Below are 144179 nucleotides of genomic sequence, written 5' to 3' on the forward strand. Positions count from 1 at the left end.
ACAGTTGAGTTCAATGATTGTACTGACATCTACTGGTATAATAATATTTGTAAGCATTATGTTTGATATTTGAAGGAAAAATTACAAGCTTGTTAAACTTTTTAGTTGTGGTATAAGAAAACATCATTCCCTGCAATAACCTTTTTTACTTTCCTTTTTTTTTTTTTTTTTGGTTGGTTGGTTGTTTTGTTTTTGGTTGTTTCATTAAAATAGTCAACTACGCTATTGTGCTCACATCCTGCTAATAAAGGACTACATTTTCAGGAACTACATTTTCATTGTAATGAATCTACTATAATCAGGGCTGCATTTTGAATATTTTGGTCAGTATTTTGGTTAATATTTTGGTTGGTTAGTATATCAACCAATTTTCATTGTTTTGTTAGCACTTCCTAGTCATGGTTTGAAAGAGACTGGGCATACTGCAGGCTAATTCAGTACTACTTAAATGTCATTGCAATGACATGAAAGGGATAGAACACAAATTTAATGGTAGACACAGGTTTTCTGAGTCAGAGTTTAAATGCCCTAGCATTACATGAAAACTGCTGTATTATCACTCTGACAGTAGAGATGTCCTGCAACACAGCATATGCATGAGGACAGAAAGACACCCAGCTCTCTCCTGCAATCACTTCTGACTGAAGTTATTTTGACACTTCTTGGAGTTTTTAATTTATAGCTAGCCAAGCACATCATGATATCATAGTACCATAGAACATCGGGTTGGAAGGACCTCAAGGATCATCTGGTTCAACCTTTCTTGACAAAAACTTGGTCTAGACGGCCCAGCACCCTGCCCAGTTGAATCCTAAAAGTGTCGAATGTCAGGGAATCCACCACCTCCCTGACTAGATTGCTCCAATGGTTCTTATAGTGAAAAATTTCCCTCTTGTGTCCAACCTTCTCAGGAGTAACTTGTACCCATATACCCCTTGTGTTTCCCATATGTGTCTTTGTAAAAAGGGAGTCTCCATCTTCTTTGTAGCCACCCTTTAAATACTGGAACATGGTGATGAGGTCTCCTGTAAGCCTTCTTTTCTCAAGGCTGAACAAGCCCAGTTCTCTCAGCCTTTTCTCCTATGACAGGCTTCCCAGTCCTTCAATCGTTTTTGTGACTCTTCTCTGGACCCTCTCCAGCCTGTCCATATCTTTTTTGCATAGCAGGGACCAAAACTGAATGCAGTATTCTGGGTGTGGCCTGAGAAGTTCTGAGTGGGATAATGACGTTTTGTCTCTGCTGGTGATGGCCCAGCATCCTTTTGGCTTTCTTTGCTGCAGCAGCACACTGCTCATTCATATTGAGCTTGTTGTCCAACAGGAACACCAGCTCCCTTTCCAGAGAGCTGTTCCCCAGCCAATTAAATCTCAGCCTGTGCTGCACTCCTGGATTATGTTTTCCCAGGTACAAGAACTTAAACTTGTCCTTGTTGAATTTCATAAAGTTTTTGTTAGCCCTTTGCAAATCTATCCAGGTCTTCCTGCAGGGTGGCTCTCACCACTTAGTTTGGTGTCATCAGCAAATTTCATCAGGGTACACTCAATCTCATCATCCGGATCTCTTTAAACAGTGTTGGGCCCAATATCAGTCTCTGGGGAATCCCACCTGTGGCACACTGCCAGTTCATAAAGGAGCCATTTGCCACCACTCTCTGGGTGCATAAATGGAATGGAATCCCATATAGAAAGGAACATTCTAAAAAGGTGATGGACAGGGAATACTACACCTGAATTACTGATCTTCACAAATTTTCAAAATACAAAAAGCCAAACAAAAAGTAATAGAATTTCCAATGAAATGTATCCTCAGCTATTTTACACACAAAGGTTATGCCAGTTTCTTTCCAAACTTTAGTTTTTAGCCTTCTAATAAACAACTTTTGCTATATTCTAGATGTTCCTTCCTCAAAACCTGAGGAACAAAGAGGTATGGTAAGGTATCACCTTCTAAATAATGTCTCATTGCTAGATTTCAAGTCACATTTCATAATTTCAATTTTTGTTTATTTCTCTGATTGCAGAGCAACATTTTTATCTTGACCATAGGAGGGAAACAAAATGTGTACTCTGCCTGTTCAGGAATGGAGAGAAAAGACTAAGAAAAGAGATCCTCTGAGACTTAATAAGAAATTTGTACGCTTTGGCTTTCAAAGGACCTTTGAAATGGTCTGTGGAATAGACCATTTGATAATGAAAGTTGCAGGGTATGCATAGCAGCTGTTGCTTGATTTCTGTCTATGTTCATAATTAAATCTGCTTAATTATCAAGATGCACAAAACTCTAACATAACACGCTATAGGACTGTGCTAAGTTGAAAAGAGCAACCCTTGAAATGATTCCTTTCTGTTTTACCTGCAGTCAGACAGGAACTACAGTTTTACATACTTCTTAAATATTATTATACTTTTTATCTCATGTTTTCGACTCTACCAAAATAGTATGAAAGTATGAAGTTTAAGATGGAGAAGCAGTAAACATAATAACTGATTAAATGCTTAATCTGGGAAGTGAAAATACTGACAGATGTCTTGATTACCAGTAGCTTTGGACATAAGGATATTTTGTACATGTGAAGATCCCACATTCTTTGTAAATCAAACATCATAATTACATTAGATAAATACTTCGATGCTTCAGTCATTATAATTGTAGCTTGCTGAGAGAAACTGCTGACCAATAACCATGTTTAATTCTTTGCCTTTACTGATGTGTAATTTTCTAGAACTACAACAAATCACAAGCAATCTGGCCCAATCTGACCATCTTGACCTGTCATGTCAGTGTGGCACTACAGCAAGGCATTAGGAATATAAACTAATTTATAATACAGGGTTGTTATTGTTAAAATGTTTAAAAGATTATTTGAAAAGGCATTTAAAAGACTAACTTATTGTTACTATAGTGACAATATGAAAAGCAGTGTATTAGTTAAAAAAAATCTCTTTTACAGTGTTTGTTTATGAGAATTACATTATTTTTATATTTCTCAATACGCAATAGTCCTTGCATATCACAGAATCACAGAATGGTTGGGGTTAGAAGGGACCTCTGGAGATCATCTACTCCAAACCACCTGTTAAAGCAGGTTCACCTAAAGAAGATTGCACAGGAATGTGTACAGGTGGGTTTGGAATGTGTACAGCTGGGTTTTGAATGTCTTCAGAGAAGGAGACTCCACAACCTCTCTGGGCAGCCTGTTCCAGTGCTCTGTCACCCTCAAAGTGAAGAAGTTTCTCATCGTATTCAGATGGATTCAGTCTGTGCCCATTGCCCCTCATCCTATGGTTGGGCACCACTGAAAAGAATCTGGTCCCATCCTCTTGACACCCACCCTTGAGATATTTATAAGCATTGATAAGATCCCCTTCCAGCCTTCTCTTTTCCAGGCTGAACAGACCCAGCTCCCTCAGTCTTTCATCTTTAGAAAGATACTCCAGACCCCTAATCATCTTTGTAGTTCCCTGCTGGACTCCCTCCAGTAATTCCTTGTGCTTCTCAACCTGGGGAGCCCAGAACTGACACAGTACTCCAGATGGGGCTCCACCAGGGCAGAGTAGAGGAGAAGGAGAACCTCCCTTGGCCTGCTGGTCAGGCTTTTCTTAATGCACCCCAGGTACCATCAGCTTTCTTGGCCACAAGGGCAAATTGTTGACTCATGGTCAACCTGTTGTTGACCAGAACGCCTAAGTCCTTCTCCACAATGCTGCTTTCTAGCAGGTCAGCCCTAACTGTACTGGTGCCTGGGGTTGTTCCTCCCCAGGTGCAGGACCCTACATTTTCCCTTGTTGAACTTCATCAGGTTCTTCTCTGCCCAGTCCTCCAGACTGTCCAGGTCTCACTGAATAGCAGCACAGCCTTCTGCTGTGTCAGCCTTTCCACCCAGTTTGGTATCATCAGCAAACTTGCTGAGGGTGCACTCAGTCTCTTCATCCAGGTCATTGATGAACAGGTTAAACAAGACCGGACTGCGTACTGGCCCCTGGGGAACCCCACTAACTACAGGCCTCCCACCAGACTCAGCACCATTGATCACAACTCTCTGAGCTTTGCCACCCAGCCAGATCTCCATCCATTCTGTCATTCAAAAATGTCTATGGCTGTGGTAACCTAAATAAATAATAATAAATAATAAAACATAAATATTTGAAAATGAAAATTTAGTACTCTTAAACAGGTTTAAAGCTTACCTTTTATTTTCCAACTGTGAGAATATTGCAACAGAGCATGCTCTTTGTAAGAGGAGACAAAGGTGAGGATTCTGGTTAAGTTGTTACAGATGCTCTTAGCAACTTTTGATATATTTAGATATCACACTTAAATGCCTTTATGACTAAATTTTCCATCATACACCTTATATATTGTAAAATTTTGACCCCAATGGTCAAATCCACTGTGTACTTCATGACAGTAGACTTGACACCCACGTTTGACAGACTTCCAGTACTTAAAGTGAGGCTTACAAGAAGATGGAGAGACGTTTTTAACCAGGGCTCATAGTGACAGGACAGGGGGAAACAGCTTTAAACTGGAGGAGGCTAAGTTTAGATTGGACAAAAGGAATAAACTATTCACAGTGAGGATGGTGAGATGCTGGAACAGGCTGCCCAGAGTAGTTGCGGATGACCTGTCCCTGGAAGTGTCAGGGTTTGATGGGGCTTTGAGCAACCTGATCTAGTGAAAGACGTCCCTGCCTGTGGCAGGGGAGTTGAACTAGATGATGTTCAAAGGTCCCTTCTACACCAAACCATTCCACAATTATGTGATTTTACATGGTGGCTTCTTTTTGCAGATTATTGGTATCATCTGTTTTAACAGAACACACTCTGCAGTTACCTACCGCACTTCTTCAGTAAGGCATGCAGGTACTATATGACTGTTTCTAATGAAGAGTATGAGAAAATTATGATCATAAATGTAATAAATATTTTCTCTCTGTCCTATTGTTTTTCATGTCTTCACATTTAAGTCCCGAATAGATTTTCTTTCATTTTTTTTTCTAAGCTTTTATTGATCCCATGTAAACTTCTGTCCTGTGGATAGGAGCTCCACACCTTGCTCAAAAAATTATACCCTCCTACTTTAATTAGTAACTTTAATTTGAGGTCTCCTAATACTTGCAGTGGAAGAGAATATTAACTTTTTTCCCATTTTCCCTCTTTGTCTCATTTTCTGCTCTACAGTTTCCCTCAATCAGTGTTGGCTTCCTGTAAACCAAGGCTGTAGTAGCTATTACAGCATCTATTGGGGAGAAGTGTTTGATGTTGGTATCAGTCAACTAATTTGTGTATTTTCAGCTTCAATCATTTTCACTGAAAACATTGCCTGTATTTTATTGTATTGTAAAATGGTGATGGTATGTTAGTCATCTGCATGTCCTGTGGATTGTTCATTCCTTGCAGTGTATGTCTGATAATCAAGTATACCTACGTGATGCAACCATGTGGGTACCAGGAGCAGCATGGTTATACTGGCAGTGTCCACCTGGGCTAAAATGCTCTGTTGCTCAGAAATCATTAGCCAAGTCAAGGTACCGCATTAATGTGCATTTACTGTTTCTGGTACCTAAGCCATCTCGCAACACATGAAGCTAGGTTGCCTACATCTGCACAGCAGGGCAGCATTCCACATAAGCACATCTGAAGTGTTAGGTAACAACAAGAAGTCAGGACTGGTTCCAGCAGCAGTTTGAACCACCTTGGGGACCAATTCTGCAGAGAAACTACCAGAGACCTGACACTTCTGGTGCTTTATGAGCCTGTAATTTTTTCAGCAAGTTGCAGCAACAGATGATACTTGATTACACTATATGCCTCTCATCTGACACTTGGTAAATGTAGTCCTTAAATTTCTCTCGGTTTCTCTTGGGTGTTCAACTGATTTATTCACAATTTTGAAGATAAATTAAGATACCCCTTTTTGAGCCATCTGCCAAATTAATTTGAAGTATAAATCTCTTTTGTTAATACTCTCCAAGCTTCTATGCTAAAAGTCTATTGGATTTATTATTTCACTCATTGGAGAAACACTTATTAAGTTTTAACAGATGTTCAAATTCCTAAATTTCTAGAGTTTGCAATTCCCCCCTGATCTTAACAAGTGTCTTCAGTACCTCTGGGTTACAAGGTATTTATGTTCTCACACAAAATTTGATTTCTCAAATCTCCCACAAAGTTTGAAAAATCACTTAACCCCTGCAACACTTGTAAGGAAAATACCCTTGTAAACATTTCATGACTGTCACTGATGTACTTGGTACACACTCCCCTATCAGATTGTTGATGTTTATAGCTTAATGAAAGCTTGAGGCAGCTGTAAGTCAGAAGGTAAAACCAGTATAGATGTTTTTATCAAGAATTTTTATAATTGGGTATAAACAAACTTTTCCTGAAGAAAACTGCAGACGTAAATTAAGTCTTATTACACTATTTCACTGTACAAGCTATTTTTGAGCATTTCCTTTACAATTCATACAAAAAGATTCAAATAAAGATGGTCCCAAAGTTCAGAGCATTATGTGAAGTAAGAGACCTGTCTGGATGTTTTCTTGAGACCAAAAGTAGAAGGTAACAAATCTGGACTTGGATCCAAAGGAAATGCAAGTGTCCAGCATGGTATGCACTTGCAAATATTTTAGATGCCTACTCCTTGCTATGCTTTCAGGGACTTCATGGAAGTACCGAGCTACAGACAAAGAGCATTTGTTGTCTTACTATGTGACGGTGGGCCAAAAACTGACTTAGCAAGGAAGAACAGAGACAAGGCTATTTAAATCTTTCTCCCTCCTGGGACTGAGCACTTCCTATAATGTAAGGTTTATGGATCATGAATTTCTCTGGATACTGGATACCTGAATCAAGAGCTTGCTCCTTTTCATGAAAAGCAGAGATGTCCACATATAAACAGAATAGTTCAGTAAACAGACTCTCCAGCTGTAGTGTAGCAGACCCTGATTCAATTTGTATTTCTCTTTTTGTTTGGACTGCAGTCTCTTCTGACCAGGAACACTGCTGGAGTGAGCTAGGTTAAAGACTTCTGGTTTTAAATGTCATTAACGCCATATATGAGGACTGCAAGATGGAACAGTCTTTGTGTCAAATGCAGGGGCTGTGCACAATCAGCATACCATTAGCTAGGATTGTCAAGGTTAATTTTGAAAGAAATGTGGGTATAACTCCCTTTGAAGAGCGATCTCAGTTAATTTGTCTGAATGCCAAACTCTTCCTTAAAAATGGTGAAGTAGGTTGTTGTGGTATCTGGGCAGAAAGATACCTTCTAACAGACAAGTCTGAGTGCAGTTCTCAAAAGCAGATGGAAAAATATCTGGTTTATTAATTCTAGGTGAGCTTACCTGAGGGTAGACCAAAAGTACATCAGGAAACAAAGAAGGAGTCACCTAGTTAAATTCAACGTCACAAATGTAATGTTAATGGATCTCAAGGTGTGAAGACCCAGGCAGCAGCAGATGTGGAGGTGGCTGAGCTGGGTGTAACAACGCTGGCAGTCTTCTCTAGGTGCTTACACAGATCTGGAGAAAGGCTTTTTGATCCCTTCAGCTTGAGTAAATTTGCTAAGAACTGTTTCTCTGTAACTTTTCTGTTAAATACATCGGTCCAACAACTGTTTCACTACAGAGAAATGGACAGTGGCATTATGAGAAAAAGCATCTGCAGAAGACGTCTACAGTGAGGGTAACCTTGCAGACACAGATGTCTGAAGGGACCAGCAATGTTCCTGCAGTGAAGTCCACGTGAGTTGTCCTGCATTAGGTCTCAGAAAAGGAGAACAATCACAGTAACCTGAAAGGGGGAAAAAGAAAGGCTGCTTGTAGCCACATGAGTGAGATGATGGACTCTGTGATGTGTGGCAGGGCATTGTATGCAAACTAGTGATATAACTTTGCGTACAGCTAGTTCCAGCTAGTTTTTGCATAGAGCAGTCCTAAAGACTACCAGGGTTGTCCTCCTGCTGCTGGCTTCCCTCCTGTCTCTCCTGTTGAATTTTTCTTATTGAAAAACACTGAAGGGAGAGGGGGAGGTGTAGAAACATCTCTCCTGCTGTTTGCAGCAGCAGCTTTCTGCTGCTAGAGTAGCATTTTACAAACCAGATGTGCATTTGGGAAGTTCAAGAACTTCTGTGTATGTTAAGGCAATACAGGTTTATGAGATAAAATAGGTTCAATATTTTTGTGCCCTTTATGTTCCCATGTTTGTGTGGTTGCCTGGGCATTTAGAGATCTGTTTTTCAAAGCTCAAGAGAGAGGGATTTTTGTTTAGCTGGGCTTTGTTTATTTTCTGAAACTGCATTATTATTCTTCATTTCTCCTGCATACAAATTATATTCAGAGTTCAAATATTATTAACTGCAGCTTTAAAATTCATCACTTCGCAGTTGTTAAATCCATTTCTTCTTGGTTTGTCCCCTTGGTAAGAAAAATTAAAAGGCAACCACATAACGAAAGAGAAAAAAAGGCAGCTCATCTGAGCCTGTCTTTGCATAACACATTTTGAGATTCTGGCTGGTTGTAGACTTGATGTTGCCTCAAGCCAGAAAACTGGAGGAAGTTTACGTGTGCCTTGAGATCTTGTCCTATGCACCACATACTGTATGAATCCTTAAAAGACTGAAAAAAAAAAAAAAAAGAAAAAGGAGACTTAGCCAATTGCAGTGGCAACACCATCTAGCTGGAAAATGAAACATTTCTGCATACAAGTTATGAGTACAGATGGGCAACCATTTTATTGCTGAAAGTGAAGGCTTCAGCTTACTACAGTTGCATGTTTTCACATGGAATATTCATTCTTATTTTTACTGATGATGGAAGTTTCTGGCACTTACTGAACAGCTAAGGGCACATTTTCACATTTCATATCCGATTATTCAAGAGCTCCTCATGGCAATACCACTGTGAGAAGGAAACCTTATAGATAAGAGAAGCAGCTGACCTTACCCAAAGTGCATTTTAACAGAAAAAAAAATGGATTTACTGAATCAGCTTCCTGCTCTAATACAGCTCTTTTCATGTTGGTGAGAGTAGAGTTGAACTAAATTTATATTTGTTTCATTTGCTAAAGTGATTTTGACTCAGTACTAAATTCATATTTAAGAATGAAGTAAAATGGACCTTTCAGTTGTCAGATATATGTATAAATGGGCTTATTACAGAAACACCAACATTTTTAAGCCTTTTAGTCAGTTCAAACCCCCTAACTTGCTGTGTTTTTTTCAGTTTTCCTTAGTCCTTTCTTTATGGCATGTAGGAATGGTGAACTCCTTTGCAGCAGTCCAGTATGAGCAGAGGAAGGTAAGTCTGGCACCAATCAAAACAAATTGTAAGGACTTTTACATCAGTTAACCTGCCTGAGACCTTAAAAACTTGGTGAGTCACAGACATGCTCATTCACATCTGGGCCAACAGTCTGTAGCACAAAGCACCAGAAGTTTCTTCCTTTCATCCAGCTCACTGAATAGGAGATGTTCTCAATATGGGAAGGGTTCCTCCCACTCTTCCTGTTTTTACAGGTGATGATCTTGCTAAACAAAATAGCATTGGTATAGGATGACAAGGATAATGGCTAATAAAGCCTTTTTCCTAGATAGCGACTTTAAGAGATTAGAGCTATTTCCTTCAGAGATGTCACCTGTCAAGCGCAAATGACTGGGTTAATGTGAATGAGTAACAAGAAATTTGCAGATTCCTAGGCAGAGGGATATGTACTCAGCATGTTTGGATTTTAGACTCAAAATCTCCATACCAACACCAACACCAAAAGCAACACTGTGTTGGCAATTCCTAGTCTGTAATAATAAAATATTAAACTCAACTACGTATTAATGGTATTAACTGCAGTTAATACCACTAGTAATACTAATAGTTTTAGTCCTAAACTAAAGTGCATAAACACAGTGAAAGAAGGACACAGATGTACATTTGTGTCTCTTCTGTACATGTAACTTAAAATGAGAGAGATGATACAAAGCCATACGAAAACAGCCCCTTTGGAAAAGCATCTGTGGAAGGTCATGGAGAAGGGTTGTTTGCAAGGTCCCCCTGCACACCAATGACTTGGCAAAGTGATCTGTAACTCTTCATTGCCCTCTCAAACAGACTACAATGTTGATGGTGGTCCTCATCTGGGACTGGGAGATATAATTTTGATGGTCCAGTAGGCAGGGAACTGTTAACCCAAAATTGACAACATCATGACTGCTTCTGGCAATAAAAGGCTCAAGACTGCAAATGCAGAGCTGTATCTTTCCTCAGGTTTTAGCCCCAAAAACTATTGAAAGAAAAACACCTTTTCAATTTCACAGTTTGGATCAGAAGCAAAGAATTGAAGGCAACGTACTCTGAAAGCTAATCTGCATCATATGCCGTAGAGGGCAGGATCTCAGACGCACTGATTAGCTAAATCGTGCATACAGAGGAAAATACAAGCTATTTGGACAGTGATAAACTGCAGAGCCATATGACAAATCGACCTGTACATACTGCTCTGCTTTACTTTAGTTTCACCAACTCATCTTCAAGATAATTTATCCTGAAAATATATCAACCTGCTGGAGAAATATGTCCTTTTCTTCTTATAAACATCGGTTGCTCCCATGTAATGTACTGTAGTTTGTGTAGCTGTAAAACTGGATAATTACACAGAATTTTTTCAGATAAATTTATATCACTGCTCTTGATATCCCAACACTTAGGGAAGAGGTGTTATCATTTTCAATCCATAACATTAATTAACATGATCAGCTGCATACAAACTCCTGAACTGTTCAGGTCAGTTCCTCCCATTCTGAATTTTTTAAAATGCAACGAAATCTCATGTAGGACCCACCAATTTTTCTAACACAAAAATTATTAACACAAAACTAATTTCTTTTCATATACTGGAACAACTGTTGCTGTGACAAGTACCCCATATCACATGTTGCTCTGGACTATGTCCCTCGAGGCACTTCTGGAAGAAGCCTTTTAAATTAGATTTTCTGACAGTGGGGTCTGTCAAGTATGTGGCTACCTTCAGCACAACACAACATTTGAAAAAAAACCAACCAAACAAACATAAAAAAAAAAACCAAAAAAGTCCCACTTCATTTATCTAATAAAACCAGACTCTCCTTGTAGGTATTATACGTCTGAAAAATCTACGATAAGGTTAATAGGCTTTGTCACTCATTTGGCTGCACTTCTTTGCTATGGGCAAAGCCTGTGGTTTTAAACAATCCTGTTTGTGTGTAAATAAATGCCCTTTTAATTTGCCATAATTTCAAGTATTTTGTTTTGTAGTTATAACTAATTAACATACCTTTTATGATTTTTTTTACTCTGTCTTACCTTATGGGCATACTTTCTCTTCTACGCACATGTGTAACCTCCAACAGCAATAATAACAGTTATGAAGTATGTCCCCAGGGGAGACAATTTCCTAAAAACCTTTAAAATGTAAATCTATGCACTATTCTTGCCAACATGTATGCTCCAGTAAGTTAAACTAGTATTCTATACTTGCCAGCATAATAATGAAGAAATTGAATAAATTTCAAGAACCAAAGTTAAGAGAAAGTTCTCAATTTTAACTCTGCATAACAACATGCATGGCGTTACCTCCAACTGCATAGCAACTTCTTGCCATCTGACTTTTGAAGCATAACTTTTATGTTGAATTGATGGAGGAGAAGAGTGTTATATTTGACTGTATGCTTCTGCTAGTATGACTTCTGGAAAACGTAGTACAAAAAAGTATTATACTCTAAAGAGCTCCATGAAAAATAAGAAAGATGGTGATCCAGCCTTGTTTGGATAGATAAGAATAGAATGCATATCAGCATACTTAATTTATCTAGATTAGCAGCTATAGCAATTAGAAACATAGTTACCTTTGATCTCAGATTGGTTTTCTACAGTTTAATTCCACTTAATGCAATGGATTACTCTTGGTTTGCACACCTGGGAATAAAACTGATCTATAATAATTATTGCTATTTTCTAACAAGGAAGATTTTTATTAGTTGCATTTACTTTAAAATTTGAGTAAATGCTCTGGTGAAAAGCGTAATGTTGTGTCTATGTATGCACAAATACACATGAATGTGCATTAACAAAATGATACTGTAATATTGAAGAACAGGGTTATAAAAGCAGAAACATCTTCAATTTTTAATTGAAGTAGTACTTATGAAAGGGTTTATTGGACTCTTTATGTTTTACTGTAAGTTCAGAGACAGGATTTTTAAAGTATAAATACAAAATAAATATTCCTAAGTCCTTCCTCTTGGAATTCTTCTAGGTTCCTAAAAAATATATTCTACCCATTCTGTGGTGGAGCACACAATATCAATACCCATACCAAGATATAATACCCCAGGTGATGAAACTAAACAATTACTGTTGTGAATGTGGGTGTTTTTGTTAGGAAATACATTGACTGGTGACATAAATGTTGTCAACTGTGTTTCATAGGCAATATCCTTCTCACATCCATACCCTGGGCTGCATCAAAAGAAGCATGATCAGCAGGTCTGAGGGAGGTGATTCTTCCCCCATACTCTGCTCCTGTGAGACCCCACCTGGAGTACTGTGTCCAGCTCTGGGGCCCTCAAGAGCCATAAGAGGGACACAGACCTGTTGGAGTGTTTACGGAAGAGAGCCATGAAGATGATCAGAGGACTGGAGCACCTCTCCTGAGAAGACAGGTTGAGAGACTTGGAGTTGTTCAGCCTGGAGAAGGCTCTGAGGAGGCCTTATAGCAGCCTTCTAGTACCTAAAGGGGACCTAAGAAGAAAGCTGGAGATAGACTTTTTATAAGGGTATGTAGACATAGGACATGGGATAATGAATTTAAACTGAAAGCAGGCAGATTTACTTTAGATACAAGGAAGAAATTCTTCACCAGGAGTGTGGAAGGCACTGGCCAGAGAAGCTGTGGGTGTCCCATCCCTGGAGGTGTTCAAGGCCAGGTTGGATGGGACTTCGACCAACCTGGTCTAGTGGAAGGTGTCCCTACCCATGGTAGGGGTGGTGGAATTAGATAATCTTTAAGGTCGCTTCCAACCCAAACCATTGTATTATTCTATGAATGATTTAATGGACACACAGCCATGTTTTGATGCCTTTGTTATTTTTCTAAAGACTTTTTCATGAGTTTACTTCTCCTTCATGTTTTCTAATAAATTTAAGGAGTACTTCATCAATACTAATTGCTGCTATTTTACCAGCAGTAAGCAAATCAAGAAGGCAGACATCTCATCCAATATTGAAGTGTCTACCATGAGTATATTATAAACTGGCCTGAGAAATGAAATATTACTGGAGATTAATACTGGATAACACAAAATGTGGGGTTTTTTTAGTTAGCCTTCATCTTCTCCTGAAGAGTAATTTCTGACAAAATATGATTTCATGGATTTTGTGGTCATAATGGTCTTTTGAAGAAAGCTTTTGTTTTAAAAAACTGCTTGCAACTTTTATTTAAAATCACATGGATAAATATATGTAGATACAGCAATTATTTTTGTAGCTTGTAAACACTTTTAGACTTGAACTACAAAGTAGATTGTCCTTCTTCACATTTTAAAGACAGCATCTCTCAAAGTTACACAATGTAAATGGCCACACTACTTACACTAACATAACCATGCCATAATTGAAATGTTATGTGTCACTGTACATCACCTAGCCCACCGTGGGGAATCATTAATACTTTGAGACCCTCTTTTTCTGGGAATGGGCTGGAGAGTCAACATGGTTTCCTCATTTTGGAATCAGTGAAATGACTGTCTTTTTGTCCTACTTTATAACACTTCTGGCAAATGAGTAAATATTAATTGCTAGTTATCTTTCTAAACCAAGTATATCCACAAGACCACTAGTGTACTCCAACTCCTAAGAGTTTGCTTTGCTGGAACAGTGTCTGCATGACTCTTCTTCAGAGTCACCAGCTACGGTATACCAGAGCTCATTATGTTATTGTGATGCAAATTCCCATTACAGACATGTTGTGTGTTTACCGAGATGGCTAGGTTTGTGGGTACAGCTATGTTAGCACAATTATACTCATGAAAATATTTTTAATACACAGAAAACCTAATGTAGCATGATGTTTTAAACTCCAGTAGGTATAATCTACTTAGTACATACTTCAAGGGACTTGACAAAATCTGAACATAATTTAAAATGAAATTCTACTTGAGAACAGCCATTTGCATGTTAAAAAATTATCAGAAAGGTATACCCCATACAAACACAGATCGCGCTGGGAAGAGCTATTACACAGCTGATGTTACACACCAGGAAGAAAGTATGATTGCACCTAATATTGACCTGGTTTTACCTCCAAATAAACTTACTGGAGTCACTGTATTTTATTTCAGTGTGATGCCATGGTTAAAGCCTGAACAACAGAAAAAATTACAATAGCTGTCTGATTTTGGGCTTATCTACTGTCGCTTATTTATGGAACAATCATACCTGCAAACACATTGTACCTTATTTTTAAGATTTCATTCTGGATTCAATAAAGGCTCATGTAACACAGGAAGCTGGTGGGACAGCTTTCTGGTGGAAAACTGGAGGGCACATTCAATGTCCTAGCTCTAGCATACAGAGACCCTCTATTTGATTTTAAAAAAACCACACTCTGGATCAAACAATCTAACCTGTGAATGAAATATTAAAAATTCTTTTTTCTTAGTTAAGAAGTGGAAGAATGACTGTTAAACAGGTGTAATTACATGCACATTTTGATATATAGCAGATGAAAAGGTAGCTAACCATTTGGAATTCTTTGATCTGTCAGCTGTAATAAGCAAGGAAAATATTGTTTGAAAGGTTAACTTTTTTCCGGACGTTAATCTTGGAAATTAAAAAAAAAAATATCCATGCAATGTACAAAGAGATGTGTTTCTTAAAGTTTATATAGTAAATGTTCTCCTTGTGAGAGTGTTTGTACAAGAACTGCATTTACTGATCCTCTCAAACAAACAGGACATCATTCCATTCTACCTCCAAAACAATAACTTTCTGTGTATTGTTTGTGGGGAAAATAGAAACATCCCAAACAACTACTACTTTAATATGATGTTGCTTACAGTTAAAATCCATTTGGAGAAAGAACCAAACCAAATCGGAAGGCAAGCGGATGAAAAGCACACCAGCCCTCCGCAGAGCCAGGCCCGCCATCCCCAGCAGAACAGCCTGATGCCTTCCCCTGTGCAAGGCGTTACCTCCACGGAGCTGCATCTGCGACAAAGAATTATCTCTTGGCAAGAAGAAGGGGAGACTGTGATCCTGATAACGTTGGCTAGGTGAAGCAAAGTTAACAAACAACAAAATACTTTCACTTTTTGCAGAACTTTTTTTTTTTTTTTTTCTGGTGGCCATTGCAAACACTCCTGTATTATCGTGCTTTATTCTTACAATGTATCTACATACGTGGAAAGTACACAGACAACATCGTCTTAAGACACCGAAGAGCTGTTGCTTAGGCAAAATCATCCTTTCATTAGCCCTATGACCTTATTTAATATTTTATCTAACTTTATCATGGGTTGTTTGCTGTGCGTGGTTTTGGGGTTTTTATTATTATTTTTTTTTATTTCCAAACACTTCTCATTTTCCTCCGTTCCAGCCCAGTCTCATCTTGTTGAACCAGTAGGGGTAAAGCCGGTGGATATCGGGGCAGCAAGAAGGAGCAGACCCTGCCGGCACCCAGTCCCAGCCGGAGGAGGAAGGCACCCCCTGAAAGAGGCGGGTGGGGGTGAGCCGCCGCCGACCTCATTTCACGAAGCCGGGCAGGGAACACCAGGGCAGCTCAGCTTCTCGGTGTCATCCCCGGCAAGGCGTACGCTCCGCCGCTCGGCCCCGTCTGCCGCCTCGCCTGGAGCCGCGGGGAGAGAAACTTTGCAGGAAGGGCTAAGATGGGACACGCCAAGGACGCAGCGGGCCGGGGAGCCCCGAGCGTGGCACCCCGACTACCCTGATACTCCCGCCCCCCGTTGTCGGGATGCGCCCGCAGTTCCGCTCTGCGCTGCCGGCGGCCGCCCGAGTCCTGAGGGATCACCGCTCCCGAACACCCACCGCCGGGGAAGCCGCGCGGGGCCCGGGCCGGGGCCGGGGCCGGGCCTGGTCGGGGGGGCGGCGGGGCAGGATTAGGTTTCAGGCCGCCGGGGCGTGCCTGAGCGCGCTTCCCCCGCGGCGCGGCTCGGCGCCGTTACTTGGGGGCGGGAAGGGCGAAGGCGGGGAGCGGGGCCGGGCTGCCAGGCCCGCTGAGCCGCCGGGGTAAGCGCAGCGCCGGGCCGGGCGGCGGGCTGCGGGGCGAGCCCGCCTGTGTCGTCCTGCGGGGATGCGGGCAGGGGCCAGCAGTGTTGCTGGAGTTTTGAGTGGCCTTTTAAAATGCGTTTATCTCGCGAAGTTTAATTTATCATTGTTCTGTTGGTCAGCCGGATTTCGCGGGGGCTGGGGACGCGGTTGGAGAAGGAGAGAGGCCGAGGAGCTGCGGGGAGTCTGAGCCTTTTTCTCCCGCGCCCCGGGCAGAGCGGTCCGCGGGCGGCGGGGAGCGGCGCTGGGGCTGGGTTGGGCTGCTGCTCCGGCCCGGGGCGGGCAGGCGGGCGGCGGCCTCGGGCGGCCTGGCGGGCAGTCCTCGCGTAAACAAAAGCTGAGCTTCCCCCGCTGCTGCGGGCAGCGCTGCGCGCTCGGCCCCCCACCCCTTCTCCCCTCCCTTTTTTAACCCCAGGGGGGGTGTGTGCTGCGGGGAGGGCTCCTCATCTGCTGCCGCCACAGACCTGCGGGCGGCCGCGGCCCGGGGAGGCTGCTGCGCGCAGCGGCCCTCGCCCATCCCCTGCGGCCGGGGGCCTTGGGACTCGCTCGGAGCGCAGAGGCCCGAGCGAAGCCCGCGGCTTCCCCCACGGTGGGTGTGCCGGCTCCTGGTGGAGCGGCGGCCGTGCCGGTACCTGTTGCCGCGCTCTTGCCGGCGCTTCTGGCTCGTCCACACCCCGCTGTAGCGCTCGAGCATCGCCACGGGTTTGCGTTTAAACGCGAGCGTTTTGTCAGAGTGGAGGCGGAGAGGCGACGCACAAGCCTTAGTTGTGCCCTGTGATGGGTCTGGTTGGGCGAAGGAAAGGGCCTCGTTTTTGGGACGGTTTGTTTCTCATGTGGTGTCCCCCCTTGCTGCCGGTACCTCTCTGAATTACTGGAAAGAGCAATAGGGATAAAGAAAATGCAAGGGAAGAACTCACAAAGCCAGCCATTTGAACTCTGTTTACCACGTTTAACAGATTCGATTTGCCATTTGACAGGGCAATGTTGTATTCTCCTGTCACTTCTATCAACATTGCCTCATCTCTGCATATTTTTGCTTCTTAACACATGCAGAAGATTTTGTCACTATAAGCTATTGAACAGGAAACGTCATTACAGACTATGGTGCCAGAAAGGGTAGCAGAAGTCTCTTGTGGGAGCACAGCAGTGATTTACTGTAATCCAGTTGAAGGGTCTGAATTTTGCCATTGTGGAAGTCAATTGTGTAAAGCCTTGTGGTTTCTGTATCAGCTCTGCAGTTTCCAAGATAACAGCAACTCGCTGTGATCGAGGATTCTAAACTGGAAAAGGGGAAAGTGTTGAAATATTTTTTGGAAATGTTATTTGATGTGGAAATGAAAAAAAAAAGAACAGTAGAAGAATGTAGAATGAAAATATCTAAGGACATATCCACCTTTACTGTCAAGATTTTTTATGACAGAGGACTTCACATTTTTTTTTAATTTTCAAAATTGTTATCCATTTTTAGTATACATATTTTTTTGTCTCTCTGTATCTTGTTAGCAGTACCATGCATGTAACATCTACTGATTAGCATGGGTGTTTCTAATGGCTTCCTTTGTGTTTTCGAGAAGCTTTTTCATAGGGAACTGGAGACATTCTTTCCTCTCTGCACAAAAGTGCACTAGGAAAGTTAGATCAATATCAGCACTAGGGAAAAGAGAACTGCACTATTTACGTACTAATAGACGATCTTTATATTCCGTCTGGATCTATGTCTGAATTCTTCAGAGAAGAACACCATACAACTTCTCAGTTGCTCCAGTTGCTGTGAATGGCTTTGTTTTAATAGATAACACTTTAATTAGTGTATTGAGAACTGTTATAAAGACCTTTTAATTCATCAGTTCCATGTTTCATGTTAGAAAACGTAAAATTCTGTGGAGTGCATCCAATAAATTTTCTAATTGGGCTTATATCTGAGCACCCTGCTGAAGCAGTTTGAGCCTATACAGTGCCATGCTGGCAGTATCTCATCATTGGGAAGGACAGTTTTGTTTCACTTTTAGCATTCCCAAGGAGTCAATATATGAATATGCCATTTTTTTTTTCCCAGTGTCTTCTTTTCACAAAGAAATTGCTTTGGAGGAGTGTTTGTTTGCTGCTTATGGAATAATAGGTCTAGACAGTATTTGGGTATTTATTTTGTAGGCTTTTCAGACACCGTCGTTATGTCTGAGAAATACCTTGCGTGGTAGGCTTGTTACATACTGTAGTGATTTTCTGCATTACTTGCCTGTTGTCACAGTATACAATGAGAAGTTTGTGTTTTCAGTTTGTAAGGAAGATGGTGACTCTTTGTTGAAGCTTACTGGCAGCCATTCAGTGGGGCTTCTTATTTATTCCTTTATGTATGCTGTTGTCACTTCTGTGAAGAATGCATTTTACATTAAGAAGTGCAACTGCTGTAGGAACGATGTTTCATCAAATTTAACTGAATTTAATGAATATGATAGTTGATTGCATATGCTGAAAACATAAAGAGACAATACTGTGCCTGAGTTTCATACATTAATTCAGTGTATGTAGTGTCACTTATATTCTGCATGTATGAAAATGTTACTTTTCAGTTTCTGAAGCTAATCCTGTATTTCAAAAATTAGAATAAAATGATTCTAATTCATCTCAATTTAAAATATTTACTGAAAGTTTTTGTTTGTTTGTTTTGGTTTTGTTTGATTTTTTGTGTGTGGGGTTTTTTTTTGTTTGTTTGTTTGGTAAACAGATGATCCGTTAGTTTTCTTAACCAATGAAACCTCTAAAAAGCCCCACCAGCAAAAGTTCCCCTACTATGAGGTTTTTGCAATAACCTTTACAATTTACTTTTGAATGACCTGTATCACACATGTTTATCAGTAGGTGAAAGCATTGAGTATAGTTTGGGCCCATTTCCAAGTTGCAATTATAACTTGCACATCAGCTAACGTGGGTATTATGCTCATGTCAGGCTCTTTACTGTGTTACAGAATATTATTAATTAGAAGCAAACAGATTGCTTGCTCATCCCAAAGAATTGGCAATATCCTTAATACATTACTGTGATATGTACAGAAGCTTAAAAATATCTCAATGTTCAATATACTACAAAACACTACAAAAAAAATACTACAAAACTGCTTATAGCCTTAGTACAGGCTGTGTGTTAGCTTCCGGACTGCCTTTTTAGTTCTGCTTTGAATGTTTCAGAACAATTTCTCATTAGCATAGCTTTTAAATGTAAATTTCAGGCTTCTGGTGCTTGCCTGTTACATTCCAGGTAGTCAGTGGAAATTTGCTTTGTTCCTTGTGGAGCAGTCCACGTTCATCTTGCTCGTATTAAATCCTTAATTTGAATTGGTTCTCTCTTCTGTCATGCAGAAGCATACAGTCCAGGGTCTCTTGGCTGATGAAACCAAGTGGTTGATGTTAATCTGGCGAGCTGACGTCCTATCAGTAAATGGGAAGGCTAGCCTTTTTTCCTCGTCTTTCTTCCTTTCCACTTTTTGTTTATCCTCCTTTACCTGCTGGTCACTGCGGTCTTGCATTTGTTTCCCCACGCTTTTGCTGCATTCTCCAGTACATGTATCACTTTCGTCACGATTTGTGAAGGCTGTATGAGTCAGGCTACAGATGTCAAGTCCTTGTAATATTGCTTGTAATCCTAGAAAGTGCTGTATGCAACAGCAAAATCGTCTTTGTGACAGTGGAAGAATACATAGAAAAGATGTTTCAATTTACTGTGAATGGTTTCAGCTGCCTTTATACTGAGAACACTCCCCATAAGGAGTCTGGGCATGACCTTAATTTTCTTCCCAGAGATGGTACCCAGTGTGCAGGAGGTAACTGGGCGAAACAGAAGAGCTGGTGGAAATTGCAAGCAAAGCAGAAGATTTAACAGCAATTAGTTATCTTCCATGTCCTGTGTTGTTGTGTTTCCATTCCTGCACCACACAGTGCTAACGTAGCTTGCCTGTTTGAGTGATGGCCAGAAAGTAGGGGTGTGAAATGACAAGGGATAAAAATTAGGTATGGAAGGATATCTCTAGCCTAGCCAAGTCCAGGCCCAGGTGTTGAAATTTAGTTTAGAAGTTTTGAAATACTCTTTATAACAGCTATAAAATGCAAGTTGTGATTACTGGGCTGCTTAATTGAAACACTTAGGTGTTTTTTTTTTATTCTGAGGCAACTCCTAGCTTAAGTTTGGTCTTAGAGACCACTCTTAGGATATGCATTTCCTCTGTGTCCTCAGGGCACTTCAATTAATGCAGGAGATACAGAGCAAAGCCTATTACTGTGTTTTCTATCTTTGGCATTGCATGTTTGCTAATCCACTGCTATGAGCATTAGTTTCCAGGGTATTATCTGAAATGGCTTTATGAAATTGTAGATGGAGTATCTGTCAATGAAACACAGTAAGGTTCCGTGTGGGAACTACATGATCAGGTGTGAAAGAGTAAACAGTGGGTCATCTTTCTCTTCTCATGAATTGTTTGGCTGTTTAGCTAAGTGGCTTGCACGGTTGCAGTGAAAAGGAGGTGCTTGGCCTAAATTTTGTGTATGTTTTTTAAAATTCTGACACCTGTGTATTTTAGTGTTTTAGGAGTGGTCAGAAAGAAACCAGAGCTGCAGCATGCCAGCTGTTTGCTGGCAACCAAACTTGTGGAAAAAGGGCAGCATAAAGAGTGGAGACAACACGTTTTTGTTTGTTAGCATGGGAAGAATCAAATTTCAGGAGTGCAGGTTTGAAAGAGATCATCTTTAACTTTTTTGCATGCTTAGTAGAAGATGGCATGTTTCTCACCGTGTACTTGTCTAAAATTACTTGTGCCTTCTACATTCCTGTTATAAAACAAGAGGAAAAGGAGAAGGTGCTTTTTTATTTTTTTAAGTCACATCTTTCAGGTACCTGTGCCTGTAAAAACTTGAAAGTGAATTTAGCTTGTTATTCACTTAGCTGTATTTCTTCAGGTTGCCAATAAAAAAAGTCTTAGACAGTCTGTGTTCCTATTGCTGTGAAGAGATTAATGAACTTTAGCACTGAAATACAAAAATAGTTAAATCTACTTTGAGCTAAGCTAGTAAGCTCTTTGAGATGTGAACAGTATTTGTATCATGTATAGAAGAGCCGGTTTTGGCTTCAGACTCCTGTGATATAGACTTCTAGGAGTCTGCAAAATGAGAGAATCAGAAATAACTTCCCATTTGCCCACCTAGAAGTCTGTGAGGGCGTTATAAAAATATTCATTATAACAAATTACAGATTTGTGCCTTTCAGCAAATAATCATGCATGCTTCCATATTTCTCCCCTGTGCATTATTGTTAAAATGCTTGAGAGCAAGTGGGTTTAAAGACCAGGTCTGCAGCTGTAGTGGGCAGTGGTTATGTATGGGTATGTCTCTGTCCTGCATTTTGGACAGATGCACACTTGCTTCACATGTATTTCGGCTATGTTAATGTGCTACTAAGCTGGTGCTGACAGATCCCACTTGTGGCACAGCAGGAGCACAGTCACGTGGCTTTTCACCATTTCAGAGTGCGGCCAGAGCAGACCGGTCATCTTGAACTGCAACATGTAGAAATGCTGGTGTGCCTCAGTGTGTTGCTTCTGCGTCAGAGGAAGTGTCCTGAAGGAAAACATCCTGACAGCAGTTCTGATCTTGCTCCTGCCTAGTGCTGCAGTCAACAAAAGCATTAAGCTGGTCAGCTGAGGAGGGATTCCCTGCTAGTAGAAACAAAAAATAAGGAGAATTAAACTGAGACTTAAAAATGGGTTTGCTAATGCTAAGACAGCTCTAGACCAGTATTTCTACCTCTGAAGTGTGATGTAAATAGAAAGTATATAACAAGTGTCTTAGGAGAGGTAAGGACTTTTCATTTCAAATTAGATAGGATCATCTCTATCTACAGAGCACGTTTAGAACATGTGTGCGCTTTAGAAAGCTTCCATCGTAAATCATCAGAGTTTGTACCTCTGGGATTTCACAAACACAGTGATGACACTTGTAACACACGACTTTCACAGCACACCAAGAATGAGATTTTAGACAAGTTGAATCATAACAGAAAGCAATATCCAACTACTCCGAAAGATACAGACTTTTTGCAGTTGCACCTCTTCTTGAGATTCTTGGGGAGCTAAATCACAATGGTAACCTTGTATTTTTCCTGATCAGTTTTCTTGGAAGATGAGAACTAAACATACAGTGCCATGTGCTTGTGCATATAGTACTGTGATAAACAGGATTGTGGCACTGAAATAAAAAATACTCTATTTTATTTTTTCCTGCACAGTTCTCTGTTTGCCTCCACAACACAGCCCCATGAGTAACTGTGGAAGAAGAACTGGAACAGTGAAACAGGAAAGAACTTCTTTGGTTGGCGTTGCCACTGAGAAAAACACCTGTGAACCTGACATAAATACCTCTGTTTGTAAATAGGGACTCTGAATGGAGGAAGTGTTCATAATTTGTTCATCTGGAAGGAAAAGTCATGAGTGATAAGGTTTGGGGAAGCCACCTTCCTTCATAACATTTAAATGATCTCATCTAGATCTTCCCATGTAAAACAGACATTTTTTTGTCTTGCTTAATGGAGTGACGAGGTCAGAACACAAGGTGAAAACACAAGGTATTTGGTTTGGGTTTCAGATTCGGTAATCATGTGCTGGGATTTGCCGTGGCAAGTGAGAAAACATTCATGAAGGCTTATTTTTTACTGACATGCGTAATTTGGATCATGGAATAAGGTTACTTTGACAAATTCAGATTCAAAGGATTTTTATGCCTGCCCCTAAGTGGTACACTGTCCTAAAGAGGATGATCAGCAATTCTGTACCTATGTATTGGAAAATTCAAATGCAATACAATAAACTGGTATGTCACGTGAGACATATGTAAACTAGGGAAGTCTTGGCAATGGAACCTGAAATCATGTTTAACTCATTTGATTTGGGATTTCTGCAGAAACTGCAAATAATACAGGCTTGTCAAAATGTTCATCCTGGCTTGTGTTCCTTCTAAGTGCCTCCATCTAACAGCTGTTTTCTTGCTTTTATTGCGAGGATTGATTCATGCTTGTCTTGCTCGGGTTCTATTATAAGTAATGGTCCTGTTGAATTTTAGTTAGGCTGTCTTACCCAGAGATCTGTCAACACCATTCCTTGCCCTATTTTTTCTCCAGAGTTTCAAGAAAAACTCTTTTTTTCCTGAGCATTTAGACATCACAGCTCCCTGCATATTGGTAAGGTTAGTGGATTCAAATTGGAATACTATACTGAACTGCTTTCTTATTATCCAGAAAACAAAGGCACCGTTGTTAAAGATGACAGAAATGCACAGCTGAGTTCATAAACCTGTAGTGATACTTGAACTCCTTACTTCTCATCTATCCATCTCCATCAACATATTCTGCTACTACAAAATTCTAAGCAGTTGCAGACACAGTTGGGAAAAAAAAAAAACCACATGGCAAACACCACCACCACCACAAGTCAAATCCCCAAAAGCAATAAAAAAGAATAAACAAAGCCATTTCAGATTTTCTTCCTCCCAGTGTAGAATTTGCTGCCTAGAAAACCATGCTGGCAAAAATCCAGCTGCCATGCAGATCTGAGTCTCAGTTCCAATAGCTGTTAATTGTGGAGGCTGTATCGTGGGAGTCTTGCAAATCTGTGTAGCATGAAGACCTTCTGACTTACATTACATTTCTTTTTGAAAGGTGACTTTGAAAAAACATACTATGGTTCATGCACCTGAAATTGTCAACATAGAACTTGAAAACTGATCCCGCAGGGAATGTTTTTTATGAATCACTGTAAAGGAAAGTAATGAAACTGTAAAGTATCAGTGACAGCTATGATTCATAGCTTCTGATTAAAGCAATGGAGGACATGTTGTGCAACAGTATGCAGCAGCAGCTTTGTCATGGAATGCAAAAATATTACAAAGTATATTCCTAAAAGCAATTTTCAAGTAGGCTTTAAGCTCCGAAGTGACTCAGAATATGGTCACATATGAGGTTATTTTAATTATCCAAGGAGACGTGGGTTTTTTTGTGGATTGTTATTTTGCAGGTCTGTTTCTTGTTTGCAGAAATCAAGCCTTTTTTCTTCTTCAGGGCTTAATGCTTCTCTGAATGTGACCCTTTTCCCTTTCTGTTGTTTTTCAGGGAAGTACTGTATTTACTGCCACTTCCGGTTATTGGAGTAGAAGCTGAGAAGCAGAAAACATGTTGGAAACAATTGGTAACCTTTTTTATTTGTATTGCTGTATTTTTGTGGCCAAATCAAGTGTGCGTAATAGATTTAGGACATTTGTATGAGAGTGGTTTTGTAAAAAAATATCTGCTGTGCTTAGAAATACATGACATATTTGAGTTTTTGCATTTTGTGTTTGAAAACAAAAGGTCTACCCTCATTTGCTTAGTGTTTTAGTTTTTACCCTCTTGTCTTGATTTCATTGTTTTAACCTTTACTAGAAATAAAAAGTTTGTATGAAAAAGGCAAATGTTTTCTGTTGTGGCTATTTTTGTCACTACATATTTAAAGTGGCCTGTAGCCACAGTTCCCATAACTAAATTTTAATAAAGCCTGTTTCACTTTTGTAATCCAGTTCTAGATGGAGAAAAATGTAATTTTCACTGGCTGCTGCTTTGTGCTCTGCCTCTGACTTCCTAATTCATTAGATGTGTTTGGGCTTGGATTTTTATTCAGAACTGAACCATTAAAGTCCTCTGTAGTTTGAGCAGTAAGGAGGGATATGTTTAAACCTGTTACGTGCTTGTATGTGTCTGTTTCTGAACTGCTGCTGACTAGGTATGGTTATCACTACAGATACACATCGGGCCCTACAGGCCATGGAGCGCTTACAGGCAAAACTTCGGGATCGAGGTGACATTGCAAATGAGGAAAAACTGAGCTTATTAAAATCAGTGCTGCAGAGTCCTCTCTTTAACCAAATTCTCAGCCTTCAGACTTCAGTTCAACAACTGCGAGACCAGGTAGGAAAAGCAGCCTGCAAGGCGCAAGAGAAAAATTGCTAAGAAGGTGCAAAAATGTGTATGTCTCTGCTTGTTGAATAATGAAATCAAATAGCTTAAATTAAACATCAGATCCAAAGCTTCAGGGAACCAAGCGGGACATATTCATTGGGGCCCATAGTTTGTGTATGCGTTTTTTTAGGTACATGGTTGTTACTTCTAGTGTGCATAGTTGGGAAGTGATGATACTGTGTAATGAGTTAACATAAGGCTTTCTGGTTCTGTCCTTCAAAAGGAACATGTTTTGTATGAGGTTTTAGGATTATTTGCCTGGGAGCCTTTTATTGCTTTTTGTCTCTTACCCTGCTAAAATGAGAATATAAAAGGGCAGCTGTGGAATGTTGACTTCATAAGAAAATGAAGATCTGTTTTTTCGTACAGGAATAAAAGAACAAAGAGAAGCAAGGGCTTGTACCGCTTTTTTCCTTGCTCAGCATTTTAAGTAAAAGTATTACTTTTCTACATGTCTTTGGTGAGGATAAGAAAAGGGGCAGCAACTCAGCTATATTGACTTGATTATTTATTACTGTAATTCAAGTTCTTTGTCAGCACAATTGGAACTTGAAGAATATGAAAAGCAGTTCAGTAACTGCATTAGGACTAAACTGTGTATCTGGCTTTGCGAATAGTTGTTTTGTTGACTCCTGCAAGATAGGCAGCTTTGTGGCTGGTATGCAAAAATGCTGAAGTGGGAGGATGAAGCCCCTGCCCACCAACGTTGTCATCAGTGTGGAGCCGCATCTGGTCCCTGAACGAACTGTGGCTGTTGAGGCGTCCTCACGATTTTGATGCTGCTAAAACTGTGTGGCATAAGAGCACAGTCTAGCTCTTTATTGCTTCTTGTAGATCATCTTGATTCTATTTAGCACAGACAAGAAATACGTTAGAAAGGTGTCCACACTGCTCTACATTACCGTGTTTTTAAAATTTTGCATGTTTTGTGTGTAAAGACTTGATGGCATTGGAGTGATTTAAAAAATCTAGGAAAAAAAAAAACTGTTCTGATGGTTGGTTTGCTATTTGAAAAGGAGAATTTAACAGCGACATCCAGAAATAATGTGAATTATGTGGTGATGACTTTGAGAATATGTAGTGAGAAATAAAAGTGCTCCTGAAGCATTAATGGGAATTTGGTGAAAAGGCAAATTAAATTTTCACTTCCAGACATTAGCTGTGAAATTAGTGGATGCTTCTCTTTTTGAATACAAACATCTAAATAGGTAAAACGAAGCAGCTGATACTACAGACAGGTAATTTGAAAAGAAAGTAATAATTTTACCTTCTGCTGTAATGCTTCAAGTTTATCTTTGCAGTAACTTCGGTGGCCCGTGCATGTTGTATTGAACATATCCAGTCTAGTTGACAGGGCAGCTGTTTGTATGTGAATTCTCTTCTTGAGATGTGCTTATACGAACACTTGCATGTGCAAATGTTTGTTTCTAGCTATTCTTAGATTTGGGTCAGCTCTTCAAGAAACTGTCATGTATTTTCTCTACAGAATGATGTCTTCCTTGCAATATAACAGGAGAATGTTTCTGCTTTATTTAATTGTTTATAAAGCATATTGTAATAAGACAAAGAATAAAATAATGAAACAGGCGCTCATATTAAAAAATACTGTCTTTCTTGGCATTTTCGAAGGCTCAGTTTTGTCCAAAGTCACCCTTCAGTTTTATTTTTGTGGCTGGGGAGGCACTATGCTCTTGAAGGTACCTGCAGGTTGGTGAAAACTGAAAGGCATGTGAATAGTGACCAGGCTTTTTGGCTGAGCTGTGCCAGACTAAGGAAGGAAACAAGTTGTTTCCCAAGCACTTGCAATCAGAGTTATGTTTGAGACAGGTTGACAAGTGGTGCTGAGCTGTTGAGCGATACGCCTTTGAACCAAAGATGGCTGAATTTTTTGGATGTTTAACGATAAGCTGCACTGAAAGTTGAATGGGGTCCTGTTTCTTGTCAAGGTGAAGTGTGATGCTGAACAACTCATATGCTTTTAACTAGTTTATGAGTTTTTAGAGAGCTACGAGACTATTGCAAAATGATAAGGAGAAGGCCATCTTTTTAGGAAAGTATGGGTTGAAAGAGAGGATGGGGCAGAGGAGCAGCAAGGGCAATCTACTTTCTAAATCAAACTGATTCCTTGCAAGCGTCCCAACAGAAGTGGCCTCAATAAATTTTGGGGTAGCATGTATTCCTGTCTCAAAGCCCTGTGTCTGGAAGGCATAGAGATGATAGTGAGAGCCTGGTTTTCTGTTTGTGCAGCGAGTCTGGAAAAAGAGCTGTCAAATCTTGGAAACATCTGTCATATTTTTCTAGCAAAAAATAGGATGCAAATATACAGTTTTAGCAGACAAATATTGCTTGCATTCCAGTGAGAGTTACTACAATTTTTTATGGTCTAAAATGGTAGACTTTCTTTTCTTTCTCTCCCTACCCTCTCCCTCCCCCCTATAAGTGATCTTTCAAGCGGATAAGTGATCTTTCAAGCACCAAAAGATCTGAAAGAGTGTGTGTTTCTGCATGCAGGGAGGTGTTTCAGATTTGCTGTCCTATTTCCTTAAAGCTTCTGTGTGTTGACTGGAAACTGATCTCCTTCATTGTTGGTGTGTGCTTAACAAGAGCCTCTTGAGTTTGCATTTGTGTTACATGCAGTGTTGTGGTCTGAGTGGCATCTTGCTTCATCTGGATGCTGGTGAGGCATGATGCTAAAGTCAGCAAATCTGATGCTTTGGTATTTATTGGTAGGTGCTTGAAAGACTTTTTTCTTAAACAGGCAAGCAGTATTTGCTTGCACTGCAAATCTGTCGTTATGAAGTTAAGAACTGAAGTGAGAAAAGTCTAAGGACAGCAAAGGGTTGGTTTTTTTTGAGAATGGCTATCCTGACTTCGCTGTTCACTGGAGTTGAGCATGGAAGGAACCAGGTCTTTTTCTGGCTCTTTATATCCATGTTCTTCAATGAATCCTTGTTTTCTTCTGCTGAAGAGCAGTCTCTTTGTTTGAAGATAAGGGAGTGATAGAAAAGAAAAAGAGAGATTGTCGTGTTTTGAACATTTCAAGAATACTTCATTTTCTTTAGAAGATATTTTAAAGAAAATACTCAGACTGTGCTGGTAGTCCTCTCCCGCTTCTCATCCTGTCCTTTTTGTCTCTCCCTTGTCTGCCTCCTCCTCCCCTCTTCCTCCCCTCCTCCTTCCACTCCACTCAGGGCTCTGCCAGAGAAAAATACTCTTCCCTTGGCTAGGCTGCATTCCTCAGATTCTTTTTGCTTGTGAGTTTGACCAGCTTGAACTGCTTGTTCGCAATGCAGTAATGGGGAATAGTCCCGCTGCAGCCCAGCACATAGAGGGTTGCATGGGATAGCAATGCTTAGTGTCAGCACTAGTGTGAATTTAGGGAAGAAGTGGAGAAAGCATGTCTTTTCATATTGCCTGTAGCTCTTTTTGTTAAAAGAATATGTTGAACAACTGTGACTAAGCATTGTTTGATTGCATTTAGTGTCTATCTGTGCAACTAACTTGAATTTTATCATACTCGGTGTTATTTGTGAATTTTTGTCTTGTACCAAATTATGTCCACATTGCAGATGTTATATACAGTAAGGCGAAAGCAAATCAAAGAAAATCAGCATAAGCCAAATTATAAAACAAAGCAGTGTTCTTTCATATGATACTTATTTAATCCCAGTGCTGTAAAGCTACTCCTTGATGGAATTATGGTGATTTTATTACTACAAAGTACTGTAATTTATATATTATTAAAAATATTTCATGCAAACACAAGAGCATCGTCTAAGATTTCCACTTGTGGTTTACTGCTCCCCCTGGAATGGCCTATACTTCTGTGGTTAGCAGGAATGTACACTGTTTCTTCTCAACTTTTACATGCCTGCATTTCAGAGGGAACAGGGAAGAAAGTGATAATCACATTTCTGCTTGTAATTTGTCTGCAGATTCTGAACTTCTACCTTTAAGATCATTATAAATGTCATTTTAAACCAGAAATGTTTTAAAGTGTATGGGCATGTGTGTGTTTTTTGTGTGCACACGCAAACACAGACACACAGAGCTTTGTTCTGTTAACAGTTTGACATTTTTTCTTAAGAGTTTTGTGTTTTTTTCTTGGAGTTTCACAAATCAGAAACCACTTTATTTGAGGTAGACTTCCCATGTTAAGCACATCCTCCATTGAATGTGTGACTGTGTTTGTTTAAAAAGGTTTGATTAAAATGAGGTGGTGGTATCAATTCTTCTTGAAGAGGTGGTGCTTGATACTGTGTTGTAGCTGTGCTGTGATCACAGTTGTACTGAAGATTTGAGGTGAAGCTTTTAAAAGTTCTAGATAAACTGGTGTCAACTGGAGGGTAATTTGTACCTTTTCCTGCTATAGATAGTGTGCAGCACTTCTTTTTGGAGACATTTTAACTGTCATACAAATAAAAAGCATCCAGTGTTTTCAGAATAATGGAGTTAATAATTAGTTATGGAAGATGTCTTAGAAAAACCTGAACAATTTCCATCTTCTGGTTTGTAAGGGAGAAGAAATGTGAGAGATCAGTTAATGCCTATATGTTTGCAGTGATGTCCCAGCTCATGCAAGTATGCAGAAGGGATCAAATGTCAGACTGAGAAGGTGGGCACTGTATTGCCAGTTTAAACAGGATTTGGTGTATGAAACGTACAAGGTTAAACTAAAATATGGATCTGCCTGGTGCTATACGTCTATTCTAGCATGGGAATGTGTGAGTTTTATATCAGAAAGAAAAACATAAATCTCTAGGAGACTGTCTTATCTTAACTGAACTACTCTTCAAACTCACCTAGAGAAGAAAATGGTGATTACTGGGGATACGTTAAGGTGGAAGTTAGTGTGCCCATCATGGCTGGCCTGCTGTTTGAACATTACAAACAGTGAAATGTTTAAAGTAATTGCTGTCTAAAGCAGTCCTCTGTTTAGCAGCATCAGCAGAACATATATAGAACATAGTGTAGGTTGGGCATAGAGTTCCTCTACATACTGCAGATTGTGCTGTATGGGATATTGAGTAGTACGAGGAGGACAATTCATAGTAGGGGCAATGTGTCATACTCCTTTTATTTTTTTATACATAACTCCATTTTTTAGTTTGCTGTTTGTGCATAAAGGGAAGTGTATGTTACAGAAAAACAATATAATGATGTAAACACCATATATATACCATTCATGCTGTTTTGAAAATGTCATATTGTAGGATTACTGTGTCTTGCTTGTTCTGATTTTTTGTGCATTGCATGAGTTTTCCAGTGTTACAACTTGCTCCCTACATATTTTTGTGTAAAGGAGTGCTCTAGATACAGGAAAGACACTGACTTTTTATCCAAAGAGGGGTTTCACAGGCTGGGATTTTCTGTATGTTAGCAGTCTGCACATCATGTGGTAACATGGAAGAAACTGAAAGTGAAATTCACGGGGAAGGTGGAAGAGAAACAGGCAGTGGAGGGGGCACAGCAGCAGTTCCTCAGCTACAGTCAGTTTCTTTGGCTTAAAATTCTGTTTCTGTCCTTTTTTCCTTACATGGCTCTTTCTTTATAAAGAAGAAGGGGTTCTAGATTTCTGTATATAGTCTCAAATTTTGCTCTTAGTGTTATTGTAGGATATTCTTTCTTTTCCCTCTTTTGTCTTAGCAGATGACTACACACTCCATTCAAAGCGAGGAATTCAGGCTCATTTGGGTTTTACAAGACTATCAGTAATACCAGTGACCCTTCCCCTTATGCCATCCTGAAGAATGAAACCTCAGGAAGCTCCTGCCACATTAAAAGGTTCCCCAGACAGAGTGATTCTGTGCTTAGAGCAGTGCTAAATGACACTGAAGGCATTTCATGTATTTGTCACTAGGTTTAATCATATTGACTGGAGTCGTTAGCACTCTGAGCTGCTGAGCCTTGCCTACTTAGTTTGTGGTTATGACTCCAAAGGCTGCACTGAAGAGGTTATGTGAACTCTCACTAATCTACATTGAACAGAATCAGTAGGTTTTGCTCATACTGTAATTTAGAAAATAAACGTATATCCATGACTTACTGACATTTCTCATACCAGACCCATATACTATGGTTCTGAAGTGCACATGACAAATAGTTTGGATTTGCATCTCATATACTCTCAGTTGTTTTTTCTTGCTATGGGCATGTAAAAGTGTTCTTAAATATAAGCAATGCAAGACTGGCTAATTACAGTGGTGTTAGATACTCTTACTAATAATAATTTGAACCATGACAGTTTTTTGTGGGAAGGAGCATGTCAGCACGGTATGTAAGAAGATTTGAGGGTGGAGGAAATGAGGCATCTTAATTGACCAAATTCAGTGATATATTTTTATACATTGAAACGCGTGACATTGGGAAGGTGGAGGTGAGTTAACCTGTTGTATGTACTCATACAGATAAGAAACACAGTGTGGCATACACATTATTAGTTTCAAATTCAGGGATATAATGTAAGGGGAAGTCTTGAGTTGAGGGAAGGGCAGAATTCGATTATGTCTCTGGGTGTTGTTACGTGTAATGAACTGTGAAACAAGGCTTATCCACCTGTGCCTCACAGGCTTGCTGAAATGACTGTATGTGATTAAAGAAAGTGCATGTGTGCACATTTTAGGCATTATGATTTGTTTGAAACATAACCCAGGTGATTCCTCACAAATGTGGACAACAGAATGTAATCACTTTGTGATGGAAATCACTGAGTTCCAAACATGCTGGTTTCCTCTTTCCATTTTTTTATGACAGACCAGGCAAATTGCTGTTCAGGACTTTTCCTTGCTGCCTTTTGGTATTTTTTTCTGTAACCTGAAGTTCTTCCCAGGCACATGAGGTGTTCAATATATGATGTTTGTTCCATCACGTTTTCCTAAAGCACCCAGCTGAGAAGGAATTGTGTGACGGATAATGATACTGACCTTTTCATGACTAGACTTTTGGGAGAAACATGCTTATACAGTTGAGACTGGTGCAGTAGATGTTTTAGAACACATTTACAGTTTTGAAATTTTCTGTTGGTACTTGAAGTTTAAAAATAAGGCTTCAAGGAAGTGGAATCCCAGTCTCTTTTATTGTCATGCAGAACCCTAGAAAACTTGTGCTATAAAACTATGAAAAGTATTTGAGGCTGCAGTGTGCTCATCCTATATTGTGGCTAATGTGCCAGGCAAGCATGTAATAGATTGATGTGGAGTAAAATAGGGCTTGTTGACAGTCAACAAGCAGGTGGGAAAACAGGCAAGTGAGGGCTCCAGCTTCACCTGAGCTTTATGCATTTGTATAAAGTGGTGTCTCTGTTCATCTGTGACTAGAGTGGTTGGCAGAAACCTGTTTGCAAGTAGGTAATTTACTATGGTTGGGCAAAGTGGAGCATTTTCTTATTTTCTTTTCTGCTCTAAGGAAAGCGTGGTGTCAAGGCTGCCTGTGTAAAGGTATGACTGTGGTTTGCAGATCAGCCTGGTGATTTTAGACTGGTTCAGTAATTTTGTATTTAATTTTACCTCATGTAGAAGGTCATAGAGCCATAGAGCATAGTGATGCAGAAACTCTGATCAGTGAAATATGTTCTGTACGTAGCCCATGAGGTGTCTTTCTTTTGTTCATCAAAATACACATACCATTTTAAAAAATTTTCTTGTAAAATAATTGATAAATTTGTTTTGAAAAATACTGGTGCTGTAGAAGAAGTTTGATTACACTTGCTTACCTCTACAGTTGTGTTGGAGTACTCAAGCTGCTATGCTAATATGAACAAGATAATTTTAGGCAGACCGTGGAAAATAATTTTAGATTATTTTAATAGATTTCTTTCATGTTTTATGCTGATAATTCACAACTTTATGTCTATTATAAATAATGAATATTTTTGTTTTTAAAGTGTCTTTTTAAAATTGCCGATTGGGATTTCAAATATTTTTAACAAGCAATTTGCCTATCATAATGCTCTTTGATAAAGGAAAGTTTTCTGCTGTGTCTACAAATGTACATTGCCATCAATCTTTTACAGGTAAATATTACACCTTCCATACATTCCACTGGTGAATTCCCCCAGCTTCTCCATCATGGTGTGAACATGGGGTCCTTGCCACATAATGAGTCATATTTGTTGGCTCAGCAGAATGGCAGCCCAGCTAATGTGCTTGAAGCATCAGTGAGATCCATTACTCCTCAGATTAATGGGAAGTCCTCTAGTGATGATTTTGAGCAGCTGATCAGAAATATGTCCCAGGTAAGCATGTAATCTGGTAACCATAAAATGTGGATCACTGATTATCTGGAAGATTAACATACATGTATGTTTATTTAAAAGCAACTTTGTTATTAAGCAAACCAGACCTCACTTGCTATATAAAACAAAAATAAACTTTTTAATTTGAGGAACAATTGGTAAATGAGAAAACAGTTGCAAAAGTCGTCTTGATATTGTCACTGCTGAGTTATTGTCCTTAGCTGGGCAGCGTGCCTCTCACAGATCAGCACGCCTTTATCTTTCTGTGCTCATTTTAGGACTGCCTCTCTGTGCATGAGAGAGATGCTTTGTCAGACCGTGCTCTTGTGTGCATAACTAATGCAAGCTAGTTCAGTGACTTGCTTGGAAATAGATGGCAAATTCCTTTTTGGCCTTGCTACACATTGTTCTGTAATCTTACTGCTTTTCTGTGATAGACAGAAATGTTGTACAAGTCATTTCAGTGGCTGGAGCTGAAAATGGCCAGGCATATATATTCTAGCAGTTTTCTAATTAACCTGTAGTAGAGCCAGATAGTTTTCCTGGTGAGCCTTTTGCACTTTTTTCCCCTCTTTCTGAAATTCATTCTCTTTTTCTAGTTCTGCTTGAAAGTTGACCTATTCCCTCTGAAGTTTTATAAACACATATATCCTGGTTTAGTCACTATTAAACATGAACTCTATATTTCACTGTTGTTTCTTGATTTCCTCTTCTGGGCTGTAATAAACTCTATTTCAGTTATTAGCTAGTGTAGCCTTGTCCAGCTGTAGCTGTCAAATTAGAAACTAATTTCCAAGGTGTTTACCACATTCCTTAATGCTGCTTTTCAACATTTTTAACATTTGTAACCTTTTTAAAATTTTACTGAGCAGGGTCGTCATGTTGAGACCATTGAACTTATTAAACCTGTAAGTGGTGGTCTGGGCTTCAGTGTCGTGGGACTCAAGAGTGAAAACAGGGGAGAACTGGGAATATTTGTGCAAGAAATCCAGGAAGGAAGTGTGGCGCATAGGTAAGATTACTACTAGAATATTTTACTGTACCAAGGGTTAACACAACACTGCAATTTAGTTGTTTCATTGCTGTTACTTTTGTGGTACAAGGGCACCTGTCTCTTGTGTTCTAAGACATACATCACAACAGATTTAAAATTCCTCATCACTACAATTTATGTAACATCGGAACAGGGCAGTGTATGATCAGTCGTAACTAGTAGGGATGTTTGTGGGGTGGAGTGCCACTGAGCAGGTGTGAAATCCAGCTTTTATGTCAAGCAAGGCATTACCTAAAGTTGTTGGACTCTTGGAAAAGATATTCAGCTTATGTTATCAGAAACTCAGGAATAATAATAGCTTGATGAAAGTAGGTTTTCGACTTTAATCCTGATTCCATAAGTAGCATTGAGAGAAGAACAGTGTGAGGAAGAAAATGAACTTGGTGGTGGATGGCAGCAGCTCTGGTTCACTGCAGAGCAGTGGCGTTTATCACTGTGTATGGATTTGCTGATCAGGATCCTGGCCAGAGATGCTTTGTGATGCACTCTGTATGTTGGGTAGGGCAGCTGAGTTATCTTGGTGCTTATTTCTCACTATGCTGTCCAGGGAAATTTTCTGATCATTTGTGATCTGAACACTGTCCTTTTAACAGAGGGCAGAATGTGGACTGCAGAGTTTGTTCTGTTACAAAAAAGCAATGTGCTCTGTGTCATTCCAATTTTTTAAAATCTGCCTAAATTCCAATTTATTTTTTCTTTTTTACCTCCGAGAGGTCTGTGCTTTTACTTGTCTTACTCTTCTTACTCCATGGAGTTGAGACCTGTCTTTACCGAATCAGGTCCTGCCTGTTTGATTTCACTGGTGGGAGGAGAAATATTCAACAGCTGTTACAGGGCTCATAAATCAGAAAGGCCCTGGCAGTACTAAGTCTTTGGGAGCACTCTGAAAAACAGTTCAAAGCAAAATATTATGGCTTGGAGGTAAATAGTCTTCGTCCTGAATGCTGTTGAGTACCTTGGCTTCTACACTGTACGTGCTCACAAAAGCTGGTGTAACAGGGATCCTTGTTTTCGTTTCTGCCCTTTGTTTTCAAAGCATTGCCACTTAGGGATATTAAATACAAGATTCCAGAGTTTTTCTGCTTTGTTGCAGAAGCAATAGAAATGGTGGAGGAGGCAGAGGGTAACTCATCTATGTAGGTTTCATACACTTCCTTTGAAGTAGGTCTGAGGAAGGTCTGAGTATGTAATTTTACAGTAGTGCTTCCTTTGTCAGAAAGTGAAGAGTTATTTTTTTATTTTGTTCAGGCCTTTCCCCCCTCATTTAAAAGGGTTCTGTTTTGTCATTTTTTTGTTCTTTCTCTCTCTGCCTCTTCTTCTTTTTTTCTTTTTTAAATTTTTTTTTCCCCCTTGGTTTTGTGCAAAACAAAATTAGTTTCTCTACCATCGTGATGAAAGCGTGTTCCACTCCATGATTTGATGAATATTCAGAACGGGTGCACTGAACAAAGTGGAGCACTTGGTCTGTTAAGCAAGAGGCTCAAAGTCAAGAATAAACATAAGTTCCCAGGCTATGGTTGGGAGTGACTGAGACCTAATATGCTTAGTCTCGGATGGGGGTACAAGGAGAAGAAAGCTAGCTAGGGGGTAGTAGCCAGGGGAGAGTGACAGTGGGATTAGCTTCAAAGGAAGTGATCACCAGGGTGCTGCATCAGCTCCTTTCAGCAAAACTGCAGGGAGAGATTAAAAAGTGGGGGGAATACAGAACAGGTTATTAAAAATACTGGAAGACTGTCAAAATACTGTAATTTCTGTGGCAACACTTCTTTGGTTTTTCTTGTTTTTTTACTTTGTTGTCCCTCTTCCCTGTTTACATGTATGTAACAGAGATGGAAAGCTGAAGGAAGCAGATCAAATCCTTGCTATTAACGGACAAGCCCTTGATCAGACAATTACACATCAACAGGCTATCAGCATCCTACAGAAAGCAAAAGATAATGTCCAGCTAGTTGTGGCCAGAGGCACTTTCCCTCAGCTAATCAGTCCTGTAGTTTCCCCATCTCCATCTGCTGCTAGCACAGTTTCAGCCCATTCCAATCCGGTGAGTATACCCCAAATGTCTGTGTATTCATTTCTGGACATATATGCGCTTACTGCATCTAGTATTTTGAGACATTTCTTTGTTGCTTGTATATACATTTCTTTGCAGTTCTTGAGGTTTTTCATCTATTTATCTTTGTTGATCCTTTTCCTTTGCAGAGTAGAAAATATTAAGGCTTGCTAGGGGGAAGTTAATCACGGCTGTATTCCTTCTCCCCATCTACCAAACTCTCTGTATCCACCTTACTTTATAAGCTTTATTCTGAGGTAGCGATAAACAGGATCTTCTTTTCTCTTTCCATTCTTCTAGAGCAAACAAGATTTTTGAGGCATTGCAATCTGATGTGCACCACCAGCTGAGTGGGTGCTTCTCTGTTTGCTTCTCTGTTAGCGGTGGGGCTCATGTAGAGCTACAAGAGAAAGCCGTGAAAATGCCATGTCCAGGGACACACTAGGATCCCAGAGAACAGCTCTGCTACATTTCCTTTCTTTTGAAAGCTTTTGCATAGGTAGGTGTAGAGAACATAGCTCAGAAATGTGGTGATCTTCACTGCACTTTCTCTTCTGGTGCTGTCCTTGTGTAATGGCTCATCCTGAGATGACATGGCCCATGCTCGGTTTCTGTAGGTTTCACTATTGAGTCATCTGTCACCCTTCTTTAAGGCAGTCGATACCCGGAAGCATACGGAGCAACCAGTCTGGAAAAAGCAGCCATGTCAGTGTTTATTTTAGTCCTTAGCACAAAACTTTTAGTGAAGATATTTCAGAATGTTTTGTTTCTTCTGTGTGCAGGAATAAAACTGGTTGGCCTAGCTTTTCCTGTCAGCACACAGTAGAGGCCTGCTTTCTTCTAGTATTCCTGTGATGCACATCTTTCTCTGTGTGATTGCCTCCATATTCTACCAACAGCTTCCATTGCTTGAAAAAATGTTCCTTTCAAACCTACCACAGCGCCTTCTGTTTTTTTTCTTATGCATGCCTTCCCCAGTCCTTGTGTCTCTTCACTTTCAAACCTAGTCCTTGTGTCTCTTCACTTTCAAACGCTGGGGTAAAGCAGCTTATCTGGAGCTGTTCTTTTTCCTTCAGGCTTTGCTTGATTGTCCTTGGATAAGACTGTGGATTCTTGAACAGGTACTAAAGGGCTTTTAGTTTGAAGTACCTTGGCTATTCCAAAATAACTGTTTATTTTCAAGATCCTATCTGGTGGAGTACCAGCTGCAGTTTTACATTTCAGATGAGCTTACAATGTGGTTTGTTCTTCAGGAGAAACAATACCAGGAGCTTCCAGTTGTCCCTTCAGTACCGCCTCATACCAGTGAGCTCTTCTGTCACAGCAGTTTTGCTTCTCTCAGAACGTGAAGCCTCCCATCAGAGCTACTTCATTCCAGTGCTGTTGATATGAGACAACCCAGAAATCTTTGTTATACAAGGGGCAATTCTGCTCATGCATACCTCACAATACCTGGTGCTGCTTTCAGCCTTAACCTCTGAATTTGCTTTATTCTTTCTTCTGTGCTTTGTTATAATGGCCAGTGTGAACATGCATCTATCTGAAGATTTTAGTTTTCAGCCTTGTGAGGTTTTCTGGCAGCTGTATTTTTCTCACTGATTGCAGGTGGACATGGAGGTGGACAGTCCTAGGTTGCTGCTTAAATTCATTCAGCAAGTACTTGAAAGGCCTGACTTACTACCCAGCTCTGGTTTGTACCAGAGAAGTTCCAGCTGTTGTGGAATGAGCAATTTATTGCTTAAATGTTATGTAATCGTATACCTAATAGTAATTTTTAGAAAGGTCCCATATTTCCACCTTCCTCCCACCTTCCTTTATTCAAAAACATACCCAAGAAATAAGAGAAAATATTTTTCAAGTTTTAGTATGTATGTCCTTATTTAAATCATTTGCAATTTATATTTATTTCTTTTAGGTGCACTGGCAGCATGTCGAGACCATTGAGTTGGTGAACGATGGCTCAGGTTTGGGATTTGGAATAGTTGGAGGAAAGTCAACTGGAGTGATTGTTAAAACCATCCTCCCAGGAGGGGTTGCTGATCAGGTAAATTCAACCTACCCTTCTGTTTATAGTTCAGTAAGGTGTGAAGTTACTCTTTTATAATCATGCTAAGTAGTGGTAGCTATTTTCCTCTTAAGTGTGAAAAAGAGAGGGCTGGTGGTGAAGTTTATCCTCAGTAAAAGTGTGTTTAATGCAGGGATCTCTGTATTTGAATATAAAAGCTGGATTAGGCTCTAAATCACATTTTCAAACCTCTTACATCATACATGTTTTGTGCCAATGCATTTAGACTCCTAATTCTTTCATTAACATACTGGTTGTAATCCAGAGGTGGGGAGGCACCAAACACTTGCTCTGCCTGAACAGCTGAGAAGAGCATCTGCTTCTCTCCACTGGGCTTACTGAAGCTTGGAGGAAGCATGTGGCTTCATGTGTCTTCCTCAGGACATAGGCTCTGCTCCTGCCTGGAGAACTTGTGAGAACTGAAATTGGTGATCACAGTCCATTTCAAGCTTGCCCTGTGGACAAGTGTCTAGGACGGTGTTTATGAAGGTCGAGGACTGAACAGGCACAGAGACTGGTCAGTCTTCCAGCCACAGAAATGGTGCCTGCTAACAGGGGCTGGAGATGCATGGACAGGATTTACTGCTGCACTCTTTCCCTGAGCAGGTAGATTGGTTCCTTTTACAGACCTGTATAATGCTTTTCATATGGGCTAGATTCATGTGAAGCTTTTTTATTTATTAAAGATAAATTGCTAGGAGAGTTAAGCAGTGTAAACCAATATAGATAGCTGGATCACAGTAAGGGAGAAATGCATTAATCCTGGGGACCAGTTTTTAAACAGAAGTGCAAAGCCGAATATAAGTTTGTATCCTGTCTTTTGGAAGTGCATTTGGAAATAACTTGAAGTTCTCTAGTCTAAATGCAGTTGACAGTAACTATAACCATATGCATTTTTTTCTGTGCTCAACTGCTTGAAAACGGATGTCCTGGATATCTCTGGGGAAAAGGCCTAGTAAAATTAGTATGTCATTGTGCAACCTACTTTTCTTCTCCATGTTACCTGGATATTGACTTGCCCCCCCCCCCCCAAAGTCACCTGGTTCATATGTCTTAAAAGTGACTAAAGCTATGTGGTCTTTTTCTAATTGTATGGGACATGAGAAGAATGGCAGGATGATAATGTATTTTTTCCACCATTATTCTTCCTCCAGCATGGGAGATTGTGTAGTGGAGACCACATCTTGAAAATTGGTGATACGGACCTGGCTGGAATGAGCAGTGAGCAGGTGGCACAAGTTCTGAGGCAGTGTGGAAATCGAGTGAAACTGGTAATTGCAAGAGGTCCTGTTGAGGAGCCACCTCCACCAGCAGTCCCTCCAGGTACACCAGTACCCATCTCCACACCAGAGAAACAGGTAATCAACAGTGAACATATGTAACTCATGGCAAACTTTTACTGCAGACTTCCTTTTAACTACTGTTTGAATGTCTGTCACGCTTATGTTCTCAAAAGCCAGGATTTTCTTTCCCAGTATTGGTGTTCTCAGCTGACAGTCTGGGAGAATTAAATGTTGGGAGTCCATAATGCAAGGACCTATATGCTTGAAGCCTTTTGGGATGAAAGCTTAGGACTTCCATATGTATGATCAAATAACTTCTGATTCTGGGTTGCTTGTGATTGTGCAATAATACTTTGGGAGTAACTGAACCTGTGCAGTCTTTTCTTCAGACAGACAAAGCTGGCTCTGCAGCATTTCTCTGTCTGCCTGTCCATTTCCTTTCAAGGAACATTTCTTATTTCAATATCATTGCAACCATTCATCAGACAGTTCCTCCCTGTGCTAGCCAGCACACAGATGCTTTCCTGCATCACCTGGCATTGCTCATTTGCTAGACATCTTCCAAAAAAAGTCAGCCAGCTGCTACCCTTATTCCCCTGCTGATGATTGTGCTTTCTGTGCTATTACTCCTCTACAACTGTCAGCCACTTAAAAAATGCTGTAAACATTATCATGTCCTGTCACCTCAAAGCCTCTACAAACAGGTCATTTGTATGTTTACAGCAAAGCCTGGTTTCACGAGAGCCAGGAACAGTAGTGTTTTGTCACATACAGTTATGAGCAGATATACTTAAATGTGGTTACATGTAGTGACTGAGTGAAGAAAAAGGTAATTGTTTCTGAGCTTACAACTAAATACAATAATTTTTTTTATTTACTTTTTCCCGTTGTTTTTCTAGACATTTCATTCCTAGTTACAAAACACATTTCAGATAGGTCACTTTGGAAGCAAAAAATCTTTAACAATTTTTGCATGATTATGATTATCTTCCCTCTGTCTTTTGTAGTGGTATCTGTGGAAAACAAATGTATTAATTCTGTCTGCTGTGGCTTTAAGGCAAAGAAAGTTAATCTTAACATGGAGTCTTCTGAGTATCTAAGAGAGACAGTCTGGTACTTCTGTGTCTCTACATCACTCAAAGGCATGAAAATCTGGCTGTATTTTAGGTAAAGGGATGAGTATTTAGCCCATATATTAATTATGTGAAAAGCAGCAGTCTCAGAAGCTGAATTTGATAATTTCATCTGTGTATGTTTCTTCAATATTTGCCTTTCTGAGGTGATACAGTGCAGTGTTGAAGGCCGTATCTGCAGCTGAAGCATATATTGTCTTTCTAGTACCAAGGAAATAACTCAAAGCCACCAAGTAGCAAAATGTGACTTTTTTGACACCTTCCTCTCCATTCTCATCCTTTTCAGTACCTTGTTCCTGGCACATCTTTCCTGGCAGGAGGCAGGCTATCTCAAAACTGCTGCAGTCAGCATGAAGTTTTGTTTTTGAAGGGAGCACCCAGTTGATGGTGCTGCAAGCCATATTAATTTGGGCCTGGAGTGAAGATGATGGTGGAAACAGCTTGGTTAGTCTGTTTTTTTCCTGGCAGATACAGGATGGATGAAGACTACATGATGCTCTTAAAGCTATTAGTCAGTGCAGAATGGCTTTCCAAAATGAGCACTTCTCATTATGTCCCTTGTAGATGTCTATCCTGTAAAAATTTATGAGGTTACGGAAATTGGAGCAGTTTTTTAGTTACATTACCTGTGGCTAAAATACTCCTGTATTATCAAGAGGAGAGGTAGAAATTTATTCTTCTTGTGTTTGACTGTGGTTTTGTGTGGAGTTACTTAGATGAAGAACTGAAGTCAGATTCGCTTTTGTAAAGTAACATCATACATAGCTCTACTGAAGTCGTCTTATTTTGGCACATGCTACTCATCTGGTCAGACTGGGTTTAGATTGGATCTGTCTCGTTGCAGTATTTGTACTTTAAAAAATATTAGCTGCTATCTGTCATGCAGAATGGACAGAATAAAATCAAATTATAGCAGGATCTTGATAGATATCTATAATGTTTATGAAATCCCATTTGAATATATGCATGAATATTGATGTCCACATAAATACACTGAAACTGAAGCTTGGTAAATGTAATCATATACTGATACATATCAGTTATAGAAGTGGCTAGTAAGTATCTGGTTTACACAGCTGAAAGATGAAAAATTACCCCCCCACACTTTTTAAAAAGTTGAAATTTAATTTTATAGGTAGATTTTAAAAATTTTAATATGAAATCAATATTGTTGAAATGGGATTATAATACGTATTGTACTGCCGCTAACAATAAATAAATGAATTCATTACCCTAAACATTCTTTGTTATTGAAATTCAGAGGATTGTAGTAGATGTTAGTGGATATTGTCATTATTTAACTAGCTGGAAGTATAATTGCTGCTTTCAAAAACAGAATTTTTAAGTCTTTCAAAAGGAAAATATATAATTGCCTCAGTAGAAAACGCTTTTATTATGTTTTAAATTTGTCATGCACAGGAAAAAATAGCTAGTTATTTAGTAGGAATTTAAATAAATAGAATACAAATTGTAATTTTGATCTTTTTGAGTAACACAGCACTCTAAAGCTGGTTCTGAGGAGGTCCAAGAAGATCAGCAAGCTACATATTCTAACATTTAAGCATGGTTTGTGTATCTTACTGTACAAGAGATTAATTGTTTAATTTATACAAATTTCACCCGTTGATTTTGTCACCAAAACGTTTTGTAGGTTAGAGGGTAATATCCCAGGGGCAGTGAGGGACGGAGGGCATGATCTGCATTGCTTTACAGTGAAGAATGGTGGCCAAAAACAGCAACAGCATCCTGGAGTGCATCAATAGTGTGGCCAGCAGGACTAGGGAAGTGATTATCCCCCAGTACTTGGCACTGGTGAGGCTGCAGCTTGAATACTGTGTTCAGTTTGGGGCCCCTTACTACAAGAAAGACAATGGGGTGCTGGAGCAAGTTCAGGGAGGGACAACAAAGTTGGTGAAGGATCTGCAGAGCAAGTCTTATGAGGAGCAACTGAGAGAACTGGGGTCGTTTAGCCTTGAGAAAAGGAGATTGAGAAGAGACCTTATGGCTCTCTACAACTACCAAAGGAGGTTGTAGGCATGCAGGGCGTTGGTCTCTTCTCCCAAGTATTAACTGATAGGATGAGACGAAATGGCCTCAGGTTGTGCCAGGGGAGGTTTAGAATGGATATTAGGAAAAATTTATTCACAGAAAGAGTTGTGAAGCACTGAAACAGGTTGCCCAGGGAAGTGGTTCAGTCACCGTTCCTGGAGATGTTTAAAATCACAGAATTGGTGGGGTTGGAAAGGACCTCTGGTAATCATCTAATCAACCCACCTATTAAAGCAGGTTCACCTAAAGAAGATTGCACAGGAATGTGTATAGGTAGGTTTTGAATGTTTCCAGAAAAGGAGACTCTGCAACCTCTCTGGGCAGCCTGTTCCAGTGCTCTGTCACCCTCAAAGTGAAGAAGTTTCTCTTCATATTCAGATGGAACCTCCTGTGCTTTGGTCTGTGCCCATTGCCCCTCATCCTATGGTTGGGCACCACTGAAAAGAGTCTGGTCCCATCCTCTTGACATCCACCCGAGAGATATTTATAAGCACTGATGAGATCGCCTCTCAGCCTTCCCCAGGCTGAACAGACCCAGCTCTCTCAGTCTCTCCCCTTTAGAAAGATGCTTCAAACCCCTCATCAGTTTTGTAGCATGGTGCTGGACTCCCTCCTGTAATTCTTTGTCCTTCTTAAACTGGGGAGCCCATAACTGGACACAGTACTCCAGATGAGGCCTCACCAAGGCAGGGTAGAGGGGGAGGAGAGCCTCCCTCAACCTGCTGGTCGGGCTTTTCTTAATGCACCCCAGGCACCATTGACTTTCTTGGCCACAAGGGCACATTGCTGGACTGTTCTCCACCAGGACTCCTAAGTCCTTCTCTGCAGTGATGCTTTCCAGCAGGTCCACCCCTAACCTGTACTGGTGCCTGGGGTTGTTCCTTTCCAGGTGTAGGACCCTACACTTGCCCTTGTTGATCTGCATCAGGTTCTTCTCTGCCCAGTCCTCCAGCCTGTCCAGGTCTCGCTGAGTGGCGGCACAGCCTTCTGGCATGTCAACCCTTCTACCCAGTTTGGTATCATCAGCAAACTTGCTGAGGGTGCACTCAGTCTCTTCATCCAGGTCATTGATGAACAGGTTAAACAAGACCGGACTGCGTACTGGCCCCTGGGGAACCCCACTAACTACAGGCCTCCCACCAGACTCTGCACCATTGATCACAACTCTCTGAGCTTTGCCATCCAGCCAGATCTCCATCCATCTCACTGTGCACTCATCCAACCCACACTTCCTGAGCTTACCTGTGAGAATGTGTTGAGAGACGGTGTCAAAAACTTGCTGAAGTCAAGGTAGGCAACATCCACTGCTCTCCTCTCATCTACCCAGCCCATCATACCATCATAGAAGGCTGTCAGGTTTGTCAAACATGATTTCCCCTTGGTGAATCCATGCTGACTTCTCCTGACAACCTTATTTTCCTCCACATGCTTGGAGATGATGTCCAGAATAAGTAGTTCCATCACCTTTCCAGGGATGGAGGTGAGGCTGACTGGCCTGTAGTCTCCTGGGTCCTCCTTGCCCTTTCTGAAGACTGGAGTGATGCTGGCTTTCTTCCAGTCCTCGGGCATCTCTCCTGTTCTCCACGACCTTTCAAAAATGACGGAGAGCTGCCTAGCAGTAGTATCTGCCAGCTCTCTTGGCAGTCATGGTTACATCCCATCGGGGCCCATGTATCTGTAGGTGTCCAGTTCGTCTAAGTGAACTCTAAACGGATCCTTCTCGAGCAAGGGAAAGCCTTCCTGTTGCCAGACTTGCTCTCTTACCTCCAGGGTGTGGGATTCTGGAGGACCTGTCTTAGCAGTCAAGGACTCAACTCATTCTTCATCCCCCTCAGGCAGAGTTTGATACATTCAAGTTGCTCTCTCACATAAAGAGCAACTCTTCCACCTTGCCTTGCTAGCCTATCTTTCCTAAAAAGTACATAGGCCTCCATAACAACATTCCAGTCATGTGAGTTATCTCACATCTCTGTAATAGCAATGAGATCATGGCCCTGCAACTGCACATCGATCTTTCATTCTTGTTTATTCCCTATGCTACATGTTGGTGTACAGACACTTCAGAGAGGTACTCTGAGCATGAGGGTTTCTCATGAGGGGTGCAGAAGGATCCACTGTAATCATATGTACCCTTGAGGTGGTTGGCCTTCTCATCTTGGGTGGCAGCTAAGGAATATCTGTTGCTGCTCTTGTTGATGTGTAGATGTATAGATGAGGTTCCTGGGGAAATGGTATAGTGCCAGAGTTAGGTTAGTGGTTGGACTCGATGATCTTTAGGATCTCTTCCACCCTGAATGATTCTATATCTATAGTTTCTCTGCTGAATACCAAATAATAGCAGAAGCAAAGTTGGTACTTTCTTTTTTTTACATTTGTGTACAAGTTATGTGTTTATGACATCAAAGAATGTGGTGGATCTTTAAAGAAAAAAGGTTCCTTTCTAATCATGCTTTTCTTTTTAGGCAGATGCTTCTGTTGACAGCAGTGAAGATGGGGAGAAATTTAATGTTGAACTCACTAAAAACATCCAGGGATTAGGAATAACTATTGCTGGTTACGTTGGAGACAAAACATCAGGTAGTAATTGATCCCTGCAGTTTAGTATACAATCAGTTGTGTACTATGGTGTATGTGCATCAAAGTCTTGATTTTAGTTTTGATACAGCATATCTAAAAAAACATTGATCATCTAAAATCTTTTTAAAGTTCATAAAGAAAAGGGAATTGTTTTTCCTTTTATGAGAAGGACATTCAGATTAGAAGCAATCAGTTTTATTATAAATTCCCACCTCAGCATTTTTTAATTCACTCTTGGCTAACGCTTGTGCTTTTATGTTTTTACAAAACACTTCTAAAATAGATTGAGGCATTTTAATTGGAACTGGTTGGGATTTTTATAATACATTACATTTTCATTTTTAAAAGGCTCTTGAAAGATAGTGCATTAGTTTTCTGAAGATATTGTTATGACTTTTTAAACAATGTGTGTAGTACTGCTGGCAGATCAGGAATTCCTTAGTGACTTCTGGATGCGATAAATATTTGTTGACCTCTGGACTGTTGCAGAAAGTAAGTCAGTTAATTTAAATAAAGAAGTGCAACAGTGTTCATGTACAGTTCTGTATTTTACTTTGTAATTTCCACTATGTTTTTTAGGAAAACAATCCAGAACTCTGTTAGGTCTCCCTATGGGGGATTTGGCAAATGCAATACTGCTAGGAATGGATCATTGTTGAATGTGTTGTAAAGCATCTCAAAGAGCTGGTGGTTTGACTTCTACCCATGTATATATTGTTAGAAAAATGTGTGGATAGATTTGTCACATGTTATTGGCAGTTCATAATCTGTTGGCTTTCAGAAGCTGCACTAAATTTTAACAACCTGTTCCATAGGACAGGATGGTCACAGTTTGTGTAAGTCCACTCAAAACTTACTGCTAAGCAGCTTCGAGTTGAATCTTTAAAAGGCAAATTAAGTTGTACAACATGTGGTAGATCATATAGCATATTTTAAGTTATTTAGTGTTGGAGTTTCTTCAGTCTTCGATTTTAAATTACTGTGCTGCATTTAAAAATACTCCTGCTTAGGAACTAACTGAGCATGTCATTTAATTTTGTGACTTAACAGTTAAAGAAAAACTTTGCTGTCAGAGAAGCAGTAATAAAATACTGCTTTACAATAACTGCAGCTGAATCTTTCATGAATGACAAATAGCAACTTGCCATGTTACCATCCAGCTGTTACAGGATATAAAAATTTTTGGTAGTTAGTAGGACTGGCCATTCAATTATTCACAAAACCTGGGGGGGGGGGGGGAACACAAAAAACAAAACAACAACAACAACAACAAACAAACAAACAAACAAACAAAACCAGAAAAGAATTGTCAATGTCATGACTTAAATATATCTGTAGCTGCATATAGTAATTAGAACAAAACATAGGTTTCACCCTCCTTCCTGCTAACTTTTGTAATATTGAGGCCCAGTAGAACATGAATTTCAGGTCTACAAAGGCACTGGGATTTCCTGACAGCTGTTAAAACCCACTTGGTAGTGGGTTATCTTCCCGTTGAACATATTCATTTAACAGAGTTGGAGCTTTTGTTGAAAGTAGACTCTGTTAAGGTTTCTGATACCGATGTTGCAGGCTGGTGATCCTCAGACCTGATCTTATGCCAGTCTAAAATGGTTCTGTTTAGGATTTTTTTTCTTTTTTTTTTTTTAATTGGCTGAAATACTGACAACTGTAGTTAAAAGCCTGTTCAAATGTAAGTTCTAGTCCTGTTGGCTTGTAATTTTATGCATTTGGTTATCCAAACTTGCATTTCCTTAAACAGTTATTAAGTACATAGGAAATACAGAATTTACCAGTTTAGTGTACTCAAACTGAATTTTTTGTCCTGTAGTTTTAAATCTCGCCAAGAGTCAGGGGTACTTTTTTGTCAATATTGATTTCAACATTTAGATTAAAATATGTCAGAATGTCTCTTCTTTGCAGCAAGAATTTGGAATTTGGCATTGTAAGATTTTAAATGAAATCTGGTCCAATGCAAGCTTACATTAATCAAAATCATCCTTTAGGAAAATAATAATATACATGTTTTACTTGAAACTTATATTTTTGTGGTGATTCTTTCCTTATCTCCATTTGATTGGTGGCATTAGTTGGAAGTTGTTGCATTATATAATTTGTTTCTTAATAAATTAGTTAATGTAATTTTATCTTTTTTTTTTTTTTTAATCCCAGAACCCTCTGGTATCTTTGTGAAAAGCATTACAAAAGGCAGTGCTGTTGAACATGATGGCAGAATCCATGTGGGAGATCAAATTATTGTTGTAAGTAAACACAGAAAGAAATTAGCTCACTTGTCTGCAAAACTCTGCTTCTTTAAGTTGTATGCTTGTGTAGTACTTTTCTGAAACATTTAGGATTGGTATTGAAATGGTGAGTCCTTTTTTTGACTGAGTATTCAGTCACATTATCTTTCTGATTATCAATCTGTGTGTAACATGTTTCTTAAGAAGTTCTGTGTTATATGTGTGTATCTTACCAGTAGGAGCTTTGAAAGGTAGAGTTTCAAAGTTTGATTAATATTAAGTACCTGTTTCCAGAATTACTTTTAAAAGTATGTCGTTAAAGCCTTAGATAGTCAGAGAAAGAAGAAAATATTTTTGTGAGTCAACTGTTGTGTGGTGGAAGTCAGGTCATAAATGCAGGAACCATGTTTTCGTGGCTGTTGTAGATCTGGCCTTGCATTTGTGTGAGGACAGCACTGAGGAAAAGTTATGATCTCTCCCCAAGTACAAATGTGCCTGTGTATTTATAAATAGAAGTATATATAGGTTTTATAATGATTTAAATGCTGAGTACAAATGGCTAAAATTGATTATTCCGAAATTTGGTTTCTTCTTCTATTGTGGATGCAGGAGGAGAAAGAGATTTGTGACCTCAGACAAAAGGATAATAATAATAATTTTGTAAATATGGTTTGTTTAATTATGGAGGAAAGATTAAATAACCCCAGCTCAATTTTAATTACTTTTTATATTTAGAAGAGCCCAGAGTTGGAAGAAGTTCAAAGAAGGGCAACAAAATGACTAAGGGTCTGGAGGGAGTAATACTTCATGCTGGAGGAATTAAAATAATGGAATATGTCTGTTGTATAGATAGACCAAAACAACTACAGGAGTCAGGAATATAGTATTGTTAGAAGTATTTTAGAATTTAAAGGCATTGAGGGGTGAGACAGAGACAGGACAGGATCACGTGGAGTTTTCAGGGAGAAGAGGAATTAGCAGTGGCATGTATTGGGGACAATGGGATGAAACTGAGAAATGCCAAAGTCTTGGGTTTCAGAAAAAAAATCGTGAGTTAATGACATAATGGAGTAGCTTCAAACAAAAGAAGCCAAAATCTTGTTCTTTAAAATTTGAAACGATGGACCCAGAGATAACATCTCGCTGCCTGGGACAGCATTTGATTGGGAAATTGGACTTCATGGTGTTCAGTACTAGACTTCTCTGTGTCTGATGTTACTTGGCCTCAGAATGACTGTGCTCTGTAGTTCTTCCTACCACAATGGACGGATGTGTCTCTCCTCACCCGCCCCTCCTCAGCTCCCCTGGCCATGTCTGTGTTGGTTTATTCACCCAGTACTTTCTCCTCTGAGGCGGGGATGGTGGGAGGTCAGGCAGACAGGCTGCACAGCATGCCCTGCGCAGCACATGCTGTGTCTTCTCCCACCTCGCAGAGCAGATCTGCCTGGCCCTACTGTGGTGGGCACCCAAAGCGCTCCTAGACACTCCTGACTTTGCTGTGGTACTGGTTGTTACATCGCTGTGGGATACACATGCTGGTGAAAGTGCTTAGTGCATCTAATATCATTAAGTCGGCCAGGTTTTTGTTCTTGTGCTTCCATTTCTTTGTGCTCAGGCTAACAGATGCTGAGAGTTTGCCATATTAGTTTGTGCTGAACATTTTTTTTTTTCTGGGTGATGTCTTGTGAGCTGAAAAGCTGCTTAATCCTGCAGGTGGATGGAACAAATCTTCAGGGTTTTACTAACCAGCAAGCAGTTGATGTTTTGCGGCACACGGGACAAACGGTTCGGCTCACTTTGATCAGAAGAGGGCTTAAGCAGGAAAATCATATTCATCCCCAGGAGGACTTCAGTGCTGCTGTTGAAAAGGACTTACTGTTCCAAACAATGGATAGTAGCGCAGCCAAAGGTAATTAAAACTGGCTTTGCTTTAAAGTTGACTTGAAACATTTTTCTTCTCAATTGCAAACTGGAAATAAAATGGGCCGGATTCATCCTGTGTAGCTATTAGTGATGAGAGGGCTGCTGTACATGAGGGGAGAATTTGGTCTACTATTAGATTAATCTTTTAGACACAGTGGTATTATTTGCTACATTTTCAAAGTGAGTGTTGAAAGCTCTGCACTACATTGCACTTCTGGCTGAATTGCTTAAAGACTTTGATCCTGCAAATCTTCAAATGGTAAGAAGGCAGTGAATGTTTTATTTGTGCTCAAGGGTGAAAGCTGCATTCAAGAACAAGCAAAGAGATACCCTCCACAATGAGCAAAAGCAAGTCTCAGTTCCTTTCACTCTTCCATGTCAATTTCACAAACTTGAGGTATGAGAGGAGTAGCCTATATCTAGAGATTATTAATAGTGTGATAGGGCATTAACTGTATAGGTGTACAAAGTTCAGAAGCCAATGACCAATACTCATTTTGCTGCTGATGAGGTGAGATTAGTGAAACTTAAATTTAGACTGTGCAAATCTTGAAGGATATGTGCCAGATCCTGAAAGTCAGTGTGTTTGGATAGAGTATCTGCATAGAGGCTGGATGCACAAACCAATTTTTTTTTAGCTACTTGTGTTACAGATTGATATCAGCAGAAGTATATGACAATTTGTAGACTGAGACATAATCCTCACCTTTCACAAGATTTTGAAAGACCCAGTAGTGTGATGTCTGTATGGCACCCTCTCATTCCAACCTCTAGCACAAGTTTATCCAGCCTAGAGATGTACAAGAGAGCTGACAGCCAGCAACATACCTAACAGAACTCTGTGGTAGGAGAGTCTTTCTACAAGTGAAAAGTCCATCAGGTATGCCAGTCTCCAAGTCTGTAGCATTTTTGGTTTTTGGTGTCAGCTTCCTGAATTGCACGAAGGGAGAGAACCCAAAGATAATACAAGAGTGCTAAAGAACATATGCTTTCCAGTAACTTTTCTTTCAGTCATCGAGTTGCAGCTACTGATAGCTGTGCTTTTTTTTTTTTTTTCCCCTTCTTATTTCATTGAAAAATTCACTGGAGAAGGCAAAACTTTAACAGAAGACAAAATGTCTTTAAATATGGCATTTCTTCCAGCCCCATCATGCCAGATTTCATTTGCTAAATATAGGTCCAGTTAATAGAGACTCAGTTCCCTGAGGCATGCCTGTGAGCTTGATGAGTGTTTAAAGACATGAAGTAGCTGAAAAGACTTCTTCTTTTTCCAGATAACAGTGAAACAGAACAGGGATCCCCATCACTGCCATGCAGTGCCACTGTGGTAAAGATTGGAGAGGACATGAAACAACTGGAAACAGGTTCACAATGTTTAATATTTTATTCTCTGAAAATGTGCTTGGTTGTGCTTACACAAAGATCAGGTGTTCTGTGTGCCTTTCCATCTCCTCTGTGCTATGTAGCTGAGGTACAGCTAGAAACTGAAAGTATTCATAGGTTGGATATTAGGAAAAATTATTCATGGAAAGGGTTGTCAAGCACTGGAACAGGCTGCCCAGGGAATTGGTTGAGTCACCATCCCTGGAGGTGTTTAAAAGACATATAGATGACGTTCTTGGGGACATGATTTAGTGCCAGTGTTAGGCTGATGGTTTGACTCGAGGATCTTGCAGATCTCTTGCTACCAAAATGCTTCTGTGATTCTATGATTCTATACACGTAAGCATGTGCTATTCAATGCTGTAACATCATTGACTACTGTATGTCTCTGAAGCTAATTATGTGTCAAAGATGTCTCATGAAGCAGTCTGGCTTTGCTATATGCTCAGCCCTCTTTTTAGTCTAGTTTTGTATTTCTACTCTTTTTAATCTAGTTGTGTATTCAACTTTTCCCCCTCCTCGTGCCACAACATGCCTTACCTTTCTAGCTGACTGCAGCTGCCCAGCTACAGTCCCAGGACTTCCACCTCTTCTGGTCAGCTTCCTTTTCAAAAATTCCTGAGCTTTTATTCATTTCAATCTGTGTTATCTGATAATGTTTGAAATTCAGTCAGTTCTGATGCTCTGCTTTGCTCTGATGTTTTCCTTACTCTTTGTGGAAATTCTTATTTTCTAATGGGTATTTTGCTTTCCCTCTTGAGCTGTTAGGTCCCTGTGCTGCATTTCAGAAGTCCCAATGTGATGATATGCTTTCCAGATTGAGACAGCACTTCATGGTTTTCTAGCATTATCTTACTTCCTGAGCTAGAAGGCAGCGGAAAAGCATCACCCATATGAGTTCTGTAATATTTATCTTTTCATAACTCATGCTTTCCATTATCCTGGATAGCTGAAGAATTCTTCTTAACACCTTTCCTTCAAATACTGCAAGGTCTCTGCTTTGGGGAAGGTATTATCATATTTGAAGGCCACTCAACACCTGCCTCTATTTTTAGTAATGTTTTAGTAATGTTCCTGAGCAATGACTAGGTTAAAAACACTGTCTGAAGCTGTTAGTCACTTAAAATTCTCACTAAAAGTCAGTGAGAGTTGAAAACTTGATCTTATAATGAAGATTCTAGTCTTTGCCTGTGACAAGCATTCAGATCTGAAGAGTTTGATACTTAGTGTAGGCACAGTACAAACCATGGACCTTGAATATGTAGGGTCCTGTTAAGTCTGCCATGTTTGCTGACTATTGTATCTGAATACTGCTTTTTATTGTTTCCTGCCATAGAATCTAAACAGTGTCAGTGAGGGGAAAATGAGCAGGAGGAAAGCATTCCTCTGTTTTTTTCACCCTGCAGATAAACTTTCAATCAAGCTAAGAGCTGCTGCAGTTTTCTGCCTAGCCTGTTGTATTTTTCACATCATTCCTTTTTTCCCCTCATTCCCTTCCAATTTCATTTCTGCTCTTTAGCTATTAGAATTATTTCTCAATTTATGTGTGCCTATCTGTGAATGTAACAAAAAAAAAAAAAAAAAGAGCTAGTACTTGAGATATCTCACTGCCCTCTAGGGTCCGCGGTTTCAAAAAATCTGTTACAGTTGTGCTCATAGTCTTGAAAGTACAAAACTTCCAGATTTTGTTTGAAAACTTTCCTTGGACACTGTAAAATGCAGGATCTGTATGCAGTATCACATAGGTGAGTATTTCAACCATCCCCCTGAATCGATCAGCCCACATACAGTCTGGTTTAACAAATGCCTGGGGCATGTGACTTCTTCATTTGCTTTGTGCCCATTGTCTCATAAAGTTGCATTAAATTCACCCAACCCTGAGGCTGGTTTAAGTGTGTGTTCTTGCTTCCCAGCTATTCACACCAAAGTTTTTGTCTGAACTTCATGTCTGTCAAGTTAGTTTTACAGGGGCAAGATCCAATACTATTTTGCAAGTTTTTCCTCTGGTAAACCCAATCCTGGTGAGACAAAACATGTCAAGTTTTTAGTTATATTTAGGAGAGTTTTGGCATAATGGGAATGATTATGTAGTCTTGCATAGTTCATATATTTTATCAGTTGTAGGAATAAATAGCTTATTTTACTTTTTGTCACAGTAATCTCAGACATAACTTTTAGATTTCCAGCTAACTCCTACGGAAGAAGCAGCTACGAAGGCAAAGTGGCAGAGGATTATGGGTTCAAATTATGAAATAGTGGTAGGTAAATTTTGATTACTCTTACTAAATACCCTTTTATCTGTCCACCTATGATGTTGCTAACATACAGATGCAGGTATCTTTGTACTGAATTTTTTCCACTATTTATAAAAATCATACATAAGCTCCTTAATCTGTTGAGATGATTTTAATTATAAATTTTGAACACAGGTATATCTTCTTCTGTATTGATTGTATTGCCTATGAGTATCGTTGCACAGATTTCCTAGCTTCAAGAGGATAAATGTGTATTAGAGGAAAAAAAATAATATTTAAGGTGAACTTCAAAGCTCCCTTCATTAGCCAGAATTTGAAGCTAGTGCTTGAAATGCCTACCCATTCTGCATTCTGAATGAATTGTTTGATGTAATGATCTAAATAATGCATAGGAGGTTTCCTGTAGATACAGTTGAAAAGCAGTATCTGAGTTTATGACTTAGTTCAAAATTCTGTGCCAAAGCTGTAGTCTCTGTCAAAGTATGTATTATTAGGTATATTTTTGTCATACACTGTTCCCACTTGTTTACGCTGAGGTGGTGTGGGATCAAAGTTTCATTTTTTTATCTGACTGTCCCCTGATACAAGGATTTGTCACATTTTTACACAAATGCATTGCAGACCCTCTTCCTTATCTGGCACAGATCATACTGGACTGGACTCTGTTTCAGTTTCTGTGCTTAAGGGACTTTTCTTCTTCTTATGTAAGAGTCTGAAGCACCACATAAAGGAAGGTAAAACAGAGTCTTTGATGCTGGTTTTCTGTCCATGTGCATGGGGCAACATAATTGTATTACTCCAAACAGTGTTTTGCTCTGTTGTGGTTTCTGGATAAACATTAGTGAATCTGTGACAGTAGTTTCCTTTCCAGAATAGTCTGCTATTTTGTGATAGTATAACTTTCACTGAATATTACCTGCAGATTTTAGTTTTTTATCTGGTATTTGGTTTTCCCTCTCAATACTTTTCTTATTGGGAAGTTAAAATTACATTTTTTTTTCTTCTGTGCTGCAGGTGTTGTTGAAAAACCTAGGCTAGTAACAGTCTAAAAGTCTACATTAGACCTGACACTATTTCTGGTTTCTCATTTCTGGAATATTCACCTCATTGTATATAAATTTAAATGGAAGGTAACAGGTACAGCTGTAAATATGTCAAAAGTAATCATATCTTTATCTTACTTTAGGTGGCTGTAGTTAACAAATTTAGTGAAAGCAGTGGGTTAGGGATAAGCCTTGAAGCTACAGTGGGACATCATTTCATCAGATCCATCTTACCAGAGGGTCCAGTTGGACGAAGTGGCAAGCTGTTCAGTGGAGATGAGCTGCTGGAAGTAAGGAAAAATGCTGCCTTATCTTAGTCTGCATTCAATAAGATTTTTCAGCAGTGACTTGCTTCTCACAGGTTATGACTTTGGGAATGTATCATATTTAACTACATACCAGGTGTAACCAGAAGGGCTTGAGCAGTCGCTTCATATGTGAATTTATGTGAATGCATATTCTTACATGCATTTCTCCCCTGACACCTGATTTTTTAAATATGGTTCAAAATCACCAGAAAAGAATACCTAGCAAAAGCATTGGTTCAATAGGAACATCCTTACACAGTGAAGAGACTAAGTAGCTATTTACTTTTCTAAATAATTTTCTTAGAATTAAAATGTGAATTTGGTCCACGTGAATGCAAGAAACATGAAGTGACAGAGTATGTAGTGTTCATAGGGTGGTGTGCAATCAATTTGCGAGACTGTCCATTCAGTTCAAACTTAAGTATGTACTGATTCTCAGCACAAAATTTAGTAGAAATTAAGGGTTGGCAATGTCCATTAATGTGTCGCGTTTGATTTTTTTTTTTTGGTTTGTGGATTTTTTGTTTATTTTTTAATCAGGTGTTTAGTGGTTTGGGATTTTTTCTTTTTAACCGATTTTTGTGCATTGTATTTCTAAGCACTGTGTTTCCTTTATTTATTAAGGTGAATGAGATCTCTTTGCTTGGAGAAAACCACAAGGATGTGGTCAATATCTTGAAAGAACTGCCTATTAAAGTGACAATGGTGTGCTGTCGTCCGGTAGCTCCCCCCATCACTCACCCAGAAGTTCTGGAGAGTCTAAGTCTATCTGAGGTGCAGCTCACAGAAAAGGTATTTTGTCTTTCAGAAAGTCACTTAGAAAATGACTGTTTCTTTGACCAAAACGTGCGAAGTTATTGTACAAGATTAGAAGTATGATGTAATAGTTTAGGACTTGGAACTAGGTAAGTAGAAAAAGGCAAATCATGTTCATTAGCCATTCTTAAAGCCAACCAGAGATGTCAATCCTGGTAGGTCATGGGCAGAAATATTCTGTGATGCAGGTCTATCTACCCAAGGCCTTAACTTATGTTTTGCAGGTGGGCCGTGAGAGTATGGTAAGGTGAACTGTGTGTTCTTTAGAATCTGAAGAAATTTAATCTGGTTTATACTTTGCCTTCTGTGTTGTGCAGAAGTGCATATGTGGTCACTGACAGACACACTTCTTTCACTCATAAGTGCGAAACTCTGGGCAGCTTGATGTACTAAACACATACCAGTGGTCTGCTGTGTAGTATACAAAGCAATAGCATTTGTATGAAAAGACACACAGTTTGAGTTCTGGGTGAGGCATCCAGTTCAGCTTGTTGTTCCTAAGCTTTCCTGTGAAACCAAGGGAAGAGTGTCTGTGTCTGTTCTCCTTTTTTAAATGGTCTGACTCTTGTCAGTGCTATTACATTCAGATCATGGCATATTTTTAGATATACTGTCTAATAACAGATATTTGCTGTATATTTGAAATACATTTACTAATGAAGTTTTCTGAAGGTTTGAGTTTGACAGAAATTCCATTTTGTGTTTTTTCCAGTGAGTACTTTCATATACTTGCAACATAGTTATTTTGTTACAAGCATATGTGAATTCAGTGTTGGGTTTATCAGGTTTCTTTGTTAACTTTGCTGAGTGCTTGCACTTTCTCTGTGTTTAGACATCACATAGTTTTTATCTTGTTCTTTCTGAACAGAGTTTTCTCTCTTCACATTCACAAATATTTACATTTTATTGATGAACATTCACTGTTTTTTCTCAGGCTCATATAGATCTTGGATTCATTGGCTCCTCAGACACAGAAGGAACAGCTTTGGAAATAGCTGATGAAGGTCAGAGTATGGAAGAGGTGCAAAGCTCGTCCTTGGCAATGTGGGAAACAGAAGTGCAGCGTATTGAACTGGAGAAAGGGAGTGTCGGACTGGGATTTAGCATACTGGACTACCAGGTAACTTCTGCACTCTTGAGAACAAAATACTTTGTATTGTTTGGATCTCACAATATGATCTAAGCATGTATTTTAAGGGTAAATGTTAATGGAAACCAAGCAATACAGTAAAGCTAAATGGATGTCACTGCTGGTCGCTATATTACTTATTCCTCTTACTGTAGTAAGGCTACATGTTCTAAGGGTAATGGTGATACTGATCCAGAAAAACAGGTAATCCATAATATACTAAAGACTTCAGAGAGCTCATCTGCTAGTGCTTCTGGGGCAATGAATGATGTGATCAGAATATTCAGGCATTTAGCCATGTGTTTTGCACCTGCAGTGAGGTACTTAGGGCAGAATCCAATAAAGGACTTAGGTTCTTAAAGCAGGATTTACTAAAATCCAGAACTGCAATTCTGAAATCGCTTGCTTAGCTGCTGTCTGTCCAGGATGTGCCCTAACCCCCATTCATTTTGTGTTAGACTTCAAAATTCCTCAGTATCTCAAGTTGTGATTCTTGGTGTGTCCTGATGAACAGCTCGTTGCCTGTCTCCTGCCTGCGCTTGATAGGGATCCCAGAATAAATGTTCTTCCTGTTTCCACTTGTCACAGTGGGTAATTTTTAATCTGTTCAAAGTCAAGTAATATCTCCCTGTGATCAGCGTAGGCTTTTGCCCAGCTCTTTGGTGATACTGCAGGACCCAGTCTCCTCCCAAGCCTCTGCTGGATCTTGTCCCTAAGAATTTATGCATTTGTTCTGGAGGTTACTTCCACGTGGAAATTAGTAGTAGTATTTTGTATTTGCACACTGGTACAGATGAGGAGCAGTGTAGTTTAATAATCTGAAGGATGAAGGCATAGTCAAATATATGTTTTATGAAATGGTAATTACTTTTTAATGTGTTGCTCATGATGCTCTGCAGTGAAATACCATGGCCGAGCCTGAGTATTTGGAGTCCATGTCAGCACCATGTTTTTGCTTCAGCCTCTTCTGAAGCATTGACACAAATGGTGGTTGCTTGTGTGGTTAGTTACTTTATTTTTTTTATGGGTAGTAATACTAAAAAGTTATGGGAAATACCTTAAATTGTTTCATATGTTTTGCAAATGTGAGTTTCATTACACTATAGCTGTAGTCAGCTTTCTGAAAATTACATTTTTTTAATGTTGTATTTATGATTTGTCCTATGCTGTCTCCTTTGAGATGTGGTTAAAATGTTTCATTTTGCCACTGAAGTTTCTGCTTTTGTCTAAGACTGTGGACAATAAGTTTATAGTGAGATTTATCTTTGTATTTAATTTTCAATGAAAGGTGACTAAAGTTAAAAACAATTATATTTCTACTAGTACATTCCTCATGTTTTATATAGTGGCAAACCTGTGGGAAAGTCTACATAATTTCTTGCACCCAGGGAAGACTATAGCATACACTAAAGACGTGATTTTTTTCAAAAAATGTGTTGTGCAGTGTCATTTAAAGTGACAGTGTAAATACTTGTTAAAATAGTGAGGAAGACATCAGTGTTCCGGCTTAAGTTCTTTCTCTGGCAATGCCAGTAATATTTCCACTTGTGATGTGTTCTATGGCTCTTTTTACTGTGTTAACTGCCATGGAGTATTAAGGGTCTTAGTGTCCTTCCCTCTCTCCCTTCCTCAACATCTCTCCTTCATCAGTCTCCAAGTCCTGTGGTTTTAGGTGCTGCCTTGACATTGTTCATCTTTCCAGATGCACATCTTGGCATAGAAAGTTGTTACAGTTGCATGCCAGTTTGTAGATGTTTGCTTTTCTGTTCCTTTTTCTATCAGTCAAGCTCATACATTATTACATTTATTGGCTTTTTTCTGTGCAAATGAATTTTCTTCTGTTGGAAACGTTAACATGTAATAGTGTTCCTTGGGAATGCAGTTCTATAAAGAATCAGGCAAATGTGTGCTCCTATGATAATTGTTATAACAGAGTCGTATGTTCCTGGTTTTGTATTTTGTAGTATTTGATGCTATCATTTTTATAAAAATCAATGTTTTGAAGGATGGGGACTTCTACTCAGTTTTCTTTTTTAAAAGCAAACAGCACTTCATTGTGTCTTGTTGATTAGAGTGCTGTATTGGTATGTTCCTGTCTCCCATAAAGTGGGAGTGTTTAATTAGGCATGAACAAGGACTTGCCTCTTAAAAAGTGCTTTCTCAGCTGAGCAAGATCTGGTGCCATGAAATACAAGAGGGTTGTTGAAAATAAGCCCTTTGTTCCACCAGAAGTGCACATGTTAACTTTGCCCCAGGCTGCACTGCCCAGCTGTATTCTTAAACCACAGAGTGTAAGGGAGGATGAAGTCTGCAATGCTGTCATCGCAGTAGGAAGTATTTGAATTTCTGGTGTGTAATCACTCATTACAGTAAGAACAGCACTCTGCAATTTAGCAGTATTTTATTCTGAAGATATGTGATGGGACATCACCTAGAAAGAAGTAATAACTTTCACATTTAAGAATTTAAAATAGGTGGAAATCTAAATATATGGGCGGTGTGGACAGGAGGGTATGATCCTGATGAGAATTCTGCATAAAAATTAGCCTCTCAAAACATAAAAGAGTAAATAAAATGAAATATTTTTCTTCCTTTTATTTAATTAGGATCCTGTTAATCCAGCAAACACCGTAATTGTGATTCGCTCCTTAGTTCCTGGGGGAGTGGCTGAGCAAGATGGCAGACTTCTTCCTGGGGATCGGCTTATGTTTGTCAACGATATCAACCTGGAGAGTGGCAGCCTGGAGGAAGCAGTACAAGCACTGAAAGGAGCCCCAGCAGGAACAGTTAAAATAGGAGTTGCCAAACCACTGCCTGTAAGGATTTGGGAGTTTGATGGGTGCTTTTCATGTCATTTAAGCTGGTACATGATGATCGTGACTTCTGCATACACTTTGTTTGCATTGGGGTGCTGCTGGGTGACTTGAAAGATCCAGAAACTGTTTTTAAACTGTCCTGTATCTCCTTGCATGTAGGAGTGGCCTGTATAGTGTATGACTGGTGTAGTGATTGCAGGACCTGGCATACCTGTCTTGCAGCTGAGAAAACACCGAAGCATCTTGCAACCAGCACAATCTTTCAGGGCTGCAAGTTGCCAGGCATGCTTTTGTACACTTTACAAGAATCTCTGAATGTATGAGATGGTGATGTCAGTTTTTTGTGATTTGCCTGGAATTTGCCTGTGCCTTTGCTTTGCAACGTATTGTACATACACAGTCTTTGTTTTTAGACTGTGCACTTTACTTTAAAGAATGGTGAGTAGTCTTCAGTTCATATATCTCAGACTGGTTATTTTAGTACAGCCATAAGTAATTTCAGGCTTGATTTAGAAGGTGGTCTGTAGCAATTAGAAGAATGAAATTGAAGGAGACCTACAGTTACTGAGATACTGTTTTACAGTAAGGATGCTAATGGACTAGTGTCTCTGGTGTGTTAAATCCAAATCAGTAGAATAGCATCAGTTTATACATACAAAGAAGATACTTTTCACTATGAGCCCAAATGCAGTCTTTGGGGTTCATTTTTGCTTTTCATGAAATTATAATCTTGTAATCTTTGTGGATGCAGATATCAAATTTCATTCCTAGTGGATCCCTGTGGAGCGAGTGGGTGGGAATGGCTGATGTTTAAGAAGAGGGAACTTTTTAAACTTGCTTTGTTAAATTCATTTTTTTGTAGTGGAGACTCTGTTACACACTAAAATGTCTAACAAATTGACATTTTCATACTTAAGATGTCACTCTAAAAGAGAAAATGCATGGGGCTTTCGTTGCTCTTCCTAGTATTTTGTAAACATTCAGTATTTACACTTCAGTATTTCATGTATTATGCCTGACAACTAATTAAACATTGTGGATAGTCACTGGCTTCTTTGTAGTACTAGACAAATACATCTAGCATCAAATTATGTTGGGAAAGGCTACTGGTTGTTAGTCAGAATGATGTTTTTTCCTCTTGAGGCTCTTCACCTGGCAGATACAATCTAAAAACACAGACAGTGGATGCAGTCTTCCTGTCTCCTAACAAGATTACTTTGTGCTAGCAAGGTTGTAAAGGCCTCTGCTGTTAGGCTCTTTCCGTGATGGCAACTCTGATAGCACTTTTAGTATATGTTTAATAAGAGCAGAAATTGAAAATGAATTCAGACTAAGCTTTGGGCCCTGGTTTAGCTGAATAGGCCTTTTTTGTTACTTGGAGATTAAAAAAATGAGATGTGAAGCTGAATCAGTTCAGGTAATTAAAAAAAAAAATTGTCTCTTTACCTGCCCAACACTGTGACTGTGATTGAAATGAACTCTTTGCTGCATTTGGAATTCATTTGCCTCTCTAAACCCCGACACGTAACGTGCTCTGCACGCCCTGTGTCCTGGCCACTCATCCAACTCAGAGCTTCATTCTTTCTGCAGCTTTCACCAGAGGAGGGCTATGTCTCTGCTAAGGAAGATTGCTTTTTCTACACTTCACAGTCACTTGAGGAGGAGGGGCCAGCTGATGCAGCCCTCTTCCGTGCTGAGCTGGCTCTGGTTAGTGGCCCAACTTACCGAAGATTTCCTAAGTCTTTGCATTTTGTAATGAAAGGGGTTGCTTTGTCACTGTTCATGCTTATTTTTTAGTGTTTACTGTCACTACAGTACTCATCCACCATAGTTGCGATGGGTCTTCACATGGTAGAAACTGGCATCTGGAGATTTTGGCTGTTTGCATGTGCTGTGAATCTGGCCTATGATATTATAGTTGCTGGAAAAAAAGGAAGTATTTTTCTGAGATTTTCAAAAGTGAATGGCTACCCACTTTTCTTTGCATGCACTGAGTATCCCTTTGAAAATCTCACCTCATGTAGAGAAATGTTCATGTACTTATTTTGTAAATAAATCTCTGTCTATATATCACGACACATTACTTCTCTACCTTAAAAAGTTTTTAGAACTCTCTTTTTGCATGCAAGCTGGTTTTAAAAGGCATGCTGTCTGTCTTCAAAAGCTGCCAATGCTTCCTCCTGGTAGTATTCTTTAGACTTCAGCATCAATCAGTGATTATGAGATTTGCGAGGTCGAAAGTGTTTACTTCTACACATAATGCGGCTTACCTGAGCATTCAGTGCCTTACATAGCCCAGAAGTTACCGGTAAGAACTCAGATAAAAAATACGAAGGAAATAGGACTCTACAAAAACAAACAAACAGCAATAACAATCAAACAAAAAAACCCAATATAAATATATTCTGGTGTGTCATCTTCATTTTCTGGGGTCATGAGTAGGGAAGCAGTTTCTAGTAAACATCAGAACCTAATTCACTAGAAAAAAAGAACAAAATTAAACAAAAACCTGAAAGGAATTCTTCCAAGGCAATAATCTCTGAATTACTGATTCCAGTATGTTTGGGTTTTTTTCACATTTGCAAATGCCAAGCTGATTTTAGTAACTTACTTTTAAACATGACTGCCTGTTTTTTCTTCTGCAGTTTGTTGTCAACTACCTTGCTATAGTAGTTAGATAATAGGATTTACCTTATTCTGTTCGTTGAGAAGAAGTATGAAGAAGCCAGGTTAGATATTATAAACATCCTTTAATTAAAGATGTGTTGAAAAGATCATATTAAAATTTAAGTATTTAGAAATTTGACTTCTATCTGTGATTCATACAAAAAAATTTAAATTGTCAAAGAACGATGAAAATATGTGGCAGATAATAATATGCTTAAATTGTCAGCTCTGTCTAATTAAATGTGCAAAATACGAAATTGAATGTGCGGTCACCCGGTTGAAGATGTGTTTGCAGAGTGCGCTCATAAGATACTGTATTTCATGGGTAAATCTGCACTCACATTTTACAAGTCTGTCCCTGTTTTTCACAATCCTTTTTTTAGTTTGCACTTCCTAGATAGCTGAGAGTAAGTTACACCAGAGAAGTGGTTTGAATTATCTATTTAATCTTCAAGGTTGAGACAATAAAAAATAGGTCATTTGTACTACAAAAAGAATTCAAAATCACAGAATCACTCCAGATTGTTGCTGCTTCTGTTGTGAATCTGGCATAATGAATTCATAGTATGATTAACCACAGAGGCTGAAACCCAGCACTTAGATCCCATCTCTGCAGATGGGTGCACATCATACAGGTTTAGGGTATGGTCTTGGCTCTGAACTCACTGATAATTTTTTTTAAGCATACACTGCCTTCTTGAGTTCTGCTAAGTAAGATGAAATTATAATCAAAATCTACTATGTGAAGCATCATAAATGAAGTCTTTTAGAACTTAATTTTATTCTAGTATTTGAAAGTATATGAGTCGTCTTGAAATAAATTGTATTCCATTTACAAAACAGGCAAAAAATACTCCCCATGTCCATGTCTGGAACTCTTTTATAATTTTCTTATGTAAGATGGGAGAATTGTCCTTATTAATCCTGTTGTCAAATGTAAAATATTTTGGAAATCTTAAAAAATAAATGTTGCATTGCAGCTTCCAGAAGATCATTTGTTGTACTCTTTTAAAAACAATCAAACCTATGAAGTTGTATGGAGGTAACATTCCTGATAGGTAGCAGTAAGTGAAGCTCATTACTTTTTCAGTGCTAATTCTTGTTAGAGAAAATTAAGAAGTAAAAAAAAAAAAAAAAAAAAGCCCTAATCAACCCAAAATTTTCATGCCGAGGAGTATAGCAGAATTGTCCCAGCACTTCATACTTCTATTAACAGGCATCAGCCTGCCTCAGCCCTGCAACTCACTCCACTTGAAACTCTCACTTTACTTCAGATAGTCTTTGCAACCTCTGAAGATGTAGTAACACGAATTGTAACTGGAAGCAGAAACGTTTCTTACTGTTCTGTGCTAATATAAAATCAGTGTAAAACATGGTGGGGGGGGATGGAAAGAAAAGGGAAGTGTCAGTCAGTAGCAACTGAGGTGCATGTGTTTGGGGCTTATGTGCTGTGAAGGTAACAGCCTGGCTGATTGAATTGCTTTTGTTATTAGGTGGACTCTGGTGAGGCAGATCTAGCGGATGAGCCCACATTTGAATCTCAGTATTCTGTAGAGAGTGACGTCTTCGAGGCTTCAACGATAGCTCTGCATGGCAGTGCCTGTAGCAGTGACCTCAACTACAGCTTCTCTTCTCCATTCCCAACTCCCAAGGTAAAAAGGAGGATGGTTTTATTGATGACAACCTGATTATAAGTGTGGAAAAGCTGTATTATTAGATATAAATGTTTTATGTCATCCTGGTTCAAACTGCACTGTTTCTTACCAGATTAAAGTGTGGCTTTGTTTAAGGTAATGCTGCTGTCTTTCAGGCGTCTGTGTTGAACAGAGAGGCTGCTAGAAGGTTGATAGCTTGGATTTGTGTTTTGTGTAGCCACATAAAGTATGGTGAGATGTTTGTAGTGTTACAGCTGTGGTAAGCAGTCTGTTATAAAAATTTCGTTATTATTACTTCAGAGAATAGTGAAGAGTGGTAACACAAAAGAACTGCATTATTCTATGGTATTTTAGGTATGAAAAGCAAGAGTAAGTTTCAGTCCTGAGCTTTGCTTTTATGCTTCATAGTATGTTTGCTAGTACATTTTCTGTGTTCTTGAATTAAATGTCCATAATAATACTATAATTACATGTAAAACTGTATATATCAGACCTCTGATTACTAATAATTTCTAGTTAAAGTCAATAAATTAAATTACTTAAGAGTATTACAAAGATCAATATCTTCTTTCTTGCTGGTCACATACCCATACTGACTTGATTGTATCAGATTTAGTGTTTTTTTTCTCTCCGTGGTTTTTCATGCTCCTTTTTCTTGGCAATCTGTAAATTTATTTCAATAATCCAGAGTCTTCCAAGTAATTTCTCTTAGCAGTCATCTTTGAAGGCAACATTGTAGGGATTTATTCCAGGGTTTACAGTCTGTGATCTTGAATAGAGTAGCTGCTGCTTTTTCCTGCACACCTGAGCTGCAGTAACTCCCTTTATCCGTTCTGGAATATGCTCAGCCCTTATGAAGCACTGGTTGGGAAGCTACATTAATCTTCTAATGGTTTCTCTTAATCCACAGAAAAGCACATCTCTGCTGTGCCAGTGGGACAGATTGCATTGTTTAACTCTATAATTGTTACCTAAATGGATTATGCATTTTGCATGCTGAGAAGCATTTTATGAGATAGAGGCTGGATTACATTATGTATCACGTTGATGCTCTAGGAAGTCTTAAGTTATTTTCAGCGTTGACTTAGAGCAGGTTTCGTTTTACGTGGGTTTTTTTAAAGATTATGGTCTTGGCTTTTCAGTGTTCCTCTCTGTACCAGTATGAAGTGAATACAAAGTTCTCATCAAGTAACATTTTATGCTTCGCAGTTACGAGTGACTCCACAAAGTAACCATAGCAAGAATATCTGCTCATAAAATTAAAACTTCTGAAGCAAGTGAAATGCAGTAAAGTTTTAAAAAGTGCTATTAGATACTATGAGGAATGGAAGGATATTTAAGCTATTTCTTACTGTAGGGCATTTGACAGGTTCTGTATGCCTTTGGTGTCACTTTGAAAACAGGTCATGAAAAAGAATACTTAAAGTCAGAGTAATGCAAATGCACTGATGAGGCTGCATGTTGCTATAGTTACAAATTCCTGAAATATTTTGTCTTCAAATATTACTGCATTGGATATTTTTTTTTTTCAAGTGAAACAAAAATAAAAATGGACATATATGACAACTCCAATATGTATATGTGGCATATAGAATAAATCTTGAAAACGACCTTGGTCTTGTTTTCACTGATTTTGAAATGGATACAAAAAAGACTTAAAAGTAGATATCTCAGCTTACTTTGAAAGCCAATGAAATAAGACAAATGGATTGTAGTTGTGGTGTTCTGTTCTCCAAAACGTTGGAAATTATTTTGTTGATTGCATCATACAGATTAGTTGTAGTTAGGCTTTGCTCAGTTGTGTTCTCAGATGTTACTTAAACCAGTTATTTACAGGTGAATGTTTTTTGCTGATTGTCTGGAACAGAGCAAGCATGTATGCACTTCATGAAAGATGAGAAAAACTAATTCTAAGGCCCTTGACAAAAAATATTGCAAAATATCTCAAAATCCTGGGAAATATGTTTTTCCCAGTTTTTGGATACAGAGTAGAATTAGTAGGACCAGTGGATAGCAGCTAACACAGCTAGAGGTGCAATTCTTGTGACTATACTCACTGCATAGCAGAGAAAAATCCCTAATATTGATATAGAGCCTCTAAATCAAACCTCTTAAGTCCTTGATCTATTTTTCTAATATCTAATGGCCTACATTTAAAAAAAAATAGTTATGTTGAAAACTCAGCTAGAGAATATTTTAAGGGTTTTTTTCAGATGGCTGTGATTATTAAAATCCCCTAAAATATTTGAAATGCAGAAACTTCAGATGTTGAAAGAACAGATTTTGTATAGAGAACTTAATGCTAGTACTGCAGCCATAATCGATACATTTCCAGTAAGTCCTAACTGCTAAGCTTCTGTAACTGCGTCATTGTATTTCACTGTTATCGCAGTTCAAAATCTACATATTAAATTTTGTTGAGATATCACTTGAGTTTTTGCTTTTGCCTCTTCATGTGGAAGGGATATTAAAATATGTTTCTACTCAGTTAAATGGATGATTAGTGTTAGGGAAGTTTTCTATTCCCTAAAAATTAGATTGTATGCTTATTGTCTGAGCTGCTTGAAATTGCTCTTTGCTTGCTAAGTGTTTTGAAAGTAAAGACCTTGGTCTTGCAGAATTCTTCTACCTAAGATAGACATCTGGATGCTTTAATATTAGTAACTTGCTGGAATTGTTGAGGATGTGTGAGTGGACATTACTTTGCTGAAATTACTGGGGATTTATTGATAAGTACCAAATTAGAACTTGGCCTTCAGCAGTAACCTTATTTTCATTGATTTCTGGTGTTTTAAAACAGAAGAAATTGTCTGAGGAACCAAGTAAATTTTATAGTAAAATGCCTGTAGTGACCTGTTGAAGACACTGATGTTACAACAAATATATTTAAATTCTGTGAGATTAATTTAATATTTTAGCATGGAATGTACTTTTAAATTACACCACAAGAGAGTGTTGATTGTTCTTTGTCTCCTGTGTTTAACAGTCTGTTGAAGAGGAATGTTCAAATGCTGCAACTGATTTCTTTGCATCTGACAAGAATCTGTACAACATGGATCTGAATCAGAGAGTGAGAGAACAGAAGTCTGTAGTGGGCAATAGCCTAGAAACCACAAATGGTTTTACTAAAAAGGATCTTCTGCCTCTGGATGTTTTGGATATCAACCAAAATGAAAGTGAAAACACAGCAACATGGACTGCATCTCAGACAACAACAGAAATTGCACTAAATACAAGCCTTGCTACTACCATGCAGTTTGATCCCACTGGAAAAGTAAAGATTTTTTTTTTTTTAACTAATAATTAAACTCATGGCAAAGCTATATTAAACCACTAGAATTGTCTACAGAAATCAACACTGGCCAACAGCCATGTATGGTTGTTTGATTATAAATGTCCATCAGATGTGGTAGTTTGCATAAAAACTTACAGATTTAGACCTATCCAAAGCAGTAGATAATGTATGGTGTGAAGATAGTGAAGTCCCAGAGACTGGTCATACAGGGGTATATAAAAGTCTGTTTATGCTTCACAGCACTAGATACTGCTGGACCACAGTGTACCCACTGGGCAGGCCAGGGGACATTTCTTATCCCCTTTTAACCTCTGCAGAGGGATGGGTGCATGGAGGAGGTGCACAGCTGGAAACCAGACCTGAGAAGCCCAGGGGTAGTGCTGTGTAGTACTTGCATCCTGATGTTCGCACAGGTCTGTGTAGTTCAGCTCACAAACTGGCCTGTGATGCCACAGTATGCAAACATAATGTTCCTTTATATGACAGTGACTGTGACATGTATTTATTTTTTTTGTCCACTCAGTGATTTATTAGAAAATTCTTAAAAGAGTTGCAATGTCTTACAAGATGTGTTTCTTTAGCACTGGCAGATTGTCAGACATCTGTGGTGAAAAAGTCTGAGTGCCTTTGAATTCATCCCACTAATTTTTAAGAGTGTTACTGATGTCCCTAAATTAAAAGCATACTTTGTGGTAGATTTGCTGTATTACCTGAATGAAAATAGAAACCTCATGTTTGATCTTTGATGGACTGACTTCTCCAGTGTCTGTAAGGAGTCTGTGTTAACTACACGCCCAGCTTTTGTATAAGGTAAAATGGGTTGAGATCAGTATGTCCAATTCTATTTTTATGTCACTATTCTGAACTGATGTTATTTTTCCCTTGTGTTAGGATCAAGTGCTTTTAATGGAAAAGAGATGGCCATTAGCTTCAGAAGAAAGTTCTACAACCCCAAATTCAGTCAAAAACATGTATGAGAAGACTATCACAATTGCAAAAGGCAATTCAAGTCTAGGTAAGCTAGCTAACATTTTTTGTAACCTTTTCAGATGTATGGCTTTCTCTTTATCTCATGTGTTCCCTGTTTTACTAGTAAAGACTAAAGATTTTACTTCTAGTGAGGAAAGCACAGGATATTCATTTGCTGCTCTTACCCTGTTTACCACGAACATCAAAGTAAAGTGTCTGGTCTCACTGAGAATTTTTTTTCCTGTGAAAGAGTTTAGTCATTCCTAAATGTTAACGATTTTAATATGTTGTTTTTTAATGTCTGCACATTTATATAATATAGGGGAAAACCGAGATATAGCCAAGGAATGCTGTAGGAGAACACTTTAGTCAAAGAGCTGCAGGCTAGACTTTCAAATATATGTAAGAACACAAAACGATAATGAGTTTTGAGGATGGTCAAAAGTGTGTAAACAAGCTGTTCACTTTCTTCCTACATATTTGTACTTGTGTCTTAAATGCCTTAGTGTTTCTGAAAATCAGATCATAGATGCATTTAATGGGTAATATTTTTAGCTCAATTATATTATAATTTTGTGGAGAATTCAGAGTTTTAGATATCTGCAATCTGCAACTTCCTGAGCGTACTGACTAGAGACACATTTTGGATTGAACAGGCATAACAGGTGGAAGTGTTTTTTGCTGGCCTGTCACGGTCTCTGGTGTGGTCTTGGGCAGTGTGAGAGGGAACACAGGAATAACATCCTCCCAGGGATTTTCCCAGAGCCCGCACAGGGGAGGAGTTGTGGTGGGAGGCAGTGACGCTCCTCTCCCGTTCCTGGCCAGTGTGTTCATTTGCTTCAGTTTAGGTTCCTGTTGCTGTTTCTTCTGGCCAACTGCTTGTCTTTGAAGACTGTGTTATTGGTAGGTCAGGAGTTTGTGTGGGTGCTGGCTGTTTGTGGTGATTCCACAAATGCTTTATGATCGGTTCTCCACAGAAAACACCCCGAAGGGAGCCCATGGGCCTCTTGTTCATAAACCATCACCACTTGGGACTCCCTTCCTGTGCAGAAGTGGGTGGGATGCTGTGATGCTGTAATTCATTCTACCTGGAATAGACTGCCATCTGATGGGTGGATGCTCAGTCTGCTCCATATCCCCTTCTACTTTGTGATACAATCAGCATACAAACTGGATCAGGAGCTGATCTGGTTTAAAACTGGCCTCTGCAATATAAAACTGTAGGCAAGGCTGATGTGAGTATAAGTTTTGTCTTTCATTGGTGTGAAGTAGCTGGGTAACTACTGCCTTTATTGACCTCATTGCCAGGCTATATAAAACGCAGGTCACAGTGCGGTTCCAGGCCTTTATATTTTTTAAGAAAGTTTTATTTGCAATAACCTCTTAACGGAGCAGTGTTTTTCATGTATGTCTATCAGTATTTTAAGTGCAAAGAACAAAGCAAATTTCATGTCAAGCATAATAAAGCATAAAAATACAAACTTGGGTCAGGATGCACACTGGCAGACATTACATGCATGAAAAGTAAGACTGGCCTCTCATGTATACATGGTATGAATGTGAATAATGCCTTCTCCTGGCTTTTGACTGTAGTCTTTTTCTTCCAGTCTCAGTGTGCTCTGGCCTGGGCATGGTGACCAATTTACACACATGGCTGCACTGCTTTTAACTTTGATTTTTACAAAAGGGGCTAAATCATGAGCTGTGAATGATATTGAAAGCTGCAGCTGCATCAATTATTTCAGTTGAGAACTGGCACTTCTTTTTTCCTTTTAAATGGTGTCACCCATAGCTTGCAACAGCTCTTCAAATCCAGCCACAGCTGGAGCTCTGACCTTTTGATTGCGATTTTTAAAAGGTAAGGGGACAGACCACTTACATGCAATAAGAGCTGAAATGCCTTTGTCCTGTGTGATATATTTGGCACTTGACAATGGCATTTGCATTTTTAACCTGAAACTGTAGCTATCCCAAGTGTGACATCAGCCTTGCAGATCTGTTGTAAAGGAGGATGTCAGCATAGAAACTGGAGTTATGTTCTTCTAAAGTGATAATACACTAGCTTCGCTAATACTGTTGTTTGTTGCTGGCTTAGCCAAGCAGCAAAATTAGGTTCAGAATTTCAAACCACATTTCAGCTGTTTCTTGGAAGGTTTGCTTTTCTGTACATGCTGCCTGTTTCAGTTGCAGGGTTGTGTTTACATTCAGATCTGACTGAGTAACCTGTGTGAGCAGATCTGTCAAGAGATGGTTGCTGGAAGGAGTATGTGAGTGTAAACACTGGGGGAACCACCCCAGTACAGCACCTGTAAATACCATCTGTAATGTGCTCAACATTATAACTTCACTTATCTAAAGGCTCGGTTATAGCAGTTTACCTCTGCTGTTTCTAGTAGCAAGGCAATAGATCAGTGGCGTTGTGTGTCTGATATACCCATGTTTAAATGACACCTGACCACAGCTGATGTAATTACCTGGCAAATCGTAAATATAAATCTTGAGTCAATTGTAACACTGTATTCTTTCATCAGTTTAATATAAAGTGCCATCATGAAGATGGGTTTTTCAGTCTTTCCAGAAGATAAACCTTGATTTCTGCATACCAAAATAGAGAGGTACATGTTCTCTTGTGTCTTAAGCAGCTTATTGGGCAGTTCCTTTCTAGTCAGGGCCACCTTCTCATACTTTAGACAGCTTTGTTAATCTCAACTACAAGCTGGTTTGAGGAGCCATCACTATTAAGAAACTTTTATTATCCTAGAAAGCACAAATAAATATCCAGAGTAGTGTTGTTGTTTAAATGGTTAACAGTATTTTTTTTTTCCTCTGAGATAAATAGGCAGATATTTTTATGGTTGTCTGCTGTAGGTAGCCTGGGGCTTAAAGCTGCCTTCTAAACTCTGTTCAACCAGGGTCTAAGATCATAGAGTAAAGTGTTCAGTCTGTTATGTTCTGTAGCCATGTTTGTATATATAAATGGTTAGAATTTTATCATGGTCAGTGTCTTTGAGTCTGGAAAACACCATATGGCTTGTAGAGACACAGCTACACTCCTGGTGCTTGATAGCCTGATGTTTACATGCAAAGCCAGGAGAACAAATACTAGAATATTCACTGCCTCCTTCGTCAATAGGTGTTCCTTTATAAGGTGCTCTCACTTCAGTGGCTTTGTCTTGTTGGTAAAGGAAAGCTTCCATGTTAGCACATTAAAAAAAAAAGACTTTGACAGTATTAAGATAGTAGAAATCCACTGGGTAGACCTCCAGGTTGCCAGCCCTTCAGCTACCTTTTCATTATCTCAGTGAAGAACAGATTTTGTGAAACTGTCATCAGGGATGATTTCGTGAGCTCCAGCTGCCCTGAAAGTAATACTGACGACTCATGCATGTGAGAACAATCACAAAGATGTAAAGCCACAAGTAGGTCCCTATAGGCTCCACATGAGGGAGGGGGGAGAAGAGCATCTTTTCTCTCATTTTCCGTTAGTGAGAAGAAAGAGGAGTTAAGTGGTGTCTATAAACATTGAGAAGTAGTGTCCTGCTGTGCCAGAGGTAGGATTATGGTGTAACTCAAATGGTGGACTGTACCCATCAGTAGTGCACGGATTCTGACAGAAATCAGAATGCTCTTCTGGGTCTAAGCCATGGCCCACCTATGGGAGCAGGAAGGCTGCCACTGTCTCAGTGGGACCTGATTCAGGCCTTCTGTTGAAAATAAGTGTGTGGTTGTACTTGGCCTGTGCACCTAATCAACTGTTTAATCATTTCACCTCTTTTCCAAAGATGACTATCATAAACTAAATTGAAATATGGTGTATAAACTCAGTGAAACATTCAGAAGAGTGGTAAATTTGACTGGTTTAGAAGTATTTTCATTACATTTTTTATTTTCTACTTAAATTTTCCACTGTCTTAGTTTTTTTATATTGAGCCTGGTATGTGAAGTAACACAAGGTAACGATAATGTGATTGTGATTTGTAAGTGCTGTCCCCTGTTGGAAAGAAGGAAATGTCAGGAGGAACAACACTTTAGACTTAATGGCACTGGCAGGTTGGCTGGCTAGCTTTTACGTTCCATGCCCCAAGTTATATTTTTTTCCCTTGGCACTCAGAGCTGGGACCCAAATGATGTTATTAACTGTGTTGTGCATTTTTCACTATAGGTATGACAGTAAGTTCTAATAAGGATGGCTCAGGAATGATAGTCCGCAGCATCATCCATGGAGGCTCAATAAGTCGTGATGGACGGATTGGTGTGGGAGACTGCATCCTGTCCATTAATGAAGAATCAACCACTAACTTAACAAATGCACAAGCCCGGGCTATGCTAAGGAGGCATTCACTTATTGGACCAGATATAAAGTAGGTGAAACTACATGATGAATTGTGGTAGGAAGAGGCTAATAATCAAAGTCTGGTTATTTATGCAAGTGTTCTAAATTAAAATTGTCTGGTTTTACAACATGGATTTACTTTTAATTTACAGCTTCAGGAGGATAATTCACCTTCAGATTACAGCTTCTTGGGTTTGAAAGATAAAATCACTTGTGTGAGAGGCTTTGGTTGTTCTTAGAAAAGTTATTACTATCATTAGTAATCATCATCATTACTGCCCTTCCTGGTTTTAATGAAAGAGTGGGATTAGTCAGAGTTTTGCATTCATAGTATGACTCCTCTAAAGAAAGTCAGAATTTCCTCAAGGTGTTTGTGTTTCTCAAACGTGGACTGTCGTGGCCAGTGATTTCATTTGATGGAGATCTTTGTAATGGTTTTGGCTGCCAGACAGTATGACACATGGTGTTAATGCAGAAAAGTAATACTTTAAACGTTTTCAGTACATCTGTGACAAACAGCAGAAATAGTCTGTTTTGTGAAGTCACTTCCAAGTTTTTATTAGTACATACAAAGGAGCTTGTTGCTCTAGTGCATACATATCTGTTCTTGACAATACTATTTTAAACTTGCAGTAGTGAATATAAGCTTTGGAAAGTCTACTTGTTGATGAGAAAGTTTCTTCTTCTCAAGCTCACTCAGTTTACAGAATTTTAACTTTATCTTGAAATATAATTCTTTCTGGCTGATGTGGTTATGGAGTTAACTTTGCCCACATGCGCCATCTAGAAATGAAGTTGTTCTAAGCTTGTGGATGGTGCTCTACACACACCAGTGCTGTGTTTGCAGCTTAAAAAATCTAGTAGCTGCTTTTCTCAAACCTATGGTAACGTGGATTGAGTCAGATCTGTAAATGGGACTAATGAAGCTGTTTGTGATAGAAACCTATACTTATTTAGGGGGGTCACCTTGAAAGGAATCAGTTCAGTCTCAGTGCAGTTGCAGGTAACTGTGTGGTTTCTGACAGTTTAAAATGGACTACAGAACATTGCATTCTTCCCCAGAAGTATTCTAGCTTTGAAGAGACCTAGCATTTTGTAAACAGGTAGCCAGAGTATCTTCATTGTGGGTGGTGGGTTTAATTTTCTGCCCCATAGCTGTCATATGTTTAGGATTATGATTTAATGCCAGCTTGTTTAAATATTGGGGTATGCTCATATAATGAATTACATTATTGTCAATTCTGTCATGAATATGAGCGAGTCAGTGTTGGTAAAATATGACATTGATTATTATTGTAGTCTTTCAAACTGTATTATAATTCCGACTGCCATGACTGAAATCAGTTGGTATGTGTGCGTGCATGTGTGTGTATGTCTGCTTAGATACACAGATGCGATAGCACCATTCTTCACTGAGGAGTCTTTTATTAGTGCCACAGTTACATGATCAAACACAGATGTGTTCATTATTTGTGCTTACCCTTTAACAGCTGCTGCATTTTACGCTAGTGTGACTCTATGGGGTTTTTTAATAGTCTTAGTCTTTCACAGATATGTCAGAAATACCAAAACTTTGTCTCAGATGTGAATATTCAGATTTTCCAGAAAAAGTACATGCTCTTTCTGAAACGTCTCACAGAAAAGGGGCAGTTGCTATTCATGTTCTTAGGAATTTTGTCTTTCATTTTATATTTATGTTCTTCAGTGCATTCCCATCATAAGAGTTTAAAGTGAAGCTATCTTCTGCACTTCAAAGAAATGAAAGACCAAATCCTTTGGTAGCTTCTAAAGGAGTCTTGCAAGAATAAAGACAGCATTTTTGGGCCTACATAATTTTGGTACAAAATTTTTCAGCATAATTGAACTTTTCTGTAATTTGTACTATCAGAAGTATTATACAAGATCCCAGAAAAATATTGTGATACAAACATGTTGGTAAAGTCCCAAATCAGGAATTTGGAGATATGGAGCATTATCTCATGATAGTTCTTGTTTGCTGAGAGGGATACAGACCTGCGTAGATGTCATTTCAGAGCTAATGTAGTGCACCACCATGCAGGATTTGTGATTGAAGGGGCAGTATTTCAAATAAGCAGATTGAGTCTCTTTGGTGTCTTCCTCAGGAAATGGGGTTTCACAGCATTCAGGTGTGGCTGTCTTGATGTCATTCCTCTTAATCCATACAGGGCTGCAAATTTTGCACCTTAACTTATAGACTGATCTTTTTGGGGGTAGAAGAGTGTCCCCCAAGAGTGAGTAAGCTGAATTATTTTAATTTCAAAGCAGTGTTTTAGTGGCAAACGTTATTTGGTGAGAAAACATAAAGCTGTTCTTACTTGACACAAAGAGGCTGCTTTAAATTTTAATAAAGGAAATTTGATTTTGAATAGTTTAAGAATCAGAAATCTGAGTTTCAGACTTAGATTTTTTTTTTTCTGCTTTGTGTGTAGAAAACCAGATGTGTGGCCTTGCCAGAATGCATTCCATTTCACTTCTCATTCCACCTTGCCAGAAGCTCTTATATTTCTGTAAAAATAGCCAGGGTTTTGTGTTCAGCAGCAGCTGCTTGTAACATCTGTCAGATAATTACAGAGCTGAATCAGAATTCACCTGCATGAAGTGTGGGGATGAATTCTTGATCAAGAAATAGAAGATAGATTACATTTCCATTTTTTGTGCTTGTTAATATCATTGCTATAGACAACAATAAAGAGCAGATGCTTTCTGAGGGAGGTGTATATGAACCAGTGGAGAATGGGGAAAAAAAAAAGGAGAAAGAAAAGAAAAAGCATCTCATACTTTTAACTACATAAATATGCCTCTCACATTCAGCATGAGACACTGATATTTGTTAACATCATTGTAAAAAGATGCTGCATCATATGCTTCACATTCTAGATCTTCTCCAGCACCTGTTGATGATCAGGCCCTCTTTTATGTGTGAGTATTGGCGATTCAGAAACTCATTATGGCTCTATGTTGCAATGTGTCTGTAAAATCATTCCATGCTTTTATGACATCCATAGTAATGTCAGGGATATATCCAGATATAGGTACATATTCTGTGTGTGTATATGTGTGTGTGTATGTGCATGCACATGTGGCTGCACATGTGGATGTTTGTATATATATTTTTTTTCAAGTATTAGTGTGTGTATTTGTGTATGGTTATGGCTTTCAGCTTGAAGATTGGAGTGTACTTCTTAAGACTGGAATTAAAAAAAAAATTCTAAACAATTATTGATAATATTTTAAAATTTCATCTGTGACAGCATCCTAGATGTGCTCCGAGCACGTGTGCGTGTCTGTGTATGTCTGTGTGTATGTATAGGGTTCACTGCTAGAATTGACATGAGTATCATGTACTGATATCTGGATTAATCTCAGTGTCATATTTTCTGTGGCACTTATATTTTACTTCCTTCATATATAAAAAGGTTCAAATTAGACCTTAAGTGTTAATGACAGTAATTTGTCCTGCACATTTTCCATACTTTGTTATTTGGTTTGTTGGTGTTTCAAGGTTTTGTGTGACTGTTCAGTCAAGCATGTGATAAATGTTCCTCTGTACTGCATGAGGTGTTGTGTTTATGAGATATGTTCATATGTACACTCTTTGGTGTTTTCATTGTCACTGCTTTCATTGCTAGTGCATATCTCTGGGTGCGGGAGGGTGGTTGCATCTCTCAAAAAAGGAAGCCAGAACACTTTCTCCTTCAAACTTTACAGCTATGAAAGAGAGGAAATGACTAAACTCCGCATATACTTTCTCTTGAAATTGTTGAACTTTAACTTCTCTTCCAGATAAGAAATGAAACAAAATAATAGAGCAGTCACTTACTTGTTTTGTGTCTTCATCCCTGTTGCCTGCCAGTTGTTTTTCTTACTCTCTTCCCTGTGACTGTATTAAGGCAATTATCAGTCCCTTTTGCAGCCGAACCATCCAGGTGCCTAGGTGGATTTTTATTTCCACTTCACAGCACAAGGATCAGCAGAGTTGACCAGAGGAGCCCAAGACCCTTCTTGTTTTGGGCCACTCATCACCCCAGTCGCATGCTGAGCTGTTCAGGATGATGCTGGATATCTTCAGACATCACTGTGACCTCCAGGAGTGAGCTACAGTAGCTATCCAGCAAGTGATGGAATTGATAACTGTGGGTTGTCTGCCCATATAGTACTAAACAGGGAAAAAATTGCTGGCAAATATAAATCCAAGGTCTTTAGTACAAACCGGCCTTGCTATCTGTCACAGAACAGGAGGCAGGACTGACAGCCACTTAGTAAAGACAACTTTCTGGTATACGTATTTCCTAAAACTAAGTTTCAGCAAAGCTTGTTTTTTTGTATAACTTTTCACTTCATTAATAACATGCAAAGGAGGGAGAGGGGAGGATGACAGGCACATCAGTAATACAGCTTAGCTAACAGAAGCAGCTAGGGAAACCTTTGTAGTTAACTGAACTTTGGAAATCATGAGTGAGAAGCAAAGGTGAACTCCTACACAGAATTTACCTTTTTATTTAGTTTTCTTTGTTATGCTTTTTTTTTTTTTCAAAATGCAAATAAGCGTTTTGGTTTATATTTCTGAAGTAGCTGAAGCATTATTGAAGTTTAGCGGTAGATAAGAATAAAGAGTTAAAAACATATTGAATGTTCCCTTTGAGTGCTTGCAATTAGACAATTAGAACGGTAGTTAGGCACTAGAATAGAAATAATGTAATTTTCCAAAGACAGCTCCCATTGATGCTATCTAAATTTGACTTGTCTGTGGGAATCAATTAGGTAATTCAGTTGCTCAATTTTAAATCATTTTTCAAAACGGTGGAGTGAACCTCTTTTCTTCCATGTTCCTGTCCTGTACGCAGAAAGGGAAGCTTTCCCACCTAAGAGAGCTTTTTGGAGGTATTTGTAAATAGTACATAAGGCTGTTTTAGTTCATCCTTTGAGGCATACTTTTTGGATGTCCCAGCACAATGTCAGTTATTCATTCATACAATGAAAACCAGCAGGGTGTCCCAGAAGTTGGAATGCATGTGGTTTACCTCCCCCTTAGATGATCTCTAACACTGATGTCGCACAGAAGTATGAGGTAAGGACTACTCCTACCCATGGACCTTGGGACCCTGCATAATTGTTTGCCATGTGCTCCTTGAACAAAAGGACTGGATAACAGTTTAAAAATGTTGGATGCTCTGCTGTCAGTCATTGTACTCTACTGTCTACACCCAGGCTGAATCTGGGCATATCTGTTTCCTTTTCAGGAGTCTGCCATTCTCCTTTCCATACTTCGAACAATATCTTCCAGCTGCAGTTTAGCATGAAAGGGATTGTCCAAACCTTCTGAAACAGCAGAAGTGTTGCTTGCAGTTCTGGTTTCTTTACTGCAGCTGTCTTTCAGGGGAAAATACATTATTTACTGCTTACTTTTGCAGGGTGAAAATTGATGAATTTGACAGGGATAAAATGGGTGAATGTAACAGGATGATATGTTTTCTTTCATTCAAATGCAGCTTGCACATCTCATAGCTTTTGTAGAGGCAAGGTATTCTTATGCACTTAGTGCGTGGTCCTTCTGCAGGAGCATTGCCCCATAAGGGTTTTGAGACCATAATATTAATCCTAGCTCCTTGCTATAGTTCAGTGCATTTGGAGTTGAAGATGGCTAAGAAGTAGTAGTGATTATTTCCAAAAACTCTTCCCCCCCTTACTTCTCTCAATTTCCCTGATAGGGCTTTGCAGATAACTGCTGCATGTCTTGCATGTTTCCCAGTGCTGGAGTGCCCTCAGGAAAGACTGCTAAGAGTCAGTGATCTTGTGCTGAATGTTTGTTCCCTAGTGTGTGTTAACTCCCCAGCAGTTCAAAATAAAAACACTTTCTGTCAAGCACATAATGCTTGTATGTTTGGAAAATGGCCAAAGATAAAAAGGGAGGAGTCTTAAGGAAAATAAGATGGTTATATTATTGATGGTTTAGAAATTTGCATTAAAAGAACTGGAGAGTTCCTCCTTGTCACAGTTTAAACTGATCTGGCAATCACAACCACGATAGCCACTTGCTCACTCCCCTCCCCAGTCCCAAATAAGGGAGACAATCAAAAGGAAGGAAGGAGCTCAGGAATTGAGATAAACAGTTTAATAAAAGAACAAAATAATACTGATTAAACACTACTACTACTACTACTATATATCTATACCAATATCTTTACCTATTCGTGTATCTATATCTATATCTATATATATAAAATGGAAATAGAATATAAAATAAAATATACTCAATGCAGTTCCTCACAAACTCCGTACTTACCGAGCAGCCAGTCTGAGGGGAAGAGAGAAAAAGGCAGAAAGACCCAGAGGCATCTGTAAAACAGCCAGATGGCAAAAGGCCAAACTAAAAAGAGCTCCCAAACAGAACTCCACTGAAATTAAACAGAACTGGAACAGGCCTTCTTCTCCCCCTCTGTCTCCCTAACTGGAAAAATTCCAACTCTCCTTAAATATGAAGCATGACGCTAAGGGAATTGAGTATTTTTATTGATCAGTCTGGATGTCAGTCAAAGTCTGCCACATCTATTCCCCATTCCCAGCTTCCTCACATCGGGGGGCAGAAAGCTCAGAAGAGTCCTTGGCTCCCAGACAACAACAACTGGAAAAACATTGTCCTGGGATGTTATCTTCTTGTTCTCAAACTAAATCTGAACAACAACCATGCTAGCTACAAAAAGGAAAATTAACTTTCAGTCAAAACAGCCCACTCTTATTCATCACCTAGGCACCTATTTATGCATCTTCTGCACTTCTCTAGATATGGTAGATGTGAAAGGATGTAGGGAATATGATTGGGCACAGACAAAGAAGACAAAGGAAGATGGTCCTTATGATAATTTTGGTAAAGTGTTTTTGGACAGACAGCATTAGTCATTTAAAAGTTTATTTGCTCTACCTTATATTGCTTGCTGTGCTCAGCAGAAAACCAGCAAGAGTGGGAATCAGTGGCAGACAGGGTATAATAGACAGAAGAGGACTCCAGTCGGGGAGTGATGGACAGGAGAGGGCTTCAAGTAAGTGAGAGAGTCGAAGCTGAGGGAGTGTCTCCTCAGCAGCTTATGTGTCCTTGTGAAGTGGCCAAGATTTTTTTCCTCTATCTGTTCTGTGGGGAAATACATTTATATTTCTTCTAACCGTGTGATGGATGGAAGGACAGCCTTTTTTGTGTGTTTTCTGTCAGCCTTCTTGGCAAACTTGGATCTGATAGCTAAGCTGCTTATCAAACAACTAAAGCTTTTTAAGAAAACTAAGCAAGGAGGGCCATCTAAGTAGCCCTGTTTAGATCATGGTTTCGTTTTGCATGTAGAGGGAAGTTTTTAAAGAAGTATTCTTCGTGCCTTAATGTTTTTTCTTTCTCTTTGTTTCCCCCTCCTCAGTCTATTGGTCCATTTCTTTTCTGGCATTCAAACATGATGGGGTTATACCAGGGCTTCAGGAATCTGCATGTAATTTGGCTGATGAAACATGACTGTCTGACTGTCCCAAGCTGGTTGAAAGTGCATGAAGGGGTGGAAGAACGATTTGAGCAGGGTATTGCTCCTGGTGGCATAGGTGGTGTGCTGTAGCACATTTGTATGTCCAAACTCACACAGTATTGTTCACCACCAGCATAGAAACTTGAGATAGAATCAAAACTGCCCAGGAAAGCACAGAACCTTCTGCAAGCCAACTTCCAGAAGCTGTTTAAGCCAACACTTGGAATGTTAATGGTGCATCACACCTTACACATCAGTCATTGTTTTTGCACAAGGAATCTGTTTCGACTAAAGCTAGCTTGTCCCTATTACACTCTTGTCACTGTCCAAGCACCATTTTCTTAAAATGAAGTGACCAGCCCTCAGAAAATAATGTGCTGTTCAGCTACCTAATTTAACCATAAATGCATATTTGTTGCACAGTCACAGAGGAGTAGCTCCTGTTCCCAACATACCAGCATTATGGCTGTGAAGTCAGTGACTATGTGAAGTAGTCTTGAGTGCCTTCCTCATATGCATTCCTCACACCCATCCAACAGTCCTCATGCTACTTTAATCGTGTCCCATTTTGTTGCAGTATTACATATGTGCCAGCAGAAAATTTAGACGAATACAGGGCCAGTTTGGGACAACAGACAGAGGGAGCTGTGCCACTTGAACTTTTTCCTTCACATACTGTCAGGTGAGTCAAAAGACTTACTGTTTTCTCCCATAGGGCTCTCAGTTGTAAGTCTTTCCATATACTTGACACAGCTGAGGAAGATAAGTTTTATTTTAGAAAAGCTGAAAGATGGATGATTTTATTCAGACCGTTACACTGAAAAGCTGTTCAGAACATGATTTTAGCTTTGACTAGCATTTTTTTTTGACATTTTTACAAGGCTGTTTTATAGCTGTTTGATCTACTCCAAAAGGAGATTGAACCTGCCTTATCCTAAACATCTTTAAATACCGTGCAATTTAATTTATGTATTGTCACAAATACTCAGTGCTTCCAACGTGAGAATTTGGCATTTATGTTCTCTGCAGAACACATAGTGGAAAGAATTAGTTATGCTGTCGTTTTCCTTGATTTTCAAAAATTTGTAATTGTAGGCCAAAATATTCAAAGTAACTAATAACTTTTGTTTACTTGAAATTAATGTCTAAGAGCAGTAACTGTTTTTTAGTGTTGCTGTTGTAATTTCTTCCATTTTGGAAACAATAAGTAATTACCTTCAGCTTTGACTTGGTTCTACTTCCAAAATACAATCTTCTGTGATTGTCAGTTGATAGCAACTGAATTGCAGAGATAAGTGGACAGGGAGTCCCCCAATACTATATTTGTTCTAACAGACACCTGAAAATAAGTTTTTTACATGAATCCTGTCTACAAATTCTAATGCTGGCATGGTGATCCGCTACATGAAATTTTGCAGTGAAATGTAGGTATTAGGTGGGTTCTTTAAAAATTATTTTCTTGTTCCTCTTCATCAGCAGGGAACTCCCAGAGCTTCCAGAACGTGAAGAGGGGGAGGGAGAAGAAAGTGAATTTCAAAATGCAGCTTTCACTAACTGGAACCAGCCTAGAAAGTGAGTGCAGATCTATTTGTGCAGTATAAAATCTAATCTGCAATTCAAAAATTTTGTAACTTGTAATATATTTTAAGAGGAATAAGGAAACAACAGAATTGCTGCACTTTTGTATATTGTGCATTGCAGGAGTTGATTTTTACTGCCATTTGGCTGGATCCCTGCAATCTAGCAGTTTCTTGATTGCTTTATGCTTTAGCAATTTATCTTTGTAGGCTGACTCTCTGGAAACCAGTAAGAGGAGGTGAAGAGAAGGATTCAAATTTTTGATTAGAATCCAAAATGAAGTGAACAATAGACATAATTACAGACTTTCTGAGCAATTCAGTAGATAACTCCTGACAAAACTTTCCAAGGAGGAGTTATTTCTGAATGTTTTTAAACCATTGTGCAAATCCAGGTGTCTTCAGTGTGCAGCACTGTCATAATCCCAACAGATTTTGTTTTATTTTGGTGCTTGTTTTGTCACAACAGGGTTGAACTCTGGAGAGAGCCCAGCAAGTCACTGGGGATCAGCATTGTTGGAGGACGAGGGATGGGTAGCCGCCTGAGTAATGGAGAAGTGATGAGGGGGATCTTTATCAAGCATATCCTGGAAGACAGCCCAGCTGGGCGAAATGGAACGCTGAAAACTGGAGATCGGATCGTGGAGGTACAAGCCAAGTGCCTTTTGCTTGCAATACCCTCAGCATCTCTGGAGACACTGAGATGGATGTGTGATCGTGGCCCAACAGCTGTGTAATTGCTCCAGCTGGCACCACTTGAGCCATGCAGAGTGTAGTACCATCTGCTGATGTTTGTGTGCAGACAACTTTAAGTTGAATATACATCCTAAAGCATAGATGACTGACTGTGTGAGCATGAATCTACAAAGCCTGCAGTTCTACCTGCCTGTTTTAAAGCCAGAATGTATAGGAAAAAGCTTAAGTTTGGTGAAGCTGAAAGATTTTACCTTTGCATGTTGGATAGCAACAGAAGTGGCCAGTGAATAGCAAATCATGCAGATGCGAAGCTTGTTTCTCCCTTAAAGAATCTTAATCAAATCACATCATATTTGTGCATCTTGTGGAGGAATTAAGGGAGATACAGTTTGTTTCCTGGTGACATGAAGAATGCTGGATTTTATCCAGAGGAAGTTACGAGCATTGTGCCCATGCATGAGGACAGGGTAGCCAGTGATGTTGCGGGGAGGGATTTATCTAGATTTCTTTTCTGCCTAGGCAATCCTGTGCTCGTGCAGCCACTTCAAGATATTGAAGAATGAACATACTGAAAGGAGTGTGTAATTCCTGTGATGATTATCAGTCAGTCATTACCCTGTTTTCAGTGTTCCATTAGGAACTGCACGTGTTTCAGTTCTGCTGGATGTCATAAGCTGACTGTCCATCAGTAAGAACATAGCCAGCAGGGTGATGAAGGTGGTGATACTCGTCCGGATCAGACTGGGCTTGCTTTAAATTGCAGTTTACTGTCTGCTACAAGAGCCATATAAAGGCTCTGGAATTAATACCTTAATGTAGGTAGCACTTTCTACAACAGGGTGAAAGAGTTTCCAGTGTATAGCAAGTTCAGAGGTAGAATTTTGCTTGATGGCCACAAAGTTAAAGAGCATTCATTATGTCTGAATACCTGGATTTTTATGTGATTGCCTGTGACAATGATGCTTGTAGAAGTTGAAGTAGGTGAGTGAAATTAAGTAAGCAGTGCTTTGTTAATGTGGCTGTTCGTGAAGATATTCCTTCAGTTTCTCAAGTTGTGACATATCTAGGCTTTTCTCTCTGCTACTGCATACAGTATTTCAGAGAGGGAATTGGAGACCCTTAGTTTTATTGTTCAGTTCTTCATAGGTTTAGAAGTTTCTCAGTTTGTTTTTGTTCTCTCTTTATTTACATTGGATGGTAGAGTTAGACAGTTAAAAGGTAGGGGTAATCCTCATTATATAACTTCATGTGCAAGAATTGCCACTAACAAATAACCTTTCCATGTTAGCTTCTGGCTTTTATTGTGGTCGTTGTGACAATGCTTTACTGATGCTAACTTCACCATAATATGGTTCTTGTCTGGATTGCAAGGCAACCTGTTTTACACACCAATACAGAAGAAGGCGTGAAGTGACCAGAGAAAAAAATGTCCTTAGCCATCCTTTGTAAATGCTTTATTCTAGAAGAGAGAAAGTTTTCAGCTCTGACCTAAAAGTCTGACTTCTAGGTAAATTGTCTAGAAGATAAAATTGGTCTTACCAAAAAAGAATGAAAAAAAAGGAAAAAGTACACTGTACTGACATAATACTCCATAGTGAAAGACCCTCCAGCACCTAACAAGTTTCAGTTTGTAAATCTCATAAAGTCCTGGGAGGTAGGTAATTCTCAGATAGGAGTTACAGGAAGCAATATTTGGCAAATGCTACCACTCTCCTCAGATAACTTCATCACTTCTTATTATCATATCTCTTCTGTTTCGTTGCCTGTGGAAAAACTGAAGGAGCCTGAACCAAGAATGTTGAAAAACCTGTTTTTGAAACCATGGAGAATATTTATTTGATGTCCTTTCAGTGCTCTTGGAAATCTCAAACCTGTGTGTGTGAGACCTCAGGCCAAGTCAACAGAAACCAGTAACAGAGGTTTGGGCTTAGATTTTAGTCAGAGCTCCCTAACGAGAAACAAAAGCTGACTCATGGTTCTTGTAGCTTCTTGCATTGTTAAGATGAGGCCTTCCAATTACAGGTGGATGGAATTGACCTCAGAGATGCCAGCCACGAACAAGCTGTGGAAGCCATACGGAAGGCAGGCAATCCTGTAGTCTTTATGGTACAGAGCATTATAAGCAGACCAAGGGTAAGCATAAAGCATATGAGAAGAGATGTAATACCTAGTAATAGATGAAACTAATGTTCAAGGTGGTGGTGTTTGGGAATGGGATACTTAATCCTGAAAGTTCCATCTCAGCTATTGTAGGAACAAAGATTTGATTTAAGTATTATTTCCATTTAGAATGAAATCGATTTGGATTTGGAATTACCCTCCAGCACGCCGTCCTCAAACTATTTTGAAAAGCCTCAAGAAAGATAATTTGTTGGGGGGCAGAGTAGGAGTCTTAACTAAAACCAGCTCTTAGAGATTGACAGCATGTCTGAGGAGCGCATGCAGAAATACAGCACCTGTTAAAAAATTCATTGGACATTAATGAAAGGACTTAGAAGTACACGGAAGTTTTCCGTCACTAAGCTGCATGGACATTGCAGAGAAAAGCTTCTGAGCTTTAATATAGGTTGCTTGCATCACTAGAAACTAAACTTCCTCTTTGTAGAATTTGTGTAAGCTGCATGTTTATTTACTAGTTGTCTCATAACTCTTGTTCCCCAGCCAGAGTCTCTTTATAGCTCTTCTTCAGCTTCTGCTCCCTGTGGGCAGAAAACTACTAACCCATTTTATCATCAGTCATCTAAGGTAAAGTTGCATGAAAAATCCGTGTTAAACGTTGGTTATTGATACTCAAGCTACTAAAATAAGGCTTTTTCATTTGCTGTGATGTGAACAAAATTTCCACTGCTGAATGTTTAGGCCGTTTTGGGTTGGGAATTATGCCATTACTTTATCAGAATTTATTTAGAGAATGCTGCTCTGCTCTTTTTAATTGTAGTTCTTTGTTCTTCTTGTTTTCCAGTTATTAAGCTTGTTGGTTATTTCTGCACTGTTTATTAACAAACCCTTGTTTCTCTGTAAGCAGAAACGTTGGAAATGCTCTTACTGTACACGATTTGTGTTGTGATCTTCGTAAATGGGATTATATTTATTGTCTTTTTTTGAAACTTGCATCTGTACTTTATAATAAGATCCTAAAAGAAAATTTCCTGCCTTCATTCATGTGCAGTCACCCAGATAGCTAGCTGCCTGCATTTAATATGGTACCACTGTGTATTTAGCAAGGCAGTCAGTTTCAAGTGATGCTAATGAGTCAGTTTCTTCCCCTTTATTTTCTTCATTCAGGCTGCTGAAGTTGTTAAAGAGATCTTAAGTGTACTCTAAAATAGGCCAAATAAAGTACTCCAGAATAGCCCAAATAAAACAAGCAGGCTGTGAAAAACTAGTTGATGTGTCGTTTTGCTAGCAAGCAGTTATCCATCAAATCTGTGTTTCATACTATACTGCTCTGAGTATTGCTGAGTAAGAATGAATATATCACCATGGTTATGGATAATTTGTAGGGTTACAGCATTATGCTGTATGAAATGCTTGCTTTTTTTTTGATACCTTAGCATCCTAGACACATTAATAAAATGCTGAAAACAAGTTAGTTGAAAAATGAAAAAGAAAATGAAGGTAAAATAAATCCTGTTACTTTAGGGTTTGTTTTTGGAAACAAACAAACAAACAAAAAAGCAAACAAAAAACCCCAGCAAAACAAAACACCACCACAACAACAAAAGCAAACCTCTAACAAACAGAAAAAAAAAAAAAAAAAAGAAACAAAAAACAACAACAACAAAACAGTAAAAGGAAAAATAGCCTTTATTTTAGTATTAGCTTTTCATGTCCCAGACTGGGCAAGAAAGCATGCTTCATGCACACTGTTTAAAACCTAGCTGTTTAGGCAAACTCAGATGCTCCATATTTTATCACAGTAGTCAGTATATTAATACAGTGCTGCTGTATGGATTACATTTTGAGCTAGCAGTAGTATTTTAGGTGCTATGCCCTCATTACACAAAATACAAAAGGCAAGATTTTGAATTACTGTGTCTAATCTTTTGTTTTCTCTTTTACTAGGATTCCACTGTTTATGTACAAAATGTTTGTGATGCTTATTTTAGTTACTTAAAATTTCATCAAGATACAATTTAAAAGTTGTTTATAGATGACAAATGTAATAGTAAAAGTGTAATAGGAACATTGCACTAGCAAATTACTTTTCCCAGACTTCTCTTTATTAAAGACAAAATCAAATGTCAATCACGTGTGTAAACAGAAAGTGGTGGTGTACTGCAGGGAAACTGCCTGTTCGCTGAGCGAGTCGCCAGTGAAGAAGCTTTGTTTAGGCACAGCTCTGCTTTCTTGTGGCTGAAGATACTATAGAACCAAGACATTGTTGTCTTACCAAATTACATTATCTTTTGTTTTGCAGAATGAGACAAGGATACACATTTAAGGATGCATTTTCTATTTTCAGGAGTATTTAAGATACCAGAATGTTTAAACAGCAACATGTATCTGGGTTAAATTACCACGATATAAATGTATCAGTTGATGCTACAAGTCTTTCACATTCTTTTCTGCTTATTATGCTTTTTATTTTCCAGCAATGTTAAACTTACAGCCCTTATACTTTCAGGCAATTGCCAGATGGATACACCTAGTGTAGAAATTATTTTTAAGTATACACTGAGCAGTATTTCCAACATAGTATGCAAAGTCAGAATTGTCCCCTCTTTATAAAACAGGTTCCAGTCTCAAATAGATTACAGTATAAAATTATATCCTTTAATTTTGTCTAAATAGGAAAACTCTTTTTGTGTTAAATAATAATAAAAAAGTACCTTGTATTGTTTAAAGAGGAATTAAATTCTGTTAAATTAAGAAAGTTAATAGATGCATGCACACACGTACAAAGCGATCTGTAAAAGTTATTATTAGATATTAAGTCTGTTTAGAGATGCCTAATAATATTAAACCTCCTCTTTTGCAAGTTCACAGTGAGCGTGCTACCACAAGAGGTAGATCAAATTATGACAATCTGTGGTTTTTAAAATAAAACTAAATCTACTGCATTATTACAGATTATTTTCTTTATTCTAATCCAGAAACCCACAATTTTATAATTAATTAATGCCTAAGAGTATCCCAGAAGCTGAGATTCTTGGACAAAATTGTACAAATAGCAGAGCAAGTAAATTTTCTGTTGTTCATGTTGCTGAACTCTGCACTTCATGCACTTTGTGTGCTAGAACAGATATGAGGATCGGTGCATTTCCTCTATGCTCTGCTAACCATAGCTGATACAAACGTGGCAAATACAGTTTTGCTCATTTTCACGTCTGTAGCAAAGTGTGGGAAGCAGACGTTTTTTGGTTATCTCAAACTGCTAAAAGTATATTTTGTTTATGCGTCACAAAGGATTAATTTAAAAATGTTTCTGCTTAGTTTGCTTATTATGTTTTCTTTTTAGAACCCTCTCCTGCCTTTCCCACAGAACAGTCTTTTCTGTAGGCCAGCTCTCTTCAGCAGTACTAACCCTTTTGCTGATTCTTCTCAGTTCAACACTAACAAGGTTGGATTATGACACCCCATCATCTTTTGACTCACAAAACATTATATGTGTGCTTTTTTGCTGTTAGTGTCTCTCTGCATTTAAATTATTTTATATCAGTTTGGGTAAAATATTTTGCTGATGAGAGTGAAAATTGTGTGTAGTGAATTAAAATGACACATGCACATAGGAAGGTTTTGAAGAAGTAAAAAATTGCCAGCTCCATTAATCATAACCACGGATTCTGATCTAATCAGAGGTACCAAAGGAGTAGGCTCTCAGTTACAAAATCAGTCCCTGCGGTATATCTTAAAATATCCTCCTGCGTTTTACTCTCTCATCAGTGTGAAGTGTTTTGCTGCTATGTACTTCATTATCTTTTTATGTGGTTTGGACTTTCCAGCTTTGAGATCCCTTTTTTCTTTTTGCATGAAAAGAAAACATTGGCAGTTTTCATTTTATGATGCTGAAACTATTTTCCCTCTTCTTCTTCAAAATGCTTTTAATGCACTATGAACAGGATGCTGATAGCTTTGGAAATATGAAAAAAATTAGATTCTGTTTTTTGTAGTTAGTGCTTACTGCATGTTATTCATATTGGGAACAGAGTTAACCTTTAACACAATAATAAAGGCTTAATTCTTGTGTGCATGCGTTTCTGATTTAATAAAATAATTTCTAGCTCATTATACATCTTGGAAGTGATTGTACCCTTTGTCTGTTTTCCCATGTTGTCAAATATATCAAATGTACAATGAACATTTATAATATGATATGTATAATTGCATGTGTGTTTTTTTAAATCTGTCTTTGTATTTGTACAGTTCTGAGGAGAGAGCAGAAGCATGACATAAATGCCAACTTGTATTTTCTATATTTTCTAAAGTATTTCTGAAAAAAATTACACATATTTTTAGAGAAAACCTAATGTTTTTCCAGAGAAAACCTAATGATTTTGCAGTTCGTGCATAGTTTCTTTTTTTCTTTTTAAAATTGGAATAAGAATGTTTGCTTCTGCTGAAATAAGGTTCATGTACAGTAAGAAACTTTGCTGAATCAGGGTCCTTAATAACCCCTTGAATACTTTTGTCCATTTATAAATGGACTTAATATTAAGTTGCTGCATTTAGCAAAATGAATCCAGAATTGCAAATGAGTTATTGGTTAATAATGCCGTGTGTTGCCAAAGGTACTGTAACATGTGGATTGCTGTTTTCTGTTACTGTAGGAGGTATCGAATCCAATTAGAGTTACCTTCCGTTGTTCCCCAACTAACCCTTTTGCTCCCACACCATTCAAGGTTTGTCTTGATTCCAGTGAGTGGGTCCTACCATACTTGTGTTGTACGTTTGTACATGGCCTGTGATACCTTCCAGGGTGTTGCTTCCTCCTGTGCCTCCTGTGTTGAAAGTGATACTGCTCCAAAATTGCTGCCATTTTTAATATTTGCTTGGCTGTGATCAGAGTGACCCTGGTAGCCAGATGGGTTCTTGCAGTGCTCGATGCTTTGCGTTGGAAATGAAATACTGTGCCACGGCACGCTGAAAGTATTTCATGAGTTAAAGCATTTTAGGTTTTGCGTGTGTTGCCCGATTCAGGGAGCAAAAGTCTTATGTGTGTGTAAACTGCGGGATCCAGCTCCTGCTGCTGAGAGTGCATGCGTGGCAGGCTGAGTTCTGGAGGCATTGTAGCATCCTTTCTACCCTTCTAACAAAGGAGCCTTGCTCTTACTTCCATTTCAGCATTTCTTTAAACACCAGACGTGTTCAGATTTATGTGCACATGCACAGAGTTGCAGAAATAAGCATTTTTTTGTCAATCAGATTATGGTGGCTGCAGTTCGTAAGTGCTCATCTGTCAAAATGTAGCCATACATCAACATTTTATAAATCTTCTAGAGTTCCTTGACAGCAAGTTTTTGTTCTTTTTAGTCATGTTTCCTTTAATTTTGTGAAGTTCTTTGATACTTCCATTTACCAGAAGTACCACCAAGTGGATATGTTAATTTTGGTTTTAAAACACAGAGGCTATTGTAAGGTCTGCTGATCTGGTCTGCTCTCACACTGTATTTCCTCATCTTTTCTGTGTGTTATGTTGCTTTCTAGTTAAAACACTAGGAAGCACTCTGAAAAATCTGTGTTTCTAGAAGTGCTCTCCATTTCACCCCTCCTTGAAGTAGAGATATGTCACCGGCTTGTCTCTATGGCAGATACGTGAATTTTTTATTATGAAATATCACTTTGAATGTTATTATGTAGTGTTTCCACCCTACTCTGATTCTGATGGTTAACAATGTCTCTGCTAGAATTTCACTGCTTCAGTGGACATTTATGTCTGCCCTGTAACTATTAGTATGGTTTAGAGTATAATTTGCATACAATGTAAATACTTCCTGCATGAAGCCTTAGTGATGCAATGTATTATCTCAGCAGGATGCCGTTGTTTTGAAGTACAGATCAATGTGACTGATAGGATACAAAAAATCACGTGGCATTTTTTATATAAATGTTTGGCTTGGATTCCATATTGCAATTTCCCACACTTTTGACACTTAATGACTTCTTAGTTAAGCTCCTAGAACAAGTTCCCAAATGAAAGGAAAATCTTTTTCAAGGAGAAGCAGAATGAGGGAACTGAAATAGGGCATTTGCATTTTCTATAAGTCTTTGGAGTATACAGAGGATGAAGGTAACTTACCTTCCCTGAGAGATGGGACTTTCCTTAAATCCCAGAATGGCTAAATTGGTAACTTCTTGTGTTTTTTCAACACCTTCAATTTAAATCACACAGAAGTTTTCCAAGGTGTATGTTGTTATCCATTTCACTGTTGCCTCTGATGAAGAAATTGTCTCAGTGTTTTTAGCACCCAGAGACACCATCTGAGATATTGTCTTCAGACTTTTGCTAATGGAGGCAATGAAAGCTGAAATGATGAGAACAGGGCTATGAAGTTAGGGCAACACCTGAAAATCCTAGTGCTGGAAAAATACTTGGTTTTCATCTGAAGTTTTTGTTGTTCACATGAACAGCTGATCTGCCAAGTGTCGAAGTCTCTTGGGCATGCATAAGGTTCAGAATGATGATACTCAAACCTGAGTTTCTTGCCTGCATGTTTACTCTGAACAAGCCAAAATCATGTGAATTATGATCACTTAGTGAAATCCCCGATGAGAGTCAATAATCCTCAGTGAAACTAACTTTAACTGTTACATTGCAGTAGTCGTGTTTATGCTATTAACTTCTTGTGAATATGAATACACCATATACATCAAGACCAAAAGTATTATTCTCCTTTGTGATTTAATCTGTGTCCTCCTTTATTTGATCTCCCCTCTGCAGCTTACAGAAGACCAGTAAATTATGACTGAAAAAGTCTAGTTACTGTAGATTTCTTCTGTTATTGTATGTTTCGGTTTGTTTTTAAATTGTCCCTTCAGTTAATAGACTAGTTATTTTCTTTTTTCTGGAGGCATTTTTGAAAGCATTTCCCTTTCCTCCTTTTTGGCTTCCAAAGCATATCATAAGAAGAAATTATATGCCATGGCTTTTAAAAATAAAATTAAGTAGAAATCCTTTAGAAATATGGCATTCAAAAAAAAATATCTCTGAAGTCTTCTTAAGAGACTTTTTCTGAAATATAAAGTAGCACATAAAACTTTACTGAATTGGGCTATTATTGTGAGTTCTGTTTGCTTCTGAATATGTTTTGGAGTGATGTTATCTCTTACCTTGTGTTTGTTTATATCTTTGATATCTTGCAGCCTTTCTGTGCAGTGTTATTCATTTAGAATTCCAGCTGCTTGGTATTTAAATGTCAAAGCCATAGTCATTGCCATATCAACATTTTTGCCCTAAACATAGTCTGCAGATGCTCAACCACTGCATTTTTCTTACTCTTCACAGGCATTCAATCAATCCGATTTAGAGCCAGAAAAGACTTCGCATTGTAACTTGCCTCTGCCCCCTCCTCCACCATTTTCAGGAATGAGCTGTGATGTTGTACCGTCATCTTCTAGCGGAGTCCCAGAGGATGTGGAGAAGGAGGATGAGTTTGGTTACAGCTGGAGTAAGTTTATCCTGTGTGATAATGTTTGAAAGATTCAATGGTGAAATAGCCCTGTAGCAGAAGACATGAGGGTTCCACCTTGAACTACTTTGTTCTCATGTGCTTCATGGTTTGGGTGTTAAGTGTTGCTGTCAAGTTTCAGTTGTACTTGACCAGATGAACATGGCAGAAATAAAACTAATTTTTTTTTTCATTGCACTCTGATCTCTATTTTCTTCCATGATCCATATTCACTGTTTCACATGTAGGACTGTTGAAAGAATTTCAGTGTAGTCTAGGTAACTGATGACAGTGATTGATTTGATAGCTTCTGTTACCTCAAGTTGTAAGTGGAGAGAAGATTATTGCTTTTTTTTGGTGTCTTTTTTTTAAGATAAGCTTTAATGTTTTCTGAAGGTAGAAGGAAAGCAAGGAAGTAGAAATACTGTTATAAATCATCTAAGGATTAGCCTAAAATAAAGTATGTTGTACACTTAAAATTATCTTAACCAGTTTGGGATTGTTCAGTTAGACACTGCCCACTGGACACTGATCTTGATTCTCTCAGTGACTTGTGAAACTTTCTAATGTAAATCCAACCTCTGCTGCCCACACCTTTACATTTAGAAAAGATCATGCAGCGCTATGGAAATCTACCAGGGGAGCTACACATGATTGAGCTGGAAAAAGGAAGGACAGGCCTGGGACTTAGTCTTGCTGGTAACAAAGACCGATCCAGGATGAGTGTCTTTATAGTGGGAATTGATCCAAATGGAGCAGCTGGCAAAGATGGCAGGTTACAGATTGCAGATGAGCTACTAGAGGTGAGTTTTTGCAATTTTTACTGAAACTCAAACATACTGACTTAAAATGCACTGAAATATTATATTCTTGCTGCAGTATAGGTGTTCTTCAGTGGACCTTGAAACCTCCAAGTTATCTGAGTTGACATCACTGTGCTATCAGATTTTCATTCTGGTGTATGCCAAATAGTGGCAGCTGGGACTTTTTTTTTCCTGGTTATAGTAGTACTAAGTAAAGGGGTGTGTGTATTTTAAATGAATAAAAATGCAAGATGACAGCAGTTTCAGGGTTATGGAGGTGTATGAAAGGGGAATGCGTTGCAGACCATGGAAAATATTGAAGTCCTTTATTCCATCCATTTGTGGAGTGCTCCAGACTTTCTAATTACTTTTCTATGTACTGGAAGTGTGATAATATCAGAATATTTTTGTGTTGTGTGAAATATAAAATAGAGATTAAGCTGGAGAAACAGGAACAGGTCCATTTGTATTGTAAACTTTTATCTCATGACATGTTCAGTCTGTTTCCTAGTGGCTTTGTGTAATTTCAAAACTGTGAGTGGAGGCATTTGAGGGTGCAGTGAGGAGATGATACAGGGAGGGAATGGTAAGGCTGCCGGTTGCAGACTAGGAGAGAAACTAAGGGATTTTTGGCACTGTGGACTTAGTCTTATGGAGCAGCCTGTGAGCTGTAGACTCCAGTGTTACCTGCTAGATAATTCTCTTGGATCAGTTAAAATCTGTTTTTAAAGCCTTGATGTTGTAGATGCTGACTGTCCTCAGAAGACATTGAAGCACATCAGGCTGAGTCTGCTCTCATTTGATTGCTTGCTTACTCTCCACACAATAAACCTACAAACTGATGCCAAGAGATTGTCTGAACTTCTTACAAGAGGAAACACCTGAGTTTGCTCGTGTTCTCACGTAGCTGTCCATCAGCTGTGGTGGACCTGCCCCGTCCCCCAGCTGACAGCCTGACCACAAGCCCATGGCAAACACTGGAAGCAGTACTGCATCTATCACTCACTGTTCACCGCTTCTCTGCTTCTGTTAAAATAGTACTACCTCGGTGTGTGTTGCATTATTTTTCCCTTTGTGTAGGTCCAGGTTATCCTTTTTCAATCATTCAGTTTTCTTAGAGTAGATTTGTGCACTGCAGTTTTCCATTTCCAAGAACAAATGCAACTAATAAAATGTGAATGATGGCCTTAGGTTGCAAATTCATGCTCCAATCATATCTGAATCATAGGACCTTCAAGGAGTTTCAGTGAGTCTGCTCTGCCAAATGAAGGTAATGATTGTCAGGTCAAATCTTCAGATTGTAAATGCACTGGTGTTTACACTCCTGTGTATAAAGTGCCTGGCTCAGACCTGAAATTCGATAAATAATAGCAATCTCATTGCTAGATAGAAGCGGTTCATTTATTTGCGTGGTTAGAATTTCCCATGGCCCTGCTTTACCAGCACATCAGTCATGAAGTGATAAATGGCAAGTGGAAATAGATGATGTGCCAGGTCAACTCAGAAAATTACACTTTTAACACTGTGACAGTGTTAGTCTGAAATCAAACTATAAGGTTTTACTCGAAGAAGGGAGTGAAAGCAGGACACAACATACTCTGTTATTATAGTATGATTTCTGCTTTAGTGATGTAGGGTGAGGGAGTTTTTTAAGGCTTAAAAATTAGTTTAAGTATAAAGGAACTAATACATTTTGAGAAGTAATTGCTACCTTCCTTTGTATAGATAAATGGGCAAATACTCTATGGAAGAACTCATCAGAATGCTTCATCAATAATCAAATGTGCACCATCTAAAGTAAAAATGATCTTTATCAGGTAAGTTCTGGTTAAAGGTTTGGCTAATAAGGTTTATTTTTAATCTTCTTAAGTTTTGCACAGTGTTTCTCTTTTAATTTTGGTAAAGTAGTTGTGATTTTGAACCCAGTTCTTAGTAGTTAAATATGTCTTGAGTCTCTTGTTTAGATATTTGCATTGTGAGAGACAGATAAAAAGTAAAAGAAAGTGCTAGACTTAAACTTCTAAGAGTATGGTGCTGCATTACTACATTCTTACTATATTCTTTAACTGAATCTATTGTAGAAATAAAGATGCAGTAAATCAGATGGCTGTTTGCCCTGCGAAGTCAGTAGAGTCTTCACAGTGTACTTCAGGGACACTTCAACATCAAGAGGTAAACTTTTTTTTTTCGCATTTGATTCAGATGCTAACATTGTTCTGGAAAGAGGAGTGCCCTGTCTTCTTAGCAAATGCTACAAAGAAAAAAATAATGAAGGGAAGAACAAATGGGATTTCACTAAATCTGCTAAATTTAGTACAGTTGCACTCAATTCTGTTTTACTTTATGTTTGTCTAAACCACAGGAAATCTAACATTCCTGTAAATATGGTTATAGCAGTTTAAATTAATCCAGAAGAGAATCAGACCCACTTTAAATGTTTGTGCGCTACTTTGTTTTGATGGAAAATGTTGAACATAGTGGCTCACAGTTACATTTTCATTTTCTATTAGATTGATATAAGTGCTGCAAACTCCGGTGTGTGTTCTGACTTGAGTTCTTGTAAAAACATCCAGTATGTGGAACTCCCTAAGGTATGTGCTGAAAATTCAGTTTAGGTCAGCCACATTTGTATTCCCCAGTGTTCTTTTTTGTGATGGAGTCCCTCTTACGACAAACAAACTTTGTCCCATGCTTACTGTAAGTTGGAATAGAGATTTCTAGAGGTCTTCTCTTTCTATTTGTGAATGGATGTCAAGGCTTTCCTGATGACCGTCTTTGCAAATCTCATGAGTCTCTTCACCTAAGTTTGCCAATTGCTCTGTGTTTCTGGAAGAAGTCACTTCTTGTCCTACTTGCAAAACTTTTAGTAACGAGCTGCTGGTGGTGTCCTCAGGTAAAATTGTTGCCTTGGGTGTTCAAAGTAAATGAATTAGCAGATTATAAGCACCAAATTCCCCCAAACAACATACATGTTTAGCAGAAATTGTGCAGCTGGGAGAAAATGTCTAGGTGTTCTGTAACTATGAAGCTGCTAAATGAGGGTGGAAAAATTGCTGATTCTGCCTGTTGAAATGGAGAAGACAAGCTGCATTCAGTGGATGTAAGGATGGACACTTGCAGACTGTTGGTAAATTTTTCTCCTTGGAAGGCATCTAACCTTCCATTACTAGCCAGGAGAATAAGTTACAGATGATGGTATCCAGATGATTTAGTTCTAGATGAAAGCATTAGGGAAATTTCACTTTGCCACAAACATTTAATAGTTAGTTGGAAAGAACATATATTATTCCATCCTCTGTATTTTCCACTGTGTATATTTTTTCTGTGTTTTCAAATAATTAATTTAAGCTATATCATGAAGTTTTATTTACTTCAGTTTGTATTTTCCAAATATTTTGTTTCTTAGTCCTGTTTATGAATTTAACAACTGAATCACAATTGACCTTGTAAGTTTCAAAGAAGTGGATTTGAATTTAGAAGTTTTTCAGATTTATCTTGGTAGCCATTATGTTGTTTGTAGGTTGGCAAAGCCTATTTCAGGAGTTTATTAGTTTAAAACAAAGATATTGATGCACTGTGAACACTCAAACTTTTGTTAATGTCTGAAGGCTTTACTGGTCTTTAGTAAATGTATTCCAACATTTTGATCAACACAGTACCTCACCACTTATATTTTTCTGTTTGCCTCAGGATCAAGGAGGTTTGGGAATTGCCATTAGTGAAGACGACACAATTAATGGAGTAGTTATTAAGAGCTTAACAGATCATGGTGCAGCAGCAAAGGTGGGAGAACATTTAAAATCCAAATAAGGAATGAGAATGGTTCTTGGAGTAGCATCCAGAGCTCATATTTTTTATTCTGTGTTGTTTCTAGGATGGACGAATCAAAGTTGGAGATCAGATCCTGGCAGTGGATGATGAAATTGTTGTGGGATATCCAGTAGAAAAGGTGCTTCTGAAGTATCAGCAACATTAGAGAAATCCCACCACTTAATGTAGGAGGTGATTGTGTCTTAAACAGACCAGTGTGGTTTTTATGACTACACTCTGACTTTATTTTCAAAGCTGACTAAAAACCCAAAGATCTGCAGGCATATTCTGGATAAGGAAACTACTGCAGAATAAGCTAAAGCCTAAATTTAAATCTTAGCTGCTATTTTACAGTAATGCACTACATGAATCGTCTGCCTCTGTGCTACAAATGTGATTTTTTTTTTTCCATGTGGTTCAGATCTGATGACTGAAAGGCACTTAGTTGTGAGATAAAAGCTATGAACTCTCACTCAATAATGCCTCTTCATAACTACTCCACTTTAAAAGTATTAGAACTAGTAAAATTAATATGTGTAAATTGACATCCATGAGTTGCATCAGTAGTAAATCAGGTCATAAACTGTGCTTATATATGGGGAGTGTCTCTAATAATGACCTCATATTCCAAGCCTGGCATTTAGCCCTTTGGAAGAAACTATCTCTATTCCTAAGTAACAAGATTTATTTCTAACTTCGAGCTCTGCAAGCTCAGTTTGGCTTCTGTAATGAATCAAGGAGGGCTTTTTACTAGCACATACTTCGCTACCAAGGAAAGTGAGTCTTTAGGCATGAGAATATCACTTTCTGTTTGTTAAAGGGCATTAGGAAAGCATGCATCTTATTCTTTGGTGTGCTGCAATCTCTGAAGCAGTAAATGAGTAAGAGAGAGTTGTCTGCAGAGAAGTAGGTAGGCTTTGGAAGAAGAGACAGAGAGATTGAATAAATAAGTTCTGAAAGTACTTCTAATTCTACTGAAATGTGAAGTCTAAGGAGGATTTGGTGTCATCTCTATGAGATGGCAATTAATTTTGAATGTTCTTCAGTATCTCCTTAAACTAGATTTTGAATTGCTTGTGAGTATCCTCTCCCTCACATAGTTCAGGTAATATTTTCAGGTTTTCCTTCCAGCTGAGCATCTGGTTAAGGACTTAGGATGGCAGTAGCACACTTATTTTAGTTAGCAGATGTTTTGACATTGACTTCTGTGGGATCAGAATTGGGCTTCACACAGGCATTAAAACATAACACCAGTTTTCCACTTTTTCTAAGAATTGCTATAAACAGTATTTTGTCGAGAGAAGCCATCGAAAGACTGGCACATTCTCATCTGATATAGTTTGGCGAAGTTTCGTGCAAGCTACTTGATTAATATCAGCCAGGTCAGGCCCACAATTAACTCTATGGCTGTTACTTACAAAAAACGTCAATATTTGTCCTGGTTCATTACCAAGAAAACCTGCAGGATTGTGACTTGTAGCTGCAGTTTGCAGAACAGTTCTTCTGCTTTATTTTTATTTTACAACTAAACAGTCTACTTACACTCTTCACCAGCTTTTCTCTTTGTTGTTCAGTTTATTAGCCTCCTGAAGACTCCCAAAACTATGGTGAAGCTTACAATCAACTCAGCAGAGACGGACAGCCTTACTGCAGCACCAGTCCCTTCCAGCACTGCTCCAGCAGAGAGGAGGAATATGCAGCCACCAGCAACTGTCCCCTCTTCCAGCTCACCAGAACCAGAAGCAGTCAAAAGTAAGATTCTCTTTGTGTGTCTGTCTTCACTGAGGTTGTGACATAAAAAGGAAGACCCAGCTTGTAAACAAGTTTTCTCTTTATGTATGCACTCAGCTGTCTTCTGAGTTGTACTTTCTAGTAGTTTTAAATTACAGTTCCATGTAAATAAAGCAGTGAGGCTCCACACTAAAGACCTGACTCTTGCCTTCCCACTGACCTCTGTTGTAGATGCAGGAGGATGGAGGAATTCCCTTCTCTTTCCCAAGGGCTGTGCAGCAGGTGCCTCTGTCATGGTTGTCTAGACCTGAGTGGGAAGCATTCCTTTAAATGAGGGAGAGGAGTAATCTTTCCTAGAAAGTCATCTCTCCTAGAACAGGGGAATGCTTGAGGTTGTCTTGCCATTTATGACTAGCCACCTTTGACTCTCCCCCTTTAGAATGGAGGATCAAGATGCCAGTGGTTGATGATGGTTATTGGTTAAGCAGCACAGTACTAAGAAGCTAATAATAACTTAATTGAGCAGCGCACGCACCACAGTGAATTTATATGTTCATCACTTCACATATTACTGAGTCACATATCTATTGGTCATAACTAACATTGGTATTGATACACAAATACACTACTATAAAGAAATCTTACAAAACCCGTGGGAGACCTACTAGGTAACAAGAGTACTGTCTTCCCTTTTGCATTTATTTTTTGGGTGAAATCTATTGCTTTGTCCAAGTCTATCCATTCTATCTCCACCCTGGCACATCAAGTTTTAGGAAAAAAGACCTGATGGAGATTTCAGGAGTGCTGCCTCCAGTATCCTGACGATTTATGTTTGCAAGCTTCACTACCATTTACAGACATCCACAACCCAGGTGGAAGATCTACCTCTTCTTGTTTCTCCACCTGATTTTATAATTTATTCCCCAGCTTTCTTTTACCAAGTCCGTCTTTTTGCTGCCCCCTCGCCTTGTTTTCTCTGCACAAATTCCTTCCAAATTACTAACCTATCCCTAACTACCTTTTCCCTGTTAATGTGATTTCTCCTACATCCCTACCTAAATTTAATGTTTTCAGTAGTGCTATGTAGGCAATTTTTGATCCCATATTGATGCGGCTATCTAGATGAGGTCAGCCTTGCATACCAAGACTCCTTTTCAGTTCTTCAGTTTATGTATTTCATGTACATTTTATGCCTTCTGGACGTAATTATTATACTTAAACCTTGACTCCCCTTGCTTAGCTCAAACTAAGCATGTACCATTGTTCATCATACACATGAAGAACTTGCATAACAGAGCAGCAGAGTAACCTGTTTATTCTTGCACAGAAGCTTTATCCTTAAAAAAATCTTAATTGCTCTCTGGTTCCCTTCAGAGACCAGGCCTCTTAGTCTTGAGGCTTACTGCTTCTGCAGGACCTAATGCTCACACTATACCTAAGTATTTGTCTAAAATAAATTGATATTTCTGAACGGCCAAGTCCTCTGTTAGTTTCAGTGAAGCTTCTTTTAATGAGTACCCTTTCCAAGTGCTTCTGAAAGATTTAGACGACTGGTTTTATTTTTTGGAAAAAATGTAATTTTCATATTTCTTTAAAGCACAGGGGACATCAGTGAGAGAGATAATCTGAATGTCCTGGATTGTTCAATGGCCTATTCTTTCCTTTAGTTGCTACACAATATCCGCTTGTAGTATTTTTAGGTATTTTTTTGTCTTTGAAGGATACAGAACTGACTAAAATACTGAAGCAAAGATCCATTTGTGACATACCAGAGATACTGAATTTACAGATAAATTGCTACATAGGTGTCATGGAGGCACCCCAGAAGTCAGTGTTAGGAGGACAGCAAGTTCCAAAACAGACTTTATTGTAGCTGGAAAAGTGTAGCAAATAAACCAATTAGAAACAGGGTTTATACAAGCATTTAGCACTCCGACAACATAAAATACAGGTTCGGATATCAGTTGAGGAGATTATTGGGTTACAATAACATAAGAATAATGAGGATATACAACATGCATGCATACACTCACAAGAAACAAAACCAGAGGCCTCTTATTCAAGGGTATCCAGAAGAAATAATCACTTGCCTTCATTAGGTAAGGGTTCCCACTTCCCTGTGTTAGGCGAGGACTCATTCAAGGATATATCCAGCAGAGAAAAATAACCACTCACCAAATGAGGATGTGAGACACACTCAATCCCGGGAATTTTCCTTAGATGGCATCCCAGTCTAAGGGGAGGGCTCCAGTTCACAAAGTGCTGCTCTGAGAAGACCACTCAAAGAAAATCTTCAGTGGGGACCCTGTTTTATAGCCTGGTCAGATCTGGCTGTGGTCATTACCATATACTCCAAAAGCTTCTCTGCTTCTCTGGGCAGCTCCTTTGTTGAGGACCCTGTCCATTGACTGAGGGTCCCACACCTCCTGCCTCCCAGCTGGGTGGAGGTGAAGTCAACCTGCCCCTAGGTGGGGACGTTGTGACTTTGAGCACCATCCAAAGTGTATACATGGGGACAGGCACAGTCTGGCATTGAAGGTGCTAAAGAGCCATTAATTGTCCCATTGAAGGCTCTGGATCTCAGAGGGATGTGCAGCTGTCACAGTAGAGAAACCATATGTGTTTACACTATGAGAATATACATATTTATGCCACAAAACTTACTGTTTTCAAAAGCTGTGTCAGTGGCCAATTAAAAGTTCGACCAATGTAAAAAAGTTATTTTTGAGGGCCAGTAAATATAATGATATGTATAAAACCTTTGACTTGACCATGGATTGCTGGACTTTTGAAATACCACTAGATTTGAATCATACTTAACATTCTTTCTCCTGGTACAGATCTGAGTCTGAGACAGAACATTTAGTTAGATGGATATTGACTTGACCCATCGCAAAAGTTCAAGACTGACATCCTTGAGTGCATGTATTTAAAACATAGACTGACATCCTTGAGTGCATGTATTTAAAACATACTGTGTACTTCATTTACCTCTGATCTACCTTGAATAGTTGCTGGTATAGTTGTTTAAATGAAATTCTATCCTAAATAGAATCTTCTGTCTACAATAACTTATTTGGCTATCCAGACTGTGTGAGTGAACTTGATAGTACAAATTAAGCACAGCATGTGTGATATTTTATCAGTAAGCTCAAAACTGTGATCCAGGTACTCAATGATATAAAACCAGGACAACTGCGGTTGAAACTACAGGGTAGCACTTGTCTGAGGGGAGAGTTGGCACCAGGTCAGCTGTTCAATTGTCACTGTAGAGCTGTCAATGGACTCTCAAAATGCTGTTTTAAATTCCATTTTCTAATATCAAGCCCTCTTATTGTAACCAGGATGTTTAATTGTTGTTTTAGATACAAGTAGATCTTCAACTCCAGCCATGTTAGCCTCTGACCCAGCTACTTGTCTCATCATTCCTGGGTGTGAAACAACCATTGATATCTCCAAAGGACGTACTGGTCTTGGTCTGAGCATTGTTGGAGGAGCAGACACTTTGCTGGTTGGTTGAAAAAATATGTGTGTCACTCAAGTGAAATAAAAACAATTAAATTAAAACGTTGGGTAGATGAGATTTTTCTCTTCATTTGTTCCTGTAGCATTTATAGAAAGATACCAAAAATACCAGTTCAGGGGGAAAAAAAAAAAAAAGCAAAAAAAAAAAAGCGCTTTTAAAACTGAAAGTATAAATAAACTTCTTAAATATTTTTGTAATTTGTTCATCATACATAGGCTGTTTTGTTTATCACTGATGAATTATAGTAAGAATTTTCAGTTGCTCTCGTTTCAAAGTATGGGTGTGTTCTTTCAACATGCAATTTATTTTTGTTTTATATATCCACAGGGAGCAATCATTATCCATGAAGTATATGAAGAAGGAGCAGCATTTAAAGATGGGAGACTGTGGGCCGGAGATCAGATATTAGAGGTATGGTGGTTTCTTTGGTCACTTCTGTTGTCATCTGCTAGCTAGGTGTCTTCTGTTTGTCTGCTGGAAAGTCCTGCAGACTTTATAATTGAATGCATTCATTGCAGGTGAATGGGATTGACCTCAGGAATGCCACACACGATGAAGCGATAAATGTCCTCCGACAGACTCCCCAAAAAGTCCGTCTGACTGTGTACAGGGATGAGGCCCAGTACAAGGAGGAAGACATGTATGATGTACTCAATATAGAGCTCCAAAAGAAGCCTGGCAAAGGCCTTGGGCTGAGTATTGTTGGGAAAAGGTGTGAATGTACCTGGGCAGTCAGTGTCTGGGACTTGTTGGGCATGCTCATGTTTCTGTTGGGGTCTGGTGCTCAGATCTGTGGGCTTGAAGGCCATACATGTGATTTTGTGCCTAAGCTAGCTGACCGTTCCTAGAGGAACTGGCCCAATGTTACTCAACAGAAAAATGAGACAATGTTCAGTGTGTTCCCAAGAGCAAGCCATGAAAATGGCTCTCAAACAATACTGTAATGCAAAATCCATGTCTGTATTTGCAGAAATGATACAGGGGTATTTGTGTCAGACATCGTCAAAGGAGGCATAGCGGATACAGATGGGAGGTTGATGCAAGGAGACCAGATACTGACAGTGAATGGAGAAGATGTTCGAAATGCTAACCAGGAGGCTGTTGCAGCTTTGCTAAAGGTATTGGAAAAGAGAAAGTGGATAAAAGTGGAGAACTGAGATCCAGAGTTTTTGAAAGCTTAATTTTTATTCAATCTGAGTTCATACTGTTATTGAGATGTCAGTAAGAATGAGTTGTGGATCCAGATTTAAGCTTCCTGAAGTCTAAAGCATTTCGATTTTGATACTTTGCCTGATGAAAGTGGGAGTAGTGGTGGTGCAGTGCATCTTGTGTTTATAGCACAATAAAAGACCATTACCTAGAGCAACCTAAAACTTAATACTGTGTTTTCTTCAGCAAACTGGTAACTGGGTAACTATCTCACATTTTTAGAAAGACACACAGAACTGACTTTAAATAATGGAGAATTCATCAGGGTAGTTGTGCCAAAAAGCAATTATTTTCACAGTTGATAATGTTAATTTCTTTTTTTGCTGTGTACGGCTAGTGTTACCTTACGTCTGTTAAATACTATAATACATTTTCCAGTGACCACAGCTCTAGTATAAGAAATTGCTTTCTCACAAAGATAACTGAAGTAAACTCCTGTCTGTGGCTTTTGGCACCAGAATTTCTGTTTTCAATACATTTGGTGCTTCTGATGTCCTCCCCCTATGTCCAAATCAGAATGAAGTCAGATATACAACATTTCCTGTGGTCTGGCAGGAAGTCCAGCTGGTCAGCCAGCTTGTCTGTTTTCCATCCAGGATTTTGAGACATTCCTGCTGCATGGTAAGGATTCCATTGAGTCAGCATTTTCCAGTGGAAAGCTGTTCCACTGGAAAAAATTTAACAGCCACTACGCATAACTGACTCTTGGATACATAGACATATGATCATACTTCTTTGTGCTCACATTCAAAGGTATATTTTTCTAGGTCTTGAAAAGTTCCTTGAGCTTTTTGCTTTTTTTTTTTTTTTTTTTTTTTTTTTTTTTTTTTTTTTTGAGGAGGAGGAGGAGGAGGGGAGATTAGAAAGGGGAAGTAGGAGCACATTTTCTGTAGTTTTCAGCATGTGCCTGTAAGTGAGAATGCCAGAACAGGGTCTGTGTTCTGGCAGTGAACTTAGTAGTATACTCTCCTGAAGTAATCGTACTTTTCCACTCTTAACCTGATACCTCATTTTATTTCAGGTTAGTACATTTCTTCTTCATGTGCTGCACTTATACATCTCCTCTAAATTAAAACCCCATTTTATATGGAAAGCTGCTCTCATTTTGGCAAGCATTTTGGAGTCCAATTGATTCTTAGTTTGCATGTATCATTCATATATTTGTGTTTTAAATACTTCATCCCACTCAGTAGTACTTGCAATTAATTGTCCCAGCCCTGAGAAAAGATGCTTTTAAAATACTTTAGATACATTATTGTTAGTGATTCTGTTTCATTCATGCAGTATGAATGGAGTAAAGCACGATCACTCACATGTAAGCAGTTACCTTTTTTTAGTTCAGGTATCAGTTCTCTTTTCATTCATGAGAGTAAAATGTAGGAGTAAATTGTCTTGAATTGCCTGAAATGTATTATGCTGGAAAATTATTTATAATCTTTGGAATTTTTATTTTAAGTAGCATGAGACCCTTAGAATGTGTCATCAGGCTGAGAATCCCACCTGTTCTTGCCATGCTTAAGTATCCATAAAACATGCGAAAAGCTGGTCATTTTTTCCCCTCATTTGACTTACGGATTTATTAAACAGGACATTCCAGGGAGAGAGAGAAAGCTGTAATAAAACTAAATGTGAACTGATCTATTCACAAGTTCAGTTGGAAAGTATTATCTCACACTTTCACACATAGTAAGTTCAAAACTGATTTGTGGGTTTGCATTTTATGTGAGGATGTGGTAATTTTAGGTACACAGGTTACTTCCTCAATTTTCCATTTTGGACAAGAGTAGTCCATATGGTTTAATATGAGTCAATTCATAAAAGCAGGAAAGAATGTTTTTTCCGGAGGCCTGATGGAGTCTTTCCCAGGACACAGAAAAATTATCTTTTTTTTCTTTTTTTTTTTTTTTTTTTTAAATAAAAAGCAATTTATTAGTAAATCTCTTCTAGTGTCAGCCCTAAGAAAACAGCAACAGGATATGAGGTATGGAAACCCTATTTGAATGGGTATGTCCTGTTGTTGGCTTCAATATATTGGTCTTTTTTCTTACTGTGAATTTTCTGACAAATACATGAACTTTTATCAGGATAATACAGATAAAGCATGATAAATAAAGGCAAACGTATGTAATAATAAGTTACTTTTATACAGGAGTTCATGCTAGCAGCTTCCCAGTGAAAGAAAGAAGAAGAACCAAAGTAGCAGTGAAAATGAGAAATTTCTGTATTTGAACAGGTTGCAGATAGGTGGACTTCTTTTGGCACTACTTGTAATATTTCAGAAGTCCAGTTTTCTTAATGTTAATTGGGATAATAACTTACGTATCTCTTTCCAAAATCTGCCTAGCGTCTTGATTTCACAATATTTGATTGCAGGGTGAATTTTCTTTGAATACGTGCATTTTATACAGACATGTAAATACTTAACACTATAAGGAAAAGCTTAAAGAGCAATGGGAGGATTTTTCAGTGTGGAAACAGTCTGTATCACCTATCTTCCTGTTGGGAGTCAGCTGCAGAAAGGTCACTTAAACTACAGATAGAGGTTTGGAAAACCTCTTGTCCAAAATTTCTTTAGTTATATTGGTATGGGCCCAGAGTAATAGATAATTTCAAGAGCAGGGTAGAGATGACTGACTGCTAGTTTAAATATCACATTCTTAGTCATATGAACAGAAATAATGATTAATACCTTGAGGTGTTACACTGTTTGTAGTGCTTATTGTGAAAATGTTCCATTTCACTATTCCTTGAAAAATATCATCTTGAAAATATAATTTAACATTACATTTGAGAAGACAAAACTACTCCCTGTTAGATGAAATGTAACTGAATTAGCCGCCTTGTGTAATTTTCACATCTGTATTGTAATACTGGTTAATCCAGAAAGTACCTTGCTCAGTACTGAATATCCTGGTCTACTTGGTTTACGTGGCTCTGATCCTGCCATGAGCTCTGTCTGCTCAGAGCTCATCACAGGGTTGTTAGCCTGTTATTTTCCCCTCTGTCCATATTTTTTTCTTCTTTCACCATCTAATAAGTGTCTTAAATATTGTCATAGGCTTTAATGTTGTAGATAGAAGAGATGTCTTATAAATGACTGGTTCTTTAGTGTTCATTAGGTACGGTAAGACTAGAGGTCGGAAGAATAAAAGCTGGTTCATTCCACTCTGAGAGGAGAACATCACAGAGCAGCCAGGTGTGTAACTGTAAAACTATTTAGTTTGGAAGAAATAACATGTAGTTAAATAATGAAAGCTAATAAAAAGAGTTGTTTTTTTATAATGACAATGATTTTCCACATACCTGCTCCAACATGAAGAAAAGTAGGAGTTTTTATGTACTTTGCAGCTTTTTGGTAACCATTTTATGTGTTCACTTTAGCATATTTTATCTGTTAAAGACATGATCCAGCCAAAAATGTATTCCAGAAATGGCTTTGCTGTGTTGCCTAGTTGTTTTTTTATGGCTTCAGGCTGGGAAGCAGAGAGAGCTCTGATTCTCATTGATACCAGAAGAACTTGGAGCAGACTTTAAATCTTTCTGTTACTTTAGGGGCACTTGGCATGCCATGAAGTATTGTTTGAGTAAACTTAGTGAATTTCTCCACTCCTTACATATTCTTACCGTAATCGCAGTCATCAGAAGCAGGAAACTTGCACGCTTGCCATCAGGCTTCTGTCAAGTTTAGTCATTTTGTAGTTGGTCTAATGGTGGAGTACTACAAACTGGCATCAGTTTCTGTATTTGAATGCATCCTTCATGTGGCAGCAACTCACATAATGGTTCTCTCCAGTAGGAGCTATATTTCTGAAAGCTCACAAGTTGCCTTGGAACTTTCTCTGGTTATAAACTGGATATGCAGGTCATCAAGTACCAAAGATAGTTTTAAGACAAATCATAATTAAACAGTTTCAAGTGAGAAGGTTAAGACTGGATAAGGCTGAAATGTTAGGCTGTCTTCAAAATGGGTAATGCCAAACAAGATGAAAACCTACAGGCTCTGAGTGGTCTTAATATAAACTGTTAAGTAAGAAGAAGCTGACAGTGTTGAATGTTTTGAAGAGTCTTTAGCAATAAATGAATTACTCTCACCATGAGCCATGTTGTTCCTTTAGATACCCCTGCAGGTATAGTGAAAATCTTCTGGTAATTGTGCAGGTGAAGCTGAGTAGAGAGTCTCATCTTGGTTTTAGCTGATGGATTGTGTGAACATGAGAGTACATCAGGATGTATAACAATCTGTCTTTTATATTCTGTCCCGATCTTGATAATCATGGCTGACTTTTGCACCTGAAGATCTCTTTGAGGTGATAGAAGGTGCAAGTATAAGGACATAGTCTGGCCCTCAAAAAAAAAAAGCCTGGCACTTGAAAGCATTGCATGGGGTCGTAGAGGTGCAATCTCTTGTTGGTATAATGATGTTTCAAACAAGGAGCCCTCTAGACTGGCCAAGAAGTTTGTGTAGGTTCACTATATCAGCTTTATCTGTGCACAGAAAAAGTACAAGACAGCAAAATCCACTGAAGAAAGTGGGTTACAGTTTTACTTTTATCAATTGGGTGTCTGAAGCTGCTTGTCTAATCCCAGTCTAATGCTGTATTTAGGTCAGTGAAGGAAGTGGCAGTCTGTCATCATTCAGTATCCCAGTTTCTGGGTCCAGTGCACCTGAGGTCTTTGAAAGTACTCTGAAGAAGAATACCAGTAAGATTTCTTTGGTGCTTTTATACAAGTGAGCTGGTAGCTGAGATCTTTCACTTTCTCTGAAATGTTGTCATTATGTGCTGTAGTCCTCAGTTATTAAAACTATTAAAACGCTGCAGGACTGATTGTTGTGCAGTACCTCTTATATATCTGTGAATGTCTTTTTATAAAAGGAGCTAACACCTTGTTATACCAGCAGTTTAGAGGTTGAGAATCTAAGTTGAGCCATGATTTTCTTTTTAATCTAAATATATCTTCAGTCAAGCTGTCTCATTCACAGAAATTGAGATACTGTGTGGTTAAATAAGAACAGATGTTGGAATAGCTGTCTCATGTTCAAATTTAGAACTAAGTTACTTTCTGGCAAATGTATTGCTAACAAAGAGTATTTTTTTTTCTATTCTATTTGAGCATGCTTAGCAGTCTTATTCCAAAAGTTATTTAAATGGAGAGAATGAAGGACTTTTTCACCTATTCTAGAAGTATTGCAACCCTATTAATGTAATAACAGCCACATTCAAATTCTGCTTAAAGCATATGTCTAAAACAAACCAGCAGGAAGTTAGAATCATCATAGCAGTTTATCTAACTTTAATGGAAAAGTTTCCTAGTAATACTAGTTTAACTTTTTTTTAAATTCATTTCACAGCAGCTTCTGAAATACAGGGACTAAGAACAGTTGAAATAAAAAAGGTAAGTTACAGCATGAAGTAGTATTTATTAGGAACAGGTTTTGTAGTTGTTGTCAATAGATGTGTTCACAGAAAGGAAGTAGTCTGGCCCTGGTAATTATTTTGAGAGAGGAACTGATGTGGCAATATCTAATTAATTGACCTATCTTTTCAGGTCAAGACTCCATTGCCTATATTTTTATGTAAAATCAATGTAATTTTTGCTATGACATTTTGTGACCTGTTTTAAGAGCAAAAGAAGGATTAGTGAGAGATAATGGGACCTAGCTTTACTGTTATCAGACTGAGTTAAATCCAGACTGTGTTCTAGTGAAGTGAAGGGAACTATACTGAAGTTGCAAGCCCATTTTTTTGTATTTTGTATTTTTCTTCATATATATTTTTAATGGGTAGGCTCTCACATGACAGCTGCCAGGTTTCCAGCTGTGAAATTCAATCAGCTTCCTTATTTACAAGAACATGAGATCTCAGTCACAGACTGCTTCTGATTGTCCAAAATATTGTTTAGCTTTATGTGACATGTAGTTCATTTGATTACATGGGTTGTAGTTATCCATTCTGTTTGTAGAGTAGAATCTGCAAATACCAGTTTACAATAGCAGTTTTTGCAGTTAGGCAGTAGGCTGTTGTACAGCAGTGAACAGCTAGTTTTGTTCTTCAACAACAGGACACTAGGGGGAGCGTGAAGATTAATTCTGCTCTTTGGGAGGTTCATAATAGGAGATTAATGTAGAAAATATTGAGGACAAGCAATCCCATCTGTTCTGTTTTCCTTGCCCGGACTTTCTATGCTGACATTAAGGGTCTGACACTGAATTCTGTGAGTATTTAGTTTGGTTAAGATAAAACATAGAACTAAGTCATCAAATTGTCACGTACCAGTGATAGGAAGAAACATATGTTGTTCTCTCTGGGATTTCCTGAAATGGTGCATAGTGTATTAACTTAAAAAATGGCTAGAGACATCGGAATTCTGATTTTCATGAGATAGAGGCTTTAGTATTTTTTTGAGATAAGCCTACAATTCTCTGTATGTGCTTTTCTTTCCAGAAAAATCTAATTTTTTTCATGACAATAACAGGGTCCTGCTGATTCACTAGGAGTGAGCATTGCTGGAGGTGTAGGAAGTCCTCTTGGAGATGTTCCTATATTTATTGCCATGATGCATCCAAATGGAGTAGCAGCTCAGACTCAGAAACTCAGAGTAAGTTAATTGTTAAGAAAGTTGTAAAGTTTGCATGGGTAATGCACAGCAATTACTCTAGGCAGGTAATAAATTAAGAGTTTAATGATACAGTCAGAAGTGCTTCTGGCTGTGACAAGAATTTTCACTATTTGGATTGATGAAACAGTAACTCAAATTAGTAACTTGGTAAAAGGTAATTGCTGAAATATACTAACTGTGGGAAGGAAATCCTAAAGAAACCTTGGATCCTAGAGGGAACCATTCTGTGAAAACTAAAGGTAGAGAGAGTGGTTCAGAGTGATGAATTCTGTAAGTGAGCCTGTCTGATGAGTGTGGTTGTTCCTGCAACTCTGTGTATACAGTCTGTTTTATCTCTCATGTTTTCTATGCTTATCTGTGGGAGTTCTTATCTGATCAAGCACTTAGATGGCTACTGTATCTAGTCTGTACCAGAGATGGTTGAATTTGATTTGTACTCTTTGGAAAACAGACAGTTTTATTTCAGGATGAATTCCAACATACAATCTCTGGTGATAATCTACTACCTGAGCCTGTCTATCTTCAGGTGACATGCAAAATGCACCTTATTTTTTACATGTTCTATATTTCTAGAGTGTTAGGATCAATTCTGTAAAGCATCAGTACTTTTTACACTGAATACACTAAATCAGTGTAATTTGCTGATTGTGATATTGAATTTTCTACCTTTGTATTGGGTCATTATATAGTTTAAAGATTATTTGCCTTCAAGAGAAAATGTACTGTGAAGAGTTGCTAATTTCTTTCTTCCTGCCCTATATCACTGATAAAATCTGGCTAAATGCAAGTACAGGGTTTTGCTGTTGACAAGGGAATCTGTGTAACTAAATTTTTTCTTAGTGAGATTTTCTACATTTTCTTCTGCAGGTTGGGGACAGGATTGTTAGCATCTGTGGAACATCTACTGAGGGCATGACTCACTCTCAAGCTGTTAGTCTCTTAAAAAATGCTTCAGGCACTATTGAATTGCAGGTAAAAAATGTTCAGTGACATTTGGAATATTTTCTGAATTCTATTTTGCCAGGTACTACAATGAATTGTTTTAGTGTCAGCATTCTCGTTTTACTGGTTTATGAACTCTGTTCCTAGGTTGTAGCTGGAGGAGAAGTAAGTGTCGTGACTGGTCAGCAGCAGGATCCACCCACGTCTAGTCTTTCATTTGCAGGACTGACTTCAACCAGCATTTTTCAGGATGATTTAGGGTCAGTAACTATAGAATATACAACCTTTTTAGCCTGTTTATTTGGGTGAAACTCAAGCTAAAAATGTAACAAGTTTTAGAAAATAATGGATTAATTGTTTGACTTAATAGTGACATACACATGTTGTATACATGGGACCTGTAGGTCCTTTTCTGCTTTTTTCATGATGTGATTTGCTGTGCTGTGCCCCTCTGTAAGAGTTATGATGTGATGTGATTTGATTTCTTCTCTGTAAATACAGTCTCCTTTATTTCACTGAGCCTTGGTAGCTGGGATTAATTGATACACCCAAAATATTTTTTCTCAGACCTAAATAGCAAGGCCCTTTCCACAGGGGAACCTGTGTTTCCATGATGTGCTTTCTAGCACTGGGCAGTCAGGAGCATCAAACTTTTCTGGTATACAAGGTATACTGTTTCTGGTTTACTGCAAGGTACATCTATGTAAACAAGTTTTGCCTAAAACTCTGTCATAGTTCAGAGGCATTTTTCTTCTAGGAACAGGGAAAGAGAGAATGTGGCTCTTTAGCCACACAGATCTATTTCAAAAGATAGAACTTCAAAATTTCTTGAAGTCAAAGTATATGTGGGTAAATATAAATGCTCTGTATAAATGCATACATACAAATGCAGAGTCATGTATTACAGGAGAAACAATTAAACCTTACAACATAAACTCTTGGGGCTAATTTTAGACTTTTTTTAGGAGATACAGTGGGCTACCGGATTTTTAAAGTAGATGTTTATTATGGAGATTGTTTTTATTTATTTATTTTATTTATTTATTATGGAGATTGTACTGTTTTTGCGTATCTGCTTCGCTAATAAGCAGTTTTAGTGGGACACGGCAGCCATAATTATGCCCTGAGCTGGATGCAAGAGGTGTTTGGAATAGCTACCTTTAAGTAATAACTAGGGCATTGGACAGTTATGGTGTTTTACGTGAACCAAAATAGCCAGTTCGTTATAATAAAAACATTTGTAGTTACAGTGGAAGGGGAAGGGGAAATTTATTGCTTAGCCTGAAAGGAAAAACATTTTATGTTAAATATTCTAAGTTCAGAAAACATCACAATACTCGGTTTTCCTTTTCTTAGACCTCCTCAGTACAAGACCATTACTCTGGATAGAGGACCAGATGGCTTGGGCTTTAGTATTGTGGGTGGTTATGGCAGTCCCCATGGAGACTTACCCATTTATGTGAAGACAGTGTTTGCAAAAGTAAGTGTAAATTTGTTCAGTCAATCCATTTATTAATTAGTTCACAGCAGCTACTACCTTAAAACGTGACCTGAGTTTGAAGCCAAAGGACTGTTACAGTTTATCGCAGTTTCGGTAATGCAGGTGCTGGTCAAAATGTACTTGTGGGATTCAAAGGCTATAGTCCTAGGAAAATTCAGAATTTCCAAATGCATGTGACTCTGCATATACACATTTCATAACTGAAATTGTGCACATACTTAGAAAAACAACCCCTTTGCCATATGTTTAGAGTGACTTTTCTTCAGGTAGTAGAACAGACTTTTTTTATCTGTTGTGACTGAGAGTCTGAAAGGTAGACCAAGATAAAATAATTGACCTCAGGCTGGACCTTTGGGGAAGTTCAGGTACTGACCTGGGTTTGATAGTTTGCACTGCCCTAGGAAATAACCTTGAGTCAGAAAAAATTGAAATCAATAATCCCAGACTTTTCTGGTAAATAAAAGTACAGAGCTGGGTTTTGATTTCTGAATTTCTTACACCAGTTGCTGAAAACGTCTTCAGATCTTGAAAATGTAATTTCTGTGATAGCAGAGTTTAAATCTTATACTAGCTGAACACACAGGGTTAAGGGAATATAAAAATTCGTAGATCTGATTTCTAGATATTGTGAAACGTAGGGCAGGGCATACTGCAGCACTAGCAGGCTATACTACAATTTACTGTAATTGAATCATTGAAAATTAAAACAAAAATTGAGGGGTTTTGTGCACTGAACCCATCTTAGGCTGTAAGGACAGTGTGACAAGGAGAGAAAGAAATGTCTGCATTACATGTTGTATCGTTTCAGGGTGCGGCAGCAGAAGATGGACGCCTGAAGAGAGGGGATCAGATCATTGCTGTGAATGGGCAGAGTTTAGAAGGGGTGACCCATGAGGAAGCAGTTGCTATTCTGAAAAGGACAAAAGGAACAGTCACTTTGACTGTTTTGTCATGAACTGGCTGCCCAAGGGGTTAGGGTCAACAGGACTATATTATTTACATTCAGCATAGCAAAGAGAATGGGAATGTTTATATAGCCTTTTTGCTCTTACAGCTTCACAGGTTTGTGTTACAACACTGAAGAAAAGTAACATTTAAACATATTTTTGTGTACAATATTAGTACTTCTCTTACTGTCAGACCACTGGGATGGAGTTACTTCAGATGTGGAAAGACATGGATATTTTTGCTATTAGTATTATAATGGATGCTGTAAGCAACCAAAAAAATGGAATGTTTGCATTAATAACCACACAACAAAACTGGAGTGTTTTGCTAAGAGGCTTTGAATATTTGAAGTATGCTGGAAAAATGATAAAATCACCAAGTCAACAAGGGGGTGGCATGGGCAGCAGTACTCAGAAGAGAGAAATAAGGCTATTGAAAAAAGTACAAACAAAGTATGGAATTTTAGGAAAAGAAGGAAAAGTATGTAACCAGGAGAGGATGATTAATGGACTTAGATGGCTGTATTTTGTCACAGTGCCCAAGTAGAAGGAGCTGGGAGGGTGACTGGTGTGAGTTTCTTTGTCTGTGTGTTTAAATTTTATAAGTCATGATGTATAAAAAAAAACCAAACTAACAACTGTGCTTTAGTTTGGCTTTTTGTTTGGTTGTTTTTGTGGTTTTGTTTTGTTTTTTTCTATGTTTGGGTTTTTTTTTTTGTTTTGTTTTTCCTGTGTGTATGTTTTGTTGTTCTTGTTGTTTTAGGCAAGGGGATGTATGTGTTTGTTTTGAAAGGAGAGGAGTTGTGCTCAGGGCTGAAAAATCCATTTGCTATTGGAAACTGCTCCTGGTGAATGAGAGTGCCCAGCAACTGCAGTATTAGAAGAACTAGACTTTTATAATAGTAGTGTTTTCTAGCCTATATGGGTGTGAAATCAACCTTCCCAGTATGAAATGTGTGTAAGTGAAGGTTGTCCTCTGCCAACATGCAATATTAACTGCAGGCTCTGTGCTGATGTTTCTGCAAGCTGCTTGAATCAGAGATGCGAACAAACTGCTCAGGGCAGGTTTACTTAGCTGCAGAGACTTTTGGATATTGGTAAAGCTGAGGTGGAGGAAGTGATGTTACGGTGTTGCTGGCATTATTAGTAGCAGCAAAAGTAGAGTCCTCCTTGGAGTGAGGAGGCCTAAAACCAGGAGTTGGGGGTGGGTAAAAAGCTGAAAATCCCTCCCAATGGAGGAGAGCAGTGAGACAGCAGTGAATGTCTTCCCACATCAGCATTGAGCAGAAGAGGAGATTTGAGGGCTTCAAATATTGTTTTGGGGATATTAATTTTAGAGGCACAAATACAAGACAGTGTCTGCTAAGTACAATGCAATCATTGAGCTGTTCTTTGGGCAGCAGCGTGGTCAGTAGATTTGTCAGCATCCTCAGTTTCCTAAGCTGGGTTTCTAACTAAAACTTTAGCCAGAAACCAGACTCACTGGAACCCTTGGCTGATTGTAGGCTGACTTTGCCTCTGTTCCTGCAAACTGGATGTTATGAATCTGGCAGATAGAGCACACTTTGCCTGTGATTTACCTTCCTGCAGAAAAAATTCACCAAGTCTTTTAAGAGAGAAAGATACCTAGCTAACTAGCATGCTAATTAGCAACAAGACCTTTTGTGTTAATTAGCAAAAATAAATTGTAGCAAGAAGGCCACCATGTTAGTTGTCATTTAAGAGAAATCTGAACTGAAAATGCTGGCAATGATCAGGCTATTATTTGGGGATAATACAAAAGACTAGCTTTTGTTTTAGAGGGACACAAAAACCAGTATTAGGAATGTCTGTGAATTAGTATTAAAAATTGATAGCTAGGTCTAAGTGTATTAACTAAAAAAATGCGTTTTGTCTCTTTATTCTAGAAGTTACATTGCGATAGGATAAGATGAAAGAAAACAGGTGGTACTGTTACTGATGCTGTTGTTACTCAATTGCTATTCTGTACTCATTCCTTGGTTAGCGTGATAAATGCCTACAGTAGAGTATGTAAAGTCACTTTGCATAGTATCTATATTTGTAACAGAAGTAGTGTACAGATATTTTGTTACTGCTGTGTTGGAAGATTTAAGTGAATAAATTTCAAACTGTCATGTTAAAGAAATAAAGTTGCAGGTGTGTCTCTGGTTGCTTTACAACTGCATGTTTGCATTGTTCATACTGTTTTGAAAGGTTTATTCAAAAAGATCTGAAGTAATAAAAAAAGGCATTACTTTTTGTATGAAACTTAAAGTATCTGCTAAAAATTGCTTTTTTTTTGATTTTAAGATTTTATCTTCTCTTGCAAACTCTTAGCAAATCCATGAGACAGATACCAAAACTCTCTGTGAGTTAATACAAAGCTGCTGTGCTTTTTTGAAACAGACAGCATTAATCATTGTTCAGTCTTTTTAAAAAGCATTCCTTCGGACATGGGACTTGCTATGATGGATCAAAACAGTGAGCCACAGAGCCTGTGACTGTGCTTTGAGCTGTGACCCACACTGCTGCTTCGGAGCACAGGGTCTCCCCCAGCCCCCTGCTGGGAAACCTGTTGTGTGACCACAGCTTAGTGCTGCCATGCACTGGGTCATGAGGTGAAATAAACTTGGCAGGCTTAGAATGTTTGGTTTTCTTTGGCATTTGGTATTCAACTCAACTTTCATATCACCATGCTAGGTACCATGGCCCCAGTTCTACCAACTATTCAATTTTTGGTTACATTTTTTCCATGTGACTGTGTTAACTATGGGACTTCATAGGGTAGGAGCTGGAGGGCCTGGCATCTTAATGGCTCCAGCCCATTCTCTTTTCAGGTATCCAGCCCTTTCTTTTAACTCTGCTTACCTCTTAGATAATTATAGAGTGGTATTAATGAAAGAGACTGTCACTTTCTGTAATAGTGGGTCTGGGGAAAGGACAGCTGGCTTGTCGGAATGAACGTAGTTCATTCCTTGGCAGCAAGCATGGATCATTGGTATGGCTTCTTTCCTGCTCGTTCCTCTGCTGGATTTTATTTCTGGATTAGCTTTACAGAAGCAATGGTCCTGGTAATTCTCAGTTTGGAGTGTGCCTGAAATTTAGTAGCCTTTGAGGATCCCCTTGCCTTCCCTCTGTCCAGCCTATTTTATAAGAAAAAAAAAAAAAAAAATTTTTGTCTTTGTTCTTAAGTGGCAAAAAGATGTTTTACTGACAGAGACTTACAGGTAATGTAGAGGAACTTTGTACTTTTAATAATGTGTTACAAAGAAAGCTTTTTCTCAAAGTGAAAGTGACATTGGAAGCATTGGAAGGAGGCTGGTGGTGGTTTCCCACATGAATCCTTTTCTTGCTTTTTAAAAACAAATTATTTGAAGCATCTGAAATATTCATGTGTATGGAGCACTTCTGTATTAGACACCGTTTGAAACTACTACTAAGAGATAAAAATCTTCACTTTCCTTATAAATGCTTTTAAAACTGTGAACACTTGTCCTTAGCACATTCAACACCTGCGGTGTATATACAAACTATTTTTATTTCATTTTGAATTGTAGATTGTGCATCTTCCTCAAAAGCTGTGTAGATCTTTGTTTTAATGCAGGGTTACATGTTAACTTGTGAAGGCATGCCACCAATGTTCAGCAAAATGCGAACAGTGTCATAGAATCATGGAATAGTTTGGGACTGGAAAGGACCTTCAGAGGTCATCTAGTCCAACCCCCTGCAATGAGCAGGGACATCTTCAACAAGATCAGGCTGCTCAGAGTCCCATCCAGCCTGGCTTTGAAAGTCTCCAGGGATGGGGCATCTACCACCTCTCTGGGCAACCTGTGCCGGTGTTTTCCCACCCTCATTGTAAAAAATTTTTTCCTCATGTCTAGTCTGAATCTTCCCTTTTAGTTTAAAACTGTTACCCCATGTCCTATCACAACAGGCCATACAAAAAAGTCTGTCCTCATCTTTCTTATAGGCCCCTTTTAGACCCTGAATAGACACAATAACGTCTCCCTGGAGCCTTCTCCAGGCTGAACAACCCCAACTCTCTCAGCCTGTCTTTGCAGGAGAGGTCCTACATCCCTATCATCATGGCCTGGGCTGCAAGCTCACATTGCCAGCTCATGTCCAGCTTTTCATACACCAGTACCCCCACGTCCTCGGCAGGGCTGCTTTTAATCCCTTCATCCTCAGGCCTGTCGTGTAACGGGGGGTTGCCATGACCCAGGTGCAGGACCTTGCACTTTGCCTTTTTGAACCTCATGAGTTTCACATGGGCCCACTTCTCGAGCTTGTCCAGGTCCCTATGGATTGCATCCTGTCCCTCAGTCATGTAAACTGCACCTCTCAGCTTGGTGTCATCCACAAATTTGCTAAGGGTGCACTTGATCCCACTGTCTATGTCATTGATGAAGATATTAAACAATACTGGTCCCATTGTGGACCCCCATGGGACACCATTTGTCACCAGTGTCCATCTAGACATTGTGCCATTGACTGCTACTCTCTGGGTGACATGATCCAGCCAGTTCCTCATTCAGCCAAACAGTCCACACATCAAATCCATACCTCTCCAATTTAAAGAGAAGGGTGTTGCGGGGAACCATGTCAAAGGCTTTACAGAAGTCCAGATAGACAATATCACTAGCCTTTTGTCCTCCTTTGTAGTTCCTCTTAACTAATAAACCACCAAGGGCGAGTCCTGCCTGACCAGCCTGATAACCTTCTACACTGGAGCAACTACTTTCTGATCAGTCTCTGCCTTCACATAGGTAGTTTAAATATAACTGTTACATAAAGGGAGTGTTTGAATCACATACAATAAATCTTACCGGTGCTCTTAGCTGAGTGCGCTACACTGAATACTTTAAATGCTTGCAGTTGGATGTCCAGTTTACCCACAGACAGACAAAGCAAAGGTTTTTTGTCAAGATGGGAGGCTTTGAAGTTGTCAGCGGTTGTTAATGTGTTCTGGTGTTTCAGTCTTTGGTGGTTTATTAGTTAAGATTACAGTTTATTAAGTGTAGTCTAGTGTAGTTAAGCGTGCACTTTGAGCAAGACAGGCATTATAGCTAAAAAGGAGTGAGTGTTACTCATTAGTATTTCTGTGGGATGTGGAATAACTTGTTGAGACTCTCAGCACTGGTCAACCACACAGTATTACAGTTTGGACTGTTTTCATAGCATTTATTTATGCTTCTCACTGTTCATAACCACAGAAGAATGCACAGTACCAGGACTGGGAGGACTGAGACCCCATGGTACGTTTTCAGGATGCTTTATCAGGTTTCCACTACAGCACACCAGACAGAAACAAGGGAGCCTGCGTTTCTTGTTGGGCATTTTGCCTGACCACTTAGGCTGAGGCACATTAAAGTCCTTTGCTGGCTGTAACTTGCAGGTACCTTCTCATCACAGGGTTGCCATAGCCACCTCATCCAGCATTTCATAGTTTCACATTATTGGGGACTTTACAAAAAGCAATGGGAGCAGCATTGTGGGTAGTTAATAGGAAATTAGTTTTTCTCTGTGTTGGGAAAGTCTTTGACTGAAACTGTAAAAAGCACACACATTTTGATTTGAAAAAAGTTATTCATGACTCAGTGTTAGATGTGGGTATGTCTGATGGGAGTAGAAAGGTCAATGTTGCAGATGAGTTTTATAAATATCAATATAATCATAATGGTTAAAGCCATAAATGCATACTGGAAAGTCTTGTTTGTGACAGGAACCACTGAGGACAGATGATAATAAAGATTGTCATATGGGGAAATCATTAACTTTTGATGCTGTCACCAAGACCAGAAGATAGTTAGAAGTGATAGTGTTCGTATTTTTGTCATGCATATTTAGTAAGTCCAATGCCTACCCTTTTTTTCCCACATTTTATACTTTTTCCCAAATGTAAAGTGCCTGCAAAGAGCTAATAAAGTGTTATTCTTCTGATATTCTTGGAGTGAAAAAATGACTCAGTCATTGTTTTAAATATGTAATCTTTATTGATTTTATCGAATATATACAAATACAAGTAGTGAAGGAAAATGTGACTTTTAATTTTAGAATGCCCTTGGGGAACCTAAGCAACTCCCAAGCTAGCATCCAGGCCAGACACTTCACTTTCGGTAGGTGAGGGCTTAAATAGGACAAATGACACATTAGATGTAGTAAATTAGCATTGTTTCATGGTGATCTTAAATGCTGAATAATATGAGCTGCATCTGCAGCTGCTTATTGGAATGGACCTAGATGGTTCACTGCTTGAATTCCTGTTTCCTGAAAAAGTTACTGTAAAGAGAGGGCTCTACCACTTCCGTTGGAAGTCATGCTCTAATGGAAAATAAAACATTTTGGAAGAACAACTGTAAGCTTCTCTCCGTATGAGAAATTCTGAGTTTTAGGTCCCAGGCAGGAACAAGCTCTGATGCTTTTCCTGACAGGCTTGCTCTCTGAGAGATGTGGTGGTTAGAAACCCAGCCCTGAGTGTAGCAAACTCCAGGGCACTCCGGGATGGGATTGATGTGTATTCAGCTCAGTCAGCATACTGGTGTGTTCCACGAATCTCACAAGTTTCCCTTTCAGTCATAGAAGTCAGTGGTTTGTTGGTTGATTGATTCTGGGGTTTTATTAAGATCTAGCCTTGAATGTCTTGGCTTTAATTGAAACACTGTGCAGAGGTCCTGCATTTGTTCTACCTTTATCTCCAGTTCTGTCATATAGAATCACAGAATAGTTTGGGCTGGAAGGGACCTTTAAATGACATCTAGTCCAACCCTTCTCCAGTGGACATCTTCTACTCAATCAGGTTGCTCAGTGCCCAGTGCAGCCTGGCCTTGAATGTCTCCAGGGATGGGACATCTACCACCTCTCTGGGCAACATCCCAGTACCACCCTTGCTGTAAAAAATTTCTTCCTCATGTTCCAGCCTGAATTCCCCCTCTTCTTGTTTAAAACCATTAGCCCTTGTCCTATCACAACAGGCTGTGCAAAAAAGTCCATTCCCATCTTTCTTATAGGCTCATTTTAAGTACTGACAGGCTGCAGTAATGTCTCCCTGGAGCCTTCTCTTCTCCAAGCTGAGGAGCATATATATACAAAGAGAAGTAATCCACTCAAATTTAGTGTTAAAGTAGAGTCAGAGGTTGTTCTAACCAAGTATGTGTGTTAATTACTTGACAACAGTGTTTCTGTACGCAGTCTCCTGGTGAAGCTTTTACAGCCCCTTTGGCAACACTGAACAACAGCAGTGATTGCTTTTGTGTTAAAGTGCGTGTCTAACAAAGCCAGTGCACTAAGTATAAATCCGTCCTGGCCAGGAAAGTGAGTTGCTTGAGACAAGGTGGGAACCTCCTGGGCTGAGCTGAACTTCCTATTATGACTAAGCACATTCTCTTTTCAATCTGTGACTTATCTCCCTAGGAACAACTTGGCTTTTGTTTGTGTCAAATGGCAGCTGACCACCAAATTCTGTGTATATAGTCTTTTGTCCTCTGGAAAAAGGGCTTTACTTTTTCTATTGCAGTCACTAGAGCTGTAAAAAAAACCAACAAACCTAACTGGACCTTTTTCTTTAAGTGCAGATTTATAAAATATTAGCATTTAGTAGAAGTTACTCATTAAGGGTTTACTGTTTGCTCTCATGTGACAACCTCTTCTTTCCTCCTTAAGAAGTCAGAGTCTCTTCAAAGCTATTTATTTTGCAAGCAGCCAAAACATTCCTGTCTACTCTTCCCCTGCTTCCGTTTATTTTGATTTGTGTGTGTGTGTTGGAGGGACCTGTTATGTGTGAGCAGAGGATGCCAAGGGCTTTGTGTGTGTGTGCATGTGAGTGCATGTGAGTATATGTGCATATATATGTGTAGTTTGGGGAACAGTAGTGCTAATTATTAGTCTGCAGATGTTTCCTTCCAGGCATGATGTTTTTTTTTCATGGAAGAAATTATAACAGGCACCCCGCATGAGTGTTTCGTGGGTATTTCAAGACCAAAAAAAAAAAAGTGTTTATGTGGTCACGTGCGGATTGCAACTTGGGCACTTAGCTTGGGAGCTTGGGGCTGCCCAGGTGTTGTGGGATTGGGTCTTCGTTTCCAGTACCCAGCCCCACACCTAGAGACCTAGATTTGTCCATAGATGCTGACTTTTGTGTGGCTGCATTTCTACGTATTAATCATTTTCAGTACTAGCCACTAGATAGCACTAGAGAATCAAGGTAACTCTCAAACAGTGTGGGATGCAAAGATTTAAAGGAACTCGAGTACTCCAAACCTCACAACCACTGTATTCTGTGGCTGTTGTTCAGCTCTGATCAGCAGCCTAATGGAAACTGTTCAATCAGGAGAGAGTAATTTTAACTTCTGGTGTATTTAAAATGTCCACACTAATGTATTCCTAAGCAAAAAACCCATAGAAGTAGCATGAACAGTTATCCTACTTCAGCTCTCTTTTTAATATTTCTGGTCTTTATTGAAGGCCACGAGTTTCAACAAAATGTGCATTAAATCCACAATGTTTCATTCTGGCCATTGCAAAATGAATGCTTTAAAATTGAAGCAAAATGTGCCTTCAAAAATATTCATAGGGATATATACTTTCCAAAATTGTGCCCTCCAAATCATACCCTGAACAGAACCCATTTGCAGAGAGGGTAAAAAGTCATCTGTGCCTGTAACTTTCTGGAAGTTTACTCCATCCTTTGTAAAATTTTTAAGCATTTTTAGTTTTCTAAGGAGAATTTAAGGTAATGAACTAATCATTACTGACCATCTCTCTGAGAAGATGAGAAATTAGGTTTTCAATCTCTGCTATGAAAAGCAATACAGTTACAACTTCTGCTTGCTTACTGTTAGCCTTTCTAGAAGCCACATATGAAGTTTTTTTAAAGAGTCTGGGAAACGCAAAAAGGTCATAAGAGAAAGGCATGGGTTACTGCCTGCTCATGCTGTGCATTTTCATAGGTTTTGCACTCCTCTTGCATGTAAGTACTTTCGATCTGCACATCCATAAACAGTTTTTCGGGCAGTCCTGAGGAATATTCACAGGTATGCATGGTGCTCCGCAAGGTAAGAAACTTGGTAATCTCTTCTAAATACTGCATTCCTGACTTTGTTTTCAAAATACTATATAGGTGATCACAAATTCTTCTATTATTTATTAACAGACTTCGTATATCCAAATGCCCATCCTAATTTGATAACATGTCTCAAGAGATTTTGGCAAGGACCTAAAATTTGAAGGTCTTGAACTCCTAGAGTAATGGCTTCTGAGTACTTGTCTTAAAGGACAGATTCATAATCAACTCAGGGCATCTGGCTCTTGTGGCTTGTTCTAAAGTACATTAAACAGACAGATATCTAAATATGCAACTGTAGTGTGGCTTATTTGCTATAGTCATGCTTCATTTTACGTGTGGGGACTTCAAGGACCGCAGTGTTGGCTGTCACTCACAGCGGACTAGGCTGACCTTGTGCGAACTCTGTCAGCCAGGAAGCTGTTGCAGAAATGACAGCCTGTTATCAAGAGATGCATTGGGCTATCTTTGAGGCTTGCTTACACAAACAGTACATCCAGAATATCGTTACCTAGCAGCTTTCCATAGAAATTCTCCTTTTTCCATCGGTATGTGACACGGGTGTGTTTAAACAAGATAAGAGATTGAACAGCACTGAAAGTTGATCATCTGTTTCTATACAATTTATGTGAAGATTTTGCAGCCCTTCTTTTTCCTCCCACGCCAGTGCCTCTGCTGTAGTTTCGAGGGCTAGCTTTTTGGTGATAAGAGTCAATGATGTGAACATAGAGCTGAGTAAGGTTTGTCAATCACACTCGCAGCCTGCTTTAGGCATCCTTCACTAGTGGACAGCTATTTGCAGTTGGCAGCCCAGGGAAGTGGTTGCCTGCAGGACTGAAAGGTGAACTTGCAATATAGTGCAGATAAAGCAAGATTAGCGACTGAAATTGTACCACAAATCCTTCCAGCCTCTTTTGGCCTTATTTATTTATTGCACATACAAAACTACACTAAGCATGTCCAAACTACTACTATAGTTCATTCTCAAATGCAGCAGATTTTACGAAGTTTTTTCTGTGATTTGTTTTGCTCCAAGTGCCAGTGGCAGGGAAACTGTTTTTCTAAGTGCTTTGAAAACAAGTTCCAGCAAAACTGATCTTTATCAGATCCTGTTGAAAAGGCTGCACATACTGAATAATGAAACAGGCCAGTTAAATTTTAATCTGCGTTACATAAAAGATTGTTCTCAAAGTGGCACATATTGACATTGTTCTCACACCCCTTCACTTGCAGCTGGCAAGTAAAAAGGCTGAGAGAGATGCAAAACCTCTGTGTGTGTGTCTGTGCATGTGTGTATAAACAGGTTTTAGGTAGGTTATGGCAGAATCACAGAAGCCTTTCTGCAGTACCTTGGCTGTTTTGGTGTTTCATTTTTCCCAGGTGGAATGGGCAGGCACGCTGCCCTGTATACTAAGAGTTATGTATTTCAATAGCTCTTTGGGGGGAAGAGTCCTTTTGGGAACTCACTGTCAATGCACTGAGGATCTTTTTTCATGTAAATTTAGAGGAGTAGTGAGGTTATGCCCAGGTGTCCATGTGTGGCCTGAGCTGGGAACATTCCTAAGTAAAGGGAAAGGGATAAAACACACACACTTGTGCCGAAGAATGCATTTAGCTTATTATATGTGGTAAAATTTAGTTGAGTCGCCCTAGTACGATTGTAACTGTTGTATATGTATATGCTGTTGGATGCTATTCTTTGTGAAGGACCTGCAGTTACTGCAAGAGGAGAAATAAGTGAAGACACACATGCATAGATAAGCCAGACTACCACTCCTGAGAGCTGTAGGATTGCACCAGTGCAGCCTAGGATAAATGAGAAGACAGTCCAATGCTTTAGTTCTTTTATTTGGATTTCTGATATAATAGTATTTCTTATCTGTAGTGAAAATTGAAGCAATTTTTCTAAGTGAGTAACCTCTGATATTTAATATTAATTCTAAAGTATTTGCGAGGTTTCTTTTCTAATTAGCTTGATTTTTAAAGGACAGGAGTTTTTGTCAGGAATTAAGAAGAGTTTCTTCTGTGTTGCAAAGTCACACCCTAGGATATTTTAAGATCTAAGAACAGGCAAATTCTATAGTATGCCAAACTTAGAGGTAATTTACATACCTGTGATGCCCGTTAATCTACATCAGAGACCTTTCATATTTACACCTGTATACCTCAGATGGTAAAATGGCCTGAGGCATTTGGCTCTCCCTTTGGTTTCAAATGCTGTTCTATTAGCATTGGGTATGACTTCACTTACATGCAAGACTGCTTTCCAAATCACCATGGAGAAAATTTTCCTTGATTCACTTTTTTGCCATGGGAATTAACTATTAATCAAAATCCCAGGAACACTGCTATAGCTAAAAGTTTAGTCAAACAGGTTGCAATGGCCAGCTGCTGGGTGAAGTGCTAAGGCCAGCTGAGAATGATACATGCACAAGCCCCAGAAGCAACAGAATACACAACCTCAAGAGCTGCAAGGCCAAATTTATTAACCTATTGGCTGCTGAGTCTTTGGGAAGTATCACATCCTTCTTGTTAATTGTATTCAGTCCCCAAAGACAACTGAGGCTGTCTTTGAGGCTGTGTCTTCAATGCAGTGAACTCTCAAAACGGTGGGTAATGCAGTCTTCATCTCTGAGGAATGAAGGGAGAAAGGGCCAGAAAGAGGGAAATGGACCTCCCTTTTGTCACAAAAGCTGTGCCTTTTTTAAAAGCTTGAGCTAGGCTCAAACCCTGGCCCAGGAACACCAACCACACAATAAAATCTTGTGGTTTGTTAACCAAAAACAATTGTCAAATCCACACTTCACACATTTTAGTAGTGGTGATTAAACCAAACTTCCTCTCCATTGTGCATGTGGTCTTAAACTTGCACCAAAATTGTGTGGATAATTGTTTGCTTCAATACACTGCCCAACATTATTTAATTACAAGAATGTGCTTGGCAGGAGGGAGGTGGAAGGTGAAAAAGACAGCGTCCTTGTCAGCAACCCATTTGGTTCCCAAAAAAAGTGGGTTGAAAGTGTGTGAAAGGCAGATGGTAAAACACTGAATAAGTGGTGTTATGTGTGCTTGCAGACAACCTAGAAAGTGAGGCTGAGCAAAGGTATGTGACTGAAAACTTCAGGAACCACATGCTATGCTATCCTGTCTCAGGAAAGGTACAAGAAGGCTGGACATTGCCTTTCTGGTGCTCTATAATCACTCTTCTAGTGCTTAGAGTGTGCCTGAGTAAGGCATGGCTCAGAGAGGTCGAGACATTTCCTGCCTAAGTATATCTGCTGACAACAGTCTGGAAAAATCATGCTCTGTCACTTAGGAATCAGTAGGGAGATCTGCTAAGCAATCTCCTTTCTGTTTTCCTTAAACGGCAAACTTTGTCATCCACACACCTTACAGACACACCAGAGATTCAGATTTGTGCATTCTGACTCGGAAAGCCCAGTTAACATTAAGCAAGGACACCACCAAAATAAAACAAAGGGAGGTATCTTTCATAAAGTGCAGTTACCCCAAGCAACGGTTTTCTGGTTATAGTGTTGCATTCAGATGAGAGATGAGATGAGCTGAAAGCAAGCAGCAGACAGTCTGAAAGACTGACAATGTTTAAAGCCAAACTCAGTTCTAGAGAGCAGTATTATATGCTCTGTTGATAGGCTCCTAAGCTAGATCATGTGGGAAAATAAATACAAATTCCAGCTGGAAAGTATTCCCTCTCCATCTATATAATTATGATTTCCCTCCTAGCTTTTTCCAAAGACCTGTAATTACTACTTTAGCAGATAAACCCTGTAACTGGAAATGAGGCAACTATAGTAAGCAGCTGTCTTTGCATTCGTGATTAAATCAAGCAGGGCAGACCTGAATCAGATTTGTAAGGCATAAATTTACCTTGTAGCCAAATAAGCTAAAAGTAACACACCCCTTACCATCTGCTCATGAAAGTTTCCAAGCAACTGTGCTGCAAACATCCTCTGGAAGTACTGTTATGGGCACATAATTGATAAACTGTCTGCATGCTTTAAGGCAGGGGTGTCAAACTCATTTTCACTGGGGGTCACATCAGCCTCATGCTTGCCCTCAAAGGGCCAAATGTAATTTTAGGACTGTACAAATGTAGGAGTAGTTAGTTAGGGGAAGGTAACCACAAGGCTGATGTGGCCCCCAGTAAAAAGGAGCTTGACACCCCTGCTGTAAGGACTGGCATCAGGGCTTCCTGGCCTTCAATGGGCCAGGGCAAGTGCCCATTTTATATCCAAATATATGTTTTTGAACCAAAGTACAGTTGTGATGCAAATCCAGCTACACAATTCCACCTGTTAAAAGTATAAATTCATGAACTTCAACAATAAACTTGTTCAAATGCACCTGTGGAATACAAAGAAAATCCCTACTAAATACTTGTATTTATCTGGGACAAAGAGCAAATGTAAATTGCCAGAAAAATCTTAACATATGTTAAGGACTGTCTGCTGCTACAGACAGCATATGTGATGGAATTCAGGAGTTTATTTCTGTTTTGATAGAGGCTTCAGGTATAAACCTGAGGAAGTCATACAGTTAAATATAGGCACAGCTACCAGTTCAGGTTATTCCAATGGCTTGACTTTGCTGATATCTACCTGTCGCAATGCTGTTTATTCCAGGAGATTTGGAGAGGCATTCCAGCAGGAGATGCAGGTAAACTGGAGAATGCATTGACAAGGTACATGTTTCCAAATAATTGAATTTGTAGGGTAAAACTGTTGTTTCTGATGACCTGATATCCATCTTATTTATTTTTCAGTGTAGTCATTTGGAACTAGTTCTCATGTGGCTCCTTCAGCTGACTGCTCTTGTGGCACAGCTTTAGTCTCCAACAAAAGGTGTCCAATTTGGGCAGTCCACTATATGAGGTGAATTACTATGGTCAAAGACATACCTTAGGAGTAAACTTCTGATCCAGACTGAAGTGCTAATGGAGGGAAATCCAGATAAAAATACATCTACTTGAAATAAAATTTTGACAATACAAGTTAGTTGTTGTTAGCATCTGAGTCAAGAGATTTAACTCTGTGTTTTAGTCTTGTCCTCAACATAGATGTTTCCATGCTTTACAGCCATAAAAGAAAGGAATCCTTTTTATTTCCATATGTTTTAGGAAGGAAATATTAGACAGTGTTCAAGAAACGCCACTGAAATATACATCTCTACAACATATACAAGTCTGTCTCTCCAAGTTACTACTTGGCCACTGCGGTTTCACAATTCAGTCCTCAGCTTAATGTGTTAAGCCACTATGATGAATCATAAACAGCATCTGAGAAGTGGCATTCCTGGCTCTTTGCCATAGATTAGTCACCTTCTCTTTGAATTGGAATCCAGGAAAGCTGCAGTGCTAAAGTGAGGAACAACTGGAAAATCAGCAAAGCCCAAATTTTATTTAGAGATTTGTAGGTTTAAAATCTATTCTACCCAGAAAGTCAGAGGTCATAAAGGAATGAGCAAGAGGACTCAGGGGAAGCGAGCAGTGGTGTTCTGTCTACAATGGGTAGAAGCAGTGCAGATGTTGATGCTGCCAAAGACTGACACTCGGTGTGTTTCTACAGGAGGGAATGGCACCCTGTTTCTCTCGAGCCAGAGGGCTTTCCAAGTGCTGCACTCCAGCCTGGCCCTGCCACAGGCTGGGCTTCACATCCTGCTCAGACCGTGGGCTTTGCACTTAGGCCAAGGGCAGCATTTCACAGATTGTAACTGCAGATACACGGGACAAGGGCCAGTGGATTCTACCTGGTTCATGCAATTTTTGGCCTTTTTACCCCTCCCTTCTTTTCTGAGCTTTTCAACAGCTGCTGAGCATGGCAGTGGTAGTTTTTCAAGGACTGTTAGCTCTGTGTGTCACTTTGTCCTGATTAGCTGTGAAGATATTACTGAGGCACTGCTGGAGCAGTTTAAGAAACATCTAGTGAAGTGGAACAATCTTCACTAGATTGCTGCCTTTGTGATCAGTATCTTCTGATGTTGCGTCTTATGCCTCATTTATTTAATGGAGACATCATAGGAAGAGACTTTCTTTTTTCTCTCTGGTCTTTCTCTGTGCCTGGTCACAAAGCCACAGATTACTCTTTCGGTTTTCACTTCAGTATTTCCAAGGTAGTAAGATATGAATCCTGAATAAGGTTTTTGGGTCAGAGGTATGAGAGATATATAAATATATATAGTATAAATGTACACTATACATTATTATATAATACATATCATATATTTGGTGTGCGTAAAGTATATAAATACAGTATATACTATACCACGTATATTTAGTGTACATATAGAATAAGAATTAATCAACTTATACTATATAATAGTGTATATATCTGCTATATCTCTATATAAGAACATATATAGTGCATATGCATACTATTTTATATGTCTGTATGTATATACACACTATTTTAGTTGTATTCAGCCTCATCTGATTGCTGTTGGATGCAATATTTAGAAACATCGAGCCATATAAAGCAGAGTGCAATGTGTTGTTATAAACTCTCTTGAGCACAAAATGGGTAAGTTAGCTCTCACAATGCTTTAAAATCAAGTATTCCTCACACACTTTCTTGCTACAGACCTCCAAACAATTCCTCTGAACTCCAAGTGTCTTCAAAGTGTTTGCTTTCATGAGGTATCTTACTAGTTTTCTTTTCGCCATCATGGGGACATATTTTTGTGTTATTAAAGCTATTCCCCATCTTGTCTTATTGCACAAGTATTATATACTCTACTCCATGCAAATCTTGGTTTTTAACACACTGTGACAATTCAAAAATTATAATGATGACTTAAACCCTAGAATCTATTTTATATACTCTTTTTGCTTTGGGGGAGTGAAAGGACCACATAATAGCCTCTGCTTGCCAGACACAATGTGTGGGCCAGTTGCTTCTCTTCAAAAGGTGCTACAGCTCTGATTGGAGAAATAGGACCACTCCAGCCCATGAGGTGGTGCATGTTTGTCATTAGCAGCATTATTTTTTGATGTCAGCAGAGATCTCGTCCCATGGTTCTCCACATTGTGAGGCACAGTGGAGCAAAGGCAGGTCAGATGCCAGCCAAGACACTGACTCCAGAGGGCTCAATCAGGCACACCAGGGCAGCAGAGAAGCAGTATGCAGTGTGCCATGTCACCTTGCAGGACAGCGTGTCCAGAAGGGAATTGAGAACAGAGGCATTTGACTTCAAAAAGCACCATGCAGTGAGTGCTGGCATTTTGGAAATGGCCAGTGACCTGTGAGTAGAGTTAAAAAGAAAGCTGAGCTTGGTTACAGATGATCTTAGCCCCAAGACTCCACTCTCCATTCTGCTCAAAGACAAGAGTGACAGAAAAACACACATCAAGGAAAAGGGAGAACTTAGCATTTGTTGCCCTTGATGTGCAGCAGCATGTCAAAAGAAGCAGACCCTTTCCACGTGGCAGTGACTACTAGAGAATACAAATGATTAAATTAGTTCAGCCAAAGTGACCAGAAAAACTCCAAAACTATCTTAGCTGTAGAAACTACCACAGTATAATGTTACCCTGAGACATTTCTCAGAGATATATGGGTGGTTTTACAGTATTCTTAAAAAAGAATTTTATTTAAAATGGCACTTTCTTAACTTAGAAGAGCTCTGGCTCACAGGAGTCTAAATATTTTGTTATCTGTAAGACCACTGAGATTACAAAAAGTGTCTACAAAAATATAGGAAATATCAAACACCCACAAATAGACCACTTACAAATAGCTTTCACATTAAGTAGCCACCCACACTAGTTAGCTGAATTGCTTTCTTAGATCTTATCCCTCACCTTACCCTTCACCCCATCTAGACTATGAACCTCAGTCCTTCCATGATCCAAAATCTTGACTATTTTCCTTAGGACAGGCATGTAATACTTTTCATTCAGGAACATGTTTTTTTCCAGCTCTGTAAGGGAAAGGGCTTGACCCAAATCTGTTTAGCAACAGCACCTCTGGAGCACTTACCAGAGGAGATACCAGCTCACACTTGCCTTAATGACAAAGGGTACAATGTCCTAATCTGTGCTGAAATTTTCTTTGGGCTGGCACTTTGTAGAGTGTTGTACTGCTTGTGTGGCTTTCTAAGTGCATCACTTAATGTAAAAAAGGGAATTATGACACTATATAAGTTGTTTAGCAAATTTATACTATATGAGCTATTGTAAGATGTTCAGTGGAGGAAGGAAATGCAATTCTCCCCACTTAACAGGAAATTAATAGGAAACTAATAGGAAATTAATACTAAATTTGTAGTAAATAAGATGGGAAAGAATGTAATGCTAGAATCAAAGTGGTTCAATAAAAGCATTCAGGTGGAAGAATATAAAATTTTGTAATGACATACTGGATATAATAAAGAGTTGACGAAGGAAATTGTATTTAGTCTTGAAAATATCACCACAAGAGAAATGTCAAAATATTCAAGGAAACATGAAGCACGATTTAAAAATGGAGGTCCTCAAAGACTCGGTTTATCTGGGGTCCTCAAAGACTTTGGGACAACTGCTGACAAACTGAGATAGGATTTGATTTTGATATGGCTGGCATAGAAAATGGAACACAGATATAGGCTAAAAATTTAATTGTAGCTGTTCTTGAGCTTTAGTCCCATGGCCTTAGGCTTCAAGTAAACACACAAATATGAGTGGTGGTAGGTCTAATTTTTCTTTTATTTGGGAATTTGTCATATGATACTCGCTATCAGTGAAGCCAAACTGTCAGCCCAAGGGGCAGCTCTAGTTTGTCAGGACCTCAGGGTTTGAAAGGAGGTGGTGGGAAATGACCATCAGCACAACACCCAAACATGTCAGTGAAAAATTTCTTTCTGTTGGCTCACAGCCCGAGGCTTAATCTGGGATTGTCCATGCAGCCTGCAAAGATGCCCCAGGCTGGGCAAGGGCCTTCTGAAAGACTGAAAAAACCCCTTGGTCCAGGTTCTTCAGTTCTGAGATATACAACAGCATCTATTGCTCTGCACACACTGAACCAAGAAGGCCCAAGCTCAGCAGAATAAATCCTGACCACATTGAACCCAAATGCAACAGTCTGACTGGTTTTAAGAGGTGCAGTATTTTACCTGGGAAGTCTATTTCTTAGTCTCAGAAGCAGCAGGATCTCAGCAAGAGGAAAATAAAACCCCTTCAGCTGAGACACTCCAAAGAAATAGAAAGTTGTGGCTGAATTGTTCCTATATCTGCCCTGAAGATGCACTATGTAGAGCCAGGTAAGCAGCAGTCCTCAGATAAGGTGCATTTACAATTGCAATGTGATGGTGACTTGATTATGGTTCCTGAGAACAGTAATGATCTTTTTAATGCAGTATCTGTGACAGGTTAATAATTGAAACTTAGAGCTGCTGTTGCAAGGACGTGGTTTTCAGCAGCTGATTCTTATCCAGATCTTTGGCTGCTAACTGAATCTTAGCCTGTGGGCTTGATTAACTGTGCCCTGGCATCTCTCGTATTAAAAGGGCAGTAATTACACACTCCAGGAGAAAGAGAAAAGACAAGTCAGTGGAACAGATTGGGATAGGCTCATGGTATTTTGTTTCACCTACAGAACAAAAAGCAACTCTTTAAAATTGGCTCCTGAAATAAAGATGCACTTCTGTTGTTCAGGATGGAATTACGGATATGCCTATTGCAAAGAAGCAGAATAATCAATGGGATTGTATAATGAATTTCCCTATTAGTTTCTTCATGAAGGAGTCTTAATTGCTGCTAAAATAATAGGTTATTTGTGTCTGGTGCTGTAAAGATGATGAGATTTATCCAATAAGTTATTTCATGCAGGAGGGAATCTTACAGACCATGTATAAAAATATCTTTATCTCTGACCTTGTTTGTTGGCAGTTATATAACTTCTTCCAGATAATTATTTTGCTGCATTGATGAAAATCTATTGAGCTGTTATTTAATGCTTAGCTACTGCAATGTGCTTTTGAAAAAGAGGTCATATAATTATTTTCTCTCTCTCACTCTCATAAAATTGAGCACAACTTTTTGTTATGAGCCTGTTTTCCTTTCTCAACTGAAGTTCTAAGTGCTTTGGAAATTTCAAGCATGAGCTCAAACTAAAGAAATTGCCTTCCTCTGAATCATGGAAAAATATACTTGCCTGCAGAAAACCATGATAAAAAGGTAAAGGTGAAACTGAACTGCTTAAACAGAACTGTGCAGTGCTATTTAAGATTCTTTATATGAGACATCACCCCTGGGGTGGAAGACACAATTCAGCCCAAGAAAATTTTCTGGGTTTTATCCAAGAAAGCTTTGCTGTGCCTTCCACTTAAGAGTCTGAAATTCTTGTGAAAAGTGAACTGTTGATGCTGTCTACTCTTTTCCTTACAGGCAGAAATCTTCCCGAAAGTTGCTTTCTGAGTGCATCTGTCTGTTTCTAACTGTATTTCAGAGCAGCATCACTGGCAGGGAAATGAAACAGGGCCTCTGATTTCACAGGCACACTGCACGCGCACTCAGTCTCAGTGTGCAATCTGTGTTTGCAAATCTTCCTAGTTAATAATAAACTAGCACAACAACCATTAGCCAAAAACCAGCAGCTCCCACCTGGGATCTTAGTGAATGTTGAGGCCATTTTCGACATGACATCAGTTTTAGACCGCTTTCTCTGCTCAGCCTGCTTTCCTTGCATAGATTTAGGGACAGAGCACTTTTTGGGGTCTGATTTCCCATTAATTCCAAGGTTAAGAAGATGCCTAAATTAAGTCCTGAGGTTCTGGAAATTTGTCTCCAACTCATGGAAGCACTTTAGCTTCACTGAACACTCTTTGCACATTTAGGTTTACACTGGCATGGCTTGTTGGGTTTGTTGCTCCTAAATCAGCTTTAGCAGGTGATCGATCTTCTCTCCTCTCGGCTTATTTAAGTTTCTTGTGAGTCTTGTTATAGCACCCAACACAAAATGCATGAAGAAGGATAATGTGGGCATTAAAAAAAAAAGAAAATTGGGAATCCGGAAGTTGAGAGGGTCAAATGAGTTAGCAGAAAGAAACTACAGCCATGCCTACCGTGTATTGTTCCTACAGATATGAACTCCATAAAACAGCTCATTTGAATTTTTAATACAATCTTGGTTGCCAGGTAAAGTAAACAATAACATTGTGTTATACAGAAAAACCTTCTGCCTTTTATCTGCAGTGCTCATTTTGCAGTTCCTAACACCTGAATTCAAGCCCTGGGATCACCCTTAGTTTCAGCAAGAACATTATGTGGTCCAGCCTGGTTTCTGCCACTTCATATTCCTTTAACAAGCAATTCTCCTGTTGCTCCCAAGGCTTTGACTTCCCCTGAGCTAGTGAAGAAAACCACAGATATGATTTCTAGAAAAGAACATCTGGACATACATTCACTAACACTCATAAGAAAAGTGTGCTGAATTCTGGGGATAGATGCTCTGGATGAGGAGCCCTGGCTCACAGTCACCCCCTCCATTAAGATGGGATCCCTGGTAGACAAAGACACAGCTTTGATCCCACTTAGCTGCACAACCCTGTCTCAGAGAAGTGAAAGCACTAAGAGGGTGCAAGGACAAGCAGAAAGTCTGCAGAGATATAAGGATTATAAGATTACAGATAGACAGATGGTTGTTGAAAAAGGATCATCAGGTATGCAAGGATTCAAGAGGTAGAACATGTAAATAAGAAGCAAAAAGTCTGAAGAAAGAAAGCAGAGAGCTTAATGTAAGGACTGTCTGGTGTCACTAAGTCACCAGCGTGAGGCCTGTGGATGGAGCTGGTGGCAAAAGGCAGCTCAGTAGCACTGAAAATCTGGCCTGATGAGCTCCAGGCACTGGCTCTTCTGCGCCAGTTCACTGATGCTTGCCTCATCAGCAAAGGATGCCTTATGAGGGTGACAAGAACACTTGAATCCTACTTCTCTTGTGTGAGTCCACTGAGAAACAGCTCTTTCATATTTTTAGTTGCATTTGTCTTGTCTGCAGTCTTTTCCTATGGCTAAGGGTGCCCAATGGGACTTACCCAGAAGACAGTGGTTTGTTTTGTTTTGTTGTTTGTTTGGTTTTTTTGTTAGGAATCATTATTTAATTGCAAAATTTTGTTGTACTTGAATACACTGAATGTCTGAACAGAGTGACTGCTGAAAACACTTTGCTTGAAGCAAGCTGGTAATACATGACTCCAGGGTGGAAGTGATAGCAGACATACTGGGTCAACAAAAGTACATTGGGGAGTTGTTATCTCTGACTGTGTTAATATCTAGACGTGTGTAATGAGTCAAGTGGCAATAACTGCCATTTTTACTTAAAAATTGCTCTATGGAAATGAGCTTCTCCCTGTTGTTGTTGTTTTTGTTTTGTTTTGTTTTGTTTTCCTTCCCCCCTCCCTTTTTGTTACATAATTCTTCAGATTTCTCTCATTCTTGTTAGTGTTTTAGCAATTATCAGCTAAGCCTTTCCCATTTTTTTTGCTGTGACTTCAGCAGTTCCTCATGATATTTTTGAAACTTGGTGATTAACAGCTATAAATAATAACTTTTCATGCTGGCCAATTTTTTTCCCATCACTTAATTTGTAACAGTTTTCTAATGATGGGTTTATGTCACCTGTGAGGAACATACTGCATTCGTACAGACTCAGGAGTTCAGATTGCTGCACCAAGAAAGATTTCATGCTTGGATTTAAAAGGTAGATTAATTCTGGTACAGTGCTTCTTGGAATTCAGCATTACCTATTCATAATGCTGTATGTTTAACCTTTCATCTTTCATTCTTCCATGCTGAAAAAGAAGATGAAAACAAGAGCTATTGGTCTTGGGTTTAGATTCTGGAAGTTAAAGAGCAACTCAGACAGGTTGCTGTTAATTTGGAGCCATAGTCCATTACTGTAAATGTTCAGCTCCAGATCTTTCAATCTAACTTGAATGGCCTGGCCATTCTGAGAAGCTGTTTCCCACCCCTGTGTGAAAACAGAATGTCAATTGATGTGATATATCACCAAATGCAGTTCTAATGATGGCCCTGACTCAGATCATATTGCGTTCAGTGGCATGTTTAGGCTCTCAAAGCATGACCTCTGCAACGAATAGGTGGCAGATGAGAGTACTTCTCAGAAAGTTCCCTGCCAGGCCCTCACATATATGTAGATTTTCTTTCCCAGAAAATGGGGAGGTATTTAGGATTAAATCACTGCTGGAATTCTCAACAGTGATTTCTATTAGGTAACTATTGCAATGACACTGCTTTTCTTCAAGGCTTATAGCATTGTCCTACAGTGTGCATTATGCAATGTTTGTTCATGCTATTGTAGTAGGTTGTTATGCTGAATGCTCATTTTAGTGTAGGCTGCATACATTTTTTAAACAATCTTCTTTTGTATTTGTATTATTGTGCTCTCTACATAGCCTGTTTCAAAATTCTGTTACCTAGACTCCCTTTTTCCTTTCCTGTCAACAACACGGATCATTTGTGGAATCAATAGTAAATTCTCCTCAGCTTTCAACTGAATGTCAAACTTTAGCTTAGGTCTACCAGACATTTTTGAGGATTGGAGAGCACGTAAAACATTGCTTTATGTCTGTTTTATGGCACCAATACATTAAAATGTTTATATATGTATATATACACCTATGTATTTGCCTCTCTCTGAACTAATTATTCATGCTGGGTTTTATTCCTAAAGAAATAAATTATATCTGAGTGACATGACATGGATCTTTTTCTTTTGTTTAGGTTTTTTTTTTTTTTTTTAAGGAAAAAAAATGGTTCTTGTTTGCCCTTAAATTTTCTGGAAACTTGTATATATTAAGAAATTACACCTTCCTTCTTAGTTCAGTCACATATTGTAGGTCAGAGCAAGAAAACACTTTCCTCTTCTCCTGGTGAATGGGGCCAACGAAGTTATTGCTGGGATCTACCAGTTTGTAGGTATTCAGGACTTGGCAGAAGTACTTTTTCCATGCTTTACTGTCATATGGCTTGATCATCTGTGTGGCATGGTCCTTGGGCTGCCCAGTCCCCTGAGTCAGAGAACTATGAGTATGGGAACTGTGACTTCTCATTTGTGGACACTGAAATTATAATGGACCAGCTGAATCAGCTGAATGCTCACAAGTCTACGGGGCCTGATGAGATTCATCTCAGAGTGCTGAAGGAGCTAGCAGGTGTTATGACAGAACCCCTCTTGACCATCTACTGAAGGTCTTGTGAGTCTGGGGAGGTCCCTGCTGACTGAAAGCTAGACATGGTTATTCCAAACTACAAAAAGGGCATGAGGAAAGACCCACAGAACTACAAACCTGTTAATCTAACATCCGTTTCCAGAAAAATTGTAGAGAACATTATACTGGGTACTGTTGAAAGGCATTTAAGTAACAATTAAATCATCTGGCATAGTCAGCATGGGTTCAAAAAGGGAAAGTCCTGTTGAAATAATTTGGTATCCTTCTATGATAAGGTCACCCACCTAGTGGGTGATGGGAAGGTGATGGATGTAGTTTTTCTGGATTTTATTAAGGCCTTTGATACTGTCCCTCACAGTATTTTTCTGGACAAGTTGTCCAGCTGTAGGATGAGAGGGTTCACAGCACACTGGCTGAAGAACAGGGCTCAAAGGGTTGTAGTGAATGGGGCTGCATCCAGATCAACCAGTCACCAGCAACATTCCTCAGGGCTCAATATTAGGACCAGTTCTGTTCAACATATTTATCAAAAATCTGGATGCAGGAATCGAATGCTGCATTAGCAAGTTTACTGATGGTGCCAAACTGGGAGGTGCTCTTGACTGTCTTGAGGAGCAAGAGGTCTTGTAGAGGGATTTAGATAGATTGGAACATTGGGTAATGATTAATGGCATCAAATTTAGCAAGTCAAAATGCCAGATTCTGCACCTAGGATAGAGTAACACTAGGCACAAGTCTAAATTGGGAAGAGTGTGGCTGGGGAGTAGCCCTGCAGAAAGGGATCTGGGGGTCCTGGGTGACCTTAAGCTCAGTGTGAGCCAGCAGTGTGTGCTCAGGCAGCCAGGAGGGCAAACCCCATCTTGGGGTGCATCAAACACAGCACAATCAGCCAGTCAAAAGAGGGGATTATCCCTCTGTATTCAGCATTGTCATGGCCTCAACTTGAGTGCTGTGTGCAGTTCTGGACTACACAATTTAAGAAGGTCATGAGGGTCCTTGAATGTGTCCAGGGGAGGAGAAAAAAGCTGGTGGAAAGGCAGGAAGGAATGTCCTGTGAGGAGTGTCTAAGGACTTTGGGCTTGTCTAATTTGTAGAAAAGGAGGCTGAGGGGCAATGTCATTCCTGAGGAGGTGAAATGGGAAGAAAGGTGCTGATCTCTTGTCCCTGGTATCCAGTGATAGGATGTGTGAAATGGTCCAAAGCAGCACCAAGGGAGTTTTAGATTGGACATTAGGAAGCATTTTTCTACTGAGAGGTTGGTCAAATACTGGAACAGGCTTCCTAGAAAGGTGGTCAATGCCCCAATCCTGACAGTGTTTGAAAAATGCCCTTAATAATATTCTTTAACTTTTGGTCAGCCCTGGTCAGGCAGCTGGGCTAGATCATCATTGTAGGTCCCTTCCAACAGAAATATTCTATTCTATTCTATTCTATTCTATTCTATTCTATTCTATTCTATTCTATTCTATTCTATTCTATTCTATTCTATTCTATTCTATTCTATTCTATTCTATTCTATTCTATTCTATTCTATTCTATTCTAATTCTATTCTGCTCTGCTCCATCCTATTCCGTTCTGTTCCGTTCCAAATGGTGATACCTGCATGTGAATGTGCACATGCTATACAAGGACAGTACTGTTCTTCTTCTATGAACTGAATTTATTTCCTGCAGGTACTGCAATTGAAGAATTTTGAAAGGAAGATTTATTAAGTGCCGAAGCCAACAAAGACAAAAAATAATCTTTCACATGAAACAAGCACTTTTTAAAAGTCAAGCATGTATCTGGTGGCTGTTGTACTTTAGCTTAAGGCCATCACATAAATTATATTTGACAAATTAGTTATGGAAGGTTATGCACATCTGTTTGTCTCAGTGCTATGAAATATTCATTTCAATGTAGCTTCTGTTTGGCTGAACACAATATCCTCTTCTCAAAGTTATTTCAGGGTCTTCCTTGTGTCTAGGCATATTAATAAGGGTCTGTTATCTTGGTTTACAACTAATTGAGGCAAATATACAATGTTATGTTATGTTATGTTATGGTATGGAATGATATGGTATGGTATGTTATATGTTTATGTTATGTTATATGTTTATGTTATGTTATATGTTTATGTTATGTTATGTTATATGTTGTTATTCCTCCTTTTAAAACAATGCCAATGATCTTTATCGAGAGCTTCAGCTAAACTTTCAGAAAATTCAGGTGACATTGATTTGTTATTCTACATCAATTACCTTTCATGCTGAGGTTACAGACAGAACACCATCGATTTGTTTATATAAAATGAAGTTGCAATGAATGATTCATTTCTGTTCACTTGTTTTTTTAGATTCGTCTGGAATATCTTCAGTTGAACCCTGAGTTGAACTGTCAGAAATTTGTTAAAATATAAAAATGACAGTGACCAAGTTTGAATTTAAATACATCTGTGATAAAAAAGCTGGTAGAGTATATTACAGCATAGGCATAAACAAATAAATATTCCTAAATATAAATTACTGTAGCTGTATTGACTAGGCAATCCGCCCCAACATGTCCCAGGAATTCCTTTGTATTTTAATTTATCTGCACTCCTACAAAGAATGTTAAAAATCTGGAGTTGTAAATACACTAATAAATTAGAAACAACAATGATGTATTGTAAATTCATCATAGAAACCTGTCACTGCAGATTAGTCATGAAGAATTCAAGCTGTGCCACTTTCACCTCGTCTATTTGCTGGACATTTCTCTTATATTCCCTATTGCTTAGCAGGTCCAGTAAGATACCTGCATATTGAAATAAGTCTTCCCTCCACCCTGCCCCATCCACCCCATAAAACAAAAAGATACCACAATGAAAATATTTGGGTGTACAAAATCTGGAGTTTGCAGTTTAACACATTAATCTGTGTTCTGGTCTGTACTGTTGAGAAGATGACACTCAAGACTCTGGATTCAGGGTGTATTTCCTTATTAGGTCAAATAAGGCAGTGACTTAGTTCAGAATATGCAGTATTTCTGTGAGGCTTTGTACTGTGGCAGAAAAATATGCCAGTCATGGCCATAGGTGCTTGGAATATTTCTTAACATACAATATTTTTCAGCACAGTTTAGGGTCCCTGTGTGTTGCCCACGGCATTTGGGAGCCAAAGTCAAAGCTCAAGGCACAGGAGAAAATAAGTTAAAACTGAACTGATGAGAACTGATTTGTTATCCTTCTTTCTGTTTCATACAGATGATTTGAGAAATGTGATACCAGAACTCAGGACTCAGATTCGAATAGGAATCTGAGGAAAGAGAGTTCAGTTTCTTCCCAGTGCTGGTGCAGAACATACTGCTTCTTTGCCCTTCCCTGCTGTTTGGCTTGCTGCTAATCTTGTGCTTGAAGGATTTTTTAATGTTCCCCTCACTAGGTAAGGCCTAAGAGATGTCTTTTCTGGCCTTTCCTGTTACTTGGAAAACTGTCCAAATATGACACACCACAGTGTTTTCTTCCTGATTCTGCTGCTAGCTTGAAAAAACAGTAATAGTAAACAGTGAACATACTTATCTTTGAATTTTACTGATAACTACCAGGTGATGTTAAGTCTGGCAAGCTACAAGTGTTTTTCTTTTCTACTGTGAGAGTAGTTCCTTAGGAAACTGCAAAAAGCTTGAATCTTCTTGCCTTGAACTGGAATTGTGTTTAACCTGAAGTATCTTAAATCATTTTTGTCCTCTGTTTCTAAGTCATGGCCTGACTCACGATTACTGAATAAAATTGCATAAAAATACCAAACTGCACCATGATACGAATCATGGCATGGCTGTTCATTTCACATGGTAGTCCAACCAAATATCCTTCTCCAGTATTGGCTATATTGATAAGATGACATTATTATCAGTGACGATGCTCTGTGATTTATCACTCTCTGGTAACAGTGAATGGATGCTGGCTGGAACTGCAAGCATCTCTAAGGTTTAGGAGGTGTTAGCAGATGCTAAATTTTGGTAAGAAACAGAAAGAATAAGATAACAAATACTATAACACTCACTTTGTGTTTGGCCCGTATCTGATGATGTTACCCTCCAAAACTTTGACAATCTCTGACAGAAAGCTAGTTAACCGTGCTCATATGATATGTTCATGCCTAATAACTTATGTGGGATAAAGTGCATTTAAAACTAAAATGGCAAGAATTTTATCTTGATTCTGCAGGTATAAAAATGTTCTGGGTTCTTACTGTTACCACAAATGAAGTATAAAATGAAGTTTTCTTCAGTGTGAAGAAAGAGCCAACTGTTGCATGAAGTTAACTAGCAGTGACCGTGGTGCTTATTTGTTTCTAAGGCTTGTAAAAACTATACCTATACACAGACACAGTTGACCAGCGATGACTGGCTTTTGTATTCTAACTGTTCAATATGGATTCAGTACATTTTTGGTTGAGAAAGGTGCCAAACATTTGCAAGATAGTGAAGGTGACTTACGAAATAGCGGGTATGGTACATCCTGCCAACACTACCTAATACAGAGTGATAGTTTTGTTTTTTTCTAATTTATTCGTTATTTGCCTGCCAGCTGTCTAGCTATTGCTTCCTCAGTGGGTTTATCTGGGCAAATTCAGACTGCAGTTTCCGTGGTACTGTCATGTAAGGACCTAATCCAGTACATCTTATATGTGTGAGTAATGCTCAACTGTTTTAACGGTGCTGCTGGCAACACTGATATCACTCATGTGAACAAATGTTGGAAGAACAGATCCAGCTATATTCTGTTAAAAACTCTGTAGGTAAAAACTCACCAGGAGAGCAGATTTGCCACCTACTGTAAACTGTGAGGTGGTACAAGGAGAGAGAAACAGTGTCAGTGCCCTGTCACTAGCTGGCAGTTCTCTAAACTTGTTGTGACCTCTGTCACCTTGAAGATGGATATTCTTTTGCCTTAGACCATTTTCCTGGAAGACACTTAATAAATGTCACTAGATGCAAGTGATGACTCTATGATAAAGGCAGTAGTGTGATACCAAATCATCAGCAGAGGAACTCTCCCCTTTGGCTCTAGCAAAAGACTTCCTAGTCCAGAACTTGGCAGTATTTGAACTTCTTTTCTCTTTCCAGCTAGCATCCACCCACCTACTTTAGATGTGATGTGCTTATCTGAAGCGTATGAGTAGTTCCCCCTTTGTGGAGAGGACTGGAGGCCTAGCTTGTCCAGATTACTAATTCTTTTTTGGGATATTTGCTCTATTTCCTAGTATCTGGGATCGCTGTCTGGGAAAGGGCAGGCATGAAAGCAGCCCTTGATGAGGAACCTGCTTGACTTGTTCTTGGCAGCCTGCGTGTGAACTCACCATCCAGCCAGTGGCTCTGAGGGAGACACTCTCCGAAATGTCCCAGAGGAGTGAGAACACAGCTTCCACACTTCTCTCCAGGACTTTCTGCAGGCATCTGGCTTTCTCTACCCCAGACTCCTGAGACAATGGCACAGTCCCTTGGGCATCTGTTTTAAAGCACAAAAGCCTTTGTTTAGGAGCTTACAAAAGAATGCAGAAATCTTTGAGCCAAGAGCTGAGATCACCATGTGTATTCAAAATGACAACAGAAAATGGCCATCTCTAGGGGCAATCGTGACTTAAAAATACTCTTGAGCAGCATAGTGTGGGAATCAGCTTTTGGCTGCAAATATGTAGCACCCCCTAAGTGTCCTAATGCTTGGGCACTGTTCTATTAATACAGATTTTAGGCAGCTACTAATTGGTCACACACACAGGAATAAAGTAGTCGGGCTGTGAAAGTTTGCCTCATTTTGATAGAGTGTCTGCCAGAACTTTTTTACTCTGCTCTTGACTTGATGGTCAGTCAAAACAAAATTTGTTAACTCCTTCTAATCTTGGAGTTTTATGAAACGATGGTGACTTGATTCATATGCTTAGTTCCTGCTTGTAAGTACTAACACTTCTCTGCTCCCCTTTAATTTAAACTACCATTGACATTTCTAGGAATTTTTCTGTGAGAATGCTAGAAAAATTTGGTGCATGGATGCATAAGAATACTTTGACAAATTTGAGTTAAACATCCAAACATTAAGTAAATTATTAAATATTTAACAAGTTGTAGTTGTCAGGGCATTAATCTGAGTCCCTAAAAGGTATTAGAATGGGAGATAACATAACTAAAAACTTTTGCAATATAGCTCCTTTCAATCACCACAGAGAAAACAGAGCCATAAATAAGTCAGAATAAGAAAATGTATTTTTGAGTACGTAATATTTTGGACCAGTAGTGTTATCTAGTTACTACCAATTAAAAAAATACCACTAATTAAAAAAAAAATCATGTGAGGAGAGAAAGGGCCAAATAAGCCCACAGATTTTTAAACTCAAAGCAGATGTTGGGAAGAATATGCAAATGAAAGGGGACATTTTTTCTCAAGCAGAAAATTAATTGGAAAGCAGCATTTTCTGTGATATGTTCATACAACTTCGGACAAAACCCAAATTATTCATTTAGACTACACAGACCAATTAAGGACAATTAAATACTCCATGTGTTTTTGTCATATTCTTAATCTAGAGTGTATGGTGAAATGGCATGTTCATGTGTGAAATGTACACATGGGACCTGCAAGGCTGCTGGCATGTTAGGGCAGATGCAAGTTTTGAGTGGAAAACTCATTAATTTTTTTAATACAGCTGCTTCTGAACATGGTTACAATAGCTTAACACTGCTTTAAAATGAGATTGGACAGGCCTTTTACTGCTTTGAGCTATTTTATTCCACTGTATCTCAAACTCCACTGTATGTTTTCCTCCTGCTTTTCCTATTAATATTTATGTGAAGTATGAGTTCACAAAAATACTTGGATCTTGGTGATCCAAGGCTATTTAGGTATCCTTATGTTAAAAAAAAAAAAAAAGGTTACTCATCTGAAAAGATTCTTAAGGTGATACATATATCTGTATGTATATCTACGTATCTGTAGATAAACTAATTAACACACCATGTGCATCATACAATGAAGTCTGATGGGTCATTTCAATACAAATTAAAATGCTTGTGAGTCTAGGGTAGGTCCAAAAGTAATTCCATGGAAATGAATGCAGAAAATCTAGATTTCTGATGTGATGGCTCAAATGCAAGAGATTTTCACGCAAATTACATTGCAACAGCAGTTGTTTTTTGATCTCAATAAATCTTTTGACTAATTCTGATTTGATAATTTTATACAAAACCTCAAAAAAATCAGTGAAGGTTGGCAAGAGGTACTGCAGGAAGATTTACCAGCTTTCATTAACATAAGTAAGGCTTCATGAAAAGAAGCAGCATTTTTCAGAATAGGTTGTGCTCAGGAAAAAGACTGTTGAGATAATGAAAAGAAGAGCTTATATGGATTGGACTGAAAAATAATAGTGTCTTAAGAACAGTGGTACATGGACTTGGTGAATAAATGTGATCAAGGTAAATGATCAAGTTTCAAACATGAGTTTGTTTTGGTTTTCTTTTCATTTCATCTTTGTGTTTGAAGTGGAGCACCTCCCTTATGAAGAAAGGCTGAGGGAGCTGGGTCTCTTTAGTTTGGAGAAGAGGAGACTAAGGGGAGACCTTATTAATGTTTATAAATATATAAAGGGTGAGTGTCATGAGGATGGAGCCAGGCTCTTCTCGGTGGCAAACCATGATAGGACAAGGGGTAATGGGATCAAGCTGGAACACAAGAGGTTCTACTTAAATTTGAGAAGAAACTTCTCAGTAAGGGTGACAGAGCACTGGAACAGGCTGCCCAGGGAGGTTGTGGAGTCTCCTTCTCTGGAGACATTCAAAACCCGCCTGGACACGTTCCTGTGCGACCTCACCT

At 38.9% G+C, this 144179-nt stretch overlaps 1 protein-coding gene across 13 annotated transcripts; it reads left to right on the plus strand.

Annotated features, from left to right (window-relative positions):
• Positions 1–16245: 16245 nt before the first annotated feature.
• Positions 16246–115319, plus strand: MPDZ (multiple PDZ domain crumbs cell polarity complex component; the record flags this gene model as incomplete). 13 transcript variants are annotated; one of them, XM_082075696.1, is made up of 47 exons in its annotated part: positions 16246–16277; positions 24463–24538; positions 25127–25293; positions 33356–33577; positions 34450–34589; positions 36459–36672; positions 38597–38725; positions 39901–40104; positions 45674–45788; positions 47961–48049; positions 49745–49940; positions 51229–51318; positions 53516–53595; positions 54779–54925; positions 55568–55735; positions 56694–56879; positions 59495–59704; positions 61295–61411; positions 63865–64023; positions 67013–67300; positions 68213–68336; positions 72453–72651; positions 75522–75563; positions 80721–80825; positions 81620–81715; positions 82190–82367; positions 84439–84549; positions 91862–92024; positions 92631–92827; positions 94553–94644; positions 94909–94999; positions 95338–95418; positions 96518–96610; positions 96702–96776; positions 98212–98389; positions 101734–101879; positions 102222–102305; positions 102413–102606; positions 102865–103012; positions 106213–106299; positions 107708–107804; positions 108454–108497; positions 109578–109700; positions 110589–110693; positions 110811–110923; positions 112020–112143; positions 112973–115319. In XM_082075696.1, 46 exons carry the CDS (start codon positions 24523–24525, stop codon positions 113117–113119), a joined length of 6174 nt encoding a protein of 2057 aa, XP_081931822.1. In that variant the 3' UTR covers positions 113120–115319. The 13 variants fall into 13 exon arrangements, with proteins under 13 accessions (XP_081931822.1, XP_081931818.1, XP_081931823.1 ...); XM_082075692.1 differs by having other exon boundaries at positions 33467–33577; XM_082075697.1 differs by lacking the exon at positions 16246–16277 and adding an exon at positions 23474–23540.
• Between the last annotated feature and the right edge of the window lie 28860 nt (positions 115320–144179).

This window comes from Streptopelia decaocto (assembly GCF_964273445.1).
Source record: "Streptopelia decaocto genome assembly, chromosome: Z".
Lineage (NCBI taxonomy): Eukaryota > Metazoa > Chordata > Aves > Columbiformes > Columbidae > Streptopelia > Streptopelia decaocto.